The following is a 144179-nucleotide window of genomic DNA, read 5'->3' as shown; positions in this document are numbered from 1 at the left end:
GTATTTGATGTAAGCACACCGACTCGCACTCGAGTCTGCTGTATCAGCTGGGGCAATGATTACTCGAGGCGTTTCTTGAGTTCCGAGATACGCAAAAATGGTTTTATTTTCAAGACGTGAGTTTTTTTTTTGGACCGCTGCCGGGAAAAGATGAGTGCTAATAATATGACGGCCAGAAATTGTGGACGGCAAGCGGCAGTCAACGCAGGCGCAAAAACAAAATAAATCAAAATGGCGGCTAGAACCAATAAAAGAGTAAGTAAGAGCTATTACAAGGATTTAAATGCTGTGAGCACTGTGGACTTTCTAAAAAATCGAACATCAACAAAGAAAGGCCGCTTTTATGGGATAGAAAAAGTACTAAGTCAGCGGAGAATGAAAGGAAAGTACGGTGGCCCACAACTGTCACATCAAATTAAAGTCACTCATATCAAATAAAAATCACTCACATCAAATTAAAATCACTCACATCAAATTAAAATCACTCACATCAAATTAAGATCACTGACGTCAAATTAAAATTACTCACATTAAATTTAAATCACTCGCATAAAATACAAATCGCTCACATCAAATACAAATCGTTCACATAAAATACAAATCGCTCACATCAAATTCAAGTCGCTCACATCAAATTCAAGTCGCTCACATCAAATACAAATCTTTACATCAATTGGTCAGCGGCTAAATCAATGAGTGCTATCCCCAACGTTTACTCGGTCTTCCACCTTACCGCCATTTTGTACGATCCGTTTTGAACGATCGTTCTTTGACACTATTGATCAGAATCCAAGCTAATATGTATTGCACTAATTGTGGGAGCGATGTTGAAAACTGAAAATTCTGAAGAACCTGTTGCAAAGGTAAGAGAAATTTTGCACTTATGTTGTTCCACGTTTGTTTCGTGTTGATCAATTCACCTTTCACAGATAATTATATATAGCTGATTATAGAAGAATAGTGAGATACAGGGCAAGTGTTTTATTCCAACGTTTCGATTGTTGTGCAAAAATGCGATGGACTTCTTTTGATTGATTAACCCAGGCGTAGAGGACACAAACCCCAGGTAAATGGAAAGCTTGTACATACATTCCTGGTGTACGCTTGCATCTTCTGCACCCGGGGAGGGGTGGGGGAGGGTACTCCATTATATGGGCTATATGGGAGTGTGCGGCCGCAAGGAGTATGATTTTGTTTCCAGTTGTTTTGGGCATTCAGTCTGGTCTTGAATAAGGTATGTTTTTCAGAAGAAATTAATTTTTCATTTATATCGATAACACCTTCAACAAACGCCCTTCCTAATTTATTTCAAGCAACTTGTCCGCTCTAACGGCCAGAAATAGGGTATCAATTTTTTGTCGTGTCATAAATAGGGTAGGGAAAATAGCAGATTTTGGTCACAAATAGGGTAAGGGTTGTGGGAAGCACACACACCCTTGCACACCCCCACTCAATTTTTTTGGGAGTACTAACCAGGCTTCTGCACCTCTCTGTTAAGCAGATATCTGGCAAGGTAGTCTTTGTGTGACTTAACTTAGATAATTTAGCACATATGTTATTGTACTGTTTTACTTTTTTAAACATATCATTTTTCATGCATGTGACAATCTTTAGACTGTGCGTATTTTACATATAGAAAGTAAACGTAGATTGTGAATTTAATTTTTGTTACGTTTATTTTGTTGAAATTGTGTATCATGGCTTTCAGATACTTCAGATGGGTCAGACAGTGACCCTGATGAATTGGAAGGAAGCTTTGATGAAGAGGAAATTCTAAAACACTACTTTCATCGCGGTTTTAGTTACCAAGAAATACTTATCTTTCTTTGCAACCGTCATCAGTGTCAAATGAGTTATAGTACCCTGTTAAGATAGCTAAAACAATATGGTTTGAAGAGACGAGGTGTGGTGGATGAAGAAACCTTTATTGATATATTTTTGAAACTACAAAGGCGCTGGACTGAACTCATTAGTTGCTCTTGCAGCTCCTTGGGGTATCGTTCTATTTGGCATATCCTTGAATTGGAAGGGCTCCGGGTTCCCAGGGTAATTATTCAAGATTTGTTAAGAGAGATCGACCCAGAAGGAACTGAGCTAAGCAGAAAGCATTGCTTGAAAAGCAGAATGCATCAAAATCCTGGACCGAACTATGCGTGGCACATTGATGGCTATGACAAGCTGAAGGCATGGGGTTTCCCTATCCATGGTGCGATTGATGGATTTAGCAGGAAGATTTTATGGTTGAAATTTACACGTTCCAATAACTCACCCAAAAAATAGCCTCTTATTATGATAGAACAGTTTCAAAAGTAGGAGGATGCCCTGTATAATTGATCACTGATCTGGGAACTGAAAATTGTGTAGCAGCAGCCTTACAGTCATTCTTTCGTGATAATCCTGAGGCACATCGCCAGGTTGCTTCACCAAGGAACCAAAGGATAGAGGGAAGTATTACAAACAGAACTCAATTTTGTGAAAGGACACTGGAATACCCACAGGATTCGCATATCAAGAAATAATACAGTACCAGGTCAGCCAGATTCCCTCTATTTCTTGCCAGAAATTAATGGAGCAAAAGGATCGTCTATTTGAGGTGCCAGCTGCAGAAGTTGAGTTTGGTTCACAAAACATCCTTGAAGATTTAGAAAATGACCATCAGGAGTATTTTGACTATGCTAGAAGTAACCTTTCTATGCCTTTGCCCAAAAACCTGGAAGAAGGACTTGAAACTTACAAGAAACTGACACATGTTGCCATTCATGGACATAATGCTTAGCTTCACTGATGTTTCTAAACAGAAGACCAGGAACCGTTCTTGCAGTACATGTACCTGAAGTAGCACTAAAACACTGATTTTGTGCCTATACTTTGCGTTACTGTTTTGCTTTGAAAATGAGTTGCAGCTTGCAAACAGAGTCGAGTAAAGATTGTTTTCTACTACTACCCTATTTTACTTAGGTAAAACACATTGAATTTACTTAATGGAAGAACAAGATCAACCTGTAGGTTTTAATTTTCACATACCCGAGGGGAGTTAGACAGAGTGAACCTTTTTCTTAACTATGCATATACATCTTATTGTCAGCTACAACACATTGAGAAACACAACAAGGTCCATGTGTAGTTTTTCTACCAATAAACGAAATTTAACAATGGCTCAAACTTGGACCTAACTGGAAACTATCTGAGCCACTTTCTGCACTCCTTGTATTCCCTCAAGCCCTGGTGATGAACATGTGAAATTGTTAAAGCTAGAACAATTAAATAGGGCCTACACTACAACAGCAATGTAATTAAATTGGGAGACAACGATACTTCCAGTGATCTCTTAATTAGGGAATAGGGATTACTTTCACCTTTTCAACTGCTTTGTGGCCATGCAACTGCCTTAATCAGCAAAACAACACAAGTTATTTGACCTTGAACTTGAGCCAGCGGCTCATGCAAATACCAAAGTTATCTATGGCCTTGAAAATGCTTGACCCTTACAATAAGCGAGAATAAAAGTGTTTCGGAATTCTTCTGTGTCACTCGTGTGACACACTGGAAGAGTTAACTCTCTTCCACAAGCTGCAACACATGGGAAACAGATTTTGTGTTTTGGGTTACGATTCAAACATTCATGGTCAAAGTTAACATAAATTGTCAGAGGATCACCATTCATGGGCCGGTGGCTTTGCCCTGTCAGCCAGCTTAACACTCCTGCTGCTGTAATTTCTGGTCTCTGAAATTCTTCTGTTGGTGTTCTGTCTAGTGACGAAGTCTCACTTCCTCCATCCCCATTCTTATCGTAGTTCCAAGAGACTGCTTCGGCATATCCAATAACTTTCTCATGATCTTCCAAAGAGATAAAAGAGTCCTGAAAACTGTCCATCAAAGAATCTTCGATATCCTTTCGACTTGATCCCTCCAGGGAGAAATTTGGTTTCATGAGGGAGAATACATAGTTTGCATCAACATCTTCAACACTTCCCCTTACAAAAAGGGGCGTGCATGATTCTGGATTGTTTTTTATGATCTCGGCGAGACCATAAAGTTGAAGTCCTTTCATAAATTCTTTTAAATACACTTGTCGTTTAGTTACAACACTGTTGAGAATGGACCTTGATATTTCTCCAATGTGCGCTTGGTCTATTTTACCAGTGTAACCATGGTCAACAACGGTATCATAGTTACTACCTAGATCATTTTGGATACTCTCAAGCATCCTCCTCTCCTCAGGTGTGATGTACTTTTCGTTCAAGTTATTGAGATCAGTTTCTGGGTTGACCAGTGTGTCGTAAACACACTCTCTTCCAGAAAACAAGGTGGTGCGCCTCCCTGCGCTAGGCTCACTGCAACAACTTCTCCACAAGACTGGAAATATCCATTCTGTACATTGTAGGTGGACTTGACAGCGGTACCACCAGCAAACATTATATTCCTTCATATGGCCTCGGCAAGAAACTCTTTGCTCATTGCACCGCTATCTATTCCATCTTCGTCCGTGAAGTGGACTCTTGACAATTTTCTGGGCTTGTTCGTTTCCATTCACGTTGCCACAGGTTTATGCGTCTTGTGAAGCTAGAAGCCCTTCGTACCACCATAAAGAATTGGCCTGTGTTGTTAACTCTGTTACTAAGTTCTTTAACGACACTAACATAGTCCGTTAGCATTGTTTCAGTTGCTGATTGTCCACTTGTTGATTGTTCTGTTCCCATCTCTTGTTGCGCAAGGCTGTCATTCCTTTCCTGCACTGCCAGGTTTTCAAAGATTAGTTGATCTTGCAAAAATTCCTGGTTAAAATGCCTTTCTAATTCTCTTGCCAACTGTTCATCTTGTTTTATTTGCTAACCTATTTTTGTAAGAGCTGTCTCCTTTTCGACTTTGGCGTACTTCGATGCAGAATGAGAAGTGTCTTCATCCTCAATGTCATTATCATCATCATCAAGTGTATTTTTTGTAGTCTTTAAAAGTGCACAGATACAAGTGGATTCTGTTGTAATCTTTTCCAATTTCTTCTTGGCATCACTTAAAGCGGGACTGTGACGAAAACGTCAGTTTCTCCGATCACAATGAAATTTTGTGTTTGGGATCTCCAAACGTTAAGAAATGACTCTATTGATTTTTTAATTTAAATTCCTACGGTAAGTAGTATATTTTGGACGACCTTTTTCGAGGCTGTTGAATCCGATTGGAATGTACTGAATCTGGCCGAGGGGGTATGGGGAGACCGGTAGTGACGTCATCCAATGAACAAAGACATAAAGTTGTCAGAGCCATGAGTGTTATTTCCATGGTTTTATAGGAGTAAGAAACGCGAAAAGTTCGAATCTTACGATTATAATTTTAAAGCTGGAATATCACAATGCCTTCGCCTCGATGAGTTGTGCAGGAATGCAGCAATGGATCAAATCCACAACATGGAATCTCTCTACACAACTCCCTCGTTAACAAAAACCTTGCCGCGAAGTGGAAGAACTTTGTCAGACTTCACAGAAAAAACTTCGATCCCGAAGGCCGGTTTGTTGTTTCTGAGCATTGTTTAGAGTCGCATTTTCCAAGGACATGCCATCTAAAAGGGGCATTGAGAAGATTGTTACCAGGATCAGTACCAACTAACTGGAAAAGTTTGAGAGAAAGTCGCGGTAATCACGAGACAAGCTCAAGTACTTCATCGAAGGATCATCGTATGGTGAGTCGACTTTCTAATCAATTTTTCTCAACTATTCCCGGCCACACCTGTAGGAAATATCTAAAAAACACAAAAAACTGTATAATTTTTCAAGCTTTCATTCACTATTTATTATTCGTTGGTTTATTGTAACTTGTAGTAAAGTATTCTGGAAATCTGTCTAAATAGTTCTTCGACAGTTTGTCAAAGTGGAGGTGTTAGTCGCATTCATTAGAATGCAAAGACGTGACCGTCCAGCAAAATTCAAACTTCGTTTTTATCAAATGCTTATAATATCTATGATATTAATTGATCTATATAGGCTATGAAAGAGATATTTCATTCGAAGACAGCGATGCCTCTCTGCCCGGAAAATCCTGAAATGGATATAAAACATGAACACGAAGTGCGTCCACAGCGGAACACGGCGAAAAAAGGCCACTGATGGTATCCACAGTGAACTTGATACCAGTGTCTATCAATATTGATCTTTAATATGTGATCTCTGCATGCAGCTACCGACATCTACATCGTCAGATTTCGCGAACGGGTCCGAAATCATTGCCGACTCTGGTTCTTTGAATAACAATGCTTCTGGGGATCAAGAAGTATCTTCGGAGTTAACGGGAAATTCCGCCGATGAGATTGCCGTTTCTCATTTCGAAGCAGATGAGCTTGCAGCTTCGTTTCCCACCAAGGAAACAATATATTACCAGGTAAAAACAAGAGAGATTTTGTATGCGAACACACGCGATCGTATCAGTGCATATAAATAACACATGGCCAGGTCAAGGAATTCCAACGTATTAGAGTAAAATTATATAATTAAATGCCCCATTTTCGTAATTGTAGGAAGAGAATCACTTATACCTCCACCAGAGTTGCGACGCGTGCAAGTTTGTAAGAGACGAAAACCGAAGTCGGAAGAAAACGATCAACACGCTGACAACCAAAATAAATAGAATTAAGGATCGCCTACAGGAAAAGGAAATCAAATTTCTCAATTACATTGGTTCTTTCATGAGGAAAAGTACTGTTCACGTCACTTTCAAGGGATGCTATTGAGGGAATGGAGCAATAACTAGGTGATCGATAACTTTCGCTTGAAGACAGTGATTTTGCCCTACAAGCTCTCTTGCCTTCGAGTTGTCTTGATTGGATGACGTCACTACGTTTTGACGCGTTACCGATGTCCTGCCGCTCATTTATTCAACACCAATATGGCGGAAAAGCGATTTCGCAACGCAAAAGTTTCATTTTCTTGGCGGTCGTTGGCTAGAATTTTCTAATAGTTAATACATATGTTACTCAAAGTGCATAAATTCGAGATATTGTTGTAAAAAGGTTTACGGAATGATACGTGTTTCGTCACAGTCCCGCTTTAAGACTGAAAAGCTTGCTTGTCCCAGGTAGGAAAAGAGCTTGCTGCCCATCTTCATAAAGTAGTAGATAGGTTTGGCTTTCTTCGTACAAGTTCCTGTAATATGCTTTCCATTTTTCTTGAGCTTTTTGGCGGACAAGTGAAGAATTTGCAGAAGTTCGAATACGCAATGCCACCTTTTTCCCTCTCTTTGGCTTCAAAATATGTTCTTTCTCATTCCACTCAAGCAAACCAATATAGATAAGCACCTCCTGATCTGCTGCCGAAGTCTTAGTACCTTTGGCCTTTCCACCTTTCACTTTCGAATTCCACTGCTTGCCCTTGGCTGTGTTGTACTCTGCGAAGGATTTGACAGATCTGGAAGACTTGGCAGAACTTAATTCCACTGCACTTGGAATAGTACTTGGCCCTGCCTTCTCCTGGATTCTTTCCTGGTGAATTGAAATTTGACAAGTTTTAATGATAAAATGTACTGAACATTGAGAACAAAGGAATTGGCAAGGATACCTAATTCTTCTTTTCTTTCTGAGACTACCAAAACTATTGCAAGATAAAATAAAGAAAATATTGTCACAAATATGTAGGTTTCTAACAGCAGAAAAGTACAACAACATCAACAGAGGCTAATGGAACATTCATACTACCTCCGAGAACCCTTCTCCATCTGACCATTAAAATATTTCCCAAAATCCCCATTAGCTTCACACGTGCAAGTCGATGTTGAGCCGAAATGAGCAACAATGGATCTCGCCGATCGTCCATAATATACAAACATGTAGAACATAAAATAAGTGCAACATTTCTCTTACCTTTGCCACAGGTCATGTATAATTTGCAGTTTTCAACATCGCTGCCACAATTAGTGCAATACATATTAGCTTGGATTCTGATCAATAGTGTCAAAGAACGATCGTTCAAAACGGATCGTACAAAATTGCGGTAAAGTGAAAGACCGAGTAAACGTTGGGGATAGCATTCATTGACTTAGCCGCTGACCAATTGATGTGACGATTTGTATTTGTTGTGAGCGATTTGAATTTGATGTGAGTGATTTGAATTTGATGTGAGCGATTTGTATTTGATGTGAGCGATTTGTATTTGATGTGAGTGATTTCAATTTAATGTGAGTAATTTTAATTTGATGCGAGTGATCCTAATTTGATGTGAGCGATTTTTATTTGATATGAGTGACTTTAATTTGATGTGACAGTTGTAGGCCACCGTAGGAAAGGTAATTATTGTGAGTTTAATTCATGTCGTCTCAGAGATATAAAAAACCATGATATTTCCCTCCCCTAGCAATCGAGCCCTTTCATTAATAAGCAATCATATTAGCCGTTGAAAATAAAGTGAATTAAAGAACCTCCGCGGGGGTAAGTTGGACTACCAAAAAAAAAAATATCTCACCTTCATTGTGATCAACCTCTTGAACCTTTTCTTGGCCTCTGACTAGATAGTACCATTCTTTAATGGTGCTATGGGCCGAGGTAATTGTCAAGCTATTTTTCTTGCTTCTTTGTCTCTTGCATATTGCAGTGAGATGTCCACAACGTTGATTTTCCAAGGTTCAAATGATTTAATTGGCGGTATATCAGACATGGCTCATATGAATATAATTATTTTAGCAAAAAATCCCTCCGGCGTTCCCACTCTTGTTCGAAACTTATATTCAGCGGCTTCTCTATTTTAGGGTAAATACATTGTGCATGGGGAATTACGAGGAAAAACAAAGATGGCTACCAAATAGCTGCCGAGAAGAAGGAAACAAACCGTCTATGGAGCGTTTTCCCCCCAATGATGGCGCCGATTCCACATTGGTCTAACTTGCAAAGAAGCCTGCTTTTCGCTAGCAAATAGCTGCCGAGAGGAAGGAAACAAACCGTCTATGGAGCGTTTTCCCCCCAATGATGGCGCCGATTCCACATTGGTCTAACTTGCAAAGAAGCCTGCTTTTCGTCTTGAAAAGGCAGTGCCCTAGAATGTGTTTTTTCGAGAGAAAAACGTTTCCTTTCCAAGGGTTACATCTCATCTCTTGAATGGGAAGCTAGGAAAACTTGTCGGGACAAGAACGTTTTCTCCTCACGCTTAGAAAGGTATAAAGTTAAGTGCTGTTTGAAGAGGTTAGTAAGGGCTTCATTGCGTCTGTCTAGAGTTCTTTTGATCGCAAAAGGCAGTAGCTTGACTGAAATTATCTTCATTTCTTGTGCGATAAAAAATGTAGTTCGATTATTGCTTTCTCAATTTTTGAGCTGGGGAAAGTATCCATTTGAGGGGACATTACAAAAAAAAGGAGCGTAAAATATCCTCACCATATTTCCTTTATGTTCTGCCGCCACATTTAATCTCTTTTCGTTTCAGTATATGGGCATGCTTGCGGCCAAGTTGGCAGCCATGTTGTCCAAAATTTCTGGCTATGACTTGCTACCTAGATCGTAGTCTTACTACCAGCACGAGTAACTTTACAAAGCACAGTCGCCTCTGGGGAAGAAGTACTATAAATATGAAGCTGTTGAACACTGGCTGGTACAAAAATTTCAGCGAAAGTTGTGGTTTTCCAGGTTTGAACCCTTTAAAACTTCCTTTAAATAAAAAGATATTCAAACACTGCACTTTTCTTTGTTGTACACCTGCAGTGATGCATAACTATGCCCGTTGCAGATCTTTCGCTCTTTTTTTGTCCTAAAATGAGCTTTATCCATGAAAGTGCCGTGAAACATTTCATTATAATACATTGAATTTTATCCATGAAAGTGCCATGAAACATTCCATTATGATACATTAAATTTTGATCGCAGTGAAATAATTGTTTGCTCCTGTTTCCTATATGTAACACCCGACCTTAGTTCCTGTAGCCACGTGCTCCATTGTCCAGTGTTTTAATTTTGCTTTTTATTTCAGTAGACCTCATTTTGAGTTAATTAGCGTTATTCCGCAAACGAGAAACATCACAGGAAAAAAAAATTGAGAGATTCCAAATTTGGAAATACATTGGTTACTGCTTGGTATTATATTAAAAGAACAATGGGAAATCAAAAAAACTCCAATATTGGATAAAGAGATACACTTTCCAACCTTGGTAAGTCAAAAACTAAAAACCCAAGGTTGGAGGGTCATACTTGCATTACCAAGTTTGGTAATCTATGAGAAAGTCCAAAATGGGAAACATGAAACTCCAAGGTTGGAAGGTCATATTTTATATTACCAAGTTTGGTAATCTATGTGAAAGTCCAACATGAGAACCACAGAAATCCAAGGATGGAAAGTCATATTTTATATTACCAAGTTTGGCAATCTATGTAAAAGTCCAACATGGATGCCATAAAACTCCAGAGTTGGAAAGTCATATTTTATTTAATCATCATTTGCTTTATTGGAGTAGGGCAACAAAATAATCCTTCAGTTAAACAAGTTAATATCAATTTACAAGGCACAGAGCAAACACAATATATAAACAACAAAAAATTTGTGATATAAACTACGGTTCATCTGCTGACAGACTTGACAGTGGAGATGAATCGGTTTCATCAACTGAATCAGTAGAGCATGAGCCAGACGAGGGTGAACTGAGTGTAATGTCGTAAGTCAATCATGTTGGATCACGTGATTGCGGGGAGAGAGTATTATTAAAAGTAAGGTTTGTACTACAAGCAGGGCGTTGTGGTTCATTTTACTTTAGCTCTGTTCGAGACTGATACTCTCGATACTACATCTGGCGACGAGGATGTAAGAATTAAAGAATCCCACCGTCAATATTTACATCAGCACTGGTTTTCATTGTGGAGTTCGCTGTGTAAATTTTTCTGGAAAGCACGTGCTGTTTGCAACGCGCTCAACTCTGTGAGACCTCATGGCTGTTTCGCTACCGAGTTTTCCACCGTTCGACGTCCATTCCGATGGCAGTGCAGGTCCGCGAAGGAAAAGATGGCTAGGACGCTTAGAACGAATGCTTATCGGAATGAACACCACAGCTACGAAAAGGAAACGGGCTCTGTTGCTGCATTATGCCGGCCCCGACGTAGACGAAATATTCGACGCCTTACCAAACAGTGGGAAGACGGCGACTATGACATGGCGGTCGCGAAACTTAACGAGTATTTCTCCCCATAAGTCAACACCACATATGAAGTATATAATTTTCCCCAGACGAAGCAGAAAGAGCGTGAATCGCTCGATAGTTTTCACACCAGGCCTCGCCAACTCGTGAAAACCTGCGTATTCAGCGATGTTAACAAAGAAATTAAAGAACATGTTATTCTGACGTGCAGTTCCAGCTCGCTTAGACGCCGAGCGCTACGAGAAAACCCAACGTTAGAAGGTTTATTGAATCTAGGAAGAGCATTAGAAGTTAGTGAAAAACAAGCGAAAGACGTAGAAGATACAGGAGGCGAATTCGAAGCCGTCAACAAAATCAAACGAAAAGAGGAGAATCGGCAAAACCGCCCACGCGACCGGCGTGACACACAGTCACGAAATCGTCGTTTTGGAAACAAGCAAGTCAAATCTCCTAGATAATGTGGCAACTGTTGCGGGTACGCACCTCACAAAAACCCATGTCCTTCGCAAGGAAAGATCTGTAAAGCCTGCGACAAAATTGGCCATTTGCTCTTGTTTGTTGCTCTAAACCTCGTACCGTGGCCTCCGTGGAAACTGGTGAAACCTCTGATGAAGAATATGAGTACGTTTACACTGTCGACCATCAAGAAAACAAGAAGCCACCCATATGTCAGCTACAAATCAATGGAACAAACGTGAATATGATGATCGACTCTGGTGCATCTGTTAATCTTCTAGATGAAACAACCTTTCAAAGAATTAACAGTCACGGAAGTGAAAACCTGCAGCCTGTTCATACCAAGATTTATTTATATGGATCCAAAGTCCCTCTTCCTACCCTGGGAATCATCAACGCGACCGTGAAATCCAGTAACGCGAGCACCTCCGCCCAGCTGATTGTTGTGAAAGGAGAAACGGAAATCTTCTCAGCTATCACACTGCGAAGAAACTAGGTCTGATTGCGGTTTCTATTAATACTGCCACCGTCACTGAAAGAAACAAAGACGACCCGGAGTCTCTAAAAGAAGAGCTCAAATCACTGTTTGGAGGCATAGGGAAAGTACCAAACAAACAAGTGAAGTTACACATAGACCCCGATGTTACAGCCCGACAGCAACCCCACAGACGAATGCCATTTCATGTTAGAGACGCTGTCGAAAAAGAGCTTGAGAGACTTGAGGAACTCGACATCATCGAGAAAGTTGAAGGGCCCACACCCTGGATCAGTCCAATTGTTGTCGTCCCCAAGAAATTCGGAGAAGTTCGAATCTGTGTTGATATGCGTGAGGCAAACCAAGCAATTAAGCGAGATAAGCATCTCATGCCAACCATTGATGACCTTATTGCTGATTTGAATGGTGCAACGCTTTTCAGTACATTAGATCTGTCCTCAGGATATCACCAGCTTGAGTTATCACCTGAAAGCCGTCATGTCACAACCTTCAGTACACATGCTGGCCTAAGAAGGTACAAACGTCTGCCTTTTGGAATTAATGCAGCGTGAAAAATTTTCCAGGAAACAATCAGGGAACTCCTTACTGGCCTCCCAGGATGTAAAAACATCTCAGATGACATGATAGTATTTGGAAAAGACCAGAAAGAACACAACAAGAATCTCAGAGGTGTTCTACAGAGGCTGAAAGAAAACAACCTCCCTCTGAACAAAGACAAGTGTGCGTTTTCCAAAACTGAAGTGATGGTCACATTTTTAGCTCTGTCAGTGTTAGACCTGATCCAAAGAAAGTTAAAGCAATCCATGAGGCACAATCCCCTCAGAACCATAGTGAACTGAAGTCTTTTCTTGGTATGGCACAGTACGTGTCCCGATTCATACCAGACTATGCCACTATCACGACCCCTTTGCGCCTGCTGACCCGACAGGATACCCCTTGGAAATGGGAGCAAGAAGAACTGAAATGGTAGCTGAAAGAAGCCCTCATTGGGGATCAAGTTATGTCTTACTTTGATCCAAGAGAGAAGACCGAAATCATTGTCGATGAGAGTCCAACTGTTCTTTGTAGACTGTTAGTACAAGAAGGAAAAATTCTTGGTTATGCGAGTCGTGCTTTGAGTGACGTGGAAAGTCGCTACTCCCAAACAGAGAGAGAGAGAGAGAGAGAGATGCTTGCTGTAGTATGGGGAGTGGAACATTTTCATCTGTATGTTTATGGTGCCCAGTTTTCTGTTATTACTGATCACAAACCTCTCATTGGCATCTTAAAGAACCACAAGCAAACCTCCCCAAGAATAGAAAGGTGGAAACTTCGACTCATGCCCTACGACTGTCAGCTGATCTATCGACCTGGAGGAGATGCCGAAAACCCTGCTGATTACATGAGCCGGCATCCGTGTCCCACAGCTCCAGAAGAACAAAATTTGGCTGAAGATTATACCAACTATGTGTGCTCTAATGCTGTACCAAGAGGAATGACACTCGAAGAAATAAAACACGAAGCCAGAAATGATGCAGAGATGCAAGCTGTCATCAAGGCTGTGGAACCTGGCCAATGGAATGTCCCTCACGTCCAGAAATACTAGAAGCTCAAGGAAGAATCATCAGTGTTCAATGGACTAGTATTGAGAAGAAACAGAATTGTGATACCATTTACCCTCAGAAGTAAAGCAGTAGACCTGGCACATGGTGATCACCAGGGGATTGTCAAAACAAAGCAACTCATCCGAGATAAAGTGTGGTTCCCCGGAATTGACAGACTAACAGAAGAGAAGGTCAAAAACTGTCTTTCATATCAAGCTGCATCGACCAAGTCACCAACGTTTGAACCCCTTCGAATGACGTCACTCCTTAGCGGACCTTGGAGAGAAGTCGCAGTGGATTTTGCTGGACCGTTCCCCTCTGGTGATTACATCATGGTAGTAACAGATGAATTCAGCCGTTTTCCGGAAGTAGAAATACTTACCTCAACATCAGCAAAGGTTGTGATCACTAAACTTGATGCGATATTCTCAAGACAAGGTATTCCTGATATCCTGAAAAGTGACAATGGTCCACCGTTTAATGGTCATGAATTTAAGAACTTTTCTGACTACTTAGGATTCAAGCATTGAAGGATCACTCCGTATTGGCCAAGAGCAAATGGAGAAGCAGAACGACTGGTTCAGACCCTCCAAAAGTCTATCAGAATTGCTCACCTAGAAGGCAAAAATTGGAAGCAAGAGTTATACAAGTTCTTACGGCAATATCGTAATTGCGGGGAGAGAGCATTATTAAAAGTAAGGTTTTTACTACAAGCAGGGCGTTGTGGTTCATTTTACTTTAGCTCTGTTCGAGACTGATACTCTCGATACTACACTGAGAACCTCACGTTTCTTAACTTTAAACAACAACAAACATATGAAACATATGTGTGAACTGCGGTTATGAGACGTATATGAGCACGATCCTTCGCAGTAAAGCACTATTTGAGCAATAGTGAAAATCAGACCTGAAAAAAATTTCAGGCCTGTACGGGATTCGAACCACTGACCTCTGCGATACTAGTGCAGCGCTCTACCAATTGAACTAACAAGCCAACTGGGAGCAGGCCATCAAATTAATTCGATATAAACCCGTAGATGATAAATCAAACAACAACAAACATATGAAACATATGTGTGAACTGCGGTTATGAGACGTATATGAGCACGATCCTTCGCAGTAAAGCACTATTTGAGCAATAGTGAAAATCAGACCTGAAAAAAAAAATTTCAGGCCTGTACGGGACTCGAACCACTGACCTCTGCGATACTAGTGCAGCGCTCTACCAATTGAGCTAACAAGCCAACTGGGAGCAGGCCATCAAATTAATTCGATATAAACCCGTAGATGATAAATCAAACAACAACAAACATATGAAACATATGTGTGAACTGCGGTTATGAGACGTATATGAGCACGATCCTTCGCAGTAAAGCACTATTTGAGCAATAGTGAAAATCAGACCTGAAAAAAAAAATTTCAGGCCTGTACGGGATTCGAACCACTGACCTCTGCGATACTAGTGCAGCGCTCTACCAATTGAGCTAACAAGCCAACTGGGAGCAGGCCATCAAATTAATTCGATATAAACCCGTAGATGATAAATCAAACAACAACAAACATATGAAACATATGTGTGAACTGCGGTTATGAGACGTATATGAGCACGATCCTTCGCAGTAAAGCACTATTTGAGCAATAGTGAAAATCAGACCTGAAAAAAATTTCAGGCCTGTACGGGATTCGAACCACTGACCTCTGCGATACTAGTGCAGCGCTCTACCAATTGAGCTAACAAGCCAACTGGGAGCAGCACTGGTAGAGCGCTGCACTAGTATCGCAGAGGTCAGTGGTTCGAATCCCGTACAGGCCTGAAATTTTTTTCAGGTCTGATTTTCACTATTGCTCAAATAGTGCTTTACTGCGAAGGATCGTGCTCATATACGTTTCTTAACTTTCTTGGTTATTTTCACCTTCATGCGGTTTTCAGATTGAGAGACACCAGGCAAGCTTTCTTTGGGCTGCCTTTCTTCTTTTCCTGAAAATTGTAAATGTGCAGGGACTATTGCCAATAACTCAATGGATGAATAAGTAAATATTTGTCCAGTATCCTTACTATCAATGGTAATGGCTGCTATTAATCAACTAGTGCTTCACTTTATAGGTGCATGTTGATTAGAATGCTTGAATGTCCCAGAGCTTACTTCCAGTAAAATAAATTGTTATAATATGATGAAGGATAACTGAAATTTACTAACCCAACAGCTGCTGTATATGACCGAGAGTAGTCAGCTGTTTGCCAATAGATGTTATTCCGATGTCTTTAAGACATGCTCTATCAATCATTGGTAGTGCTTTGGCTGAGACCTCGGTTTGTAAGAATTAAACTACCAATTAATTACCAATTACAAAATTAATATCAAGGAATTATATTTCATTGGGGCATTTACACAGTTATCCAAAGAATACTCGTGAAATTAGCGCAAAATTTATGGCTGTTCACCTTGAAATAGCCTTGACTCATCCTCGTATTCTGGTTGAGCCCTCCGTAGCCACGAGGCAACTTGTGCAGGATCCCACTTTGATTCTGTAGCTAAAGTTAAATCGGTGATTCAAACCTCTTCATACACCAAACAAATGTGAGAAACACTACTAAATGGTCTACATCCATCTTTTTGGCGCTATTTTTGCTTGGCTTCTATTAATTCTAGTAAACTTATAAAATAAGATATTCATACTGATAAATTACGAGTATTTACCATTGCACAGAGTCCCAGTCAATGTTGTGGTTGGTAACTCGAAGGTGTTCAGCAATGTGATTGCTGACATCACCTTTCCTCGTCGCCCGTCTGTGTTCAGTCAGTCTTGCTGTGAGGTCAGTCAGTCTTGTTGTGAGGAAAGTCTTGTTGCTGAACACCATCGACTTACCAACCACAACTTTGACTGGGACTCTGCGCAATGCCTAACCTACAGCACTGACTATTTTCAAGGACTGACTCTGGAAAGCTGGTTTACTAACTTAGAACAGACTCCGCTAAACAGATGTCAACAACTACCCGCTCCATACAAACGACTCATTCACGACATAAACATCACAAACGACCGAAAAATAACGACCTAACTTTACCGACAGATCGAAACAGACCAATCACGACCGACTTACGTCACTTGAGTCTTACAGCCAATAACATCACGGCAAAAGCAACCGATCATTTCACACGAACTGGAATAAGAACATCCTACTTACAACAGTCACTCACTTGACTCTGATGATGACTTCCGCAAAGGTTGTCGAAACGTCAGTCACTACCACCGACAACAGTCCTTCTCAGGACTACGCTCACCCGGACGATCAGACTACACCTTCACAGTCCTAAAATTGTTGCATTGCTCCCATAATAGCGTTATAACTTGGCAGGATAGTCAACACCTCCTGATAATGATTGTTTACAAAACGTATCTCAGGGTTTCTCTCTTTCCATTTCGTTGAAAAGGAGGCTGTAATAACTTCATGTAAGAGATATTTGTTTGAATATAAGTATTTAACTAAACCACCAACCAAATTTTGGCGAAATTTTGCTAGTTCAGGAACATGTTTCTCGTGAGCAGAATAACGCTAATTAATTCAAAATTAGGGCCCACAGAAATCAACAACTCAAAAATACAACTTTGGACTGTGAAGCACGTGGCTACAGGAACTAAGGTCGAGTGTTGCATAAAGGAAAGAGGAGCAAACAATTATTTAACACCGATCCTTACTGAGTTCATATTTTTATAGTGTAAATTATTGTTTAGGTGGATAAAGCTCATTTTAGGACAAAAAGAACGAAAGATAAACCTAGTTTGGTGATTAAAACCTCTACTTGCTACAATACTACTGTAATTTACTGTTGATAAGTTTTTAACTTCCCTGCACTCTTACTAAATTTTCTTCTGTTGACAGTATGTAATATTCAAAATGAGTACCAGTCAAACCTACCAAATGAAATTCAGAGGGGTGTTTTTATCATTATTCGCTGAAACCACAAAGTGACTGAGTATCTATAGAAACACTTGGTGCTTACTTTGCGTAAGAAAGAATCGGTCGAGATGACAATTGCCTCGAGTAGAGGTAAGGATTTTAAATAATTTACAAGTATTTCTTAAGACGCTGAAAAATAGAATCGTGTTTGTTTCCTCTTCCTTACTATTTTAATCTCTAGTGATTGTTTCATTAATTACAGAAATTACCTTGAAACTGGCATTTTCGTTTGCTAATAAAATGAATTGCAGAGAAATTAAAAGATGTGAACTCTGCAACAGCATTGCGTGTCGTTCTCCCCATAAGGATATCTGCTGCTCCTTCAAAACTATAGTAAGAGTACACAGTGACTTCAACAGACGATCCAGAAAACGGGAAACAGTAATTATACCTCTTCTTGCCTGTTCAAGGCGGATTGAGAGCAATTCCGCTAGTCTCGGTTTTTCCGGACCAAACGACGAAGTTGACATAGTTCTTAGCCGGGCAGCCATATTCTCACCTCTATGGGTATCTATCCCCGCCAAAATTCAAACTTGTTGTTCAAACATTCAATTCGTCACTTCAAACATTCAATTTGTCCCTTCAAACATTCAATTCGTCACTTCAAACATTCAATTCGTCACTTCAAACATTCAATTCGTCACTTCAAAAATTCAATTGGTCTCTTCAAACAATCAACTCGGCAATTCAAACGTCCAATTCGTCAAATCAAAGATTCAATGCGTCACTTGAAAAACTCAATTCGGCAATTCAAAGGTCCCATTCGGCAATTCAAAGATTCAAAGGTCCCATTCGGCAATTCAAAGATTCAATTTGTCAATTGAACATTCACTTCGTTATTTCAGACATTCGATTCGTCAATTCCAACATTCAATTCGATAATTCGCCGGTTGAAATATCAATTCTGACATTCACTCGCGACGTTCAAAGTTTCGACATTAATTCTCGACGTTCAAAGTTTCGACATTCCCTTTCAACATTCAAACTTTGAACATTCAAACTCAGCGTCCGTTTGCTCTGGGTACGAGAATGTGTCTCAGGCCTCTCTCGGTCTTTTTCGTGAGTTACGTTTGGCGCGGCGTGACTTACTTGGGGCCCATTATTTAATCGAAATAAAACTTAGAGCGTGGTTTAAGGATGGTAATGGACCATTAGATTCTAATTATAATCATGTTACAATTTGTTCATGATATCGACTCACGTATATAAGATAGGAACCCCTAGTTCAGATAAATGAAATGTGTTGTGATTCTTTACCAAGACAATCTCTCCTTATTCAGGGTGCTGATTCATAAAAGGCTTCTTTTTTTCGCAAAAGCAATGAAGCTAAATATAAGGTATACACTAATTATTATATGGTTTCTTAAGATGTAGGCCAATGAAAATATGATATAAGCCAATGACAAATAAAGAATATGCGTCAGGCATATCAAAAGACGGAGGCGGTCTAGACATTTAATTGTACTTTGCATACTTAATTGGAAATAAGACAATAAGACAATAAGACAATAAATATTGAGCGGTTTTAAACAGTAGAAGTTAAATATCATGTCATCTGTCAAAATAAGGTTTGACAATTTTCTCACAAGGCTTAATTTTCTAAGTATATCTCATCCACACCAGCAAAATGCGTCCAGTAAAAGTTGGTTTAAGTGAATGAAAATTAAAAACAGAGACCTGAGGAACTGCATGAGTTTTCCATAAATTGCAAGTGATTATTCAGTTCAATATGCTAAATTTAAAGTCTACAAACGTTGGTTAAGAAGCCTCTATGAAGAAAACAGTTTTAAATCGTGTCTCATTTTTTCTAGACCGGTCTAGTTGCCGGTCTAGATGGGAAAATCTAGACGCTTTCAATATTGATTTCAGCCCATCAAATTCGTGAATTCGGTAGTATCCAGTCCTTGTGAGACACAGCCATTTAAGAATGTAAAATAATAACGATATCTAGAAAAATGATAGTATGTCCATGATAGCGTCTCGAATTTGTTTCATCTTCCAGCAGTAAATGACAGGGTTCAAACTTGAATTTAGGTATATGAGAGTCATTGAGAAAAGATAGAGTTTTTTTAGAGCGGAATTTGAGCCATAGATTCGAATAGCAGCCAGGCAAATGAGAAAAAGCAAATAACAACTTAAAAACACGACATATACGAAGAATATGACGGTCTTTGAGGGAGAGAGCCGCAAATTACATCTGTCGAGTTGGTCGAGGACGCGGGTCCAAATAACTAAGAGCTCTTCGGGTGAAGAGGAGCCACAATATAGGTCGTCGGCTATTTTAGCGACGTGTCCCTCCTGCTTGAGGTCGCCGAGGACGCGGCACATCATCTCCTCCAGTGAAGTTTCAGAGCCAGGCATACGCATAGTTTATCGGCAATAGACACGTATACCCCGGAAAGGGGTAGCGACACCGCAGTATTTTCGAGATTCTTTGGCCAGTGGAATCTGATAGAATGCACGGCTAAGGTCGGTTTTGATTATGAACTTCCAAGGGGCAATAGTACGCAGGCTAGAGTCTACGTCTGGCACCGGAGGGCTTCTTAACCAGAAATGAGGGATTCAAGTACTCTAAGTGGACGTCGACCTCCTCGGGTTTGGAGAAAACGTGATCTTTTTCAAGCTCGTCGAGCTTTCCTGTAGCTCGATCAACTTATTGCGGGGGTACAAAGGGAGACGACCCTTGCGTTTGGGGGGTTCCAAGGGACTCATGTTCACGTGGGCCTCGATGGAACCTGCGGCGCCATTGTAGCCAGGTAGGTCTGAACCAAATACACGGTCATGCTTGAGTAAGGCTTGTTGGAACTGATCACGAATTGTGTCTTCAAGAATGTTGTTGGGGTCTAGCTGAGCGCCGTGGGAGTATGGAGTGTTGACCTTTGACTTCGAGGGGGGAGGAGGGACTTGGGAGGGATTGATAACTGGAACATCTTGAGTAGTGTGGCGGGCGAAGCATATGTGTTCGTGGCGTCTAATGGCCAGTGGTTCGTCGGTGTCGTTCGTTATGCGGGCTTTACCGTCTATGGTGACTACCGGTTGTGGTTGGAGCCACGGGGTGGGGGCAGGCTCTAAGGCAATTGTGGATTCGGCTCGTAGCTCTGGAGGTACTGTGACTTCGACGAAATGACCGGGTCAGACGACGGTGGCGGGGGCCGATGACCGAAGGACGTAGAAGGATGTTTGTCTCACGGAATAGGATTGGTGGCTCTTGACTGAGGCTTCAGGGAGGTACTTGGTTGTTTCCCGCCCATGGATTGTTACTTCTTGAGTTGCGGGACGTATGGTGATGTCATTGGCAATGAGGAACGGAATACCTGCTAGGATGTCCACAACTAGATCATCTACGACGAGCGCTTCGAGTGTTAACTTCATCTTGGTTCTTGACGGTGTTATGTGGACTTCGCAGATAACATTCGAGGGGGTCGTCCCATCGGCCAATAGGGCTTTTTGGTTGGACTTGACGATGCTGAGGTTGAGCTGGTGTGCTAGGCTTGTCTTAATCATGCTTGTTTCAGCGCCAGTGTCAAGGGTCAGACGCACGGGGTGCTGCATGTAGAAATCACCGAGTGAGGGTGAGTAGTTGGAACTGACTCTACGGGAGACGGCCCGTGCCGACGGGGGATGTTCACATTTGTCGTCATTGTGCTCAAGGTCACCGACAGCGAGGTCGTAAGGTGGCTCTTCATCCTCGACGTTGAAGGTGGCACGTGATTTGGACATGAAGAGGCGGTCTAGTGACCGCTGGGTTACGTGTACTGGGTAGACGATAGGGTGCCCGTTGAAGGGGTCTTCAACTAGTTGTAGATGTTGATGTGGAAGCCCGTAATATTTAGGAGTCAGCGGCGGACCGGATCTCATCTAGGAGTGAGTCGAGAGCCTGTGATGTTTCCGGTGTCAGTGATGCTAGAGTCCTGGAGCGCAGTTCCGTACAATAACGTTTCACGAGGGTTGGTAGGTCGGAATGAAGGAGGCGAAGCCAGGTTAGGATCCCTAAGTTTTCAAGGGATGGGGAAAACTCTTCGTCGGAGGTCACGGTTTCACCATAATGGGTGATGGGGCCGTTGGCGACTAGGAGATTATCCTCTACAAAAAACATGAGTCGCTGAAACAAATTTTCAGGTCGTTCATTGGGTTCGAGTTTTATGTTGTTGAAGTCGATAAAGTGGGAACCAGTAGATAGATTGAAAGCCATAATGCATCTTAATCATTTGCCATATTCCGTTGAACCGAAGTCGCAGATTTCACTATTGAGTTTCTTGATATAACAGGACAATAGTTGGCTATTTGGCCTAGCATCAGGTCGAGATGGGCAGCCTTTTGGTATGCTGTTCGTCGTCGCGCTAGAGGAACACTTCTGCCGTCGTTTTGTAGACCTCTTGTGGGGTTTGCAGAAGTTTTCTTTTGCCAAGAGACATTATCGCTTAAGGAGCAAAATTAGCGTAGAGACTCTGTAATATTCTCATGACTTCTTCCCTACTTATTAGTTAGTTAGTTTTTTATTATCCCCTCCCCCCACCCCCCCTCACTTTATACTCTACTGGCGACGAGTGATCCCCTACCCGTTATCCCTGAAAGCCAGGAGAAATCGACGCTGTTACAAATATTCTGCGAGATTTTGAAATGAAGTTTCAAATCACCACGTACTCATCATAGATATGCCTGAAATTTAGGCTGTCGATTGTTTGTCAAAATATACTTTTTTAGCACTTTTCATAGAGACTAATGCTCTGACAATTGTCACATTATTGCACTTTTTTGTACAGAAATGGGAAAGTATTATTCAACTTAAGGGAAAGCAGACAACAAGGAAAACGTGCTTGATTTAAATTTCTCACAACTTCCCGCTTAGGTATTGTCTACAACCACCTGCAAACACATGTGGGCTAATCAATAACTCTAAAGCCGCCTCTGTTTTCGTTTTCATGTGCAGCCTTCTACTTCGACTTAGTTTTTATCTCGAAAGTGTAAAAACAAACGAATTATTTTTCCCTGTTTTTTAATTTTCAACCGTATCGAGCATCCTTTTCATTTTTAATCCACTCGATAGCAAGAATTACCATCAATATTCCTTCCCTCTTAAATACGAGTTTTTGTTTATTTTTCTTTCTAAGGACGAAACGTGACGCTCTTAATGTGACGCTACTCTTTTAGTCATAGGACCATTTTTAAGAGCGAATGTTACCAAGGGTCAAAAATTTGGTACGTTGCAACAGCCAAAAAATCGTTTCGGCTCATTTTCTCAAGTTAGGTAGAACTTATATTGAAACAAAGCACTGTATACTTCGTTTGGTTGAATATCGATTTATTTTCGAGAAAATCGATAATAACTGAATTTCGCCAAATTGCCGCTTTTGAAGCTCAAAATTTCAGACGAATCTCGGAGCGTCGCGCCACGAATTGAAAACTCTTGGACCGATAAAAAGTATCAAATCTTGATAAACAACATCAGTACATATGTTGACAGCAATCTAAGCAATTTTTGATCATTTATTTACACAATCTAACTGATTTTATCCGACCTTCTTCTAACAAGATTAAAAATAGGTCAAAAGTAACCCGTTATTTAACTATGTGGTAAATGAAATAATCGACTGAAAATCTGGCTTTTGGAAGGCGAAGTGTAGTTCTTTTCGATCTCCAAAGGATTTTTTGGGGAAATGATTGACAAATGAAATCTTTGAATTGCCGAATGGGACGTTTGAATCTTTGAATTGCGGAATGGGACGTTTGAATTGCCAAATTGGGTGTTTCAAGTGCCGAATTGAATCTTTGATTTGACAAATTGGACGTTTGAATTGCCGAGTCGAATGTTTGAAGTGACGAATTGAATGTTTGAACAATAAGTTTTAATTTTGGCGGGGATGGATACCCATACTCCTCCCCCTGCTCGTTTCGAGCAAGCTCTTTCATCTTTATTTGTATATATATTTTGTGTTTGCCGTGGCACTTAGTTCATTTATTAGTTCTTTTCATTATGTTAGATTTATTTACGCTGTTAAGTCGCCACGTGTTTTAATTGAGTACAATCGATTATATAAGTTTCATTTTTTAATTCGCCTACAGTTTACGATTTTGATTAAAGATAAGTCTCCGTAACGTATCCCCTGGCTTGGTTGCTATTTTCTCCGGTCGCGATTCTCTCGGCGCTTCATTCGGCCTTGATGTTCGCTTGCCGCTACATAATACATTGATGGCTTTGGACCCGACCATAATTGAGGGGGATAGATCACTACTTGGCTACCTTCATGGGCAAGAAATACTAAATAACTAACTAGTTGAGTTGATTTTCAAAGCCACTGTTTCCAAAATGCAAGTATTTGATGTAGGTATACGGACTCGCACTCGAGTCTGCTGTGCAATGATTACTCGAAGCGTTTCTTGAGTTCCGAGATACGCAGAAATGGTTTTATTTCCAGATGTGAGCTTTTTTTGGACCGCTGTCGGGAAAAGGTGGGTGTGAAAAATGTGAACGTGATACTTGGGTCGTAGTCTTACTACCGGCAGGAGTAACTTAACAAGGCACAGTCGCCCCTGGAGAAGAAGTAGTATAAATATCTTTATTGTTGAACGTTGAACGTTACTGTTGAACGTTGGCTTTTACAAACATTTCAGCGAAAGTTGTGGTTTTCCAGGTTTGACCCTTATAAAACTTCCTTTAAATAAACAAATATTGAAACACTACACTTTTCTTTGTCGCACATCTGTAGTGATGTATGAATATAAATCGACATTCAGCCAAACGAAGTATGCAGTGCTTTGTTTCACCACAAGGCCTACCTATCTTGAGAATATGAGACGAATCGATTTTTTGGCTGTTACCACCATATTTTGAAAAAGTTCGATTTCTGGCCACATTTTCTCTTAATTGCGAAACAATTGAGTTTGCGTGTGAATGTGTACATTTTCGAATAACTGGCGGCACCGTCAAATCAGCTCATTTTATCCAACTTTAAAATCGATTAAACCGTACTGAATCATTTCCCCAAAAAATCCTTTGGAGATCGAAAAGAACTACACTTCGCCTTCCAAAAGCCAGATTTTCAGTCTATTATTTCATTTACCACATAGTTAAATAACGGGTTACTTTTGACCTATTTTTAATCTTGTTAGAAGAAGGTCGGATAAAATCAGTTAGATTGTGTAAATAAATGATCAAGAATTGCTTAGATTGCTGTCAACATATGTACTGATGTTGTTTATCAAGATTTGATACTTTTTATCGGTCCAAGAGTTTTCAATTCGTGGCGCGACGCTCCGAGATTCGTCTGAAATTTTGAGCTTCAAAAGCGGCAATTTGGCGAAATTCAGTTATTATCGATTTTCTCGAAAATAAATCGATATTCAACCAAACGAAGTATACAGTGCTTTGTTTCAATATAAGTTCTACCTAACTTGAGAAAATGAGCCGAAACGATTTTTTGGCTGTTGCAACGTACCAAATTTTTGACCCTTGGTAACATTCGCTCTTAAAAATGGTCCTATGACTAAAAGAGTAGCGTCACATTAAGAGCGTCACGTTTCGTCCTTAGAAAGAAAAATAAACAAAAACTCGTATTTAAGAGGGAAGGAATATTGATGGTAATTCTTGCTATCGAGTGGATTAAAAATGAAAAGGATGCTCGATACGGTTGAAAATTAAAAAACAGGGAAAAATAATTCGTTTGTTTTTACACTTTCGAGATAAAAACTAAGTCGAAGTAGAAGGCTGCACATGAAAACGAAAACAGAGGCGGCTTTAGAGTTATTGATTAGCCCACATGTGTTTGCAGGTGGTTGTAGACAATACCTAAGCGGGAAGTTGTGAGAAATTTAAATCAAGCACGTTTTCCTTGTTGTCTGCTTTCCCTTAAGTTGAATAATACTTTCCCATTTCTGTACAAAAAAGTGCAATAATGTGACAATTGTCAGAGCATTAGTCTCTATGAAAAGTGCTAAAAAAGTATATTTTGACAAACAATCGACAGCCTAAATTTCAGGCATATCTATGATGAGTACGTGGTGATTTGAAACTTCATTTCAAAATCTCGCAGAATATTTGTAACAGCGTCGATTTCTCCTGGCTTTCAGGGATAACGGGTAGGGGATCACTCGTCGCCAGTAGAGTATAAAGTGAGGGGGGGTGGGGGGAGGGGATAATAAAAAACTAACTAACTAATAAGTAGGGAAGAAGTCATGAGAATATTACAGAGTCTCTACGCTAATTTTGCTCCTTAAGCGATAATGTCTCTTGGCAAAAGAAAACTTCTGCAAACCCCACAAGAGGTCTACAAAACGACGGCAGAAGTGTTCCTCTAGCGCGACGACGAACAGCATACCAAAAGGCTGCCCATCTCGACCTGATGCTAGGCCAAATAGCCAACTATTGTCCTGTTATATCAAGAAACTCAATAGTGAAATCTGCGACTTCGGTTCAACGGAATATGGCAAATGATTAAGATGCATTATGGCTTTCAATCTATCTACTGGTTCCCACTTTATCGACTTCAACAACATAAAACTCGAACCCAATGAACGACCTGAAAATTTGTTTCAGCGACTCATGTTTTTTGTAGAGGATAATCTCCTAGTCGCCAACGGCCCCATCACCCATTATGGTGAAACCGTGACCTCCGACGAAGAGTTTTCCCCATCCCTTGAAAACTTAGGGATCCTAACCTGGCTTCGCCTCCTTCATTCCGACCTACCAACCCTCGTGAAACGTTATTGTACGGAACTGCGCTCCAGGACTCTAGCATCACTGACACCGGAAACATCACAGGCTCTCGACTCACTCCTAGATGAGATCCGGTCCGCCGCTGACTCCTAAATATTACGGGCTTCCACATCAACATCTACAACTAGTTGAAGACCCCTTCAACGGGCACCCTATCGTCTACCCAGTACACGTAACCCAGCGGTCACTAGACCGCCTCTTCATGTCCAAATCACGTGCCACCTTCAACGTCGAGGATGAAGAGCCACCTTACGACCTCGCTGTCGGTGACCTTGAGCACAATGACGACAAATGTGAACATCCCCCGTCGGCACGGGCCGTCTCCCGTAGAGTCAGTTCCAACTACTCACCCTCACTCGGTGATTTCTACATGCAGCACCCCGTGCGTCTGACCCTTGACACTGGCGCTGAAACAAGCATGATTAAGACAAGCCTAGCACACCAGCTCAACCTCAGCATCGTCAAGTCCAACCAAAAAGCCCTATTGGCCGATGGGACGACCCCCTCGAATGTTATCTGCGAAGTCCACATAACACCGTCAAGAACCAAGATGAAGTTAACACTCGAAGCGCTCGTCGTAGATGATCTAGTTGTGGACATCCTAGCAGGTATTCCGTTCCTCATTGCCAATGACATCACCATACGTCCCGCAACTCAAGAAGTAACAATCCATGGGCGGGAAACAACCAAGTACCTCCCTGAAGCCTCAGTCAAGAGCCACCAATCCTATTCCGTGAGACAAACATCCTTCTACGTCCTTCGGTCATCGGCCCCCGCCACCGTCGTCTGACCCGGTCATTTCGTCGAAGTCACAGTACCTCCAGAGCTACGAGCCGAATCCACAATTGCCTTAGAGCCTGCCCCCACCCCGTGGCTCCAACCACAACCGGTAGTCACCATAGACGGTAAAGCCCGCATAACGAACGACACCGACGAACCACTGGCCATTAGACGCCACGAACACATATGCTTCGCCCGCCACACTACTCAAGATGTTCCAGTTATCAATCCCTCCCAAGTCCCTCCTCCCCCCTCGAAGTCAAAGGTCAACACTCCATACTCCCACGGCGCTCAGCTAGACCCCAACAACATTCTTGAAGACACAATTCGTGATCAGTTCCAACAAGCCTTACTCAAGCATGACCGTGTATTTGGTTCAGACCTACCTGGCTACAATGGCGCCGCAGGTTCCATCGAGGCCCACGTGAACATGAGTCCCTTGGAACCCCCCAAACGCAAGGGTCGTCTCCCTTTGTACCCCCGCAATAAGTTGATCGAGCTACAGGAAAGCTCGACGAGCTTGAAAAAGATCACGTTTTCTCCAAACCCGAGGAGGTCGACGTCCACTTAGAGTACTTGAATCCCTCATTTCTGGTTAAGAAGCCCTCCGGTGCCAGACGTAGACTCTAGCCTGCGTACTATTGCCCCTTGGAAGTTCATAATCAAAACCGACCTTAGCCGTGCATTCTATCAGATTCCACTGGCCAAAGAATCTCGAAAATACTGCGGTGTCGCTACCCCTTTCCGGGGTATACGTGTCTATTGCCGATAAACTATGCGTATGCCTGGCTCTGAAACTTCACTGGAGGAGATGATGTGCCGCGTCCTCGGCGACCTCAAGCAGGAGGGACACGTCGCTAAAATAGCCGACGACCTATATTGTGGCTCCTCTTCACCCGAAGAGCTCTTAGTTATTTGGACCCGCGTCCTCGACCAACTCGACAGATGTAATTTGCGGCTCTCTCCCTCAAAGACCGTCATATTCTTCGTATATGTCGTGTTTTTAAGTTGTTATTTGCTTTTTCTCATTTGCCTGGCTGCTATTCGAATCTATGGCTCAAATTCCGCTCTAAAAAAACTCTATCTTTTCTCAATGACTCTCATATACCTAAATTCAAGTTTGAACCCTGTCATTTACTGCTGGAAGATGAAACAAATTCGAGACGCTATCATGGACATACTATCATTTTTCTAGATATCGTTATTATTTTACATTCTTAAATGGCTGTGTCTCACAAGGACTGGATACTACCGAATTCACGAATTTGATGGGCTGAAATCAATATTGAAAGCGTCTAGATTTTCCCATCTAGACCGGCAACTAGACCGGTCTAGAAAAAATGAGACACGATTTAAAACTGTTTTCTTCATAGAGGCTTCTTAACCAACGTTTGTAGACTTTAAATTTAGCATATTGAACTGAATAATCACTTGCAATTTATGGAAAACTCATGCAGTTCCTCAGGTCTCTGTTTTTAATTTTCATTCACTTAAACCAACTTTTACTGGACGCATTTTGCTGGTGTGGATGAGATATACTTAGAAAATTAAGCCTTGTGAGAAAATTGTCAAACCTTATTTTGACAGATGACATGATATTTAACTTCTACTGTTTAAAACCGCTCAATATTTATTGTCTTATTGTCTTATTTCCAATTAAGTATGCAAAGTACAATTAAATGTCTAGACCGCCTCCGTCTTTTGATATGCCTGACGCATATTCTTTATTTGTCATTGGCTTATATCATATTTTCATTGGCCTACATCTTAAGAAACCATATAATAATTAGTGTATACCTTATATTTAGCTTCATTGCTTTTGCGAAAAAAAGAAGCCTTTTATGAATCAGCACCCTGAATAAGGAGAGATTGTCTTGGTAAAGAATCACAACACATTTCATTTATCTGAACTAGGGGTTCCTATCTTATATACGTGAGTCGATATCATGAACAAATTGTTTTGCGAGTCTTCGCAATATCTCCCTATATACGCCGAAGCTGCAGATCTTCGATCGAGTTTTATCGCCAACTTTGTCTTCAGCAATTGTCTAACTTACACCTCCATCATGTTGAATATTGTGACAATCTACGCCCTACTCAAAACCTCGACAATGGCAAAAACGTTAAAAACTCTGCTGCTGAGTCTTGCCTTCTCTGATGTTGCGGTTGGTTTATTTAGTCAACCATTATACACTTTCTTTCTGTTCAAGTGGCTTCAACTGGACAATCCTGGCTGCAACACTCAGCAAATGTGGACTATTTCAAGTACTTTATTTTCAGCCGCTTCATTCTTTAGTGTTGTGGCTGTAAGTGTAGACAGGTTCTTAGCTGTTCATCTTCATCTTAGATACCACGAGCTTGTGACTCACAAACGTGTTATTATTGTGGTGATCGGCATATGGGTGTATAGTTCATTTGCTTCTTCGATAACATTGTGGGGGTTAGTAAGTACTCGAGATTTTATTATTTTAGTTTCTGCGTCTTTCAGTTTCATTATCACATTTGTGGTGTACATCAGGATATATTTAACTGTCCGACGACACAGGAATCAGATTCACTCCATGCAAATACAAGACGAAGCTCACTCTGATGAAATGAAAAACTTTTCTGTTCTCATTAAATCAACAGTTGGAATATTCTTCGTATATGTCGTGTTTTTAAGTTGCTATTTGCTTTTTCTCATTTGCCTCGCTGCTATTCGAATCTATGGCTCGAATTTCGCTCTAAAAAAACTCTATCTTTTCTCAATAACTCTCCTATACCTAAATTCAACTTTGAACCCTGTCATTTACTGTTGGAAGATGAAACAGATTCGAGACGCTATCATGGACATACTGCGGAAGGTGTCTCGGAGAAGAAATCAGCCATCTCGCGTAATTTACAATCGGCCATCTAGCCTCGTCCATGTTGATAACTGATCCACTCTGTGTGGCTTACAAGGACCATGTGCAGTTTATAAATTTACGACAAAGGGAGACTGTAACTACGGATGGCAATGGAAGAAGGATAGCAGACATGATATTATTCATATCAAGGGTTTCGTCGCTCTAAATTTGAAATATAGACTGAAAAAAAGGAAGTGGGGGCTGACCTGAGCTTCGTGCAGGGATCTCTTTTATCCATTGAAAAGTTTTCCCATGACTGCGAAATGTTTCGCTAACTCTTTTAAGAAGTAGCACTAAAAACTGAATAAAGTGCTAGCTTAGAACAAAACAGAAGGAAACAGGTGCCATCCATTATTTTGCCTGAAAGGCAGAACTCCCAAATTACGCCATAAAAGGGGAGAAAAAGACATTTTTTCTCCTAATGAAAAGTCTTGACTCCCTTTCATGTGCAATTTCAAGAAACTTTCAAGGAAGCTGGTAAAGAGAATGACAAAGATGATCAATTAAAGATCATGGTATGGATAGGAAGAGTCTCTGGACTAAACAAAAAATTTATGATATGAGTGAAGGGAATAAATCACAGGTCTTTCATTGGAAATTAAAAAGTTAAATGATCCTACGACTTAAACGGTATAGCGTCACATTAAGAGCGGAAGGATGAAAAGCAACGAGGAGCTGGTATTTAAGAGGGAGAGAAAATTGATGTTTGTCATTGGCTATTGGGTGGATTGAAAAAAAAAGGATTAATTGATATGCTTGAAAACTAGACATTCAGCGAAAGCGCTTCGTTTGCCTATACACTTTCGAGACAAATACCAAGTCGAAAGAGAAAGCTGCACATGAAAACGAAAAAAGAGGCGGCTTTAGAGTTATTGATTAGCCCGCAGATGTTTCCAGGCGGTTCTGTTAAAGATAACACCCCATCGGAAAGTTTCGAGAAATTAAAATCGGGAAAATTTTTCCTTGTTGTCTCCTTTCGCTTAAGTTGATTGATTCTTTACCATTTCTAGGAAAAAATGTGGGTCAATAATGTGAAGAGTGTCAAAACATTAGCTTCGTATGAAAATTGCTTAAAATTTATTTTGAGAGACAATCGACGGCTTAAATTTCGGAAATATCCATAATGATTACGTGGCGATTTGAAATTTCACTTGAAATCTTGGAGAATTTTGTAACAGCGTCGATTCCTCCTGGTTTTCAGAGATAACGGGGAGGGAATCATTCGTCGCCAGCAGAGTATAAATAAGGGGGGGGGGGGGAGGGGTGGCGGGGCATAATCAAAAACTGACTGACCAATAAGGAGAGGGAGGAGATCTTGAATTATAAGATTATTACAGATTCTCACGGAGGATCATGTAACATTTATTTTGACACAACCAATATTCCTCCCACCCAATCATGTCATGTCACAAAATTCAAATACTATCTTCTTTGCTGTAAACAGTAACTGCGCACAGTGTTTGTAAGGCACACGGCGAAAATCGATCACCGATTGTAGTTTCTCTGAAATAAACGATTGCTGTTCCATGATATCTTTCGCAGTGTGTCCATGATAGCGTGACAAACAGATTTCATCTTCCAGCAGTACATAACAGGGTTTAGACATAAATTTAAATAAAAGAGTGTACATGAAAAAAGGAGGAGTTTTTTTAAAACGAGATTCGAGCCATAGATTCTGATAACGGCATTACAAACTAAATATGGGAAACAAAAACATAAAAACACGAGATATACGTAAAATATGCTAACTGTGGATTTAATGAGAACAGCAAAGTTTTTTATCTTGTCATACTGAGCTACTTCTTGTACTTGCAAAGACTGAATCCGACTTCTGTGCCGTCGGACGATTAGATATATCCTGATGTACACCACGAATGTGATCATGAAAACGAAACCTGCAGCAACTAAAATAGCAAAATCCTGAACACTGGACAATCCCCACAACATCATCAAAGAAACAAGTGCACTACACACCCATATGCCGATCACCACAATGACAACACGCTTGTGAGTGACAAGCTTTTGGTATCTGAGATGAAGATGAAGCGCTAAGAACCTGTCTACACTTACCGCCGCAACACCGCTGAAAGAGGCGATTGCAAAGAAAAAATCTGACATCCTCAGCATTTTGTGAAGCTCACAGCTAGGATTGACCAGTTGTAGCCACTTGACCACAAAGAAAGTGTATAATGGTTGAGTAAACAAACCAACAGCCGCATCAGAGCAGGCAAGACTTAGCAGTAGCGTTTTTAAAGTTTTCGTTATTTTTGAGGTCTTGTGTATGGCGTAGATTGTCACGGTATTCAACATGACGGTGGTGTAAGTTAGAAAATTGTTGAAGATACCGTTGGCGATAAAAGTGGAACGAAGATATTTAAATTCGGTGTATATTGGGAAAAATTGCCAAGTGTCGTTACAATATAATTTGTTCGTGATATCAATTCACTAATAAAAGATAGGAACCTCTAGAATGTGTTGCGTTTCTTCAACAGGACAATATCTCCCTATTTCGGGCAGCGATTCTCTGACTAATTCCACTTTCTGTCAAAAATGTTGCCTTTCCTTCACAAAATTAAATCCCCTTCTCACGGTATGCTGTTCTTAAGATGCAAGCAGATGACAACTGAAAAACTTTGTCAGATATATCGACAGATGGTGGCGGTCAAGATATTCAATCGAATTTTTAAATTGCAAATTAAACAAATTTTAGTAGCTGGAGTTAAATATTCTGTTACACAATCGGCGGTAGGTGGTGCAGCTAAGACTGTCCAGTTGTAACCACTTGATCAGGAAAATAGTGTGAAATGGCTGAAGTAACTCCAGCACAAAATAATCAGAGACTGCAAGACGTAGCAGCAAAGTTTTCGAGCAAAGGCTTCGGCACACATAAATTTCTTTGCATGGCGTTCATAGTAACAATGTTTAACGGCATGATCTAGAAAAGTTTGAAACACATTGTGGTACGTAGTTAACAATGAAAGGTGATTTATCTTCCTCTTTAATCACTTGCGTGGTGGTTTTACAAACACACGGACGTAAGTTATAAAACCCCCGCCTTTTCTTTTGTCGTTGAAGTTTTTGTTATGCTGCTGCTGCTTATTTTCCCAGCACTATAAGCCACATGTGACCATCGGACTCAAAAAGGGATCTTACAGCTCAGGAAAGGTTTGAGTCATCTTTTCCTGGGACCTTAAAAAATCTTTTATATTTAAACTCACTGGGAATAGGTAACACGATATTTCTTAGGAACAAATAAACTTCCTTTTTTTAATTAAAGATTTGATCCAAAGAAATAATGGCAATTTCATGACATCATCTTCCTTTTTATCAGCAGACCAAATGGCAAACAATTAGTATACGAGGCTCATGTGGCACAGCACCAATCAGGGAAAGGTATTGTTTTACCTCAAGGTACAAATCAACCAATCATCTTCCAAAACGGCCTCTTGGACCAGTTGTACCACGTGGAACAAAACAGTCTTGTATAATCGGCTTTGTGCCATATTAGACACGTATACCGCTCAAAGATGCCATTTATTAGCCACTTCGATTATGTGCACTTACGTTTTCCAGCAGATCATTAAAAACCAAGAAAGAGCTACCTCCATCGGCATGGTCACGCAAGAACTGAGCTGTTGCCGCAAAACTCAAAAATAAAAGTTATATGACATGTTATCGAAAAGGTCAATAAACTGAAATACTTTTCCTCAAGTTTCGATCTTTGAAAACTGTTCGCGCCTTGGAATAAATAATGTCCGCGGGCAAATATCCATTCATATTTTTGCGTAGAATAAAGGGGAATCCATCATGCTCGATCTCATCCAATAATTGCTAAGTGCCAGACCCCCGGCAAACCTCTCACCGACTCGTTTCCAATCTTCCTTGGCGTTACATAACGCGCGTCCCGCAGCGTAATATTGACAGACTGCTCGCAGGACACGACCTGAAAATAAATAGAAGGATGCACTCGAATGATAAATTCGATAATGAAAACTTTTCAAATGGCGATAGCTTTGCGCCTGTATCGCCCCGAAGACCTTAGAGACTTTTCATAGTTATTTATTTTATTTAAAGATATTATGAAATATCAATTTCTATGTGTTAAATGCATCCCTTGGTTTGGTGCCTGTGGTACTGTTTGGATGCATCCCCCTCCAAAAATTTGTCACCCTCCTTCTATTTCTTTCCTTTTCTTTCCTTTTTGCGAGTTACAATAACTTTTAGTCAATCAACGAAGGGAAAGTTAGCTCGTGAGCGGGCAGTCATCATTTATGACGCTGGTACGCCACCGTTTAAATAAATGCTAGTTTTTAGAGATGTTTTTGCAAATCCCGTGCGGTCAGAGAAAACCTCAACAAAATTAAAAATGCCCTTTTATACTCTAGTGGCGAAAATTGCCTCTCTTGATCCCCTCTCCATCATACCTGATAATCAGGGGAAATCGATCCTGTTATAAATATTCTCCGAGGTTTTTAAATTAATTTTTAAATCGCCACTTAATCATAATGGATAAGGCCGTAATTAAAGCTGTCGATTGTCTGTCAAAATCATGCAAATTTTAAACACTTTTCATAACAGACTAATTTTTTTAACGTAATTCAAATTATCATTGACCCATTATTATGTCTAGAATTTGGAAAGAATTATCAAATTGATTCGAAAACCTATCTTTTATTTGTGTCTAAGCGAAAGAAAATAACAGGGAAAAACGAGCTTAATTTCAGTTCTCAAAACTGCCGGTCAGGTATTATCAAATCTGTGAAAGAGTCAGTAACTCTAAAGCCACGGCTGTTTTGTTTTCATGTGCAGCCTTTCCCCCAGGCTGTTTCGAGTAAGTTTTTACCTCATAAGTGACGTGTCAAAGACAAACGCGATGCTTTTCGTAGTTTGGTTAGTTAGCCAAGAACCTGTCTAAACTTACAGCCACAACACCAAGGAACGAAGTAGCTGAAAATAGACAACCTGGACTATTTGTTTCTCGATAAATGTTACAGCCAAGATCCTTTAATTCTAGCACCTTCACCAGAATAATGCACAGTCCTTGAAAACGTCACAGAGTGAACCAGTTATCAGCATGGACGACGCTCGCTTACCGATTGTAAAATGAGCGAGAAGGCTGATTTCTTTTCTGAGACCTGTTCCGCAGTATGTTCATGATAGCCTGTCGAATGTATCTCATCTTCCAGCAATAAATGACAGGGTTCAAAGATGAATTTAGGTACACGAGAGCCAATGAAAAAAAAAAATTATTGAAGATGAAATCGAAATAAGGCAAAAAAATAGGGCAAAGGACAAACTAAAAACACCGGATAAACATAGAATGTATCAACTGTGGATTTAAAGTTTTTTATTTTATCATACTGAGCTACTTCTTGTGCTTCTAAAGACTGAATCTGATTCTTGAGCCGTCGGACAATTAAATATATCCTGATGTACACCGCAAATGTCAGAATGAAACTGAAAGCTGCGACAACTGAAAGAGTAATATCCTGAGTAGTGGGTAATCCTCACAATATCATCGAAGAAACAAATTCGCTGCAGACCAATATGCCGATCACCACCGCAACAACACGATTTTGAGTAACAAGCTCTTGGTATCTGAGATGTAGTGAACAGCTAAGAACCTGTCTACACTCACAGCCACAACACCGAAGAGCGAAGCAGCTGAGAAGAAATGACTTAAATATGCAGCATTTTTCGAGTGTTACAACCAGGTTTGTCCAGTTGTAGCCACTTGACTAGGAAGAAGGTGTATAATGGTTGACCAAACAAACCAACAGCAACATCAGAGCACGCGAGACTCAGCTGCAGCAGAGTTTTTAAAGTTCTTTCCACTGTTGATGTCTTGTGTATGGCATAGAGTATCACAATATTCAACCTGACGGTGGTGTAAATTAGACAACTGTCGAAGGATACAGTCGGCGATTAAAGTCGAACGAAGATCTCTAAGTTCGGCGTATTTGAGGTATAATTGAGACCCGCTACAAAACCAGTCGCTCATGACATTAACTCACTAATAAAAGATCTAAACCTCTATTCCAGAAAAATAGAATGTGTTGCGGTTCTTTAGCAGGACAAATTCCCTTTATTTTGGGTAGCGAATCCCTAACTGATACTACTTTCTGTCAAAGATGTCACCTTTCCTTCCAAAAGTAATGAAGGTCGACAAAATGAAATTTGCATCTCATGGTTTGGGTTCTTAAGATCAAGGTCAATGACAAAGATAGAACTTACATCAGACACTGAGATTAGCGGATGGATTCAAGATGTTCAATTGTATTTGTTGATTAATTAAGTCGACAAATCTCTACCGAGGCTTGTTTGTTTAAGCATATATTCGACATTCTAATACCCTTTTCTTACCCCTATGATTTCGACACAAGATGTTTGACACGAAAACCTGAGAATTACCCTTGACCAAGCGGACAAAGGTAATCAACAAAAAATCATCCTTGAAATAGGTTAAGTTCTGAAATTTTCCCGTCCTGTCACAGGTCTGAACCATCTGCGGAGATCTCCAGCTTACTTGATAAAGCAGATGGCTTATGGCTTTTACGGCTAACGGTTAAAAGTTTGGCCATTTAACGGCTAACAGTTAATCATCATTCCATTATTGTTACCTGAAATAGTTTGTACGATAAACTCTTTTTACAACCATCGGTTACAATTTGTCAATTTTACGCCTAACAGCTGAATGTTTTGGCCGTTTTACGGCTAACGGCTAACTCCAATAAGAACCTCTTCCATGCATTTCCGTTTTTAGCTCACATTTATCAAATTCATCCATGTTCCCTTTCCGTTATATTTTATCTCTGTTGTTTCTCAATATGACCAATCACTGTGTGAATGAAGGGTTTCTTTGAGTCCATCAAGAATCGTGCCAGCCTAGTTCCCAGGGTTTTACATCTTCCCGCCTCCTGGAGAAAGAGAGGGGAACGGGAAAATAAGGGACCCTAGGACCAAGGTTAGGATCCTACAAATGAATAAAGGCTGATAGTTTCGAAAGAAACTGTTTGGGGCTGCGTCGGTGGGAGTAACGAAATAATTTGGATATATCAACAAAGTTGAAATGGTAAATTGGCCACCGTAATGATTACAAAAGCTGACGTTTCGAGCGTTAGCCCTTCGTCGGAGCGAATAGAGGAATTGTGGGTTGTGTGTGCTTTTAAAGGCAGAAATGGAGCTACGTTATTGGTGGGTGCATGGCAACGAGAAAAACATGAATAAATTAGTGGAATGAAAAGCGTTCATTGATCCCTGTGGGATTGAGACTGCCGGTTTGAAAGATGAGCTTTTGTTCAAGATTTTTACGGCTTTCCGTGCCACCTAAGTGCAAGGAAAGACCGCAGATTGCCATATGTTGCTTAGAATGATTAGGTAAATTAAAATGTCTAGCGACTGGCTTAGATGTGTCCTTGTCATTCCTTTCCACGTCTCGAAGGTGTTCTCGGAATCGGTCACCTAGTCTTCTGCCCGTTTCGCCGATGTATATCTTTTTGCAATAAGTGCAAGTTATGCAATAGATTACATTAGCGGAGGTGCACGTGAAGTGATCGGTGATCTTAATGGATCGTTTAGGTCCCGATATTTTATCAGTGTTGTGAATGAAAGGACACGTTTTGCATCGCGCACGAGCGAATTTAAAAGTGCCTGGTTGCTCATTAGTCTGAAAAGAACTTCTGACCAAAAAATTGCCTAAGTTTTTGTCGCGTTTGAATGAAATGAGCGGAGGCTGCGAAAAGATAGTGCTTGTCTCTGGATCGTTTTGAAGTAATTTGAAGTTTTTAAGAATGATGGATTTAACTGAGTGGTTGTGAGGGTGAAACGTGAGAGTGAATGTAGCCATGGGCACCAAAATGGGACCTAGCTATGCGAATCTTTTTTTAGGTTTTGTCGAACATCAATTTTTCAGCCAATACAACGGGTCCAAACCTGAACTCTACGGTCGCTACATCGACGACTGTATCGGCGCTACCTCCTCTACCAGAGAGGAGCTCACTCAATTCATAACTGCAGTCAATTCTTTTCACCCGGCTCTGAAATATACTTGGGAAATTTCTGACGATTCTTTATCCTTTTTAGACGTCAAAGTTTCAATTGAAGGCAACGGTTTATGCACTAGTGTGTATTACAAACCTACAGACTCGCATAATTACTTGTTATATTCGTCTTCTCATCCATCTCACGTTAAGAATTCCATTCCTTTTTCTCAGTTTCTAAGACTTCGTCGTTTATGTAGTAATGACTCTGATTTTCACCACAAATCAGAGTCAATGTGCCAGTTCTTCGATAAACGTGGTTACCCTGCTTCCGTTGTTCAAGCGGGTTACCACCGCGCTCAACTTATTGATCGACATTCAGCACTACAAACATCGCATAAGGAAGATTCCGACCGCATTCCATTCACTCTCTCGTTTCACCCTCACAACCACTCAGTTAAATCCATCATTCTTAAAAACTTCAAATTACTTCAAAACGATCCAGAGACAAGCACTATCTTTTCGCAGCCTCCGCTCATTTCATTCAAACGCGACAAAAACTCAGGCAATTTTTTGGTCAGAAGTTCTTTTCAGACTAATGAGCAACCAGGCACTTTTAAATGCGCTCGTGCGCGATGCAAAACGTGTCCTTTCATTCACAACACTGATAAAATATCGGGACCTAAACGATCCATTAAGATCACCGATCACTTCACGTGCACCTCCGCTAATGTAATCTATTGCATAACTTGCACTTATTGCAAAAAGATATACATCGGCGAAACGGGCAGAAGACTAGGTGACCGATTCCGAGAACACCTTCGAGACGTGGAAAGGAATGACAAGGACACATCTAAGCCAGTCGCTAGACATTTTAATTTACCTAATCATTCTAAGCAACATATGGCAATCTGCGGTCTTTCCTTGCACTTAGGTGGCACGGAAAGCCGTAAAAATCTTGAACAAAAGCTCATCTTTCAAACCGGCAGTCTCAATCCCACAGGGATCAATGAACGCTTTTCATTCCACTAATTTATTCATGTTTTTCTCGTTGCCATGCACCCACCAATAACGTAGCTCCATTTTCTGCCTTTAAAAGCACACACAACCCACAATTCCTCTATTCGCTCCGACGAAGGGCTAACGCTCGAAACGTCAGCTTTTGTAATCATTACGGTGGCCAATTTACCATTTCAACTATGTTGATATATCCAAATTATTAGGATCCTACAGTCCGTTAACCCTTTCACATTCAACGTAAGACCTAAAAGACGATTATCCTTAAAGATACCTCGGGTTGGTTTACTGCCAATATATCAGTAACATAAGTCTATGTGATCATTTTTGAAATTCTCATCACTTGTCTGCTTAAAAAGTGCGTTGAAAAACTAAGGAGAAATAACACATTAAGTTTATGCGCGTGGGAGACCTATACGATTCGTCAATAAGATGCTTTGGCAAAATACTTAGCAGTCAGAGGGGAACACATCAAAAATAAAAAAGAAAGAATGCCCCCGAAACAGATCTTAAGTACACCTTCAAAGCGTCCAATTAGTTTGTTCTATTTCAATTTTCAGAAATTTTAAGTAACAGTGAAAACTTTAATGTGAAGAGTTTTAATGAGGACAGCAAAGTTCTTTATTTCATCAGACTGAACTACGTCTTGTACTTGCAAAGATTGAATCTGATTCTTGTGCCGTCGGACGGTTAAATATATCCTGATATACACCACAAATGTGATAATGAAACCGAAAGCTGCGCCAACTGAAAGAATAAGATCCTGAGTAGTGAGGAACCCCCAAAGTTTCATCGAAGAGACAAATGCACTATACACCCACATGCCGATCACCACAATAACAACACGCTTGTGAGTTACAAGCTCTTGGTATCTGAGATGAAGATGAACAGCTAAGAGCCTGTCTACACTTACAGCCATAACTCCAAAGAACGAAGCAGCTGAACATAGAATACTCGAAATCCTCACCATTTGGTAAGTGTAACAGCTGAGATTGTCTAGTCGTAGCCACTTGACCAGAAGGAAAGTGTATAATGGTTGGCTAAAGAAACCAACGTAACATCAGAGCAGGAAAGACTCTGCAGCAAAGTTTTCAAAGTTTTTGCCATTGTAGACGTTTCGTGTATCACGTAGATTGTCACAATATTCAACATGATGGTTCAGTGTAAGATAGAAAACTGTTGAAGACGCAGTTGGCGATAAAAGTCGAACGAAGATCTACAAGTTCGGCATATGTAGGGAAATATTGCGAAGACTCGTTACAAAACAATTCGCCCATGATATTAACTCACATATAAAAGATCAGAACCTCTATTCCAGACAAATTGAATGTGTATCTAGTCCTCAGCAGGTCAACTTTTCTTGTTTTGGGCAGTGATTTTCTATATAACTGACTCCACTTTCCTTCTTAAATATCACCTCTCCTCCCAATAGCGATAAAGTTTAACAAAATAAAATCCGCCTGCCATGGTATGAATTCTTAAGATTTATGCCAATGACGAAAAAATAACTTACCTTCACACAAATTAGCGGATGGGGTCAGGATGTTCAATTGTATTCATTGTTTTAATCTACAATTTTCTCCCAAGGCTTGCCTTTTTAAGCATATATTCGACATGCTGTTACCTTTTTTCACCCATATGAGATTGACACAGGTTAACATCAGAACTGGAGAGTTACCATTGATTAAGGACACAAAGATAATCAAGAAAAACTCATATTTTGAATAGATTAAGTTCCCGTCTCAGCACAGGCTTGAACCACTTGCAGAAGATCTTTGGTCTACTTTTTAAAATGTCGAATTAAACTCATGTTGTCGCGTTCATAGATAGAATCCTGTTTGGAACAGGAGTACATTTCAGATTGCTAAATGTTATTTCAGTCTAATTTCGAATCGTTTACAATCCATGTAGAGGGATCCTTTCCATGAGGCTCTCAATGGGCTGATGGCTTTTACAGCGAAAAAGTTTATATGATTCCTGATTGTTGTAACCAGAAATAACTTTTACTGTTAACTTTGTTTACGACCATCAGTAAAAATTTGTCGATTTTTACCCCTAAAGTTTCCCTTCCTCTCGAATTCTAATTATTTGATATACTGTATATTCAAATTCCAAGCTGCCTTATTATTTAGCTTACGGGTAATACCACTGGGTTTATATTTGAACCTTCTTTGTTCCTATTTACTTTGTCGTAAATTTATACAGTCCTTGTAACCCACGCACTGTGGATCAGCTATCGACATAGACGACACTCGATGATCGGTTGTAGTAAACCCGAAATGTGCACTTAAGTTTTCTAGCAAATTATTAAAAACCAAGAAACAGCTACCTCGATCAACAAGGTCACGCAAAAAGAGAGCTGTCGCCGCAAAATTAGTTAAATAAAAATTAGGTGACGTTATCGAAGAGGTACATAAAGTGAAACACTTTTCCTCAAGCTTCGCTCTCGGAAAACTGTTCTCACCTTGGAACCGATAGTGTCTGCGGGCAAATACCCATGCATATCTTGGCTCCAAATAAGGGAGAATACATCGTGCTCAACCTCACCCAATAACAGCTTAGTGCCAGACCCCCGGCAAACCTCTCACCAACTCGTCTCCAATCTTCTTGTGCGCTACATAACCTTATTGCCAGACCCCCGGCAAACCTCTCACCGATTCGTCTCCAATCTTCCTGCAGCGTAATAATGAGAGACTGCTAACAGGACACGACATAAAAATAAATCAGAAGGATGCACTCGAATGATAAATTCCATAATGAGAACTTCCCAAATATCCATGGCTTTGCGCCTGGATCGCCCCGGAAACCTTAGAGGCTTTTCATAGTTATTTATTTCATTTCATTTTGATATGTGATGAAATATCAATTTCTATGTGTTAAGTGCATCCTTGGTTTGGTGCCTGTGGCGCTTTTTGGATGCTTCCCTCTCCGTATGTTTTTTACTTCAAGTTCTTTCTTTTACTTTCCTTTTTGCGTGTTGCAATGACTTTCAATGAATCAATGAGAGGAAAGTTAACACGCGAGCCGGCCGACATCAGTTATGACGTCGGTACGCCACCGTTTAAACAAATGCTGATTTTGACAGATTTTTGGGCAAATGCCGTGCAGTCAGAGATAAACTCAACAAAACAACAAAAAAGCCTTAAAACCTTGCTCGTTCAAAGCGTCCAATTTCTTTCTTTTTTCTTGGAATTCATCGCAATTTAAAGAGCAACGACGACCTTAATGTAGATAATACCATAACCGCTATCCTACTTTTATTTGCACTTACAAATTTAGCTTTGTTTTTCTATAACTGTAATCATTGCTTTATTAAAAACGTTCATGAAAGTTTTGGTATCACGGTTTTCTAACACCCCGGTCCTCGCTATTCCCGAATAAATTTTTCCGGTGATCGTGGCTATTAGAAGGATTTGCGTATAATTTAGGTTTTCTACAGTAGAAAGTCACTAAAAATAGCTCACCTGTCATCTATCTTTCTACGGAACCGATTATTGCTTATCACGCGGGGGAGGGGGAATTGAATAATGACAATATTTAAGACCCCCACCCCCCCTTCCCTGGCCTTCTTTATTAGCAGTTAATTTACAGTATTTTTTTTCTAATCCTCTTTTGTACTCTGTTGGCGATGATCCCTTGTCCGTTACGACTGAAAACCTGGAGAAATCAACCCTGTTACAAATATTCTCCGAGATTTTTCAATTAATTTTTCAAATTGCCACCTAATCATAGTGGATATGGCCGAAATTTAAGCTGTCGATTGTTTGTCAAAATCATGCAAATTTTAAACACTTTTCGCACGAGACTAATGTTTATTTTACTAAAACTCACAATTCGTACGAGACTAATGTTTATTTTACTAAAACTCACAATTTCGACCCATCATTTTGTCTAGAAATTGATAAGAATTATTAAATTAATTCGAACATCTATATGTTATTTGTATCAAAAGGAGACAAGATAACAAAAATATATAAAGCGTGCTTAATTTTCAGTTCTCAAAACTGCGGCTGTCAGCCATTATCTAGAACCACGCAAGCATCTGCGAACTAATCAATTACTCTAAAGCAACCTTTGTTTATGTTTACATGTGCAGCCCTCTGCTTCGAATAAGTTTTTACTTTAAAAGTGACGTGTCAAGGCAAACGCAGTGCTTTTCACAGTTTGATTATTTAGCTAGGAATCTGTCTACAGTTAAAGCCACAACACCAAGGAACGAAGTACCTGAAAATGTATAACCTTAAATATTTAACACTCGGTAACTGTTACAGCCAAGATCCTTTAATTGTAGCACCTTCACCAGAATGATTTTTTTTTTGGAATTTTTTTATTTTTTTTGGCATTTTACAAAACATTACTCTACTTACGATACACTACAGGACTCAGTTACAGTACGTTGCTTACAATAGTTTACTGAGAACACACCACAAAGAAAGTATAGTTTAAAATAAACTTGATTACTGCATATGACTTAGTATCAATTACTTCCACTATCTACACGATACTCTACATTTACATTCCGTAACGACATATTGCACTCCTTTCAATATGTTACATAAACTACTTACAGTACCTTAAAAATAGTGTATAGCGAAATTGTGTGTTTTACAATAAAATTGACTTCGTATGCTACTCTACATTGTTTGGACACCCATCCCACAAAACGATATGTGGCAAAACCTTATTCCATTTCTGAAAATGTTTAGCTAATTTAGCAGCTTCACCAGAATGATGCACACAGTCCTTGAAAACGTCACGGAGTGATCAGTTATCAACATGGACGACGCTCGCTGCGCGATTGTAAATTGCGCGAGATGGCTGATTTCTTCTCTGAGACACTTTCCACAGTATGTCCATGATAGCGTGTCGAATGTGTCTCATCTTCCAGCAATAAATGACAGGGTTTAAAGATGAATTTAGGTATACAAGAGTCAATGAGAAAAGAAAAAACTTTTCTGAAGATGAAGTCAAAATAAGGCAAATAAAATATGGTAAATAACAAACTAAAAACGCGAGATATACGTAGAATACACCCACTGTGGATTTAAAGAGGACAGCAAAGCTCTTTATTTCATCAGACTGAGCTTGTTCTTGTACTTGTAAAGACTGAATCTGATTCTTGTGCCGTCGGGCAGTTAAATATATCTTGATGTACACCACAAATGTCAGAATCAAACCGAAAGCTAGGGCAACTGAAAGAATAATATTCTGAGTAATGGACAATTCCCATAATATCATCGAAGAAACAAATGCACTCCACACCCATATTCCGATAACCACAACAACAACGCGTTTGTGAGTAACAAGTTCTTGGTATCTGAGATGTAGATGAATAGCTGAGAACCTATCCACACTTACAGTCACAACACCAAAGAACGAAGCAACTGAGAAGAAATGACTTAAAATATACAGCAATCGTAGAGTGTTACAGCCAAGATTGTCCAGTTGTAACCAATTGACCTGAAAGAAGGTGTAGAATGGTTGACTGAACAAACCAACAGCAACATCAGAGCACGCGAGACTCAGCAGTAGAGTTTTTAAAGTTCTTTCCATTGTCGATGTCTTGTATATGGCATAGATTGTCACAACATTCAACATGACGGTGGTGTGAGTTAGACAATTGTTGAAGATACAGTTGGCGATTAAAGTCGAACGAAGATCTCTAAGTTCGGCGTATATGAAGAACTGAAACTCGTTACAAAACAAGTCTTTCATGACATAAACTCGCTTATAACAGATCAGAACCACTATTCCAGCAAAATGGAATGTGTTGCGATTCTTTAGCAGGACAAATTCTACTTAGTTTGGGCAGCGATTCTCCACTTGATTCGACTTTCTGTCAAAAATGTCACCTTTCCTCCCAAATTTGACGAGGTTCAACAAAATAAAATTTGCATCTCATGGTATGGGTTCTTGAGATGAAAGCCAATGACAAAAAAAGAACTTACGTCAGACATTGAAATTAGCGGATGGATTCAAGATGTTCAATTGTATTTGTTGATTAAGTCGCCAAATCTCTCCCTAAGCTTGTTTGTTGAAGTATATATTCCACATCCTGATAATCTTTTCTTACCCTTACGAGTTCGACACAAAATGCTTAACACGAGAACCTGAGAGTTATCCTTGACTAAGCGGACAAAGGTAATCAAGACAAATTAGTTTTTTTAATAAGTTAGATTCTGAAATTTTCTCGTCCGGCTTGGCACTGGTCCGAGCCCTCTGCAGAGATCTCTGGCCTAATTGCTAAAACAGATGGCTGATGGCTTTTACGGCTAACGGTTACAAGTTTGACCATTTAATGGGCAACAGTTTATATCATTCCATTGCTGTGACCAGAAATAACGTTTACTGTTAACTTTTTCTACGACTATCGGTTAAAATTTTTCAATTTTTACGCCAAACGGCAGAATATTTTGGCCGTTTTACGGCTAACGATTAACTCCAGTAAGACCCTCTTCCATACATTTCCGTTTTCAGTCCACATTAATCGTCACCTTCCGGCTAGGTTTTATCTCCAGTGTTTTTCTATCTGGCATATTACTATGCGAATAAAGAGTTTTCTTGAATCCGTCAAGGATCTTGCCGGCCTCGTTCCCAGGGTCTCTCGTTCTCCCGCACCCTGGACTTAGAGGCGGGGGGAATGAGAGATCCTGGGAACTAGGTTAGGATCGTACAGTCGCTTAACCCTCTGACATTCAATGGAAGACCTAAAAGACGATTATTCTTACAGATACCTCGAGACGTTTTACTGTTAATCTATCAGTATCATAAATCTATGTGATAATTTTTGTAATTTTGATCTCTTGTCTGCGTAAAAGTGCGTTGAGATACTAAGGAGAACTGATTGGCACACAAAGTTTATTCGCGAGGGAGAGCTACACAATTCGTTAACCATCCGCATGCGCTTAGAAAGAAGGATGGATGGAGGTATTACCCGGGAGAAATCGTTTAAGTTTTCTGTAAGTTTTATCATGACGCTGGCACGCCACAATCTGATTACTAAGTTTGGAGAGACGCTTTGGTAAAATTAATACTTTAATGTGAATATGGTTGGGACTTTTTTTCAATGTCGACCAATATAGAGTCGAGAAAATTTAATGCACCATTATTGTCACTCTCTTGCACTGAGGTAGGCCCCAAAGATTGTGCTCATAAAAGTAGCATATCATATCATGATACTTCCATTCCCCCATTCCTTTTTCCAAATTACGCTCAAAATTATGTTTCGTTTTCTTAAAGTGTCCTTTTCAAAAGAGAAACGCAAAGGAAGTCTAAATTATATATTTATTGTAAATAAAGCAGAGTATCTCCTTTATTTTGAGTAACATACTTGCTCTGATTAAACACAATTAACTATTTCAGTTAATTCCAAACCAGTGACGTTAACATGATTATCACTACTATTATGTATTAATTATTTTTATTTGCTCATTTATTTTTTTATTTCATTGTTGTGTGTGTGTGTGTGCGCGGGCGCGTGTGTGTGTGTGTGTATTGTGTGTGTGTGTGTGTGTGTGTGTGTGTGTGTGTGTGTGTGTGTGTGTGTGTGTGTGTGTGTGTGTGTGTGTGTGGGTGTGTGTATGTGTGAGAGGCTATACAGTGTCTGTTTAGGTAGCCCGCCTAGAATAGCTTTGCTAACTGCGGGCTACAAAAGCCTTTATTTCTTTAATTTAAAAAAAAAATAATAAATAAAGTCAATGTTTAAAATGTACGATGTTCACGTATAATCTAGAACTACCTATAATCATCCGCGGGCTAATGAAGAATTCTGCAGCCACCTCCGTTTTCTTTTTCGTGTTTGAGCATGTTTTTACCTCAAAAGTGTTAAGGCAAACGCAATGCTTTTGATGTTTGTTTACTTTCCAAGTATACCAGTCTATCGATTGTTGTCTTCCATTTAATTAATAGCAAATGATTAATATCGATTTTCCTTCTCTTTTAGCACTAGCTCCTGCTTCCTTTTCTTCGATCCTGGAAACGAAATGTAATACTCTTAAAGTGACCCTATACAGTTTTAGTAGTAGGATCATGTGACCCTACACCTGGAAGTTAATTTTCTTCACTCATTCCGTACATTTATGTGTTTTTTAGTACCGAGAATCTTGCTTTTAAGACCATTTTCCCTAATTGATCATCTTTGTCATTCTCATTATCTGCTTGCTTAAAAGTTTCTTCAAATTAGACATGAAGGGGAATGAAGGAGTTAACTGTTTATAAAGATGAAAAACAGTTGGCAGTCATGAGCTAAGTTTTTAAGGAATAAAAGAAACCCCTCAACGAGGCTCAGTTCCACGACCACCCTTATTGGTTTTCCATCCTGATTCTAAAGAGTAACGAAGACCATGATACGACTTATATACATACAGAAACCTTACCTATACTCGACTTTTTGAGTAGCTGACGAGCTAATATCCTCGAGCTGAGACTATATGAAAAAGTAATATATAAATATACATACAAAAAAAACAATATTGATCTTCTTTGTCATTCTCGTTACCTCCTCGCTTGTAAGTTTCTTCAACCGTTTATAAAGAAGAAGTTTGTTTCCCTCTCTATTACGGCGTAATTTGGGAATTCTGCTTTACAGGAAGGAGGATGGATAACACAGGTTTCTCTCTGTTTCCTTTTTTAAGTGGACACGTCAGTCAGTTTTCAATGCTAGTTTAAAGATATTTTAGCAAAACAGTCGGCAGTCATGGGCTAAGTTTTGAAAGGATAAAAGAAACTCTTCTATGAAGCTCAGGTCCCCGACCACCCTTACTGGTTTTCCATCCTGAGTCAAAAGAGCAACGAAAACCGAGATACGAATAATACAATATCTGCTATCCCACTTTTATTTACATCCATAATAACAATTTTAATCTTCCATCGATGACAAAAGCAGCTTCCCTTTTCAATATAGCCTCTTCCTTTTCAATTGTGATAATTATGTGTCTCTCAAATTCGACTGATGAAGTACGCAATTATTTGGTTGCCGAGCCATATACAATCTTCTTTGTCCCTATTTACTTTGTCGTAAATAAATTAACCAGAGCCTTTGTAAGCCACACAGAGGGAATCAGTTATCATGGACAGCGCTCGCTGACTGATTGTAAATTACGCGGGATGGCTGATTTCTTCTCCGAGATACGTTCCGCAGTACGTCCAGGACAGCGTGTCGAATGTGTCTCATCTTCCAGCAATAAATTACAGGGTTCAGAGATGAATTTAGATACACGAGAGTCCATGAGAAAAGAGACAATTTTATTGAAGGTGAAGTCCAAATAAGGCAAATAGAATATGGCAAACAACAAACTAAAAACACCAGATAAACGTAGAATACACCAACTGTGGATTTAAAAGGGACAGCAAAGTTCTTTATTTCATCAGACCTAGCCACGTCTTGCACTTGTAGAGACTCACGCTTGTTGGATAGGAGATGATTATAGCCAACTCGGCGCTACGCGCCTCGTTGGCTATCTATCTTCTCCTATCCAACGCGCGCTCGTAGAATAATTGTTAAATATCATTTCATTCTTGTCACCAGAAACAGTTTTTACTGTTAACATTTTTCACGATTATCGGTTAAGATTTTTCAATGTTTACGCCTAACAGCTGAATGTTTTGCCGTCTTGTGGCTAACGGTTAACTCCAATAAGACCTTCCTCCATTAATTTCCGTTTTCAATACACATTAATCGTCACTATTATTAATCATCAACGTTCCCTTTAGGTTAGATTTTATCTCTAGTGTTTTTCAATCTGACTAATCACTATGTGAATGAAGGGTTTCTTTGAGTCCATCAAGGATCGTGCCAGCCAGGGTCTCTCATCTTCCCGCCCGCTGGAGCAAGAGAAGGGGGCGAGAAGATGAGAGACCCTGGGAACTAAGTTAGGATCATACAGTTGGTTAACCTTTTTGACATGTAAGACCCAAAAGCTGATTATCCTTACAGATACCTTAGGTTGCTTTACTACCAATGTAGTACAAAATACCATAGATCTATGTAATCATTTTTCTAATTCTAATCTCTTGTCTACTTAAAAAGTGCGTTGAGAAACTGAGGAGAATCAATACACGAAGTTCATTTGCGAGGGAGAGCTACACGATTCGTCAATCTTGTGTATGTGCGAAGAAACGAGGATGGATGGAAGTATTACACGGGAAATCGCTTAAGTTTTGAGTAAGTTTTGTTATGACGCTGGCACGTCACAATGTGATCACTACTTTTGATAGATGCTTGGGCAAAATACTTCGCAGTTGCAGGTGAACACAACAGAAAATAAAAACAGCCCAGAGTAAACGTTGAAAGCGTCCAATTTGCTTGTCCGATTTGAAATTTTAGCAATGTTAAATGATAGAGAAAACTTTAATGTTAGTAGTGTCATGACTTCTTTTCAATGTCTGTATACGTAAGCGTTAGAACAAACTGCGGACCAATGTTTAACGAGTCGAGAAAATTTAATGCATCATTGTTTTTCATCCTCGTACACTGAGGTAGGCCCTATAGATCGTGCTAGTAAAAGTAACATGTCATTGTACTTGCATTGCCCGATTCTTTCCAAGTTATGCTCAAAATTATGTTTCCTTTTCTGAAAGAATACCTTTCAAAAGAGAAACGCAAAGCAATTGCAAGTTGAAATTATACATTTATTGTTTTTTTCTTTATTTTGAATTACATACTTGCTCTGTTAAAACACAATTAACTATTGCAGACCAACATCGGTAACTTAATGTGTCAAAATCAAGTTTCTCTTTCACGCCATTTTTTTTGCCCGTGAGAGCAGGAGTTAGGACAGAGGCAGTATTTTCTTCTGCGTTGACCTTCTTCTCCCAAAACATTGTAAAATTTAAAATAGATTGAGCTATAGACCGACGTTGAAAATAAACAATCATAGAGATCAAATAGGTCATGTATCTGGTAATATTCCCTTCCCCCCCCCCCCCCCAAAAAAAAAAAGAAACCTAAAAATATGCAAATCAGAGAGTTTTTTTTTTTCAGAGTTTAAGCTGTTGATTGTCTGTCACAATGAAGCAAATTTTAAACACTTTTCATACCAGACTAACTTTTTTTACCATAATTCCCATTATTTACCCATCATTTTATCCAGAATTTGGAAAGAATGATTAAATTCATTCGAAGACCTATCTTTCATTTGCATCTAAACGAAAGGAGATAACAAAGTAAAAAGTGCTTCATTTTCAATTTTCAAACTCCCAGTCAGGTATTATCTAGAACCACACAAGCTTCTGCGGGCTAATCAACTACTCTAAAGCCACCACTTTTTTTTTTTTTTTTTATGTGCAGCCTTTTGCCTCAAATAATTTTTTCCTCATAAGTGACGTGTAAAGGCAAACGCAATGCTTTTCGCAGTTTGGTTAGTTAGCTAAGAACGTGTCTACACTTACACCCATAACACCAAGGAACGAAGTGCGGTAGCTGAAAATAACCTGAGATATCTAACACTTGGTAACTGTTACAGCCAAGATCCTTTAATTGTAGCACCTTCACCATAATAATGCACACATTCCCTGGAAACGTCACAGAGTGGATCAGTTATCAACATGGACAACGCTCGTTGAGCGATTGTAGATTGAGCGCGATGGCTGATTTATTCTCTGAGACATGTTCTGCAGTATGTCCATGATAGCCTGTCGAATGTGTCTCATCTTCCAGCAATAAATGACAGGGTTCAAAGATGAATTAAGAAACACGAGAGTCATTGAGAAAAGAAAAAAATTTCCTGAAGATGAAGTCGAAATAAGACAAATATTATATGGAAGATAACAAACTAAAAATACCAGATAAACGTAGAATATACCAACTGTCGATTTAAAGACAGCAAAGCTCTTTATTTCATCAGACTGAGCTAGTTCTTGTACTTGCAAAGACTGAATCTGATTCTTGTGCCGTCGGACAGTTAAATATATCTTGAGGTACACCGCAAATGTCAGAATGAAACCGAAGGCTGCGGCAACTGAAAATATATATTGCTGAGTACTGCGCAGCCCCCACAATATCATCGAAGAAACAAATGCACTGCATACCCACATGCCGATCACCAAAATAACAACACGTTTGTGAGTAACAACCTCTTGGTATCTGAGGTGTAGATGAATAGCTAAGAACCTGTCTACACTTACAGCTACGACACCAAGGAACGAAGTAGTTGCGAATAAATTATTTAAAATACTCAGCATTCGTCGAGCGTTACAGCCAGGATTGTCCAGTTGTAACCACTTGACTAGAAAGAAGGTGTAAAATGGTTGACCTAGCAAACCAATAGCAACATCAGAGCACGCTAGACTCAGACACAGAGTTTTTAAAGTTCTTTCCATTGTCGACGTTTTGTGTATGGCATAGATGGTCACAATATTCAACATGACGGTGGTGTAAGTTAGACAATTGTTAAAGATACAGTTGGTGATTAACGTCGAACGAAGATCTTTAAGTTCGTCGTATATCAGGTATAACTTAGTCTCGTTACAATACAATTCGTTCATGATATCAACATCTATTCCAGAAAAATAGAATGTGTTTCGATTCTTTACAAAAGACAAATTCTCCTTATTATGGGAAGTGATTCTGTAACTGATTCCCCCTTTTGTAAAAAATGTCACCTTTTCTCCCAAGAGTGACGAAGGTCAATAAATAGAATTTGCATCTCATGGCTTGGGTTCTTACTGAAGATGAAATCCAATAACAAAGAAAGAACTCACGTCAGACACCGAAATTAGCGGATGAATTCAAGATTTTCAATTGTATTTTTTAATTAAGTCGGCAAATCTCTCCCGAAGTTTGTTTGTTTAAGCATATATTCGACATCCTGATACCTTTTTTTTACTCCGACCTATGAGTTCGACACAAAATGTTTGACACTAAAACCTGAGAGTCAACCTTGAGTAAGCGGACAAAGGTTTTTAAGAAAAACTCATCCTTGAAATAAGTTAAGTTCTGAAATTTTCTCGTCTTTGTACAGATCTGAGCCATCTGCGGAGATCTCTGGCCTAATTGCTAAAGCAGATGGCTGATGGCTTATAAGGCTAATGGTTCAAAGTTTGGCTATTTAACGGCTAACAGTTAATACAATTCCATTTTTGTCACTGGAAATAACTTTTACCATTGACGTTTTTGACGACTATTGCTTAAAATTTGTCAAGTTTTACGCCTAAAGGCTGAATGTCTTTGCCTTTTTATGGCTAACGGTTAACTCCTTTAAGAGATCCTGTTCCATCCACTTCCGTCACTATTGTTAGTCATCCAGGTTCCTTTTCGATTAGATTTTATCTCTGTTGTTTTTTAATTTGACTAATCGTTACGTGAATGAAGAGTTTCTTTTAGTCCGTCAAGGATCGTACCAACCTCGTTCCCAGGGTCTTTCACATTCCCGCCTCCTGAAGTGAGAGAAAAAGGCAGGAAGATGAGAGACCCTGGGAACGAGGCTAGGATCGTACAGTCCGTTAACCCATTCAACAACGCAAGGCCTAAAAGTCCATTATCTTTACAGATATCCCGGGTTGCTTTACTAACAATCTATCAGCACCATTAATATAAGTGATCGATTTTGAAATTCTCATCACTCGTCTGCTTAAAGGTGCGTTGAGAAACTAAGTAGAATTAACACACCAAGTTTATTTGCGAGGGAGAGCGACACGATTCCTCAGTGAGATGCTTTGGCAAAGTACTCAGTAGTCAGAGGTGAACACAACAACAAAAAAAAAGAGAGCCCCAAAATAGATGTTAAGTACACCTTCGAAGCGTCCAATTTGCTTGTTCTATTTCAATTTTTAGCAATTTTAAGTAACTGTGAAAACTTTTTTGTGAATAGTTTCATGACCTCTTCCTCTCCAATTGTGGTGATTTGATATACTGTAAGGTTAAATTCCGCGCTGCCCAATTATTTAGCTTACGGGTAAAATCACCAAGTTTGTGTTTAACCTTCTTTGTTCCCATTTACTTTAGTCGTAATATTATAAACTGCACACAGTCCTTGTTACCCACACGGAGTGGATCAGCTATCAACCATTTTTCGCGAAATTATGTTCCCGGTAAAATAAGTAACAATAAAGTAGTCGAACCCAGACATTATACCATCTTTCAAAAAAATGTTTGACAACTTTCTTACGAGGCTCGTTTTTCAAATACACATGTGAGACATGCTCATACTCCTTTCAAACTCATTTAAAATTAATAAAAACTGTTTGACACGAAAACCCTAGAGTTACCCTCGTCTGTCTGAGCGGAAAGAGGTAAGAAAAACTCATCCTTTAAAAAAATGTTCTGAAGTTTGGCTATTTCTGCACGGGTGTGCACCATTCACAGAGATCTGTGATCTCTGGTCTAATCGCCAAAAAAGTTGAAGTTAAGCCACCATTGTTGTCGCTTTCAGAAATAGATTGCTGTTTGGCTGACAAGGATTGTATCCCATGTAGAATAAAGTCATTGCACACAGTCGTTGTAAGTCACACAGAGATAAATGACACTCGAACACCGATTGTAAATTACTCAAGATGGCTGATTTCTTCTCGAAGATATGTTCCACAGTATATGTCCATGAATGGGTTTCATCTTCCAGCAGTAAATGACAGGGTTCAAAGATGAATTAAGAGATATGAGAGTCAATAAATAAAGATAAAAATATTAAGCTCATTAAGTTGCTTTCGCTTATTCCAGGGTGACAGCTAGCTATGTATAGTAGGAAATTTATAAAACATGAAAAAGTCTTCAAGATGATAATAATATATTCTGAACACTAAACGATGTTAGGTTTAGTTATCTTAACAGGTAATGCGCTAAGGAACTTTTGGTATCATCCTTACCCTCGCTTTTGTTACACCTCAGCTCTCGCTATTCATTCCCAAATGAGTTTTTCTGTTAGAAGTAAAAAAAAAACTCATCTGTCATTTATCTTCCTAGCGTGCTTGCGGGCGTTAGTTTGTGTTTTCAAGCGCGACAATCAGCGCGGTGAATATTCGCTCGCCGTATTGGACGCGTGAAGATCTGAAACGAGTGATAAAACAAGGGGGAAGGGACACGGCTGATTAATGAAATGCTACGTCAGAGTGTATGCGGTAATCAAGGCGGGCTCAAGTGTTTTAGATCTAAAATTTAGCGAAATTAGCGGAAATTAATAAGGGTTGACATTTAAAACCGAGGGACTTTGTCAAAGGTATTTTCCTATTTGCAGAGGTTTCAAGAAAATTAATTTTCGAAAATTTTTAGTGACCTTGTATCAAGTTTTTGGAGGTTGTTCTGTAAAAGAAAAGCGGCATAGAAAACGACGCCTCGAGGTAACAGAATAAGAAGTCAACCCTGCAAGTTACTCAAAATTTGTTTTCCGTGGCAAAACCTAGCGCAGGTGCATATGTTATTCAGCTCTGTCGGGGGGAGGCGGAAGGGGAGCAACACCAGAAAAGCCCGGTTTTTCTACCCTGCGCCCCTCCCCCACCGTCATCCCTGAGTCCTGGGAGAAATGAATGAGATTTTGAAATGAAGTTTCGCGTAAACACGTAAACATCATAGATATCACTGAAATTTAGGCTGTCGATTGTCTCTCAAAATAAAATTTTCGACTCTTTCATACGAGACTAATGCTCTGATATACTTTTCCCACTATTGACCCACTTTTTTGTCCAGTATTATTAAACTCAGGCGAAAGGATATGACATGAAATACAATGCTTAATTTTCAATAGCCAATCATTAATATCGATTGTCTTTCCCTCCTAAATACTAGCTCCCGGTTGCTTTTCTTCCTGAGGAAGAGACGTGACGCTCGTAAATTGGTGCTCTACTTTTAGTCGCAGCATCATTTAACTTCTGTTAACGTTTGATAAAGGAACTGGAGGTCGATTCCAGTCACTCACACCTTACATTTATTTATATTTATTATTTATATTATATTATTATTTATTATTTATTATTATTTATTATTTATATTATTTATTTATTATTTATTATTTATATTATATTTATTTATATTTATTTTGTTGTTTAGCGCTAAGAATCTTATCATCAATACCAAGTTCCCTTATTGTTCATCTTTGTAATTCTCATTACCTGCCTTTTTAAACATTTCTTCAAATTACATATGAAGGAGAGTCAAGGAGTTGACTTTTCATTAAGAGAAAGAAGTTCTCTTTCTCCCCTATTACGGCGTAATTTGGGAATTCTACTTTAGAGGCAGATGGATAGATGGCACAAGTTTCCTTCTGTTCTATTCCAAGCTGGCAGGTCATTCAGTTGTCAGTACTATTTTGAGAAGATTTTGGCAATACAATTCGCAGTAACGGGCAAAAGTAACAGCGTTTGAAAAAACCCCTGTACGATGCTTACCTCCTCAAGCACTCTTATTGGTTTTCCATCCTGATTCTTAGGAGCGACGAAAACCTCGGCATCATGTCTGCTATCCTATTTTTATTCACATCTATAATTACAATTTCGCTGTTGATAAATAACAAAACCAGCTTCCCGGCCCTATTAAAAATACAAATGAATAAAGGCTGATAGTTTCGAAAGAAACTGTTTGGGCCTGCGTCGGTAGGAGTAACGAAATAATTTGGATATATCAACAAAGTTGAAATGGTAAATTGGCCACCGTAACGATTACAAAAGCTGACGTCTCGCGCGTTAGCCCTTCGTCGGAGCGAATAGAGGAATTGTGGGTTGTGTGTGCTTTTAAGGGCAGAAAATAGGAGCTACGTTATTAGCGGGACATGGCAACGAGAAAAAAAAGATTAAAAATAGCCCCTTCTTTTCTAATTGTAAATATTTGATAAATTCTGCGCTTGAAATTGGAACTAAGCAATTATCTGGTTGCCGGATCCTGTCACAAAATTCAAATACAATCTTCTTTAAACCTATCTACTTTGTTGTAAACAATTACTGCGCACAGTCTTTGTAAGCCATACAAAGTGGATCAGTTATCAATAGGGACGACAATTGATCACCGATTGCAGTTTCTCCAAATTGGCCGTTTCCTGTTCCAAGACACCTTTCGCAGTATGTCCATGATAGCGCGACGAACGTGTCTCATCTTCCAGCAGTAAATAACAGGGTTTAAAGATGAATTTAGATGAAATAGCGTAAATGAGAAAAGAAAGAGTTTTTTTAAAACGACATTCGAGCCATAGATTCTGATAACAGCAATACAAACGAAATATGGGAAAGAACAAACTAAAAGCACGAGATATACGTAGAATATGCTAACTGTGGATTTAATGAGAACAGCGAAGCTTTTTATCAGGTTACACTGAGCTACTTCATGTAGTTGGTAAGACTGCATCTGATTCTTGTGCCGTCGGACGGTTAAATATATCCTGATGTACATCACGAATGTGATAACGAAAACGAAAGCTGCAGCAACTAAAGTAGTAAAATCCCGAATACCAGGAAATCTCCACAATATCATCAAAGAAACAAACCCACTGCACACCCATATGCTGATCACCACAACAACAACGCGCCTGTGAGTGACAAGCTCTTGGTATCTGAGATGAAGATGAACAGCTAAGAGCCTGTCTACACTTACAGCCACAACACCAAGGAACGAAGCCTTTGTAAAGAAATAACCTGAAATCCTCAGCATTTTGTTTAGATCACAGCTGGGATTGACCAGTTGTAGCCACTTGACAAGAAAGAAAGTGTATAATGGTTGAACAAAAAAACCAACAGCAGCATCAGAGCAGGCAAGACTCAGCAGCAGCGTTTTTAAAGTTTTCGTTATTGTTGAGGTCTTGTGTATGGCGTAGATTGTCACGGTATTCAACATGACGGTGGTGTAAGTTAGAAAATTGTTGAAGATACCGTTGGCGATAAAAGTGGAACGAAGATCTTTAAATTCGGTGTATATTGGGAAAAATTGCCAAGTGTCGTTACAATATAATTTGTTCATGATATGAACTCACTAATAAAAGATAGGAACCTCTAGAATGTGTTGCGTTTCTTCAACAGGACAATTTCTCCCTATTTCGGGCAGCGATCCTCTGACTGATCCCACTTTCTTTCAAAAATGTTGCCTTTCCTTCACAAAATTATATCCACTCATCACGGTATGGTGTTCTTAAGATGCAAGCCGATGACAACTGAAAAACTTTGTCAGATATATCGACAGATGTTGGCGGTCAAGATATTCAATCGCATTTTTAAATTGCAAATTAGACCGCAACTTTTAGATAGCCGAAATTAAATATCATGTTACACAGTCGGCGGTAGGTGTCGCAGCTTGGATTGTCTAGTTTTAACCACTTAATCAGGAAATTAGTGTGAAATGGTTAAAGTAACTCCAGCATCAGATACTGCAAGACTCAGTAGCAAAGTTTTCGAGCAAAGGCTCCGGCACAAATAAAGTCATTTGCATGGCGTTCATAGTGACAATGTTTAACAGCATGATCTAGAAAATTTTGGAAGACATTGTTGTAGTTAGCGATGAAAGGTGATTTATCTTCCTCTTAAATCACTTGCATGGGGGTTTTAGGATCACGCGGATGTAAGTTATAAAAGCTCGCCTGTTGTTTATTTCACAGAAACATTTGCCCGAGTCGAAAACTCGACTCGCCAGTAAAGGAGAGGTTTTCTGCAAACAGAAAACACGTTTAAAACAAACGAAATTAAAACATTAACAACTGAAATGAAAACTCACCGACTGTTCGAGCTTAGGGTTTTCAAACAATGACAATAAAACAGCAACCAAACATTCTTGAAAATGAACGTGACGATTCTTTCTCTCAAAGCACATGGGAGATTGCCCGGATGTTTACGTGAACATAGGCCCGCAATGGGAGTTACATCGCCTTTTCTTTTATTATTAAAGTTTTTTTAAGCTGCCGCTGCTTGTTCTCTCAGCACTATAAGCCACCTGTGACCATTTACCTCAAAAAGGGATCTTACAGCTATTGAAAAGTTTGAGTCATGTTTTCCTGAGACCTTAAAAAATCTTTTATATCAAAACTCTCTGAGAGTAGGTAAAACGATATTTCTTAGGAAACAAATGAACAAATGAAGTTCCTTTTTTTTTAATTAACGATTTATTCCAAAGTGATAATGGCAATTTCATCACATCATCTTTCTTCTTATTAGGAGTATAAACTGCAAACAATTAGTATACGAGGCTGATGTGGCACAACACCAATCAGGGAAGGATAATCCGTATCCCGTGGTACAAATCAACCAATCATCTTCCAATACGGCCTGTTCGGTTCAGTCGTACCACGTGGAACAAAGCAGTCTTCTATGATCGGCTGTGTGCCATATTAGTCCCGTACTCTACTCAAACATGTCATTTTTGGCCACTTCGATTGTGTGCTCTTAAGTTTTCCATCAAAATTATCAAAAACCAGAAAAGAGCTACCTCCATCAGCAAGAACTGAGCTGTTGCCTCAAAATTAGTTAAAAATAAAAGTTATGTGACATGTTATCGAAAAGGTAATTAAAGGTAATTAATTTTTGATAAAGTAGCTGGAGGTCGATTCCAGTCACTCACACCTTACATTTATTTTGTTGTTTAGCGCGAAGAATCTTATCATCAATACCAAGTTCCCTGATTGATCATCTTTGTCATTCTCATTACCTGCCTTTTTAAACATTTCTTCAAATTACATATGAAGGGGAGTCAAAGAGTTGACTTTTTATTAAGAGTTCTTTTTCTCCCCTATTACGGCGTAATTTGGGAATTCTGCTTAAGAGGCAGATGGATGGATGGCACAAGTTTCCTTCTGTTTTATTCCAAGCTGGCAGGTCATTCAGTTGTCAGTGCTAGTTTGAATAGATTTTGGCAATACAATTTGCAGTAACGGGAAAAATTAGCAACGAACTAAAAAACCCCTGTTAGATGCTTAGCTCCGCAACCAACCTTATTGGTTTTCATCCTGATTTTCGAGAGCGACGAAAACCGCGGCATCATGTCTACTATACTATTTTTATTCACATCCATAATTACCATTTCGCTGTTGATAAATAACAAAACCAGCTTCCCGGCCCTGTTAAAAATAGCCCCTTCTTTTCCAATCGTGATTATTTGATAAACTGTGCTCTTGAATTGTGCTCAAAAATATGTCTAATGAGTTCTTTATCATCCAACACGCCAAATTCTTATTTCAGTGCGGGCGAATTTTGCGGATATTTATTTACGAGGAGTGCTTAACAGAAGTATGCGAAACAGAACGGAGTTGGCGCGTTGTTGTCGTGTCTTATTTGTGTTTCCCCACTAAAATATTTTAAGAACGTAGCACGTGAATTCCAGCAATGCGAGTTCTAGCAAGTTTACGTGCGCGTGACCTTTTTCGTTTCTTTTTATGAATAAGTACTTTGGAACTCTAGTTTTCGGGAAGTTGGTATCTAAGTTAGTTTGTAAAGTTCGCGAAGGGTTTTTGCAAAAGATTCAGAGAATTTCGAAGCGACCTGGAGCGACATAGGTAGAGAGGCTGATTTACGACGCTTTGGAACTCTGAAGAAAAAAGAAATTAAACGTGGAGTTTACACGTTGTCGTGTTGCTGTTTCTGTTTTCTTCAAAAAATAAAGAAATTTCCTAGTTGTCTAGTTGTTTTTTCTTCGTTCGATTAATCCAATAGACTTGTACTTATATTTGCCAACCATTCTGGCTTTTCGCTGTCAGAAATATGAGTCAAATTGTCCGTCACTTTTTTTTTTCGCAACTTCAATCCAATTTTTCGCTTGCGCGATGTGAGGAAACCTGTCTAACCGGTTCTCTGGAATACAAATACCGCATGATATTTGTACTCGTTCATGGCGTTATTTGTACTCTACTGAGTGTAGTTGGATAACAATTTGATATATTGTATATTTAAATTCCGAGCAGCCCAATTATTTAGCTTATGGGTAATATCACCAAGTTTGTGTTTAACCTTCTTTGTTCCTATTTACTTAGTCATACATTTATAAACTGCACACAGTCCTTGTTACCCACGCAGAGAGGATCAGTTATCGACAATGGACGACACTCGATGATCGGTTGTAGTATACCCGAAATAGCCGATTGCTGCCTCACAATATCTTTCGCAGTTGGGACCTCAAGCAACCTACGACGGCGACGGCAACGAGAACGTGGAAAAACAAAAGATCTAATTAGCAGAACAATAGCTCAGTAGGTGCATTTTAAAACTTAGTAAATTTCTTAGCCATCCTTTGTAAAACGATAACGTGAAATCAGCAAAATTTGCGTCGTCTACGAACCGAAACCGCAACGGCAAATTATTTAAATTTCTTTTTGCAACTCAACGCTACTTTAATACGTTATGTTAAGGTTGAGTTGTGGCGCCGTATGAGATGGTAATCGCATGCTGCAGCCATTTTTGAAATTCTAATTAAAAGTAGAAATTAATTTTTTTTAATCGACTTCTTCCTTGGCGCTGCCGTTCTGACTCCTTAAGGTCCCTACTATGTTTATGATGACGAGTCGAATATGTCTCATCCTCCAGCGGTAAATGTCAAGGTTTAAAGAGGAATTTAGATAAAAGAGTGTAAATGAGAAAAGACAGAGTTTCTTCAAAAAGATACCCGAGCAATAGATTCCAATAACAGCCATGCAAATAAAAAAAAGGCAAACAACAAACTAAAAACCTGAGATATAAGTAGAATATGCCAGCTGTGGATTTAATGAGGATTGCAGAGTTTTTTATTTCATGAGACTGAACTTCGTCTCGTATCTGCATGGACTGAATCTGATTCTTTTGTCGTCGGACAGTTAAATATATCCTGATATACACCAAAAATGCAAGAATTAAATCGAAAGCTTCCGAAACTAAAATAATAAGATATCGAGTACTGTCTAACCCCCACAATATCATCAAAGAAACAAATGTACTATACACCCATATGCTGATCACCACAATAACAACACGCTTGTGAGTCACAAGCTCTTGGTATCTGAGATGAAGATGAAGGGCCAAGAACCTGTCTACAGCTACAGCCACAACGACAAGGAACGACTAAGCTGAGAAGAAAATATTTGAAATCGTCCGCATCTGTTGAGTGTTACAGCCAGGATTGCTTAGCTGTAGCCACTTGATCACAAAGGTCTGCAATGGTTGACTAACATACAAACAGCAACCAACAGACAAGACTCAGCAGCAAAGTTTTCAAGGTTTTGTTATTGTTGAAGTCTTGTGTATGGCGTAGACTGTCACAATATTCAACATGACTGTGGTGTCGACCAAATGTCTACGATAAAGTTGGCGATAAAAGTCGTACGAAGATCTTCAAGCTCGGTGTATAGGGGAAAAAATTGCAAAGACTCGTTACAATACAATGTGCCCATGATAACAACTCCCTTGCTATTTCGGTCTGTGACTCTCTAGAAGAGGGTAGAACTTGTCTACCCTTGCAGCCATAACCCTAAGGCACGAAGCAGCTGAAAATGAATTACTTAAAATCATTGCATTTGCTGATTGTTACAAATAGGAATCTTCTTCTCGTGGTATGGACCTACGACAAAGAAAGAACAATGTCCGAAAAATTAACGGATGGAGGTAGTCAAGGTGTTCAAATGTATTTTTAAATTGACAACCTTTTTCCGAGGCTTGTTTTTTCCCTGGTTTGAGTGAACGGAAGAAATAGAGGAAAAAAAACCATCATCCTTAAACATAGTTCTTAAGACTTTCCGACCTGGCACAGGTCTGAACCATCTGCAGACGTCTTTAGCTTATAGGACGCAGAATTAAAGCAAAAAATTGTTAAATTAATTCCATCTGCTGGCTAATCAAAAACTCTAAAGCCACCTCTATTTTCCCTCCATACGCAGCCTTTTGCTTCGACTAAATTTATACCTCAAAAATGCAAAGGCAAACGAAATGCTTTTCGCTGTTTGTTTAGTTTTCAAGCATGTTGATAAACCCATTATGTTGAACAATCCACTAGCTAATAATTAACAGCTCCTGGTTTCTTTTCTATCAGATAAGACCCTCTTGATGTGAACCTTTACAGTTTTAGTCGAAGGATCATTAACTTTTTTAGCCTTCAATAAAGGAGCTAAAAGTTAGTTCCCTTTACTTATACCTTACATTATTTTCTTTTTTTTAGTTCTGAGAATCTTGTTATCAATACATTGTCCTTCAATAGATCATGCTTGTCATTTTCATTACTTGTTTGCTTAAAGGGAAAGTACGGTCTAGAAAAAGATTATCTCAACTAGAAGACTTTTTCCTCAGGAGTTCGAAAATAACTGCCATTTTGTCTAGTTTGCTTTTTATTAGCAACAAGAGCGCTTCGAAGTTGCCCATTTTTACAACTTTCGTGGTTAGAAAAACGCCATCTTGGATATTACGTCATTTTGACGTAGCAATAGTCAAACTTAGTTCGGCACTTTGTTCTTGTTGACTAGTTTGACGTTTTGCGAAAACAATTTCTAATACTCCCAATAGTTGAAATGAGGTGAACTGTCTTGTTGTTGAATGTCAAAATACATACTAAAATTAAAAAGGAAAAGGTGTTAAGCCTCTACAAGCTACCGGAAAGTGAAATATTAAAGAAAAGTTAGACGGCAAAAATGACCCGCGACGACGGCTTGTCGAACCCTGTAAAACCGCAGAACTTCCAGACTGACGACCGCTTGGAAAAGCGCATGATGTTGTAAATCGGCTTTGGTCAAGGGTGGCGACTGAAAATTTACCACACACGGTGTACCACCATAACGAGCTTCAATTTATACGCTTTACAATAAAATGGTTTCATTTGAAAAAACTCGTAGTATATATAGCTGAGAGCTTTGTTGAATATGGAAAAGGTAAGCATAGCTTTCAGTTCGAAGAGAAGGTCAACAAGGAAAACTTACATACCTGTATATCTCGCTGAAAGTCTCGGTGTACAAATATATCTTGTCTTTCCTAAGTCTGTTATGAGTCCATCGAGTAAATTTTCTTTACCCGAACAGTCACATTCTCTTGCGGAGAGAAAACTACGTGACATTTAATACATCGCTAGCAAATTATTAAGACAAACACGTTAGCGACTAATTAATAATTATTCCACGAGCTCGCGTTGGATATGAGATGATAGATAGCCAACGAGGCGCGTAGCCTCCTTGTTCAAAATAGCTTCTTCCTTTCCAATTGTCATCGTTTGATATATTGTATATTTAAGATTTGAACAACACAGTTAACGTTAAGCCATCTAGTTGAAGCCACTTCATCAGAAGGAAAGTGTATAGTGGTTGACTAACCAGACCGAAAGCAACGTCAGAGCGGGAAAGATTGAGTGGGAGAGCTTTCAAAGTTCTTGCCAGTTTTGAAGTTGATAATTTTACTTATTTTCGCGGGAGTTGATTCTTGCGACTTTTGCGATTGTCAAAAAATCGCGATTAAAAAAGGCTTTAAAAAAGGTTTCCGCGGAAATTAACCAAGGGGAAGATAAAGGATCTCTGTAACTCGTCACGATAAGCTGTTTGTACTTATTATTTATTTCTCTGCTCCCGCAGATCAGTATTTTAACAATGTCTTCGTAATTTAGTTTCTTTTAATATATATTTTTAGTTAAATCTTTAGTTCTCTAACATATGTACCACAGTATACGTCTATGATAGCGTGTGAAATGTGTTTCATCTTCTAGCGGTAAACGACAGGGTTCAAAGATGAAGTAAAGAACATGAGTCAATGAATGAAGACAAAAATGTCTTTCGCTTATTCCAGAGTGACAGATAACTATGTTTAACAGAAAATTTCTAAAAAATTAAAAAGCCCTCAAGATAATAATAATATGTTCAAAGATGAACGGTTCAAAGATGAAGTAAGGAACACTAGAGTCAATGAATGAAGACAAAAATATCTTTCGCTTATTCCAGAGTGACAGCTAACTATGTTTAACAGAAAATTTCTAAAATATGAAAAAGCCCTCTAGATAATAATAATAATAATATGTTCTAAACACTAAACAATGTTTGGGTTATAATTATCTTAACAGATAATACGCTAGGGAACTATAAGTATCATTCTTACCATCGAGTTTCTTAACCCTCAGCTCTCGCTATTCCCAAATTAGTTTTTCAGTTAGAAGTAAAAAGCTCATCTGTCATTTATCTTCCTAGCATGTTCGCGGGCGGTATTTTGTGTTTTAAAGCGCGACAATCAGCGCGGTGAATATTCAGTCTCCATATTGGGACGGAGATCTGGAACGAGTAACAAAACAAGAGGGAAGTGGGAACTGGAGAAAAACCAGAAAAGCCCGGTATTTCTTCCCTTCGCCTCTTCCCCACCGTTATCCCTGAATCCTTGGATGAATCGACGAGATCTTGAATTAAAGTTTTACGTAAACACGTAAACATCATAGATATGACTGACTGTCATATCGATTTTCTGTCAAAATAAAATTTTAGCTTATTATATAGATTCTGATGAAATAACAGGATTTTTCCTTTTAGAAAATCATATCTTCATCGCGAGCAGTGAATATACTATTTTTATCTTTCACTTGTGAGGATATTGGTGACGCCATGATTAGCCATTTCCAAGAAAGCTTGCCGCTCAGGCGTGTGGCCGGTATTTGTTTATTTCTCCTTTATAACTTTATATCCGAGTTTCATAACATTTTTGTGGCGGGCATTTTGCGATAGGCGACCACTTTAATTACGCTATTTTGCGATTTCGAAAATGAATGAGAAAAAGTTGTGTTTCACGTTGAAATTTCATCATTATCTATAAAATAAACAGAATTTTACATGGCCGCCTGGGGATACGAGTTTTATCTTCTCGTGCTGAGAGTATCTCTCATGAGTGAGCGAAGCGAACGAGGGAGAGATACTCACAGCATGAGAAGATAAAAGTCGTATTTCCACGCGGCCATGTAATATCCTCTATATATTTCATAAAAGACTAATGTTGTGATACTTTTCACATTATTGACCTACTTCTTTGTCCAGTATTATTTAACTTAAGCGAAAGGATATGACAAGAAAAACAATGTTTACTTTTAATTTCTCAAAACTTCTGGTGAAGAACTGTCTAGAACCACCTGGAAACATCTGCGAGCTAATGAATAACTCGAAAACCACCTCTCTTTCCGGTTTCCTGTGTAGCCTTCTGACTCGTCTAAAGGCAAATGAACTACTTTTCGTTGCTTGTTTAGTTTTCAGCCATATCAATCAAACCGTTATTTTTTTTATTCTATTCAATAGCCAATGATTAATATCGATTTTCCTTCCCTGCTTAATATCAACTCCTGGTTGCTTTTCTTCCTGAGGACGAAACGTGACGCTCGTAAATTGATGCTCTACTTTTAGTCGTAGCATCATTAAACTTTTTTAACTTTGCATAAAGGAGCTGGAAGTTTATTCCCGTCACTTACACCTTACATTTACTTGTTGTTTAGCGCTAAGAATCTTATTATCAATACCAAGTTCCCTAAGTGACCATATGCATCTTTGTCATTCTTATGACCTGCTTGCTTAAACGTTTCTTCAAATTACACATGAAGGGGAGTCAAGGAGTTGACTTTTTATTAAGAGGAAGAATTTCATTTTCTCCCCTGTTACGGTGTTATTTGGGAATTCTGCTTTAGAGGCAAATGGATGGATGGCATAAGTTTCCTTTTGTTTTATTTGAAGCTGGCACACCATTCAGTCGTCAGTGGTAGTTTGAAGAGATTTTCGGCAATACAACTCGCAGATACAGGCAAAATTAACGACGAACGAAAAAACCCCTGCACGATTCTTAAGAGCGACGAAAACCTTGGTATCATTTCTGCCATCCTATTTTTATTTACATTTATAATTACAACTTCATTGTTGATAAATAATAAAACCAGCTTCTGGCCCTGTTAAAAATAGCCCCTTCGTTTCCTATTATGATTATTCAATAAGTTGTGTGCTTGAAATTGGAACTAAGTAGTTATCTGGTTGCCGGGTCATGTCACAAAATTCAAATACTATCTTCTTTGCTGTAAACAGTAACTGCGCACAGTGTTTGTAAGGCACACGACGACAATCGATCACCGATTGTAGTTTCTCTGAAATGAACGATTGCTGTTCCATGACATCTTTCGCAGTGTGTCCATGATGGCGTGACGAACGGATTTCATCTTCCAGCAGTACATGACAGGGTTTAGACATGAATTTAAATAAAAGAGTGTACATGAAAAAAGGAGGAGTCTTTTTAAAACGAGATTTGAGCCATAGATTCTGATAACGGCAATACAAACGAAATATGGGAAACAACAAACTAAAAATACGAGATATACGTAAAATATGCTAACTGTGGATTTAATGAGAACAGCAAAGTTTTTTATCTTGTCAGACTGAGCTACTTCTTGTACTTGCAAAGACTGAATCTGACTTCTGTGCCGTCGGACGATTAGATATATCCTGATGTACACCACGAATGTGATCATGAAAACGAAAGCTGCAGCAACTAAAACAACAAAATCCTGAACACTGGACAATCCCCACAACATCATCAAAGAAACAAGTGCACTACACACCCATATGCCGATCACCACAATGACAACACGCTTGTGAGTGACAAGCTCTTGGTATCTGAGATGAAGATGAAGCGCTAAGAACCTGTCTACACTTACCGCCGCAACACCGCTGAAAGAAACGATTGCAAAGAAATAATCTGACATCCTCAGCATTTTGTGAAGCTCACAGCTAGGATTGACCAGTTGGAGCCACTTGACCAGAAAGAAAGTGTATAATGGTTGAGTAAACAAACCAACAGCAGCATCAGAGCAGGCAAGACTTAGCAGCAGCGTTTTTAAAGTTTTCGTCATTGTTGAGGTCTTGTGTATGGCGTAGATTGTCACGGTATTCAACATGACGGTGGTGTAAGTTAGAAAATTGTTGAAGATACCGTTGGCGATAAAAGTGGAACGAAGATCTTTAAATTCGCTGTATATTGGCAAAAATTGCGAAGTGTCGTTACAATATGATTTGTTCATGATATCAACTCACTAATAAAAGATAGGAACCTCTAGAATGTGTTACGTTTGTTCAACAGGACAATTTCTCCCTATTTCGGGCAGCGATTCTCTGACTAATTCCACTTTCTGTCAAAAATGTTGCCTTTCCTTCGCAAAATTAAATCCACTTCTCACGGTATGCTGTTCTTAAGATGCAAGCAGATAAAAACTGAAAAACTTTGTCAGATATATCGACAGATGGTGGCGGTCAAGATATTCAGTCGAATTTTTAAATTGCAAATTAGACAAATTTTAGATAGCTGGAGTTAAATATTCAATTACACAATCGGCGGTAGGTGGTGCAGCTAAGACTGTCCAGTTGTAACCACTTGATCAGCAAAATAGTGTGAAATGGCTAAAGTAACTCCAGCACAAAATGATCAGAGACTGCAAGACGTAGCAGCAAAGTTTTCGAGCAAAGGCTTCGGCACAAATAAATTTCTTTGCATGGCGTTCATAGTAACAATGTTTAACAGCATCATCTAGAAAAGTTTGAAACACATTGTGGTACGTAGTTAACAATAAAAGGGGATTTATCTTCCACTTTAATAACTTGCGTGGTGGTTTTACAAACACACGGACGTAACGTATATGAGAACGATTCTTCGCAGTAAAGCACTATTTGAGCAATAGTGAAAATCAGACCTGAAAAAAATTTCAGGCCTGTACGGGATTCGAACCACTGACCTCTGCGATACTAGTGCAGCGCTCTACCAATTGAGCTAACAAGCCAACTAACAGGCCTGAATTTTTTTTTTTTTTTTTTTTTTTTTTTTCAGGTCTGATTTTCACTATTGCTCAAATAGTGCTTTACTGCGAAGAATCGTTCTCATATACGTCTCATACCCGCAGTTCACACATATGTTTCATATGTTTGTTGTTGTTTGACACGGACGTAAGTTATAAAACCCCCGCCTTTTCTTTTGTCATTGTTGAAGTTTTTGTTATGCTGATGCTGCTTGTTTTCCCAGCACTATAAGCCACATGTGACCATCTGGCTCAAAAAGCGATCTTACAGCTCAGGAAAGGTTTGAGTCATGTTTTACTGGGACCTTAAAAAATCTTTTATATTTAAACTCTCTGGGAATAGGTAACACGATATTTCTTAGGAACAAATAAACTTCCTTTTTTTAATTAAAGATTTGATCCAAAGAAATAATGACAATTTCATGACATCATCTTTCTTTTTATCAGCAGACCAAATGGCAAACAATTAGTATACGAGGCTCATGTGGCACAGCACCAATCAGGGAAAGATATTGTTTTACCTCAAGGTACAAATCAACCAATCATCTTCCAGAACGGCCTGTTGGACCAGTTGTACCACGTGGAACAAAACAGTCTTGTATAATCGGCTTTGTGCCATATTAGACACGTATGCCGCTTAAAGATGCCATTTATTAGCCACTTCGATTATGTGCACTTAAGTTTTCCACCAGATTATTAAAAAACCAAGAAAGAGCTACCTCCATCAGCATGGTCACGCAAGAACTGAGCTGTTGCCGCAAAACTCAAAAATAAAAGTTATATGACATGTTATCGAAAAGGTCAATAAACTGAAATACTTTTCCTCAAGTTTCGATTTCTGAAAACTGTTCGCGCCTTGGAATAATTAATGTCCGTGGGCAAATATCCATGCATATTTTTGCGTCGAATAAAGGGGAATCCATCATGCTCAATCTCATCCAATAATTGCTTAGTGCCAGACCCCCGGCAAACCTCTCACCGACTCGTTTCCAATCTTCCTTGGCGTCGCATAACGCGCGTCCTGCAGCGTAATATTGACAGACTACTCGCAGGACACGACCTGAAAATAAATTAGAAGGATGCACTCGAATGATAAATTCGATAATGAAAACTTTCCAAAGGGCGATAGCTTTGCGCCTGTATCGCCCCGAAGACCTTAGAGACTTTTCATAGTTATTTATTTTATTTAAAGATATGATGAAATATCAATTTCTATGTGTTAAATGCATCCCTTGGTTTGGTGCCTGTGATGCTGTTTGGATGCATCCCCTCCTCCAAAAATTTGTTACCTTCCTTCTATTTCTTTCCTTTTCTTTCCTTTTTGCGAGTTACAATAACTTTTATTGAATCAACGAAGGGAAACTTAGCTCGTGAGCGGGCATTCATCATTTGTGACGCTGGTACGCCACCGTTTAAATAAATGCTAATTTTGAGAGATGTTTTTGAAAATGCCGTGCGGTCAGAGAAAACCTCAACAAAATTAATAATGCCCTTTTGTACTCTACTAGCGAAAATTGCCTCTCTTGATCCCCTCTCCATCATACCTGATAATCAGGGGAAATCGATCCTGTTATAAATATTCTCCGAGGTTTTTAAATTAATTTTTAAATCGCCACTTAATCATAATGGATAAGGCCGTAATTAAAGCTGTCGATTGTCTGTCAAAATCATGCAAATTTTAAACACTTTTCATAACAGACTAACTCGTTTACCATAATTCAAATTATCATTGACCCATTATTTTGTCTAGAATTTGGAAAGAATTATCAAATTGATTCGAAAACCTATCTTTTATTTGTGTCTAAGCGAAAGAAAATAACAGGGAAAAACGAGCTTAATTTCAGTTCTCAAAACTGCCGGTCAGGTATTATCAAATCTGTGAAAGAATCAGTTACTCTAAAGCCACGGCTGTTTTTGTTTTCATGAGCAGCCTTTCCCCCAGGCTGTTTCGAGTAAGTTTTTACCTCATAAGTGACGTGTCAAAGACAAACGCGATGCTTTTCGTAGTTTGGTTAGTTAGCCAAGAACCTGTCTACACTTACAGCCACAACACCAAGGAACGAAGTAGCTGAAAATAGACAACTTGGAACATTTGTTTCTCGATAAATGTTACAGCCAAGATCCTTTAATTCTAGCACCTTCACCAGAATAATGCACACAGTCCTTGAAAACGTCACAGAGTGAATCAGTTATCAGCATGGACGACGCTCGCTTACCGATTGTAAATTGAGCGAGATGGCTGATTTCTTTTCTGAGACCTGTTCCGCAGTATCTCCATGATAGCCTGTCGAATGTATCTCATCTTCCAGCAATAAATGACAGGGTTCAAAGATGAATTTAGGTACACGAGAGCCAATGAAAAAAAAAACAAATTTATTGAAGATGAAATCGAATTAAGGCAAAAAAATAGGACAAAGAACAAACTAAAAACACCGGATAAATATAGAATATATCAACTGTGGATTTAAAGTTTTTTACTTTATCATACTGAGCTACTTCTTGTGCTTCTAAAGACTGAATCTGATTCTTCAGCCGTCGGACAGTTAAATATATCCTGATGTACACCGCAAATGTCAGAATGAAACTGAAAGCTGCGACAACTGAAAGAGTAATATCCTGAGTAGTGGGCAATCCTCACAATATCATCGAAGAAACAAATGCGCTGCAGACCAATATGCCGATCACCACCACAACAACACGATTTTGAGTAACAAGCTCCTGGTATCTGAGATGTAGTGAACAGCTAAGAACCCGTCCACACTCACAGCCACAACACCAAAGAGGGAAGCAGCTGAGAAGAAATGGCTTAAAATATGCAGCATTCTTCGAGTGTTACAGCCAGGTCATCACGAGCCACAGGTAAACGGAAGTTCAAATATTCGAAAAGGCTGGTTGCTATGGAGTGACGTCATAAACCGGATAAGTTTCCATCATCGCCTTGACAGCCTTTTTCGATAATTGCTCGCAGTAATCTGAGTAGTTGCTTGAATTTGTACCATCTCTGTTCCTGCTGGGTACAATGAAGCCTTTTGTTTATTAGGGGCTGGATCGGCCTATTGACATTTGGAGATTGGATTTCATATTAATATGCGTAAGCAAAAGCGGGAATGTTTAGTTTCCCGCGGTCGAGTGCAGTTATGGATCCCTTGAAACTTCGAAGGGTTGAATTGCTTCATTCTCCTCCAGATGAGTCAAGGGAATGGTTTATCTTAAATTTCAAGAAATGTGGCATAAGAGTCAGCAAGTTTTTTGAAGTAGCCTGTTGGTGGCACATTTTCCAAGCGTTTTGTACGGTCCAGCTTTAAAAAATGGCGGAAGCTTGGATGACCGATATGTTCAGAACAACAAAGTGGCCATCGCCTCTCTATTTGGAGTTGTTTCTACCATCTTCCGGCAGAAATTCGAAGAAGGAGAAGTGGTGAGATATCTTTGGTTGATCGATAAAATAAATTCTTGATCCTGGATCAAGAAAAGCTTGGCAAACGTTACTTAGCTTTTTCAAGCTAAGACGAACCGGGGTAAGTCATAACGTTTATATTTTTATTAAGATTGGAAAAAGTGAGTTTGCTGTCTTATGTTTTGTTGTGAATGCTGGTTTCACGGTGTATCAGAACTCATCTCTGCTTGGCAGGAAAATCACATAATTGGCTGAGTTTGATTTTACGCTGAGCCTCTAAGTCTTCTAGCTATGATCACTTTTTATGGCTACTTTAGGAGAAATTTCGGGTTTGTTTCCTTGATAGGGTCTTGACAGTATTATAATTTATTTCATTTCTATTTTTCTACGATAAAAGATTTAAATCGCCAGAGGGATGCCATTGAGAAAACTGGAATAGTAGTTAATGGAAGATGCTTTAAAGTTAAATTTTCAGGTTATTTGTGTGTGCCAATCTTGACTCTTTATATTTTTTTATCTTATTATTTTTTATTTTTGCAATGTTTTTATATTACATGTCTAGCTACGTGATAGTAATTATTGAATCCATTTTATGCTTGGTAGTGTTAGAAAATATCTGGGAAAGTATAACATTTGAGATCTTTGGTGTAGCTACTTTAACTTCAACTTCTTGTTATGATCTTCTTGTCTTTTTTCATGACAGTTATACTCTTGATTACAAAACACTGATAATGCTGGTCAAGCAAAGAGCTGGTGATGCCAAAAAATATATCAATGAACTTTGCAAGCAAGGATTGGACACAGAATGCTGTGTATTCTGCAAAGTTATTAAGGTAGGTTATACCTGCAATGCTAAATGACATGCATCATAGTGGAATTATACAATAACACAAAACATATTCAGCCTACTGGTATTTGTTATGCAATTTATTTATAATCAATTAGTGAGAGCTTTCTTGGCTTTCTTGACTTTACAGAAAGGCAGACGAAAGGTGTCCATAAAAGTGAACATATTTTATCTGTGGTGAACGGTGATTATATATCTACCATTAGTAGTGAACATTATATGACTTTAGCTCAGTTAATTCATTATTGAGTGATACATGCAATTTATTTGTAGGAATGTGCCTCTCCTGATGTTCCTTTTGGGGAAGCCTTTGCTGAGTGTTTCCTAAAGAGCAAAGCAAATATTGGGGGGTAGGTACAACTCTGCATTTCCGCATTGACATGCATAAAAAGTTCCAGCTTGCAGTATGGTATTTCACTTTCTATTGGAATAAATGTCTTTAAATCTCACTTGGGATACTTAGTTTGATGGACAGTTGGTATACTGCCGGCCGACAGTTGGCCGACAGTTGGCCGACAGTGGGCCGAAAGACTTTTAGGGGAGCTGTTCTTCACTTTTACCCAGTTACCAGCAAAAATATGGTAAGCTTGGATTATAAAGGTGGAAACTAAATTCACTGTTTTTTTTCTGTCTGTTTCAGATAGAAGGGGTTAAGAGATGACTTGCTCTTTCCCCTTGAAGAGGAGCCATGTGATGTTAATTTATGTGCTCTGCCTGCAGTGTATAACATTTTAATTTTTAAATTCTGTGCACCCATTGTAGTAAGGCATAGTCAACATTGTATCATTTAAAAAAATCTATTTTCTTGAAGTCTTATCATGTAACAATATTATTTTGTTTAGTGTTGCCTGGTCACTTCTGAGATATATATTTATTTGCCATATTTCTAAGATTTATATGGCATTCAGCGTAATGCCTGAGAGCTTCTGGGATATAGCAAACTTAGTTTTTCATTCACTGTTAATAGAGGGAAATTATGTCTTTCCTTTCTGGTTTACCCAGGCTGAAGTCCTTCATTCAGATTAATGCCTGAGCACTTCTGGGATATATAACATACCTAGCTTTTCATTCATGGTCAATATAGGGAAGTGTTTTCTATCCTTTCTGGTTCACACAGGCTGAAGTCCAGGCATTCAGAGTATTACCAGAGCACTTCTGGGATTTGTAACATACTTAGCTTTTCATTCATGGTCAATATAGGGAAGTGTTGTCTATCCTTTCTGGTTCACCCAGGCTGAAGTCCTGGCATTCAGTGTAATGCCTGAGCGCTTCTGGGATATATAACATACATAGCTTTTCATTCATGGTCAATATACGGAAGTGTTGTCTAACCTTTCTGGTTCACCCAGGCTGAAGTCCTGGCATTCAGTGTAATGCCTGAGCGCTTCTGGGATATACAACATACTTAGCTTTTCATTCATTGTCAGTATAGGGAAGTGTTGTCTATCCTTTCTGGTTCACCCAGGCTGAAGTCCTGGCATTCAGAGTAATGCCTGAGCACTTCTGGGATATATAACATACTGAACTTTTTATTCATGGTCAATATAGGGAAGTGTTGTCTATCCTTTCTGGTTCACCCAGGCTGAAGTCCTGGTATTCAGAAAAATGCCTGAGTGCTTCTGGGATATACAACAAACTTAGCTTTTCATTCATGGTCAATATAGGGAAGTGTTGTCTATCCTTACTGGTCCACCCAGGCTGAAGTCCTGGCATTCAGTGTAATGCCTGAGCGCTTCTGGGATATATAACTTACATAGCTTTTCATTCATGGTCAATATAGGGAAGTGTTGTCTATCCTTTCTGGTTCACCCAGGCTGAAGTCCTGGCATTGACTGTAATGCCTGAGCACTTCTGGGATATATAACAAAGTTTCACATAGCTTTTCATTCATGGTCAATATAGGGAAGTGTTGTCTATCCTTTCTAGTTCACCCAGGCTGAAGTCCTGGCATTCAGTGTAATGCCTGAGCACTTCTGGGATATACAACATACTGAGCTTTTTATTCATGGTCAATATAGGGAAGTGTTGTCTATCCTTTCTGGTTCACCCAGGCTGAAGTCCTGGCATTCAGAGTAATGCCTGAGCGCTTCTGGGATATATAACATACTTAGCTTTTCATTCATTGTCAATATAGGGAAGTGTTGTCTATCCTTTCTGGTCCACCCATATTGAAGTCCTGGCATTCAGTGTAATGCCTGAGCACTTCTGGGATATATAACAAAGTTTCACATAGCTTTTCATTCATGGTCAATATAGGGAAGTGTTGTCTATCCTTTCTGGTTAACCCAGGCTGAAGTCCTGGCATTCAGTGTAATGCCTGAGCACTTCTGGGATATACAACATACTGAGCTTTTTATTCATGGTCAATATAGGGAAGTGTTGTCTATCCTTTCTGGTTCACCCAGGCTGAAGTCCTGGCATTCAGAGTGATGCCTGAGCGCTTCTGGGATATATAACATACTTAGCTTTTCATTCATTGTCAATATAGGGAAGTGTTGTCTATCCTTTCTGGTCCACCCATATTGAAGTCCTGGCATTCAGTGTAATGCCTGAGCGCTTCTGGGATATACAACATACTTAGCTTTTCATTCATGGTCAATATAGGGAAGTGTTGTCTATCCTTTCTGGTTCACCCAGGCTGAAGTCCTGGCATTCAGTGTAATGCCTGAGCGCTTCTGGGATATACAACATACTTTAAGTTTTTTCATTCATGGTCAATACGGGGAAGTGTTGTTTATCTTTTCTGGTTCACCCAGGCTGAATGGAAGTTCTGCTATTCACAGTAATCCCTTAGTGCTTCTGGGATACCTAACATTCTTATTTTCTTTGACATTCACAGGTTAATCAAGGGAAGTGTTGTCTATCGGCCTTACTGGTTCACCCAGGCTGAAGTCCTGGCATTCAGTTTAATGCCTGAGCGCCTCTGAGATATTTGACTTACTTAGCTTTTCATTGATGGTTAATATAGGGAAGTATTGTTTATCCTTTCTGGTTCACCCAGGCTGAAGTCCTGGCATTCAGTGTAATGCCTGAGCGCTTCTGGGATATACAACATACTTTAAGTTTTTCATTCATGGTCAATACGGGGAAGTGTTGTTTATCTTTTCTGGTTCACCCAGGCTGAACGGAAGTTCTGCTATTCACAGTAATCCCTTAGTGCTTCTGGGATACCTAACATTCTTATTTTCTTTGACATTCACAGGTTAATCTAGGGAAGTGTTGTCTATCGACCTTACTGGTTCACCCAGGCTGAAGTCCTGGCATTCAGTTTAATGCCTGAGCGCCTCTGAGATATTTGACTTACTTAGCTTTTCATTGATGGTTAATATAGGGAAGTATTGTCTATCCTTTCTGGTTCACCCAGGCTGAAGTTCTGGCATTCAGAGTAATGCCTGAGGTTTTCTGGCATATATAATGTGAAGAAATTCTTGTGACGCAAACTTTTCTGTTATTTGAGCTCTTCACCTATATCTACAGCAGAGCGACAGGAATAAATAGTCGTTTGAGACAAAAATTTGAAAAACAGCTTCATTTACTGTTAAAAGTCGCCCTGCAAACCGCGACGGGAAGAGAACATCAAAACAAAAAATGCTGCCAAAAAAACTCAATAAATAACACAAGGCAAAACACTGCTGGTACATTTCTTTGCGAAGCTAGATCGTGAAATCTCTGATGCGACGTTTTTGTAGGGCGTAAACACACGACGACGATTGATTTCCTGACAAACTGGGTAATATGAGATAATATAAAGTATGAAACAACACGAAGTAACGCGCACAGCCTCAAGTGATCGATATACCGTATTTCCTTGAATAAGTGCCCACCCCTTGGCCATTCAAACTTGTAACTCTGAATAAGCGCGACACCGGAACCCTTTCTTTTACAGCTTTCATAACATTTTAACCTTTTACTACCTTAGATGAATATGTTGGGAGAGATTCTTGCTTTAAGAGTTATATTACGCCGATGTATTATCTTTCCTTTTTATATGGCTGGCTTCGCAAGCGGTGCAAGATGCAGCGAATTCTGTGAGCTGATTGGCTATTAACCCTTGCTTATTTTTCGTTTTCTGCGGTGGCCAGCGTTGCAGCCATTTTATCTTTGTGTAACCTGTAGGCAAACTCTCGCTTGGCTCTTATCGCTTGGCTCAGGTTTGAGTTTTCCTACTTGGTCAATAACGCGTTACTGGATCTACCGCGCTCTATGTTAATTTCCAAACCACTCTAGCGCACAGCGCTTGACTCAGTATTTAAAGTCAACTCTCAAGAAGCTTTTAGAATATAAAAAGTCAAGGACTTTCTGAGGATTGGTTAAATTCATTGGGGGACTTGCCCTGAAATTAACAGACTTGCAAGACAGTACGAACCCTGTTAAAGTTCAAGGGAGTTTAAACTTGTTCGTAACGTGTCATTAAACGAAAGTTGGTCTTTGTCTGTTTGAAAGCTTTGTCAGCTTGTTCAACATCTATCTTGATTTGAAAACAATTATTATTACCCCCGGTCTCTGTTTATTCACAATTTTAATCATCGTTGCGGAGGAGGTAGCGCAAAGAGATTTTCAACACCAGTGCGTTAATCACATCGTACCTATAATGTCTGTAATCTCTCGCAACTATCTAGAGGATTCCGGCACCAATATAGGTCATATGAAGGCCAGTGACAAAGAATCTTATGTGTACTGCATGAATATCGTTTAAAAAAACTGGAACAGTGTGTAAACTATAAATGCGACATAAAATATCAGTGAGAAAAAGCCGCCATGTATTGTGGACTCTGCGTTAAACAGCAAAAGAAATTATAGATTGTAATACGCCGAGTTTATTCCCAATAACTGGTAACCGGATGCTCAAAAATTACAGCACCAAGCGTCAGCTGTCAAAGATTCCGAAAACAGCGGAAAAAAAGTCGTCGGTTCTGGAATTTACTTTGTTTCCGATCCGAAAACAAAAATATGGTAAAATTGATTAGAAAACAAAACACTCAGGCCGCCAGTTAAATGTCGTAGTAAATAAGCGTCGCAGTCTATGTCAGTATTAATGAAGTTAACTAAATCCGCAAGCATTGACTAAGAAATGTTTCTTCGGCGTGACTGTAACTGCCGCAACACACTCCGGGCGAGCGCTTTGTCTTGTCACTATTTTTAAGCGCCGGCCATGTACACTTTTTTCGGATACGGCTTCTTTAATTACCTTTTCACGCCATAGGATGATGACATGATTGCGTAAAAGTTGACGCCTCTATCAGATTAGGAGCGAAATACGATCAAAAATTTTACCCAAGCAAGCCACTGGTATCCAGCAGAGAATGCGGACTAAAAGTACGGATTCTCTGCTGGATACCTAGACTTTTTTTGGTTGCTAACGGCGTGAGGCTCGTTATGTGTCCAGTTGTAGCCACTTGACTAGGAAGAAGGTGTATAATGCTTGACCAAACAAACCAACAGCAACATCAGAGCACGCGAGACTCAGCTGCAGCAGAGTTTTTAAAACTCTTTCCATTGTTGATGTCTTGTGTATGGCATAGATTATCACAATATTCAACCTGACGGTGGTGTAAATTAGACAACTGTCGAAGGATACAGTTGGCGATTAAAGTCGAACGAAGATCTCTAAGTTCGGCGTACTTGAAGTATAATTGAGACCCGCTACAAAACCAGTCGCTCATGACATTAACTCACTAATAAAAGATCTAAACCTCTATTCCAGAAAAATAAAATGTGTTGCGATTCTTTAGCAGGACAAATTCCCTTTATTTTGGGTAGCGATTCCCTAACTGATACCACTTTCTTTCAAAGATGTCACCTTTCCTTCCAAAAGTAATGAAGGTCGACAAAATAAAATTTGCATCTCATGGTTTGGGTTCTTAAGATCAAGGTCAATGACAAAGATAGAACTTACGTCAGACACTGAGATTAGCTGATGGATTCAAGATGTTCAATTGTATTTGTTGATTAATTAAGTCGACAAATCTCTACCGAGGCTTGTTTGTTTAAGCATATATTCGACATTCTAATACCCTTTTCTTACCCCTACGATTTCGACACAAGATGTTTGACACGAAAACCTGAGAGTTACCCTTGACCAAGTGGACAAGGGTAATCAACAAAAAATCATCCTTGAAATAGGTTAAGTTCTGAAATTTTCCCGTCCTGTCACAGGTCTGAACCATCTGCGGAGATCTCCAGCTTACTTGATAAAGCAGATGGCTTATGGCTTTTACGGCTAACGGTTAAAAGTTTGGCCATTTAACGGCTAACAGTTAATCATCATTCCATTATTGTTACCAGAAATAGTTTGTACGATAAACTCTTTTTACAACCATCGGTTACAATTTGTCAATTTTACGCCTAACAGCTGAATGTTTTGGCCGTTTTACGGCTAACGGTTAACTCCAATAAGACCCTCTTCCATGCATTTCCGTTTTCAGCTCACATTTATCATATGCATCTATGTTCCCTTTCCGTTAGATTTCATCTCTGTTGTTTCTCAATATGACCAATCACTGTGTGAATGGAGGGTTTCTTTGAGTCCGTCAAGAATCGTGCCAGCCTCGTTCCCAGGGTTTTACATCTTCCCGCCTCCTGGAGAAAGAGAAGGGGACGGGAAAATAAGGGACCCTAGGACCAAGGTTAGGATCGTACAGTCCGTTAACCCTTTCACATTCAACGCAAGACCTAAAAGACGATTATCCTTAAAGATACCTCGGGTTGGTTTACTGCCAATATATCAGTACCATAAGTCTATGTGATCATTTTTGAAATTCTCATCACTTGTCTGCTTAAAAGTGCGTTGAGAAACTAAGGAGAAATAACACATTAAGTTTATGCGCGTGGGAGACCTATACGATTCGTCAATGAGACGCTTTGGCAAAATACTTCGCAGTCAGAGGGGAACACATCAAAAATAAAAAAGAAAGAATGCCCCCGAAACAGATGTTAAGTACACCTTCAAAGCGTCCAATTAGTTTGTTCTATTTCAATTTTCAGAAATTTTAAGTAACAGTGAAAACTTTAATGTGAATAGTTTTATTACCTCTTCCTCTCCAGTTCCGATGATTTGATGATATATTGTATATTTAAATTCTAAGCTTCCCAATTATTTAGCATACGGGTAATGCCACCAAGTTTGTGTTTAAGCTTCTTTGTTCCTATTTATTTTGTCGTAAATTTATAAACTGCACAATCCTCGTAGCCCACACAGTGTGGATCAGTTATCAACTGATGGACGACACTCGTTGATCCGTTGTACTACGACATCTTCGCAATATGCTTATGATGATGAGTGGAACGTGTCTCATCTTCCAGCAGTAAATGACAAGGTTTGAAGATGAATTTAGATAAAGGAGTGTAAATGAGAAAAGAAAGAATTTCTTTAAAAGGATACCCGCGCCAAAGATTCCAATAACACCCATGCAAATAAAAAAAGGCAAACAACAAGCTAAAGGCACGAGATATACGTAGAATATATATAGCAACTGTGGATTTAATGAGAACTCCAAACTTCGCCTCGTATTTACATGGACTGAATCTGATTCTTTTGTCATCGGACAGTTAAATATATCCTGATGTACACCACAAATGCGTGCATTAAACCGAACGCTTCAGAAAATAAAATAAAGAGATCTCGAGTATTGTCTAACCCCCACAATATCATCAAAGAAACAAATGCACTATACACCCATATGACGATCACTACAATAACAACAGGCTTGTGAGTCACAGGCTCTTGGTATCTGAGAGGAAGATGAAGAGCCGAGAACCTGTCTACATTTACAGCCACAATACCAAGGAATGACGCAGCTGAGAGGCCTTTGGAATCGTCCGCATCTGTTGAGTGTTACAGTTAGCATTAGTTAGTTGAAGCCACTTGATCACAAAGAAAGTCTGTAATGGTAGACCAACATACCAACAGCAACACTAGAACAGGCGAGACTCAGCAACAAAGTTTTCAAAGTTTTTCTTATCGTTGGAGTTTTGTGTATGGCGTAGACTGTCACAATATTCAGCATTACGGTGGTGTAAGCCTTAAACCTTATTAAAAAAAATGTCGACGATACAGTTGGCACTAAAGATCTACAAAGATCTTCAAGTTCGGCGTATAGGGGAAAAAATTGCAAAGACTCGTTAAATACAACCTGTCCATGATAAGAACTCCCTTACTAAAGACAGAACTCACTAAATTGTGCTGCGATTCTTTGGCATGTAAGAAACTTTCTCCTTATTTCGGGCAGTGATTCTCTGCCTAATTCCAATCTCTACCTTAAACACTACCTTTCCTCCCAAAAGTGACGAACTGTTTAGAACCTGTTTACACTTGCAGCCACAACCCAAAAGCACGCCGAAGCAGCTGAAAATGAATTACTTTAAGTCATTGCATTTGTTCATTGTTACAATCAGGAATCCACTCCTCGTGGTGTGGGACAAGGACGAAAGAAAGAACGATGTCAGATAACTCAACGGATGGAGGTAGTCAAGGTGTTCAATTGTATTTTTAAGTTGACAACCCTTTTCCGAGGCTTGTTTTTTTTCCCTTGTCTGACCGAACGGATGAAATAGAGAAAAAAACCATCATCCTTAAACGTTGTTCTTAAGATTTTCCGACCCGGCACAGGTCTCGACCATCTGCAGACATCTCTGGTCTATAGGAAGTTGTAGAATTAAAGCAAAGAATTGTTAAATCAATTCAATCTGCGGGTTGTTCAAAGACTCTAAAGCCATCTCTATTTTTCCTCCATATGCAGCCTTTTGCTTCTACTAAATTTTTACCTCAAAAATGCAAAGGCAAATGAAATGCTTTTCACTGTTTGTTTAGTTTTCAAGCATGTTGATGAATCCGTTATGTTTAACAATCCTTTCAACAACTAATGATTAACAGCTCCTGCTTTCCTTCCTATCAGATGAGACGCTCTTAATGTGACCCTTTACCGTTTTAGTCGTAGGATCATTTAACTTCTTTACCTTCAATAAACGAGCTAGAAGTTGGTTTCCTTTACTCCCACCTTTTATTTATTTGTTTTTTCAGTTCTGAGAATCTTGTTAACAATACACTGTCTTCAAATAGATTATCTTTGTGATTCTCATTACCTGCTTGCTTAAACGTTTCTTTAAATTACACGTGAAGGAGAGTGAAAGATTTGACTTTTTATTAAGAGGAAGATTTTCCTTTTATTCCGTATTAAGGCGTAAAGAGATTTAGGAAAAAGGATGGATGGCACTAGTTTCCTTCTGTTTCATTTGAAGCTGGCACGTCATTCAATTGTCAGAACAGGGCTAGCTTTATGAGATTTAATTTTGGCAAAACAGTTCGCAATCTTGGGCAAAATTTGCAAGGGAGTAAAAGAACGCCGGCACGAAACTCAGGTTCCCATCCAAAGCTTTTATTTTCCGGCCTTTTCAGTCTTTTCGATCCTGATACGAATAATATCATGCTGCTATCTTACTTTTATTCGGACATCCATAATTGCAACATCATTGTCCTTCGACCAAAAAAAAAACCCTTCCCTAGTCAAAACAGCTTCTTCCTTTCCAATTGTAATCGTTTGATATATTGTATATTTAAGATTTAACGGCACAGTCACGCCGTCTAGGTGAAGCCACTTCATCAGAAGGAGAGTTTATAGTGAATGACTGACTAACCAGACCGACAGCAACGTCACAGCAGTGAATATTCAGTAGGAGAGCTTTCAAAGCTCTTGCCGATTTTGAAGTTGATAATTTTACTTATTTTTGCGGGAGTTAATTCTCGTGAATTTCGCGATTGTCAAAAATCGCGATAAAAAAGGCATTAAAAAGGGTTTCGCGGAAATTAACTCAGACGAAGATAAAGGATCCCTGTAACTCGTCATGATAAGTTGTTTATACTTACTATTTATTTCTCTCTTCCCACAAATCAGTATTTTAACAATTTTTTTTTTTTTTTAGTTAAATCTTTAGTTCTCTAAGATATGTTCCACACTATATGTCCATGATAGCGTATCAAATGTGTCTCATCTTCCAGCAGTAAACGACAGGGTTCAAAGATAAAGTAAGGAACGTGAGAGTCAATGAATAAAGACAAAACTCATGAACTTGCTTTCGCTTATTCCAGAGTTCCATATCTTCACTGCGCGCAGTGAGGATACTATTTTTTTCTTTCACTTGTGAGGATATATAGTGTCGCCATGATTAGCCAATTCCAAGGGAGCTTCCCGCTCAGGCGCGCGGCCGATTTTTTTATCTATTTCTCCTTTATAACTTTATAACGGGCATTTTGCGATAGGCGACCACTTTAATTACACTATTTTGCTATTTTGAAAATGGATAAGGAAAAGTTGTGTTTCATGCGGAAATTTCATCATTATCTATAAAATAAACAGAACATTACATGGCCACCTGAGGATACGAATTTTATCTTCCTGTGTTGAAAGTATCTTTCACTCGTTCGCTTCGCTCACTCGTGAGAGATACTCACAGCACTCGAAGATAAAGGCTATGTCTACACTATATCGAACCGCTTTTAGTGTCGACATGAAAAACACTGCGGCATAGTATGAACAGAAGCGGCCCAGAATTGAAGCAGGTCGTTCACGCGGGCGAACGGATTGCACCGAAGCGTACGGGACGAAGAGGGCTTGCCATGTCTTTCCTGGAAGTGCGTGGCCATTTCTTGAACCTTTTCTATTGTCTGCGGATGTTTAATATCCTGCGGACCAAGCAGCCTAGAAATAGCCATGGTGACAAGTCCCACCACCTTTGAAATAGTTGATTTACCAATGCCAAAAGCATTGGCTACATTTCTCATACGCCATTCATCTGAAACATAATAGAGAGTGAGAGCAACTTCTTTTCCGACTGATAATGGCATTCGCATCCTTGTAGCTTGTCATTTTAAAGTAGGCCTCAGGTCGTCACATAACTTCAGGAATGTCTCGTGCTTCATACGAAAATTTACCTTCCATTCTTCTGCAGTCACTCTTTGGGTACTTAAGTTGTCCCACCATTCATTACATCTCTCGGGCCTGACCCAAAATAATCTTGCACAAGGAAACCTCCATCCGTTAGTTCTCTCTCTTAGATCTTTGAGCATCAGCAGAAGTTGGTGTCGTTTCCATCGTCTTTTCCGGTGATTCAAAGCAGTTAAATTCATGATACAGAGCTGTAAGCGTTGAGTACAGCGTTCGAGGTGACAGAAAATAACACAAGTGGCAAGGCCGCCATATTGTCGAATCCAATCCTCCCTCCGAGTTTTTTACTTCCGCTGCGGTCCGGAACCTGTTCACACGATGCCAAAGAGTGGTACGAAAACCTATCCGATACGTGACGATTCACTTTCGAGATCGAAGCGGCGCAGTTTCGCTCCTTTGTAAAAACCGCGCCGAAATCAGCGTTGCCTTTGTGAACAGAAGCCCTATCCGATATGGTTTTTGTGTCTACGCACGAGCTATCCGTATAATGTAGACATATATCTTTCACAGAGGAGTAATGTTGTGATACTTTTCACAATATTGACCCACTTTCTTTGTCCATTATTACTAAACATAAGCGAAAAGATATGACAAGAAAAAAAATACCTGATTTTAATTTCTCAAAAATTCCGGAGATGAATTGTCTGGAACCACCTGGATACATCTGCGGGCTAATCAGTGACTTTAAAGTCGCCTCCGTTTGCGTTTTAATGCGTAACCTTCTGCTTCGTGTAAAGGCAAATGAGATACTTTTCGTTGTCTGTTTACTTTTCAACCATATCAATAAAATCATTATCTTTAATCCATTCAATAGCCAATGAGTAGCATCAATTTTCCTTCCCTCCTAAATACTTGCTCCTGTTTGCTTTTCTTCCTGAGGAAGAAACGTGACGCTCGTAAATTGGTGCTTTACTTTTAGTCGTCTAAAGCTCCTGGCCCTGACAATATGCCTACAATTGTTCTCAAAAAATGCGCAAGTACTCTAGCTCCTTCAATAACTGCTTTTATAAACTCTTCTTTCGTCAATGGTTATTGTTTATCATCATGGAAAACCGCAAATGTTTTTCCTGTACATAAGAAAGAAAAGAAATCTGAAGTAGAAAATTATCGCCCAATCTCTTTAATGCCAATATTGGCAATAGTCCAAGAGAGATGTGTTCTAAATCATCTTTTGGCGCATATTTCTCTCTGTTTGTATGACATGCAGCATGGCTTCCTTAAGGGTCTGTCATGTACAACTGAACTGTTGCAAGTCCTCCACGAACTTGGTCAGACTCTTGATAGCGGCCTGGAAACTGATGTCATTTATCTAGATTTTTCTAAAGCCTTTGACTCTGTGTGTCATGCGAAACTTTTGTCAAAGCTTCGCAAGTTTGGAATTGACGGTTCACTGCTGGACTGGTTTTTGAGTTATCTAACTGGGCGACAACAGCGTGTTGTCGTAAATGGCAGCTTTTCAACCTGGAGTATAGTTAGGTCTGCAGTTCCACAAAGCTCAATTTTAGGCCCCGTACTGTTTTTGATGTTTATAAATGACATGCCGAATGTTCTAAAGTCCTCATCTCTAGCTATGTATGCTGATGACTCGAAATGTTTCAAAACCATCAAAGCTGCATCTGATATCTGTGACCTCCAAGATGATTTAAACCTCCTTTGCAACTGGTCATCCTTAAACGAACTGTACTTCCAGCCTATAAAATGTCACAATCTGAGAATAAGCCGAAAGAAAAGTAGCTTACAACGTATATATAACCTAAACAATACTGAGATAAAGCTTGTCACCAAAGAAAGGGACCTTGGGCTTACAGTCACTAAGGACCTCACATGGAACGAACATATAATTCAGACTGTCTCTAAAGCTAACAAACTTTTGGGATTTATTAAGAGACATTGTCATACAATTCAAAATGAAAAAAAAATTTAACTTTATTGTACTCCTCTTTGATAAGATCGCATTTTAGTCTCGCTTCACAGGTCTGGGCCCTACAGTCTGTAATTAAGAACCTTCTATTAATTGAAAGGACTCAATGACGAGCCACTAAATTCATTTGCAAAAACAAGAACATGAGCTATCAACACCGTCTAATTCATCTTAATTTACTGCCCATTAATTATTGGCTTGAATATTTAGACCTGCTTTTCTTTCTTAACTGTAAACTAGGGATCGTTAGACTTGACATAGAAAACTATGTTAAATTTTATAATAGCAAATCACGTCGTTGTGCATCGGGAATTTACCTAGCAACACCTTACATTCGAAATTCGCATTTTAGGGATTCATTTTTTGTAAGACTTTCTAATATTTGGAATGCTGTTTCCGATCATATCAAAGCTGAAACTTTGTTGTCTTGTTTTAAAACTATTCTCAAATCTTTCTATTTTCTCAGGTTAAATCAAATATTTGATGGAGATAATGTTCGTACCTTTAAGTTGATTTGTCCTAAATGTCGTAAAGTTAATGCTTTTACAGTTTCTTCTTGTTAATTCCGCAGTCAGTTGTAAAACATGTACTATATGTTTGTTCTTTTTCTTAATGCGTTGGGTTGGGACTTTAAATCTAATTTAGGGGCTGGGATTAAGGTTGTAAATATCTTGGAAGGGACTTAGAGTCCTATTGTATTTACACCCACCTTCGGGTGAATCATTAAATAAAAATAAATAAAAAGTAGCATAAATCAAGCCAACTGTGGAATGAATTTCATGTGGAATGAATTTCATGGCCTGCTCCCAGTTGGCTTGTTAGCTCAATGGGTAGAGCGCTGCACTAGTGTCGCCGAGGTCAGTGGTTCGAATCCCGTACAGGCCTGAATTTATTCAGGTCTGATTTTCACTCTTGCTCAAATAGTGCTTTACTGCGAGGATCGTGCACATACATTTCATAGCCTGCTCCAACTTTTAGATAGCCGAACTTAAATATCGTGTTACCCAATCGGCGGTATGTGTTGCAACTAAGATTGTCTAGTTGAAAACGTAAATGCGCAAATATCGATCAAATCCATTTTCAAAATCCATTTTCAATTTTTAGGTAACTATTAACGAGTTTCCAAAGGTTTCGGGTCTTATTTTTCAAAGTACTGCGGAATTTCGGAAATATTTGAGAAAATCGCTTTCGCGCTCTCCTTTGCCAAAAATAGCATTTGCAACAACGTCCTCGCGTCTTTGGTGGAAGACATAGCATCGAAAATTAATAATCCATGTCAAAATGAGAAGTATTAAGCACTTTATTGATGCCTGTGTTTTGGTTCTAGGTTATACTTCTCCCGAAGAAAAACACAATCTTTAATGACGATTTGACAATAGCCCGAGTAAACACAGATTTTCCGTCTAATTACAAATGTAATCCAACCACAGCGTCAGAGCCACCGCAATCACATTATGGTCGAATGCTGGCGTAGAGAACCGCCACATAATGGCAATCTCTGGTCACCGTAGCGAACAGTCTTTTACATTACAACACGCAGCCCTCGACATCACAGCTCCGCACCTGCAGCTAAGTCCTTTCGAGAAGCTTGACCTTTGACAGATCCGAATCTCTTGCCACTGTCACCGCCATAAACATACAGAAAGAAGTGCAGGAAAACGGCCTAGTTGTGTCCACTGCAATTGAGAAAACCACAAGCGGCTTCGGATTTTTCTTTAACAACCGTTTAAAATGTCCACATTACTCTTGGATCAAATTCTAGCCACACTTGTTGACATTTACTGTTCTAAAGGCTGATAGTTTCGAAAGAAACTGTTTGGGGCTTCGTCGGTGGGAGTAACGAAATAATGTGGATATATCAACAAAGTTGAAATGGTAAATTAGCCACCGTAATGATTACAAAAGCTGACGTTTCGAGCGTTAGCCCTTCGTCGGAGCGAATAGAGGAATTGTGGGTTGTGTGTGCTTTTAAAGGCAGAAAATGGAGCTACGTTATTGGTGGGAGCATGGCAACGAGAAAAACATGAATAAATTAGTGGAATGAAAAGCGTTCGTTGATCCCTGTGGGATTTAGACTGCCGGTTTGAAAGATGAGCTTTTGTTCAAGATTTTTACGGCTTTCCGTGCCACCTAAGTGCAAGGAAAGACCGCAGATTGCCATGTGTTGCTTAGAATGATTAGGTAAATTAAAATGTCTAGCGACTGGTTTCGATGTGTCCTTGTCATTCCTTTCCACGTCTCGAAGGTGTTCTCGGAATCGGTCACCTAGTCTTCTGCCTGTTTCGCCGATGTATATCTTTTTGCAATAAGTGCAAGTTATGCAATAGATTACATTGGCGGAGGTGCACGTCAAGTGATCGGTAATCTTAATGGATCGTTTAGGTCCCGATATTTTATCAGTGTTGTGAATGAAAGGACACGTTTTGCATCGTGCACGAGCGCATTTAAAAGTGCCTGGTTGGTCATTAGTCTGAAAAGAACTTCTGACCAAAAAATTGCCTATGTTTTTGTCGCGTTTGAATGAAATGAGCGGAGGCTGCGAAAAGATAGTGCTTGTCTCTGGATCGTTTTGAAGTAATTTAAAGTTTTTAAGAATGATGGATTTAACTGAGTGGTTGTGAGGGTGAAACGTGAGAGTGAATGGAATGCGGGCGGAATCTTCCTTATGCGACGTTTGTAGTGCTGAATATACATTGTTACTGTTATACATTGAAGTACGGACCCCTTCGCTGGGAACTAAGGTAGCAGTTCCCAGGCTACGAGGTGAAGCAATATAACATCATTATGGATGCCCTCGGGGGGTGGTCACGGGAGCTGGATATCATGATGCGCGAGCTGGTGGGAGGCAGAAGCACAGACGTACTGCGAAAGATGCAGAGGGCAGTGCTCTCGGGCACGCTGAATATTGTCCGGACTTTCAAGGTGGCAGTTTGAATTCCTGTTAGAAGGAGGACCGTAGACACAACGGAAAAGCTTTTTAGGATTAGTTAATATACATTTATTTTTTACTCCATGGCTCACAGGTTACGGTTTTCGCCCTGTGCTGCCTGATTAGAATGTAGCATTCAGTTGATTTCTCTGCGACATAATAATAATAATAATGATATTGAATTACCAACGACACAGGAGGAAAAAAATCATCAGTTTACTTTTATTTTCAAATCATTTACATGAAAACAAAGACCTAGGACTCACATTTAACTTCTAATTTCTAAAGAGCTACAAAACTATAACTAGATATAGCTATTGTCGACGCACAGAATTATCTTGATTAAACTTAAAGTAAGAAACCCACCAGTGATTGACATTTATCTTAGCGTTTTGGATAACTTGTCCCTGGCTTGGCTTTCAGGCTCATGTACCTAATGTCCATATCATCAAACCCCAAAACTAACAAGAACCGGATTGTGAAGTTAAGTATAATGGATGGCCTGAACCCTGAGAGATCACTTCTACTCAAAAAATTACCCACTTGAGGAAAATTACCGCTGAAAAAAAGAATGATCGCATGAACAGCAAAATGCTTAACACCCTCAAACGAAATGAACTATTTTCGAGTTGAATGACATTTAAGAGGAAATGCACAAAAGTAAATAACGCCGGATCAAATCGATAAAATCGCGGCCAAGGTCAAAAATTAAATCTACCTTCATTTTCAATTTTTAGGCAACTAATATCGAGTTTTCGAAGGTTTCGGGTCTTAATTTCCAAAGTACCTCAGAATTTTGGAAATATTTGAGAAAACCGATTTCGCGCTCTCCATGGCCAAAAGTAGCTGTCTAAATTAGCCAAAATAAGCATTCGTAAGAACGTCCTCGCGTCTTTGGTGGAAAACATAACATCGAAAATTAATAATCCATTTCAAAAGTAGAAGTATTAAGCACTTTATTGATGCCTGTGTTTTGGCTGTAGGTTATTCTTCTCCCAACGAAAAACACAATCTTTAATAGCGATTTGACAATAGCCTGAGTAAACGTAGTTTTACCGTCTAATTACAAAATTTCGAAATTTCGCCATGAAAAGCCTACTTGTTGTCTAAATATGTCCACTGGAAGAATACTTAATGCTGCTCTGAGATTCTGTTTTTCAGATGCACAAATCAAACAAATTTATATTCTTGTGCAGGAGCACGACCATTTGTTGCTGTTGTGTTATTTTGAAATTTTTTGTACTTCAAAAAATTCAGTAAGTCCGGCTAATAAGCTGCCTCACATTATCACAAATGAATAAAGGCTGTTAGTTTCTAAAGAAACTGTTTGGGGCTGCGTCGGTGGGGGTAACGAAATAATTCGAATATATCAACAAAGTTGAAATAGTAAATTGGCCACCGGAACGATTACAAAGGCTGACGTTTCGAGCGTTAGCCCTTCGTCGGAGCGAAGGGCTAACACTCCAAACCTCAGCTTTTATAATCGTTACGGTGGCCAATTTACCATTTCAACTTTGTTGATATATTCAAATTATCACGTTATCCCACTTGCTAAGTCATTGAAAAGGGAAGCTTTACTTACAAGTGTCTTTCGCATGTAATTTTCAGCCATGCTTGCAATTTTGAGAAGTGTATTCAGGGCTCGACACTTAACTTTTCAACTTACTGGCCAAGTGGCGCAGGTGACATCTTACATGCCATGACAATTTCAGTTTGTTTACTAGCCAAACTGGCTAGTGGAAATCGAAAACCATTAGCAAGTACTGAATTTCTACTAGTCTGTGGCTAGTGGGTTAATGTTAGTGTCAAGCCCTGATAGTGATTAAGTGAAGAGATATATTTTAGAAAATGGTTGCATTAATATTAGAAATGTATATATTTATTGTCTTATTCTTTCAAATGATGTTTGTCTATTTATACCATAATCTATTAAGATTCTTCTTAACTTTAAAATCATGGTCTGTAAAATGTTCTAACAGTAACAATACCTAGAACTAAATAAGTTAGTGCTTGAAAGATGAAGTATGCAGTGTAGTTTCATTATATGACTGAACGGGAGGGAAATCAGTGTGCAGAGGAAAGAGCCCTCTACTTCTGAACTGGACTCATATTGGAGCTGAATTGGCTATTTTTAAAGGGGCCATTTGTGAGAGACCTGAAATTTTGGGCGCCGTTTTGGTCCCTTAAATTCCAATGTGGCCCAGTATTTTTCAAATTTGCCCTTCACGTTGTCCAATTTGGCCCTTACAATTGAGTCAATTAAGCACCAAAAATTAGTGCCAAAAACAGCCCGGCCCATCTCAATAGGGCCGAATTGACCCCAAGCCAGTACCAAACTAGACTCAGTCATTTCGACCCCATTTTTGGGGCCAAATCAACTCTTAATTTCACAGTGTACATAATTATGCTGCTTTGTACCCTAAGCTATAAGGAATTCAACATGAAATATATGAACTCGTATATCTGCCAAGTACACATACCAGTATATCACATGTCACACACAGTATTCATGATGTATAATGGCATGAATACTGAGTTATAATGAATCATACCACTTGTGTATACGGTTGTGGTATTTTCTTAGCATACCCTGACGTGTATTGATCATTATACGGACCTTACACCTCCTTACATCTACCGTATACAGTTATGTATACTGACTGTATACGCACCAAGGAAAATTCCTTATACAGAACATTTTATGCAGTGATCCTAAAAGTAAAAAAACAGAAAGTTTCAAACAAGCTGTAATAAGTTAAGCCTATGCGTTAGATTAACGTAGAGAGAAAGTTGCTCATTTATTTCTTTTTACCCGCCTCCTGGTTAGCTCAATTGGTTAGAGCGCCGGATTGTGTTGTGCAGGAGGTCGAGGGTTCGACCCGCGGCCGGACCAATACTCAGGGTCTTAAAATAACTGAGGAGAATCTGCTGCTTTTCTATAATATCAAGAAATGGATAGATATTGTAGTCTTCTCGGATAAGGACGAATAAACCGTAGGCCCTTCTCCTGCAGGGTTAGGAGTTGGAGACGTTAATTTCCTTCGCACGAGTTTACAGTGTGGTGAATGTCCTCCCCTGGGGTGGGATGGGTGGGATATACAGGCCCCCATTTAAACCAGCTTCTAGCTGTACTGGGCCAGCCTGTCTAGATATCGCGAATACGATACGATACGATACGAATACTCAATGAACGGCATTTTGCTCTACTGATCATACCTCTCTGTTTTTAGTAAGTTCTTTCTCAAGGCAAGCCAAAACATCTGCAAATGAAGGACGTTTCCCCGGATCCAGTTTCCAGCAAGATTTCATTAAATCATAACTAGGAAGACAAAAAAAGGAAAGAAAAAGTCTAGTCACCCAGCTCTCGGAGCGAAACCATTATGACAGAAATAATTTCATTCTATCAATGGCTACTTGCATTTCATTCGGGCATCCTTCTGGCCTTGATAATATTTTTCTCTTCTTCAAATATTCGATAATTCCCTTGGCTAAAAGACCGGTATATGGCATTTTACCTTGAAAAAAAAATTACAAACTGTATTCGTTAGTGCACGATAAACTTTTTCATCTCAAACATCACGATACTATGCCCTACGATTGAGGAAGCACTGGGGGCAAGGATGAATCCCTTAGTCATTTGATTCAAGTTACAACTTTACCTCCAGATTCGATCTCCCATAATAGAACTCCAAACGACCACCTGTCGACAAAAAAGAATTGGTCATCGTCTGAAATTTAGTTTTCTCACTTGATAAAGAAAATTTCAAAATGGAAAAAGACGAGAACTCCAAAAATAATTCTTCACCTTGTTCGTTAAAGTTTCTCAAGGTAATGGTGATGATTAGGGCCTGTTTACATGGAGGTGGGGCGGGACCCCAGTAAGACGGTGAGGTAATTACCCGCCCAGCCGTGGTCGGAAAATGGCCCGCGTTTACATGCAAACTTACAACCCCGGGGTCCCGGGGTGACGTTACTAGACGTTGTTGCGTTTGCTGCCTTGCGCTTCTTGTGCTATCGACAGCCGACTAGGCAAAGTAACGTTGTTGACAGTGGATGTGTGGGATTCCATCGGGTCTTCTTTCATTCGCAATCCCAGAATATGCTCGATTTTCTTTGCTCTGTTGCACGTTACGCAGATAAAGCCGGCGAAAAAGCTGGCCGGATTTGTGAGCGCGGGCGGCCATATTGTTCTGGTTCAAATTTGGCTCGCTTTGGCGCGTTTGCAAATGTAACATAAACTCGACCCCGGCTAGGCGGGTTACCCCACCTTGAGTCATTTACATGGCAAAATACGACCCCGGCTGAAAGGGTTACCCTACCAGGCAGATCGGGCAACCCGCCTAAGCGGGTTACCCCACCTATCATGTAGACATGACCAAATAAAAATGAGAGATTATATGGAGAGGCGGGTAACCCCACCTGGGCGAGTTGCCTCGCCTACCTGGGGTCCTCCACCTCCACGTAAACAGGCCCTTAGACTAGTTTGCAGTATATTTTCCTTTTTTTCATTTTAAGGTGACAGTTTCTCGGTCGTAACTGGTCAACCACGAAAGCATAAACAGGCCATAGCTTCAGAAGCTATAGAGCGCACTCTACGATTCCTTGTTCCACTCTTTAGAAATCACAGATACTGATCGCTAAATGCCGTGAGAACTTTGAGCCTGGTTTTATTATTTCAAAAGACCAATTGGAAGAAAATGTATTAGCATTTTCAAATCGTCCAGGTGGGTCTCATCTAAATGAATTATGAGCTCCGAGGATCTATAGGGCAATATATGAAGGAGATATCACTGAAAATAATAATGATAAACAAGACATTTCGCGAGTAACGGTCGCTTGTGATGATTTGAAAGCTATTCAAATTTAACTTGCCTATGGTTCACACAATACGATTAATTTTAGTGTTAGTTGTGTCCATTGATAACAAAATGCACTAGTGTGCATGCGATTTCTTTTAGGAATAACTTACACGTCTGTCTTTGTAGTAAACACAAAATCCTCCAATGACTCAAGAGCCATCCAACGAACTGGTAACATTTCCTGTTCGGAAGAGGAATTGGCGCGATTTTAGTGAAATTAGTATATGATAGGAACGCTGACTAACTCTTCAATTGATAAAACCATACAATATACACTCATAATTGCCGTTTATGTCGACATTCACTGAAAAAAGTTATATCATGTAGAAGGGGAAGGAAAAAACACTGTCAATAAAGTGAAACTTCTTCATAACTAAATACAATAAAAAAATCATAGAGCGCTAAACGCTATGCACACTTTTTTCAAGTTTTAAAACCCCTCCCTCCCCGTTTTCTCAACAACGAGCGAAGTAGCCATACCTTGCAAAGAGTCTCATATTCACCACTTTCGTACACATCACGTGACATGCCAAAGTCGGAAACCATAGCAACATTCCTCTCGCCAAGAAGCACATTTCTTGCCGCAAGGTCGCGATGAACACACTGAGAAATAAATTCAGAATGATAATGGAATGATAGCATTTATAAGTAAGTCAGCCCATTCAGAGTAAGAGAATGTATGATTGATTGCATTATTTTTTTACAGCCTTTTGCATAATTACCTTTTTAACAACAACAAACATATGAAACATATGTGTGAACTGCGGTTATGAGACGTATATGAGAACGATCCTTCGCAGTAAAGCACTATTTGAGCAATAGTGAAAATCAGACCTGAAAAAAATTTCAGGCCTGTACGGGACTCGAACCACTGACCTCTGCGATATCATCTACGGGTTTATATCGAATTAATTTGATGGCCTGCTCCCAGTTGGCTTGTTAGCTCAATTGGTAGAGCGCTGCACTAGTATCGCAGAGGTCAGTGGTTCGAGTCCCGTACAGGCCTGAAATTTTTTTCAGGTCTGATTTTCACTATTGCTCAAATAGTGCTTTACTGCGAAGGATCGTTCTCATATAAATTACCTTTTTGCTGGCGAGATGAAACATTCCACAGGCCACGTCTCTTGCGATCTTTACTTTGTCCACACGCGTGAATCCGACTTGCATTTCCATTTCATTTTCGTATGGATTTCCTCTGTTCTTCTTTAGTTGGTCCAACAAGCAGCCATTCGGAGCCAGGCGAACAATAACCAATATCGAATCTAGGTATTTCAGAAGAGGTGAATCGTTACAGAACCATACAGTAAGGAAAGCGAGTTACTTAGAACCTTTTGATAGGTAAAAAGACAAAAGGGCGTGGGACTGTTCATGTTCAAGATTACAAAATCATCAAAGTTCCGATCTATCATGGCATGGATGAATATCATGGCATGGATGCATAAATGCTAACCGTATGCAACTAAACTTCAAGAAAACGTGGGAGATGCTTCTTAAAGGCAAATACACGAAGGCTTTACCTGCTCCTCTGGCTTCTATAGAGCATAAACCATGTCTAAAGTTGTTGGGTGTAACTTTCCAATTTGATCCGTGTAACTGGGACTTACATTTTAATAATAGCAAATCGAAAGCAAGTAGTCGTCTGTACATCTTACGTGTTTGTAAATTCTATGGATTGCCGTCGGATCATCTTCATCTTCTTTTTATCAGTCTTATTCTACCTATATTTACATATCCTGTAGAGGTATCGGGCTGCGCGTGTTATCAGAAGTATCTGAGTCGCATAGACAGGCTGCTCAAGAGAGCTTTTAAGCTTGGTTACTGTAAAGAGCTTTTTGTGATTGAAAATATTATTACTCTAAAGGATAAGAAGTTATGGGCCAAGATCACCGACAGCGATTTTACAACAGTTTTAGATGATCTTTTGTCACCACAGCGACCAACAGCTACGCTACGTAAGAGGCGCCATAACTATATTCTCCCGCTTGTCAGAACTGAATGTTTCAAGAGGACTTTTGCTAATAGATGTTTGCTCTCTTGTTAGTTAGTCAGTTATATAGTTAGTTAATTAGTTTTATATTTGTTAAAGTTCATATCATTAAGACTAAACACGTTTGTTGTTTAGAGTTCTTAAGTAAGACTTTTATTATTATCATTCGTTCAGCAAATAACTACCAGACTTTGTGCAAGCTCCAATGAGACTTATGATATTAGGATGTTCACCAACTGTAACCATGATTTGAAGCTCGTTGAGTAAGTCCTTCCTGTCTTTCTCTCCAGCATTCTCTATAAAATCCAAATACAAATGCTTTAAAAACACACACATTTTCAAACACTTTAAACAATCAATCTGTCAACAGATCTGGAAGTCGGTGGGTCATTCAGTCAACAAGTAGATCAACCACAATAGGTAGTCAGAAAATTAACCAATCAATTTGTGAAAAAATCAGTAAGTACACTAACCAATTTTACCTTTAATTCTCTTTACTGCACATGCCCTGACTTGTCCGCCTACGCGCACTAAGCCTTTGTACACTTCCCCATATACACCTTCCCCCAGCTTCTCTTTTAGTGTAACATCTGTTCTGGGAATCTCGACCCAGTTGCAAAGAGTGGTGAGCGGTGTCTGCGGCTGCAGGATAAAGTGAAACGTAAGCATAAAAATTAACTCTTTATTTTCTTGAACTTCGCTGATTGAAAGAAAGTAAGTACAAATTATAAAATTCTGATTACCTCAATGTGCACTCTGCCTCGACGTAAATTTCTGATAGGTCCGTACTTGACACAAATGACGACAACTAATAAAGATGCTAAGCTTAGTGGCAACACTATTTTCAGCATTAATTTCACGATAAATTTGTCTGGAAAAAATTAAAAATAAACAAAACAGTTAACAGAAAACTCTCAAAGCTGCAGAACAATTACGCGCACAATGGAGCTGAGCGCTAACGTTATATCAAAATTCTAATTTTGAAAACAAAGAGCCTAACGAGGGTATGTGTTGATGTAAATGACCATGTTGCGGGTTTCACGAAACGCAACGAGGTCAGTTCTGGGCTATGCACTAGATAAAATCAAGGTATTTAGGATGTAAGGTAGCACCAAAACAGCTGTTCGTTCACAATGGTGTAAATTATTTCAAAGAAGAGCCTATCCATGACGGTTTACTCACTCGGTAGTGTCTTCTCTGTTACCAGAACACCCTCTGATCTTCCATACATATTGTTGCTTGATAATCTGATGGTGTATTCTGTGGAGGGTTCCAAGTTCTCCATAATCATTTTGGTCTCAGGGTACGGAATCGTCTTCAATACTGTAAAGTTTTCCATTGTTTTTCTCCTCCACTCTACGGTGTAGCTTACTATTTGGTGAAAGCTGGCATTTTCTGGCTCATCCCAAGTCAAAATAAGATACCTTCTCTGAACATTATTTACCGTGAGGCGTTTCGGTGGTGGTGGTAATTCTAGTGTACGAAGAAGACGACAACAAACGCATTTTAATTGTAAATTCTCATAACTGTCATGAAAGTGTAATCGCGGTGAGGTAATGAATACTAAGAACAGTCATTATGACCCAAACCTTTTTCTGCGTCTGATTGTTAAATTTACAGCCACATGTGTTCTACCCATACATTATTTTTTTATGAAATTATGCTTGGATGTACATTTTGAATCTTTCCAATCATTTCTTTTTCTCAGTGGCTAACTTTACCTCTTGGAGGACATCGAGATACGTTGCAATATTCCCATCGAACATTTGTGTCAGTAGTATAACACCACGGTCCATCCGGTGCACTGCTGTCCGGGTTACGACACATGTTTGAGTCATCTTTGGAATCAGTGACATCGTTAGGAGTCCGCCAATGACGATGAGGACACTGGGATTTCCAAGACTGACATGAACGACCAGATCGGGTGACGTTCACACTGCCACGGTAACCAACTCCCACGCCATAGTAACAATCTGAGATAAATTGGACAACTGGGTTCAAGGCAACGCAAACGGGAAGTATTTGTGTACTGACCGATCTAACATAATCTCCTGAAGTAATGTGTCATTAGTTTGCGCTTCTGACTTGTAACACTACCAAGGGCAAAGTCAGGCTACTTTTTCTGTTTTCAACATTGCACAAAAGGAGATGCAGTTTAGTTATGGTTCGTTGTCTCCCAGATAGGCATTTATAGATTATGCTAGCATAATTTTTGGCATAATTCGAGGAAACTGGCATAATATCTGCCAAGTAGCAATGCTAGCAAAATTTGCGCATTTTGATAATTATAAGATCATTTTTGATGCCATTATTTGATAATTTTTTGTCTCTAGTCCCAAGCACTTGGTGACCTTAATCGATATTTAAAGTTTTAGTTAAACTAGTAGCATTTGTAGTTCACTGTGAAGCACTGAGCCCGGGTCTAACCTGAACCACATGTTTATTTGAAATTCATTGTGGATTTGTTGCGTTTCTTTCCTGTAGACGAACGGCTTCTAGTTAAAAAATATATATTTTGGACTTATTTGCATTTTTTCAAAGAGCATAATTTAAAAAAACGGTGGCATAATTTGGAAAAAAGAGCATAATTTTAGCATAATTTGGCCAAAAAAAAAGCAATGCTACTAGCATAATATGCCACTTTTACTAGCATAATCTATAAATGCCTACTCCCAGAGACGGTTAGAGTTACTGTTAGCATGATTCTTAATAGACTCAACTGTAGCCTCTTAAAGGTCATTCAACTCGAAAATAGTTCATTTCGTTTAAGGGTGTTAAGCATTTTGCTGTTCATGCGATCACCTTTTTTTTAGTGGCGATTTTCCTCAAGTGGGTACTTTTTGAGTAGAAGTGATCTTTCAGGGTTCAGGCCATCCACTACTTTACTTTACAATTCGGTTCTTGTTAATTTTGGGGTTTGATGTTAAGGACATTAGGTACCTGAGCTTGAAACCCAAGCAGGGACCAGTTATCCAAAACGCCAAGATGAAAGTTAATCACTGGTGGGTTTCTTACTTTAAGTTTAATCAATCAAGTTTTGTCTTAAGATAATTCTGTGCGTCGACGATAGCTCTATGTAGTTATAGTTTTGTAGCTCTTTAGAAATTAAAAGCTAAATGTGACTTATAGCTCCCTGTTTTCATGATAGTAAAAGTACCTGGCACGTAAGGAGAGTGGCATTAGTCCGTGAACTGATTGTAAATAGGGTGACGAGAAGTTTGAACAAGATTTCTGTCAATTTTCTGTCATCGCTTCGTGTATAAATTGAAATTTATACCTACTTATTTTATTGGGACGCAATATTTTGTACAAAGCACTACGGACGCATTAGGCAACATTCCAATAGAGATATTGAAAATTACAATTCAGAACATTAATAACAGACCTGTACTCTCAGTGTCATCACCTACGGGAGATGAGAAAAGTGAGAGCAGCAGAGGTTAGAAAGGTAAAGAAAAAGTATAAAATTGTCTGATTAATATGATAAACCAAAATATTACGGCTATTTCCTAGCGTCTGATTGTGTATATAGCTGTTTGTGCGTGTGTAGTTTGGTGAGTATTTTTGTGTTTCCACACAAGCCAACTGGTTCATAAACTGCCAGAGTGTTAACGTTCCTACGTTTCGTGAAATTAAGTATTTTTACTACACAAGGATGGGATACTTATCCATCGCAGGTAATCTATCCCCCTCCTCTCTCTGCGTTTCATTAAATTTCCTTAATGAATCGCTGGTATCAAATTATACACCAGCTCCACTCCGGCAGCGTGATGATCCTCTTTAAGCCGAAAAAGTCAGTAACTCTCAAAGGAACATGAGCAGATAACGAGGGCAACTTTATGCAATAATTTTAATGACAGTGTTACACCTACCAGGAAGATCACGCCATTGATAGCACTCAGGAGCATCGCCACCATTTGCATCAACATACTTAGAGCTTGAGCAATTGGTCATGTCCTCGTCAAATACCGATGCATCCCTGATTAGATCCATTTCTCTTTTACAAACCTTTTGGTCCAAATATTCGCATGAGCTGCGACAAATCCGACGTTTTTTAGGCTGCCCCAGTGATTCATCGCACTGTGGGAATTGATAGCGGCAGTACAATTCTCTTAATGTGGACCTGCACACCGGAGGGATCAATTCGAAAAAACTGTTCGCGTTGCTAGTTTCCTTTTCACTATAATCCAGCGTGGATTGGTCGCCATAAAGGTATCGACTTGTAGTTATGTTTTTACATAATTCGCCTTTATACTCGTAAAATATGCAATAAGCTTCTCTCACAGAACCGTCAACTGGAGGAAATGCCTGCACGCAGCTGTAAAAAAAGAAACCAGGGTAAAAGAAAGAGAATAGTAAAATGAAAGAGTATATCTAGAAATTGATTATTGAAATCTTAATAGATATATATCTAAGATCCGCACGTGTGTGAAATGTCAAGCGTTATGCCTAGCCACAAGTTGCCGATAAATCCCAGAAATTTTCCGATAAAAGTGTCTAAAAGTTGCCAAAAAGTTGCTATTTTGTTTAAAAAGTTGCCAAAAAGTTGCTGAATTTCCAAAAAGTTGCCGAAAAGTTCCCAAAATCTTTCTGCTTTTCGTACTTTCATGGGTGTTAAAGATTAAAAATTCGCACATTGCTTCTTATCAAAACTTTCTTTGTCAAAGTTCAATGCTAATATCAGAGGTTCTTTCCATTTCACTTGATCAACAAATTGTCACTGTAATTGTCCACCATCTTGAAAAACATGCAACGTGATACCGCTGACCTTGTGATAAAGCATCACAAAAATCAACCCATGAGGGTTGTACCCATTATTGTATTTTAGAATAAATTGGGTAAATGTCTATCGAAAACTGACCAATGTTGCTCAAAACGTGAAGAAAGTGGCTTCAAAGAACCTTAAAAAGCCCAAAGTTGCCGAAAATTCTAAAAGTTGCCAAAATTCTAAAAAGTTGCCGAAAATCTCAAAAGTTGCCAAAAAGTTGCCGAGCAACTTGTTGCTAAGCCTCTCAAGCGTACCAACCTTGAATTAGAATCCACTTGGGTAAAGTTACCCTCTGATTATCCAACAAAAAAAAAAACAAGAAACAGAAAAGGAAAGACATTAATTGTTTTACCAGGATATAATAACATGATAGAAAACCTCGAAAGTACGCAGTTCAGTTTATTAATACCTTTTCTGTAAAAGCCATATGCTAAAACTAATGAATGTTACGCAGTTTTGTCAAAATATAAAATATGGTAAGCTTTGGTCGACAATTTCAGGCCATTTTCTTTATTGTTTGGCATGTTCTCGCTGACGAGATTTCAAATTTAGCGCGGTTGGCTACACAAAAGGACCCGGATGTGCCGCTGAACTCTAGGCGATGTGTTTATCCCTGGGGCGATGTGTTTATCACTGGAACGACACAAAATAGCCGACAATCTTTGAATGCTTTTCATTTCTGAAGAACTTGCAAGTTTAAAAGCGGGGCAGAGCTATGCAAGACTAAAGAAAGTACACTTTTTCTACTCACCGCAACAAGCCATCATAGTGTTCAAAATGGTGAGAATGGTAACTGCGAAGACACAAGCCCTTTCCATACTGTAATTTAACACAAGGTTATTGAATATACAGACTGTTGCAGAATATGCATAGGAACATTTAGTTTTATCAACTGAGTTGAGATGTAAGCTGGCCACCGTCAAGAGTTAAATAAAAAAACAATGCTGACGTTTCGAGCGTAATCTCATGGTAAGGACTTTCATTTAATATAAAAGGTGTAAGGATAAAAAGGAAAATCAATTCACCTAACGTACAGTAAACAGCTTTTCCAAAGAAGGGATGATAATTTTAAAATTTCTGGACAAAATTGAAGAGAGCTATTCATCGTATCAGCTAATTAGATCATCAGTAAACTCGGCATGGAGAAAGACATGAGTTAATATGAGTCAGAGTCGAACCATTACATGGTACCAAATCGCCATTTATTATCCTGAATCAGTTGAATTCGACTATTAACTTGAAAGAATCTTCATTCTCCATAAAGATAATTATTTCTAGCGACTCCTACCTTTCCTCTCCAGTATAGCTAGATGTTTTTCTTTCCCAGAGCATTGATATCTTTACAAATAAATAACTAATCTTATTGACGACCCTCGATCCCTATTGGTACGATGGCGTTCAATAGTGCAGAAAATTGTAAATGATGTGCAGATGTCGCTTTAAATAATGTTTACTGCACGTAAAATGCAAATTTGTTGAATATCAAATCTAAGCAAGAACACGCTGCGTGGTTTGCCTGTCTTATATATTCAATTTGAGACATACTTTCTTGTTGTATGAGAACAGATCGTCTCCTATCGTGGCGGATATTTGTTTTGTAGGTAGAACAGAAATATGCATTAAATACAGTCACCCGCTTCAGATGAGTCTAACTCAGTTGGGAAAACAAGGCTGTTCTTTGGGGCCATTCCTGAATCCAGTTTCGAGACTGATGGCACCCCACAGGACTATGCACTATGTTAAGGGTCTACTGCTTACCAAATCTCTCATAAACAATACCCTAAGCGCTGAAGTATTTTACATACCTCGCCCACCGTGACATGAAGTTTCATTTAAACCAGGTCAAGCCCGTCGTTGTGATTAAAAAAAAAATGCAAATGTGCATCGTCAAAACGTACGAAGCTTTAGGCGGCTTTGGAGCTGACAGCCTTCTAAAATGGGAGCAACGCTCGATAGAATTTTTCAAGTAAATTAATTTGTCGTATGTAACAAAGTAGTCGAGTAATCTTACTCGCATGCTTGAATGAAAATCACTCACGAATTAAAATACCTTCTGATTGACTACTGTCTTCCGACTAACAGGGAGTTTTCCTATTTGGTTTCCCTCTCTGAAAAGTTACCATGATTTCAGTTCAGCATGAGAGCTTGAGCTAAGAAGACTGTAGCGAAAGACAAACCAAGCGAGTATCATTGACTTCCTGCCACGACATGCTTTAGTGACACGACACAACACAACACAACACAAACGGGGCTCAAATTACTCGCGGGGTTACTAGACCTCAACTTCTCAACAAAACTTCTTGTAAAACCCGTGGTCCCCTCAGGTCTAGTACCCCCGCGAGTCTTGGTTTCTCTACATGACGAGGTTACCAAGCCAATTTCAATAGTCGTTGTGTCGTGTTCAAAAAGGACTCGGATGTCTACAAACGTTTTAACGTTTCACTAAGGACAAGAAGAGCCGCCTGTCGTCGATCGCAGGGCTGAGATTTTGTGGCTAGACAATCGAAATGAAAGGTTAACCTTTGCACTTGAAATCTGCGGTGGATTTGTGGCCGTGGGTACATTTTAGCTCGGGATTTTTTACTTCGTTCGGGAGGCTGTCTGGACAGAAGTGTTCGACCTAGTCTTCTCTTTAATAAGAGAAAACCAGGATTAAAAAAAGACCGCTTAAATCAAGTGAAACCAGGAGCAAGCAACACACGTATCGAATAAGGTAAGCTATTTTTATTTAATATTTTCACTTTTAACTATCTCTATGGATATCTTGTAGAAAATCCCATACAAATCCTTGTAAATCGATATGCAAATTGTGTTCCTTGTATGGTTCTCAAAGAGAGCTTGGGCCGCCTGTGATATACCGTATTCATATCTGTCTCTTTTGTCATTCCAGGATATCTGTCTTTGGGGCACACACACACACACACGAGTTTTCCTATTTGGTTTCGCTCTCTGAAAAGTTACCATGATTTCAGTTCAGTATGAGAGCTTGAGCTAAGAAGCTAAGAAGATAAGAAGACTGCAACGAAAGACAAACCAAGCGAGTAACATTGACTGTCTGCCACGACATGCTTTAGCGGCACAACACAACACAAACAAGCGGGGGGCAAATTACGAAAAATGATCCCCTCTGGCCTGCTGACCTTGTCAGAAGACTAATATACCGTATTCATATCTGTCTCTTTTGTCATTCATATCTGTCTTTGGCGCGACAAACGCACTCAAAGAGATGAAAAACATCTAATTCAGCGCTCCCTTATAATATTTTAATTGACTTTGCAGGAAGCAGCATTGTCCAGTTTTTTCATTCGTGTTTGTTCTTACCAAGAAACAAACCGCAGAGTAAGTTACTTGCAAAACCAGAGGCTGGAGCCGGAAGTCAGCGTACAGCATTCAAATTTGCATTTTGTTTTAACTTAATTTCCGTGCAAGGCTGAACGTAAAGTCGCTGAATTCTTTTGTGCCTAAGATGTAGGCGAGACAACCCCTCATACACAAAATTCCAACGTTTCCTCTTCTTTAGCCGGAAATGCACCAACAGCTTATGATCACAAATTTTAAACCACATTGTGTTTGGAGATACTTCACTTGTAGTTAGCTTGTATCCGTTTATGAAAACGTAACGCAGTCGGCCGAGTAAGATCAAATTTGACATTTGTGACAAATGTCAAAGCGCTCGGGTTGTTGATTCTTGCCTTTGTTTAACTACTTACTCAAATTTGTGAGACGATTGCGTTGTTATGGGTCCAAGGTGACTGGTTGCGTTAATAATAAATACTTCTGTTAACAAGTAACCTGGATCAGTCATGCTCAGCAAATTCACGTGTGCGAAATGAGAGGTGTTATCATTACTGGCTTATGTTCTTCAGCTTTGACGGCTATGGGCTACTGCTTCCCGTTTAGTTGTTCCGCCTTTTTGGATGTCAATATTGATTTGCGGCTAAATGTTTGATGTATTTCTTTTTTGCGCGATAAATGTCATTAATATTGGAGTCAATTCTCTGGTGAACAGATGCGATGACAGTAAGGGTTGTTATCTATATATAGTAGTTACTATTCAAAGACCTCAAGAGAGATCGTTGTTGGCCAAGGAAGGAAAACCAAAGCTTCGTCAACAGGTAAAATTATGAATTCTATCCTTTATTTGTTCCTTAAACACCGCAGAACTCTCAACTTAGGCAAGTGATGATCACTAAATTCCCTAAATTCCTTAACTCGCGTCTGAAACGATAGGAGTGCTACCTTTTGGGCTTCAGTTTCCTCAGCTTTGACGGGTATGGACTGTTTACAGTTTACCTGTTCAGCTTTTTTGAATAACAATATTGTTCTGCGACTCAGTGTAAGATGTCATATACAGGCACTCTGATTGCGTTGCATCATGGTCGTAAAACAACCGATGGCGGAATGAATAATTATTGAAAAGGCTTTATTATTGACTAACAATTTATATTATAATAAAATAATCAAATTTTTCGGGTTTTCAAATTATAGGGCGGTTTCATCAGAGTGCTCCTTTAAACTACTTGAGAAGTCGCTTATCCCTAGCGATACTTCGAGTCGCTTTATTACCAATCTATTAGTATTGGAAATCCATGTGATCATTTTTGAAATTCTCATCACTTTTCCGCTTAAAAGTGCGTTGAGAAACTAAGGAGAATTGACACAACAGGTTTATTCGCGAGGGAGAGCTACATGATTCGTCAGTCTTGCGCATGTGCCAAGAAAGGAGGATGGATCAAAATACTCCCCGAGGGAAATCGCTCAAGTTTTCTCTAAGTTTTATTATAACGCTGGCACGCCACAATGTGATTACTAATTTTGAGAGATGCTTTGGCAAAATACTTCGCAGTCCTTGGTGAACACGACAAAAAATAAAATAAAAATCCCGAAATAGATCTTAACTACACGTTCAAAGCGTCCAATTTGTTTGTTCTATTTTGAATGCTTTGGAGATTTTAGATAACAGACAAAACTTTAATGAAAATATCGTTCAGTATGACTTCTCTTTAATGTCGACCAATGTTTCCTAGTCGCGAAAATTTAATGCACCATTGTTGTCATCCTCATACACTGAGGTAGGCCTTATGGGTGATTTGCACGTGACGTCATTGCCGCCATGTTAGTGGATGTAAACAATAGATATCTCACTAGCTCCTTTTGTTCTTCCACCAGCATTTGTTCCTTTCACTATTGTTACCTGTGTCTCTGGAGATTGGTTACAAACCACCTATAGATTGTGCTAATAAAAGTAGCATATCATGGTACTTGCATTGCCCGATTTATTTCCAAATTATACCCAGAATTTTGTTTCTTTTTCTTTAAGAGTGCTTTTAAAAAGAGAAACGCCAAGCAAGTCTAAATAATATAATATAGACATCTGACAAGTTGACAGGATTCGAGCCAACAGAGACGCCGCGCCATAAGGATCCAAAAGGATTCGCAGTCCAAACCTCGATAAATAATAGATGAAGTACTGTGGCACACGAGGACGGACAACTTCGAGCAAAGGAAGACATATACTCAATAAAAAATCTAAAACGTTTAATGAAAAACGTTTCGGTCCGAGACCTTCATCGGTTGTAATACAATAACTTACAAACTTCTTAAATAGATTTACAAAGAGGGCGTGATGACACATATTAACAAAAACAGTAATTACTACGCGAAAAATTATCACAATCTATGGGGAAAAACAAACATAAAATTTAAAAATTGTCGAATCCACTGAAAGTGTTAAGGAACCAGCTTTGAATAAAGGTGAGAATTGTACCAAAATTCCCAATCAAAGCTGAGACCGGGACCTTTGATGCCCGCCCAATTTGAAAAAATTCACCGCATTAATCATAGTTTATTCTTTTTTTTGGAGTGAAATGCCTGGCGCTTATTCATACCGAAGGGTGCCAGAGAGAACAACTGTGCGCTCCAATGTGCTTCTTTGGTAATTAAAAGTTTCTCGATGTTACCTAAATTGTTTACGGTTGCCTGCACTTGATCGATGCATTGGAACGAGAAATCGCTTTAATGATGTGGTGTTTTGTTAAAATGTACCGCTACTTACCTACTAAATATGTACCACTACTGCTACTCAACCGCCTCCGCTAAATGGATAGAGCACTGGACTGTTCTGCGGGAGGTCAAGGGTTCGAGCTCCGGCCGGACCAACACTCAAGGTCTTAAAATAATTAAGAAGAAATGCTACCTTTCTATGACATCAAGAAACGGTTAGATATTCTAGTCTTCTCAAATAGAGACGAATAAATGGTGGTCCAGTCTCCTGCAGGGTTAAGGGTAGGGAACGTTAATTTCCCACGCACGAGATTACTGTGTGATGGATGTCCTCCCCTGGGGTGGGATGGGTGGGTTATTTCTAAGGAATCTTGTATTCTGTCTTAAGCCTACCTCAGATGATGAAACTTGATTTATACGTTACAGGTGTTTTTCTTAGTGACCATAGCAGGCTTATGGTTGCGAAATCTAACACTAAAGTCATTTGTTGTGGAACTAACGTATTGTAGGCGACATTTCTTGCACGAACCGACAAAAACGATTTTCTTAGAATCACAGGAAAGTTTCGATCGTATCTTGTAACTGTTGCCTGTTTGAAAACTTAAAAAGGAATTAGATTCAGCCAAGAAGTTGCGACAAAAATCGCATCTTGTTCTGTTACATTTAAAACATCCCTTAACCTCAGCAGCCCCTTCGTACTCGATGTTAGGGTCGTAGCGGGATGGCGCCAACACTTCTTTAAGGTTTCTAAAAAAAATCCTTCCCGCTGGCATCAACAGACGCTTATCAATCCCTCTCATCCGACAAAACCTCCCTCGACCAAGCAACCAACGCACACACAAAGACGCAAGAACTGAAAACGCAACAACATCGTCTGGTACAACCCACCTTTCACCAAGAACACCAGCATTACATCGGACATAAATTCCTCGCATTGATTGACAAACACTTCCCCAAAGACCATAAGCTCCGTAGAATCTTCAACAGAAACACAATCAAGATTAGTTACAGCTGCATGGACAATACAAAACAAATCATCGACAACCACAACAAAAGAATCCTGACCTCACACGTAAAGTCTAACGCCACCGCCACAACCGACGCCGCTACCGCAAACAACCATGAGAAATGCAACTGCCCAACAATTTGTTATATACCAAGCTACTATTACGCGTAAATACAAAAGCACGACAGACACATACATCGGACTCACTGCAAATGACTTTAAGTCGCGCCACAACAACCACACCTCATCATTCCGAAACGCAAAACGCCGCAACTCCACCGAACTCAGCAAACACATCTGGACACTTAAAGACAACAGCATCGATTAATCAATCACTTGGTGCATCCTATCTTCTCGTTTTTGTTAAGTAGTGCTTTATCGGAATTGAAGTTGAATGAATGCCAGACTTACTAAGGCATTGCGATATTTTCCTTGTACCCTTTAAATGAATAATCGAGATCTCGATTAAAGGCACGCTGACCATGTTAACCTATAATTTGACGAGTGATTTTCTGTTTATTAAAATCATCGGAGTCGTTTTGAATGAGAAAACAGACGTTGAAATATTCCGGCGGAATTCCGGACTCCCCATTTTCCAGCTTACCCTATTCACACTGTATAAATCATGTTAATTAGCAATTAGCATAATATATAAGCGATGGTATTGCATAGATAGATAGATACTTTATTATAAACACCTTGCAGCCATGGGCTGAATTACGGAATATTTACAAGTACAGATGATAAAAAGGACGTGTAAAATATTACAACTTTTTCGTTAAGAAAGAAGGAAAATTATCTACATCTTATAAATATGGCTAAAAATAAAACTATTCTTCGAGCGCTCGGTTTTGCATATGGGGAGAGTGAAATCACTTTTGCGCCTCAGTGCGTATCTACAACTCTTCCTCTGGGGGAGGAGGCTGTGGAGTCTATGGGTGGGGTTACGGACTATCTCGTCAAACAGGTTGGTTGAGATTTTTTTCCCTCCTCTCGTGAAGTTTTGGTAGGCCAGCCGTTTCTAGTGCTACACAATATGACAGGTTAGGATAGATGATTCTGAGTGCCCTTCTTTGGATCCGTTCCAAATCTTCACTGATGTAGTTTGGTAGAGAACGGTGGAATACAGGACTTGCGTATTCCAAGACGGGCCTAATACATGTCACATAGAATTGCACAAGTTCGCTTGGTGCAACTCCAGATCTCTTGAGTTGTCTCAAAAAGTAGAGACGAGAGGAACATTTTCTACTTAGTTCAGAGGTGTGCATGTTCCACTTTAAATCGTGGCTAATGGTCACGCCTAGCAATTTGGCACTGGTGACTAGTTCAAGGGGTTTGCCATTTATGACTAGGGGTTCAAAATCGTGGTTGCTGTTAGAGAATCCAATTCGTAGTTCTTTGCACTTGGCCTCATTCATTTGGAACCCATCGATACTAGCTTGTCTTGAAAGGATAATTCTGCCATTAAAATCCCCTGATGAGTGGGCAACCACGAAACAGGTCTGTAGGGATATATATGTAGTTGTTTTTTTTCTGCCTACCACACACTATATAAATTTAGTATAATTTCAGAGCTGAGTAAAGAGTTTCCAGCAATCTGATTGGTCGAGCGGTTCCTTATATGACGTTGTATAAACCGCTCCACGTGGTTTATATAAAATGCTAAAATAAAATGTCAATGTTACTAAAATATTACGATTTTAGAAATTTCTCTGTTGCTCAGCTCTGAAATTATATTAAAACAATCATTCACCTCAGGCTCGGTGAATATTGCCGAATAATCCCCGAGACGAAGTCGAGGGGATTATTCGACAATATTCACCTCGCCTTCGGCGAATAATTGTTAAATATATATATAGGAAGTTTTAAAATTGCGAGGATGGACAACTTCTGACGTAAAAAATATAAAAAATTTTAATAAAACGTTTCGGTCCGAGACCTTCTTCAGTTATTCACAACTTTTGAAATATAAAAAAAAGAAAGCATTAAATAAGATCGAAGTGCTAATGATTACGTAATTACAGATAACGACTAATGAACTGGTGCTGATAAAAAGATACCAAACAACCTAATTACAAAGAAAGCAATGGACAAAATACAAGAAACAAACCCTAATAACTAAGAGATAAGAATACTAAATATGTTAAAATGAGTGGCGTAACCAATTGCAAAGAAGCAATGCGGTAAGCAAAAAAAGGGGAGGCCCACTTTTAACTACAACTGTAAACCGTAACAAAATCCCAAAACAAGGCTTTTGGAGTTGGAAAGGGCAAGTTAGCAACAAAATCCCTGGAGGGGCCCTTAAATGATACTAATCATAATAAGATCCCTTGGCAGGGCCTCTGACAGGGGTCAGAATTTCTTTGTTGAATCTAAATCATTTCTCAGCTTTCAGACGGGCAAAAATTACACCATTCACTCTAGACTTCTCGGTGATTCTAAAAATGTGATTTACTTGGCTTCTTGCAAGAAATGTCGCCTGCAATACGTGGGATCTGCTGCTACCGACTTTAAAGATTTCGAAATCATAAATGCTATGCTCACAAACAAAACAACTTGTGAAGTAGCGATACAATTTAACAAAACCCCACACACCCTGGACGATTTTTCGTTCCAATGCATTGCTCAGGTACAGGCCCCTAGTGGCTCTGAAGAGTTCGATAGGCTTTTAATCACAAAAGAGGCTTATTGAAGTGCTCAGTTGTTCTCTTTGGCACCCCATGGTTTGAATAATAGAAAGGAATTTCATTGGAAAAATAGAATTTGCCGTCATTAATTTTCCATCTTATGTTAGGCGCTACTAATTGATCGTTCAAAGGCCCTTATCTTGGATTTTGCCGACCCTTTAGGTGTGGATTGGGCTCAGAGGCCCTACCAAGGGATCTTATTATGATTAGTACCATTTAATTTTGTTGCTAATTTACCCTTTCGGGCTCCAAAGGCCTTGTTTTGAGATTTTGTTACGGTTTACAGTTGCAGTTAAAAGTGGGCCTCCCCTTTTTTGCTTGCCGCATTGCTTCTATGCAATTGGTTACGCCACTAATTTTAATATATTTAGAATTCTTATCTCTTAGTTTTTAGAGTTTGTTTCTTGTGTTTTGTCCATTGCTTTCTTTGTAATTAGGTTCTTTGTGATCTTTTTATTAGCACCAGTTCATTAGTCGTTATCTGTAATTACGTAATCATTAGCACTTCGATCTTATTTAATGCTCTCTTTTTTTTATTTCAAAAGTTGTGAATAACTGAAGAAGGTCTCGGACCGAAACGTTTTATTAAAAATTTTTATATTTTTGACTGGAGTCAGCTGGGAGTCAGCAAACATAATGATGAATGTGCTGCGGGATTGACCCCTCAGTTCACTATCTTTCCGTTTTACAAGATTCTCGGCACTTCTGAGGTCATGAGAAAGAACAAAGAAATATTTACTATTTCTAAATATAAACCCGTTCTTAATGATTTGAAATCACGCTTATTGCTCGCGCGTGCTTCGAATTACAATAACATTGTAATTACAATTAGATCTGTGATGTAATAAGTCAATAAACACAATTTGCTATGCCTGAAAAGCCGCAACAGCGGTGAAAGGCGTAGCACAAAAGCAAAGAAAGAAAAAGAGGACCTTCGTTTTTCATTTCATTTAGTATATATATATGAAGAGCGGCAGGGCTTTGGTATCGTCATGATTAATATTATGTCAATTTGTTACCATGTGATGGAAACAGTCCTATTCCTTGGTTTTTATTTTCATCTCGGTGTGTCTTAGAGAGTAGTAATTGCTCCTGAATGCATACCAGTTGACGCCATTTGCATAAGATGTTTGTCGGCCATTTAGATAGACCGTTTAAATTAGAAGTATAGCATTTGTCGTACCACCAGGCCCCCTTGTCCTCTTGGGCACAGTTAAAACTATGTATGTCATTGTCTTGATCTTTCGTAGAAAACTGCATATTGCTGGAATAAGATTAAAAGACTCATAAATTGCCTTGCTTCATTTATGTTCGACCATTGTTGAAAATTGCCCCCGTTAAAAGTGACAAAAACCAATCAACGTCTAGAAGGATTTCTTGATAGACAGTACTTAGAGACACCATACGAACAGAGGGACGAGAAGATGGTCGGAATAAAATGGAATATAATTTCTTGATAGACAGATCTTAAAGACACTATACGAACAGAGGGACAAAAAGATAGTCGATCGGAATAGAATGAAATAGAACTGAATGAATTAAAATAGAGAAAAATACAACAGGATAGGGCAGGAGAGAGGATGGGATAGAATAGAATAGACACTTTTCCTTACTTGTGTCGTTGTGTCATGGAGTCACCAGCCGTGCCAATGTATCCATCAATTATAAGCCGGTACTTATCAGCTTCGCCTGCCACCTTAAAAGTGGTGTACTCGGCGTAGGTGATGTTGCCATCAAAGTCTTCTAAGTGAACTCTCAGCATAACGTCAACAGCGGCTGACAAGCGGCGAAGATTGTCGTTTCCAAGCCAGAACTCACCGTTCAGATTTCCAAACCCGTTTTTGTGAGATTCCCATCCAAGATAGAAGTCAACAGAGCCGTCCCAACGTCTCTGAAAAACGGTCCAACCTCCTCCTTCCATGGCCCTATCACATAACACTTGTATCGGTTTATCGCCATCCGGATTAATGGCGTATAAGTCACTGATACTAAAACCATCTTGAAACAACTGAGAGCAGCTCTTCCCCTCTGTTGCGAATAAAAAGAGTGGTTTAGTCTAGTTTTTCTTGAACTTTGACTGATGTCAAACTCTGTACTGCATAGATGTACGAACCAGGGGGGGCTTAGGGGTTGTAGTCCCCCCCCCTGCAAAAAAAATTTATGGGAAACTCAGGTTATTTGGGCAACAAGAGAAATTTTGGCATAGCCAGTGGATAAAATTTCACAACATCGACGGCGAGATTTTAGAGCCGAGCTGAAAATGTACGCTAGTTTTCGTTGTGAGTTCGGAATAGGCTAGACAACTGTTTCAGATATGCGGGAGGCAATACACGAGAATGATCTATTTGATATATATTTATCTAGAGTTTTCTAAAGTGGTACATATCCTTGCAGTGATACCTACTACATCGTGTTCTGCAGCACGATTATTCAGTGAGCTGCGCAGATTGAAAACTACCCCCGCAGAACCACAGGGCATAGTCTGATTTTGTAGTCAACAATGACAAGGATCGTACAATTGATATCTTCGGCCGTCGAAATGGCAGAACGTGTTTTATGAGCTCGTGCATGTGATAGATTCATTGATAAGAATATTTTCAATTCATATGTACTTCGCCCATGTTAGTGTATTGTATAACCCTCGATTCTTTTTGTTTGTTTCTTAAAAATGTGGGAAACTTGCAAGAATGTTTTGGGAAAGTGGTTCACAGCCCCCCACTCCCAAAAATTTCTCCTACGCCTATGATTTCATGTCCAAATAAGGACGAAGAAAGGTTGAGAACTACTCTCCGCCCTGATCTAAATCGTTAACTTATTGCAATGTTTTCCAGTATAGCCATCGTCACATTTGCATCGTGTGCTTCCGTCTTCATAATTGGGAATGCAGATTCCCTTTTTGCCACTTTGAAACCTGTCCTTCTCGCAAGAACTCTGCGAAAACATATCTCCTTAACAACCTTTCCTTTCGAAGTTTATCATGACCTTTCGAATAAAGGGTTTTCTGGGGATTCATGGTTTTTTAGAGGCTCCTCTAGAAAAAGATCAGTTAAAAACTGCTCTTGACTACATAGATGTGGATGTACTCAAGAGGTGCGATATTTTTATCATGTTAAAGTAAGTATTTAGGGTTTCCAACATCTAGTCTTCTACATGCTAGATATTTTTATCAAGGTGCGACAGGACATGTAGCATTTTTGGATCGGGTAAGTCGAGAAAGTTCAGGAGCAATACCCATGTCCAAAAAAAAACAAAAATTCGATATTTAACGCATATTAGAACATAGCTAGCAGAGTCGCGCAATCAAATTCATTATACGTGAAAGTGCTCAAAATCCCGATAGTGCACGCTGATAGCGTCAGCAAATCCGACTTCTCCAGAAATTGTTCTTTTCGCGCGAGCGGCCATTGTTAGCGCGGGGAAAAATAATATATTTCGCCACAATAATGGATACAAACAGAAACTCGGCCTACTAGTCCGAAAACGAAGACAATGTTTCGACCTTTTCCCTTGGGTTAGAGTTCCTAAATGAGGCAGAAAAAGAGAAAAACAAAGGAAAAGGACACTCGGCATCAACGCCGTCACGATTCGCTTCAACTGATATTGTTGTCCGTTTTTCGCGTCGGATTTGATGCACAATTCCACCGGCTATGTTCTAAAACAATTGGTTCATGCTTTCAGCTGTGCACTATCGAGTTATGGAGCACGTGGGAAGTTTGGAGAGCACTCAAGAAGCTAGAGTTTCCCTCGGCTATTGCCTCGGGCAACTCTTACGCTTCTTTCGTGCTCTCCAAACTTCCCGCGTGCTCCATAACTCGATAGTGCACGCTAAAGCATGAACCAATTGTTAAATATAAGGCTGAATTGCACTCTCTTTAATGGCCCATTAGCAAATTTTTAACGCAAAAGCGACCTCCTAGCCTCAACGGTTGTCGGAAAATTTGTCCCTAAAATTTGGCTGTTTGTTTATCGTGTCTCTCACAGTACCAGGTGACAAATTATTAACAGACTTATCTTACCATCATTCCCCTGCAAATGAAATCTTTATCCTCAGTAAAATTAGCAAATCCAATAAATCGACCAGAGTCACTTAGTTGGAACTTGAAGTGCTTTGAGTCGCCCTTTATGGTTCTAAAGTTTAAGACTGACATCGTTCTTCAGCCACACACTCAAAATGACAAGAAGTTTCCGAATCCACTTCTATTTCTCTTATCAGGCCTCCGTTCAGCTTCTGTCCTGCTATCTTGTCGGCAAAGTTAACAGCTTTCAATTCTGGCCCAGAATTACGGCTAATGCTGTACACAACAGCACAGAGTATAAATATCATACAAAGATGCATCTTTAGTCTTCATAGTCTGAGTATAAAATGAAGAAAAATAAATATTTGTTTCCTTTTATTGTCTAACTAGGCAAGCAGGAGTAATGAAATTGCCAGAATAAAAACAGAGTACGAAATACGATATGTGTCGATCGTCAGTTAAGTGTAAATAATAACTGTTGGCAGTCTTTTCAACATTTTAAAAATTTTTGGAGTATATTTCCAAAAACACAAACATACCCTGCAGCATCTGATGTTCAGGTTTGTCGTTTGCCGTAAACGTGATGCTAAAGTTCCCTATTAAGAAAACAGGGAGACATTTTAAATCTTGTTGACAAGACTGCTCATTGGTTTGTAATTCAGAGGGCAGTGCAGCATTTGAGCAATTTAAAGGAGGGCTACCCAGCTAGGTGTCCTTAATTGAGCTATGACAGAAAAGTAAGAGAAATTTAAAGAGGTTTTCTGTTATTCTGAATTAACACTAACTGCAGAATTATTTGACTGTCTTTTTTCTGTCCGGCATTGAAGTGAAACTGATTCAAATAATTGCTAACTTGAAGGGCTAGTGTTGTCACAGTGGAATGATTTTTTACAAGATGTTGAAGAAAAAAACAGTAGAATTGACTTTTAGAGATATTCCTTTTTTTGTCAGTGGAGTCAGGGAAGTTCCCCCAGGTGGTATAGAGCTGCACATTGGCTTCCTTTATGCACCTGAGCAATGTGGTGAAAAATCCAAGTTCCCAATTAAGCAAATGCATGTTCCTGCCAGTTGCTATTACCAGTGGTGCATAACACATATGATGACTTTAAAAAAGATGTCACGTTTGCATTTACAAATGCCAAGGGATATGGATATGCCTAATGTTTTGAAACTCTTCCCCAGTCTTTGAAATTAACCGAGGTCCTAATACTGTTCTTGTTCATGTTTAATTGAAAGGGTAAATGCAAACTAATAAGAATGTCACCTTTGCATTATTTTTTACGTACTAGGAGATAATTAATGATGTTTTAAAACAGCTCAGTCTTTTGAAAACTAAGGTTGCGATATCGTTCTTGTTCATGTTTAAGTGAAGTAATTGGATGTGAATAAAGTTTCACTTTACCATATTGCATCTGTAAAAGAGTAGAGCATCTGTTGAGAAATACAAATGCCCCATCAAAGTAATCACAAGTTGTACTTTTGTGTACAACCAATTTTCCAATCTTGTTTGCACTTAAAGTAACTAATAGGATGTATTATATATCATCTGAAAAATTGGGAAGTCATTTCAATCTGCTGCTTTACCGTAGTACCATTGGACTGTACTAAAATGTCCCAGACTGACCTATTGTAATACTTGCATTAAACGTTGGAAAAGTGTTAATAACTCCCTCCAGTTTGTCGGACGGTGCAAATTTAAACTCTCCAGCCCATAATTAGAATACTCCAGAAAAATGTTTTCTTCTTCGTCTGTTGTGCAGCACACAGCCATATCGTCCAGTTGTTGTTTTGTAATGGGACATCTGAAATCTTCAAACCCACTGTTCTCTGGAATGTACAAAAGCTCATCAGGCCTACCAGGGACTGTATTGTGACGTGATTTTCGAATGTAATGGGTGTTCCAGTGATCCCTTACATGATCTAGGTCCGCCTGCAAGATATCTCTAAAACAGAACCACAAACAGAACATACTTAATTCCCTTGCATTATCAACAATGTTTGTTTCAACTAAGTCTTTAAGAAAATTAATCCACCACGTTGATCTGTCATGCCGTTAAAATGACCACCATCCTTCAATGCGCTGGTTTGCTGGGGACGATCCGTACCTATGCGCATTTAATCCAGCTTGGCCGTCGTTAGCATTTCCCCGAAAATAACACTGCATGGCCGCCATGGTCACATTTTCAGCCCCACAGTCTGTTCGAAGAACTCTTGGGCAACCTCTGTTTGATTAAACACAATCGTAAAACAATGAAGGTACGTGGCATGGGTCATTATTCGAGGGGCAAATTTTCAACCACATGACTCGACGACTGAAACTGTCCTCTGCACCATGAATAGGAAAGCCATATGGCTTTAAATAATCGTAGCCGTCAACGTGCCAAGCAAAATTCGGGCCTGGGTTAGTGTATGACCTTCTTAGTGTATGAACCCTCCCCAAGGCTGTTCCTTTAGGGTCAACTTGTTGTAAAATCCCTTCCACCTTTCTTCTTGGTGCTTGTATTCCATAATACAAACGAAGGGTGTGCCACAATCTCGATAACCCCTCCTGCAGCCTGGCCCGTCCAACTCTTGTTGAATGGCCTGATAAATTTTGGCATCGTCACTGTTTCTATTCCTTCTTCTTAATTCGCACTCGCGAGGTCTATTGTGCAAATTAACGTACGCATAGACATTTCTGTTGCATTGTGCTTTTCTATATATATATATATATATATATATATCTTATTAGACGTTTTGTTGTCTAGTATCGCTGAGTATTTAACGAGTAAAAATACTCAGCGATACTACACAACAAAACGTCTAATAAGTTATTTATTATCCAACACGCCAAACTGTTGTTTCTGCGGGTGAATTTCGCGGATATTTATTTACGGGAGTGCGTGACAGAAGTATGCGAAGCGGAACGGAATTGGCGCGTTGCTGTGTTGCTGTGTTGCTGTTTCTATTTTCTTCATTAAATGAAGAAATTTTCTGGTCGTCAAGCTTTTTTTCTCCGTTCGATTCATCAAATGAACTTGGATCTATATTTGCCAGCCATTCTGACTCTTCGTCCTCGGGAATATGATTGAAATTGTCCGCCACTTTTTTTGACGAGCCCGCAGGGCGAGTCGAAATACAAATAACGAGTAAAAATACTCAGCGATACTACACATTAAAACGTCTTATATGTTATTTATTATCCAACACGCCAAACTGTTATTTCAGTGCGGGCGAATTTCGCGGATATTTATTTACGGGGAGTGCGTGACAGAAGTATGCGAAGCGGAACGGAATTGACGCGTTGTTGTGTCGCTGTTTCCATTTTCTTCATTAATCGAAGAAATTTTCTGGTCGTCAAGCTGTTCTTCTTCGTTCGATTCATCTAATGAACTTGGACCTATATTTGCCAGCCATTCTGACTCTTCGTCGTCGGAAATATGATTCAAATTGTCCGCCACTTTTTTTTTTCCTAACTACAATCCGATTCTTCGCTTGCGCGAAGCGAGAAAACCTGTTTAATCGGTACTACAATAGAAGAGTACAAATACCGCGTGATATTTGTACTCGTCTATGGCGTTATTTGTACTCGTCTAGGTGTAGTTGGATAATAAAACCGAGTAATAATCGAACCCACTGTCGTGATATTGCGTTACACGGTCACGCCACTGGGCCGATGAACATCTTTATATTTAGAACACTTAAGAGACAACGACAACACACGTGGCGGCAGTCGAGTTCGCACAATAAACAACCCTTTTGAGTTCACAGAATCGTGACATGGTGTCAGAAGTGGGATCTGTTCACCCCTAAAGATGACAGAAGCAGCTGAAGCATCCATAGTTGTGCCACCAGCGCCGACTCAAGTTTTTATTCCCCCGTCAAATTTGCCCCCGCCGAAAGCGCTTAATTTTGACGACAATTTAGCCACCGCATGGAAATCGTGGAAAGCAGCGTGGCAGCGCTACGAAATCGCTACTGGTGTATATAAACAAGAGGGCATAGTTCGTGTGTCGACATTACTAAGCATTATAGGCGAGGATGGCGTCAGAGCCCACGATACCTTTATTTGGAACGAAGACGAAAACGCAGACGACATTTCACAAGTCCTGAAGAAGTTCGACGATTTCTGCATTCCTAGGACACAGGTCATATATGAACGCTATAGGTTCAACAACCGAAACCAGAAACCAGGCGAAAACATCTCGACGTATCTTACGGAGCTTCGAACGATCGCAAAAAACTGTGCACACGATACAATCACACCAGATGAAATTTTGCGTGACCGCCTCGTGCTAGGCATACGGGATGATCGCGTCCGCGAGAGACTTCTCCGTTTGAATGATTTATCTTTCCTACAAGCAGTTGACATTATTAAGTCGTCAGAACAGACCCAACAGCAAGTAAAGCTAATGGCTGGAGGAGATACTGCAGTTCATGCGTTACGGAAGGCGGGATCGGCAGAAAAACCTGAAGAAGAACGACAACTTAAGTCACAAGCATTTAGAAGACCGTCTAAAGAATGTGGAAATTGCGGAATGGTGCATGGACGTCATTGTCCCGCGTATGGAAGAACATGTTTTAACTGTGGGAGTATGAATCATTTTGCGAATAAATGTCGCGCTAATCCCCGAGGAGTGAAAAGTAGAGTTTCGGCGATCCACGAAGCCGTCGACATGGGAAACGACCCCTACTACATTGGTGCTACTACTAGTACGAGCAAAGGCCAGGAAAAATTGGCAGTGGTCAAACTCCACATTTATGGGCCAGATCCCAAGACAGAAGTCCAGTTTCAAATAGATACTGGGTCGCAGTGCGACATTCTCCCGGCCCAATTATACAAGCAAATCACTGGGGACACCCTCCTTCATCGCCTCAAACCATGCCAAAAGGAAATAGTCTCGTACACAGGGGATCGCCGCAAAATTGCTGGTAAAGCTACCCTGCCTGTGTGGTCCCGTGGACAGCGGAGGTCAATGGAGTTTAACATCTTAGACGGAGACTATCAACCGACTTTATCATTGAACACCAGCCTCAATCTTGGCTTTGTGAGTTTGCATAATTGTGACGTCCTAGCATTACACGTCAAGTGTCCCAAAGCCTCCTTGCTCGAAGAGTATGAGGACGTATTCGACGGATTAGGGGCCCTACCGGGAGCATACAAAATAGCCATAGACGAACAGGCGCAACCAGTTGTCCACGCACCGAGGCGAGTGCCAGTAGCCTTGCGTCCACGCATCAAAAACAAGCTGGACGAACTTGTTGATCGTAAAGTTATTATTCCAGTAACAGAACCGACGCAGTGGGTATCCAGCATGGTGGCCATAGTGAAGCCAAACAAAGTACGCATCTGTATTGACCCGAGAGATTTAAATCGTGCCATTCGGCGAGAGCATTACCAGTTGCCGACTATCGATGAAGTGGCCTCCCGCTTAACAGGTGCCAAGATATTTACTCTTTGTGACGCCAAGGATGGCTTCCACCAAATCCTCTTAGACGATGCTTCTAGTTTCCTGACAACGTTCAATACGCCTTTTGGGCGTTATAGATGGGCCCGCATGCCTTTTGGTATCTCAAGTGCGCCTGAAGTTTGGCAGCGACGCATGCATGAATTCGTAGAAAATTTAGAAGGAGTTGAAGTTATCGCTGACGACTTCCTCATCGCTGGATTTGGCGAAACTGACGCAGAGGTCAACTCGAGCCTTGAAAAGAACGAACGTGCGTTCTTCAAGAAATGCCGGGAGTGGAACCTCAAGCTCAACAAACTCAAGCTGAAAAGATCTCAAACCGAAGTGCGTTTCATGGGCCACCTCTTGACTCCTGATGGTCTAAAGGCAGACCCAGCCAAAGTTGAAGCTATTTTGGATATGCCACCGCCGACTGATGTGAAAGGCCTGAAGAGGTTTTTGGGGATGGTCAATTATCTGGCCAAATTCTTGCCACTCCTGTCCGACATGACAGAACCTTTGCGAAGGCTTGAGGACAAGGACGTCGAGTGGTGTTGGCTTGCACAGCATGAGAAAGCATACTTGGCCAAAGAATACTTGGCCAAGGCCCCGGTACTGAAATACTATGATGTTACTGAAGAAGTGACAATCCAATGCGATGCCAGCATAAAGGGTCTAGGTGCAGTACTGATGCAAAAGGGTCAGCCCGTTGCCTTTGCCTCGCGAGCTCTGACCGACACCGAAACGCGTTACGCTCAAATCGAGAAAGAGCTCCTCGCCATAGTGTGGTCAACCGACAAGTTCAATCAATACATACTGGGACGCGAAGTTGTACACATCGAGTCTGACCACGAACCACTAAGGGCAGTTTTTACCAAGCCAATACACAACTCACCAAAGAGACTCCAGAGAATGCTGATGGCCCTTCAGAATTACTCCCTGGATGTGCAGTATAAAAAAGGGGAACTTATGTGGGTATCAGATGCACTGAGTCGAGCATACCGCAACACCACCGAAGCCTCCAAGCACGATACAAGTCTGATCTGTACACTTGCCGAGATAGATCATTCAGAAAACCTCTCGATTGCACCATACAGGCTCGCTGAATTCAGAAACGAGATTGCCAGGGACCCAGTGATGCAAAAGCTAATCGGAGCAATCAAGGGTGAATGGCCAGTGTCAAAGAAGTTCTGTACCCCTGAGCTGACGCCTTACTATGACAAACGAAGTGAGCTTATAGAAGACAAGGGACTAGTATTCCTGGGGGAGCGATTGCTGGTACCCCCTTCCCTGAGAAAAGAAATGTTAAAGCAAATTCACCGATCACATATTGGAATCGAAGGGTGTTTACGTCGCGCTAGGGAGGTCCTCTATTGGCCCCTCATGAATTCGGAAGTAAAGGACTTTGTTTCCAAATGCTCAATCTGCCAGTCGTACCAGCCAGATCAGTGCCGCGAGGAATTGCAACCGTATCCGATCCCGTCGCGTCCCTGGTCGATGCTAGGTGCCGATTTTTTTTACCTTGGGCAACAACATTTCTTTGTCCTAGTCGACTACTGGAGTGGGTTCTTTGAAGTCCAGGAGGTTAAGGTGGCCACATCTGCTAGCGTGATAGCTGCGTGTAAAGTACAATTCGCCCGCCATGGGATACCAGACGTGCTTATTACCGACAACGGACCTCAGTTTACGTCATCGGTGTTCAGTGCATTCGTGAGAGAATGGCAGTTTGAACATAGAACTTCGAGCCCCCGTTACCCCCAGTCAAATGGCCGCGCCGAGAATGCCGTGAAGACTTGCAAGAACTTGATGACGAAAGCGAAAGCGGATGGGCAAGACCCGCTGTTAGCCCTTCTTGATTGGCGCAACACCCCAACAGAGGGTCTAGGAACATCACCCGTACAGAGACTGATGGGACGCCGCACACGCACTTTCTTACCAACCCATGAAACGCTCCTGCGGCAGCCATCACACCAGGAAACAGCCACCAAATTAGCTGTGCGCAAGAAAAGACAAGCTCAACAATACAACAAAAAGTTTCGCCCTTTAGAGGCACTAAAGTGTGGACAGGCCATCAGGATGCGGCTTCCCGGAAGGGAGGAATGGAGTCTGGGGACCTGCATGAAAGCCTTGGAGAACAGGTCCTATGAAGTTGAAGTTTGCGGCAGGCGATACCGACGCAACCGTCGGCAACTGCGCCTGATCCCGGAAACAGCACCACCTATGAGTCTGGTAGAACTAACTCCGCCCGAGTCTACCCTCAAACCGGCGCCAAATCTGACAGAGCCAGGACCTCCTCCACCGGAGTTCCATGGCGAGACCAAAACAGAGAGAATGCCACTTGAAAATGAAATGGGAACTGAGCTTGAGCCACAAAGGATTGAAACTCGTCGATCAGAACGCAGACGTCGACCGCCTTTGTGGCATCAGGATTACCATATGAACTGAACATTGAATGATTGAGCCGCTAAATAGTTGTTGGGTTCAGTTTCTATCTTTTTATGATTTCAATGAAGAACAATGTTTTATCGATTTTATGTGATTTGAACAGTGATCGAAACCGAACATTAAGTATTAATTAACTTTTGAAGGTAAACTTTGTAAAAAGGGGAAGATGTCGTGATATTGCGTTACACGGTCACGCCACTGGGCCGATGAACATCTTTATATTTAGAACACTTAAGAGACAACGACAACACACGTGGCGGCAGTCGAGTTCGCACAATAAACAACCCTTTTGAGTTCACAGAATCGTGACACCCACGCTGAAAATAATAACGAATAAGAACCTCCTCTTTGCCCACGGCTGCTCCACATGTAGACAAGAATTGGTAAGTTTCCTCGAGCTCTTCTGAGCAGTTCAAGCACTTAAAAAACACATCCATTCTCGCGACAGATCACCACATGCGAAGATAACAAATAAAATAGCGGGGAATGATTCTGGCGCATAACATGTCAGCGCCTGAGTAACGATGGCTGATAGCCTTCTGCTTCATTTGTATCGCTTTGTATAGTAACAAATCAACACCGAAAATGTGTCTCAGTGCTGTTCGCAGGTTATGACAAATCCTGCAGTATTGTAATCGGGAAAATTTTGTGTTACGTTTCGCAAATATTGTGTTGTGTTTTCTAATTCGTGTTGTGTTTTGGTAAAATTGTGTTGTGTTTTGCAAATACCGGATTGTGTTTCGATGACACTGTGTTGTTTCGATAATACTGTGTTGTGTTTCGATGATATTTGTGTTGTTTCGATAATAGTGTGTTGTGTTTCAATAACACTGTCTTGTGTTTCGATAACAGTTTGTTGTGTTCAGATAATATACTATGTTGTGTTTGGAAAAGTGTTTGTTGTTTTTCAAGAACTTTTTGTTGTGTTTGCAGACATGGGCCACCGTAATTTTCGCTTACTTGAGGTCATCAACAAAGGAAAATCTTGCTTACTAAGTAGAAAGTTGACAGGTATGTTATGCGAACCGATATCATTTCTTGGACCCTGCGGATGGTTGCTATTTTTATGAAATAAACTCGGATTCCTAAATACTTGAAAACTTATTTATAGCTTAAATAAGCCTTGTTCACTTAACCTGATTTTTTCCAATTGTTTAAAATTTAGTCGTAGTGGGTGTAAAATTCTAAGAAGGTTCTTCAGAGGATTTCTATAACGGCACTAAACCACAGGTAGTTTGGACTCCTAACTGACTTGTTGTTGTGAAGTACATCACAGTTTATTTATTTGTTCAGTGTATTCACCAAGACAGTTAGCTAGTCAGTTAGTAATTAAGACACTCAAGGCATTAGGTTTGGTGTCTTGGTAGAATAAACACAAAGCAATGATTGCTTATAATCTTGTACAACTTTTGCAATCTTTTAAATTATTGTCTTGTAGAAATATGGTTGATCTTAAACTATCAATTTGAATTTTTATTCTTTATCACATCTATTTTTAAATCCCCGGTGATCCTTGTAACTTGATTGGCTCTCATGATTGGTGCAAATTACTCATGAATCACACCCTGTTGGCTTTAATAATAAATCACATATAATGTTCCCAGTATACAGAGAAGGTTTATTAACCAATTGCTGGTGTCGAGAAACTAATCAAATTGTAAGAAAATCAAAAACAGCCTTTGCAATTTTCTACAAATTAGCTCACAACTTGATCAACATAACATTTTAACACCAAAAAAACATTCTACAACTGAATTCTGCGATTCCAAAATGGATGTAATAAAGTGTAGGGAATTGAACTTCATGCCATGCAATTTTGGTCTGAAATCATACTATCTTGTGTTTCGAAATCAAACTCATGCTGCACGCTTAAGCTTTTTTGATTTGGAATCACACATATGATTTCAGACCAAAGTGCTCTCCACTTAGCTCAGTTACCTTTATTTATTTGCATTCTGTGATAATTTGATGATATAAAGGTTCCTATTTCCTCAAAATTCCATTCTGAACTATGAATCTTTGATTAATGATTCCTTCTAATTCTTTTTACCTATTAGATGGTGTGGGAAATCAAGAATTCTCTTCCATTATTTTTCCCCTATTACCACTAAGGTCACCAATTTTTTTCTTTTAGAAATAATTGGGAGTCATCATTTCAATAATGGATATGCCAGAGATAAAGGTATTCAAAATAACATTTATGTTTGGAATATATTAAGTATTAAAGCATATTTTTTTCCTCCACTGTATGTTATTTGCACTGCAGGAAACTTCTCTCTTCTTCCTTAAACTGGTTTAAAGGAGAGTTTGGGTTAAAAGGTTCCCTGTCCACATAAGATTTACATTTGGATCCCTCTGTGCCAGTGTTGATAAGCTTTTGGGAATTTTGAAAGTTACTACAAAATATTATTAAATATTATAGCTACAGTTTTATCTGCCGCATTCTCAGAATTTAAGTGAGCCCTATTAGCAGTGCAGTATAGTGTAGGTCAATAACTGTTCTATGGTAATTAAAGTACTTCTTTATGTCAGTGCTGAGAGGTGATCCCCAGCAAGGTGCCAGTCTTAGCTTTCAAATTCATGAGTCAAATTCATGAGTCACCATACCAAAAACAACTTAATTACCTGCCACAAAATTAATATTTTTGACAATGAAGAAAATAATAACGTCACTCTTTCGGCATAAGAATTGCATTAAATATCATGGGTTACTGATGAGAATCTAAGTTGGGAAAACCATATCTATACCCTTGCAACAAAACTAAGTAAGAATGTTGGTCTAATTGCGAAGCTAAGACATTAGCAATTCCTAATCGAACTCTTCTTGATATTTATAAATCCCTCATTGCACCTTTTATAATGTAAGGATTAACTTCTTGGGGAACTGCCTCTAAGACCTTGTTAAATAGTATTCTTGTCTTACAAAAACGTGTACTCCATCGTATCCACTTTGCCCCAGTAAGGGAGCATGCAATACCCTTTTTTTTTTTTTTGAAAGCAAAACTTCTTCCACTAGAATTCCAATATTATAAAAAAATTGCTAATCTAATGTACGACATCAATACTACTTCAGTCTGCACCAAGTAATTATATTTCGAATTTGTTTTCTAAAATTTCCAGTGTTCACTCTTACGGCACAAGTTTATCAATGTCTGAGCATTTTTATACTAAGAAATCTGTGCAATCTGAATCTGTTTCATTTGCTAAACGTTCATGCATTGTCTGCAACCAGATTAAAGCGATGGTGTGGTGAAATTCTTGGGGAAACTTTCAAGTTTATTCAGTCAACATTTGCGGACACTTTGCTCTTTAAAGAAAACTTTAAATTACTGCGGAATATATTTACCCAAGGGGAAGAAGGCGTCACAAATGGAAAAGTTGCCATTGAATGCAAAACAAAGTATTTATGTATTTTGTTTTGGATCTGAGTAGCCAGTGCACCCAAGATGACTAGTCGGCGATTTTCGCTGGTCGCTGGGGCTTCTGGAGATCCCTGTTTATTACTTTTCTTTATTAAGGTCAAGGGTCTAACAAGTGGTTTTTGTTAAAGTGAGAGGGATGGAAAAAGCATTGACTCATGCATGCAAAAGATTATTGCAAGTCAAGGGAAGGTTGCAAGGTTAAGGAGCAGAATGCTACGCTGTCTTACTCGGGTAAGTACATGTAATATTTAATATAATAATTTGGATATATCAACAAAGTTGAAATGGTAAATTGGCCACCGTAACAATTACAAAAGCTGATGTTTCGAGCATTAGCCCTTCGTCAGAGCGAATAGAGGAATTGTGGGTTGTGTGTGCATGCTTTTAAAGGCAGAAAATGGATTTAAAAAATGCCTTCGTCGTTAGCCCATCGTCAGAGCGAATAGAGGAATTGTGGGTTGTGTGTGCTTTTAAAGGCAGAAAATGGATTTAGAAAATGCCTTTAAAAGCACACACAACCCACAATTCCTCTACTCGCTGCGACAAAAGGCTAACGCCCGAAACGTCAGCTTTTGTAATCGTTACAGTGGCCATTATTTACCAATTCAACTTTGTTGATATATTCAAATTATTTCATTTAACTCCCACCAACGCAGCCCCAAACAGTTTCTTTCGAAACTACTAGCTTTTATTCTTTAATATTTAATATACATTCTCTTTCAGTGGGAACTCATTTGCCCTTATTTTCCCATAATGTGATCAACATCCTTCTCTTATGCTTCTCTATATTTTCTTGTAATTTAGTAAAGAGACTGCATGTAATGTGATGCTTAAGCTAAAAATTCTGTTGCCTACTCTCAGGGTAATGTCTTGATCAACAAGGATTGCCAAAAATCACTTTGGCCTCATGCATAAATAGCCAACCACTGTCAGGCTGTGAGAGTCATTTTGGTGTTTCTCTATAATAATCCTTTCCATCCCAACATCAGTATGCATATTCTTCATACTGTTCTCTATACATCAGTATGCATTTTCTCCATACTGATCTCCATACATTTCTTATGGTGTTGATAGGGAGAATTTATTTACAAGTAGCAAAAAGGAGCTGCTAAGGTCAGGGCCATTGTCTAGCAGCACCTGGTGGCCCTTGGTGCCTTACTTTTGCTCTTGGGTGACTCAGGAATCTTAGTTTTTTCATAAAAAGTATATGTTGGGCACCCTGGATTTCACAGTTTCAGAGCACTGAGCTCCCTTCAATTTTTCTTAGAGCACAGCCTTGTAGGTAGTTGGTGATAGTTTTCTTTATTCTCATGACCTCAATGTGTGATCCAGGGGCAATCTCGTGAGGAGAAATAAGATGCTAAGCACTCTGAGGGGTCAAAATTTGAACAGTGTTTCAGACTTCAGAGAAGAAGCCTGTGTCGGTTGTACAATATGAAAGTATCTTTGTGGGGTTTTTGGGACACGGAGAAGTGTTTGTAGGGCATCTGGTGAGACGTCAGTGTCACTATCCATTCATTTGATATTGTGGTCGTAATAATGCAACCAAAATTATAAATTAAGTAGCTGGAAACTAATAATAATAAATGCTTAATTAGCTACATGTACACCTGCTTTAGTTGCGGATAACTTAAAACCTAATTTCCAAACAATACTTGTTATCTCAGCAACTTCACAAGAATGGTTCCATATCTTGTGAGCTTCCTCCTAATGGTCTGGAGATGTGTTACATGCATCAGGCAGAGGTGATGATGATGATGATGATGAAGTGAGACAGATGGAAGGCTCACATGAAAATGACTCGTGTATTCAAATGTGGAAAATAAGCAGAATATAGCTTCTGATTCTGCTTATGAAAATCTTGAAATACAATCAGAACTTACAGAGCACTCAACCTGAACATACTGGCAAAAATCCACCTGCCGAAAAGAGTGATGAAAAGGATAATTACCATGAAGCTATTGTTTTAAAGCTACAGCCTTCAAGACCAGCTCCCACAAGGCCGCCACCATATGCTGTGTCAAGGAAATTGAGCAATAAATCTGGGAGCGAAGTGGACCATAAATTGACAGAAAAGGTACAGTGCTGGCATGTTTAACTCGTCAGAAAAGGGGGGCTTAGTTTATATACTAACACTGAGAGCCAAATGAGAGTTCATTGTTTTCATCTGAGTTGTTTTCAATTCTAATTGATAGTGTGCAGTGCATGCAGTATGCATTTTTTCCTTAACTGAGAAACATACTTAAAAGGAAACTACATGCGGTATGCGCTCAATCTGACAAAGAACAGTAAATTTTGTACCCAATTTCTACGTGTATCCAGAATAGATGAATACTGTTTGAAAGGCATACCTGTATTAGAAAACTATCTAAGCTTCAAGCCCATGGATGCATTTTTTTATTATTTTTTTTATTTTTCTTTGTGATGTCTGTTTTGTTTATTAGGATGAACACTGCCGATTAAACAGTATTATTGCTGTTGTCGTTGCTGTTATCATTGTCTTTTGTGTTTTTTAGAGTTTAAAAGTTTCTATTTGCATCTGGCTGCTGTTTCAGGTGAAAAAGACCGATGATAAGCTTCCGGAAGTGACTGAACAAGTTAGTGTCTTAAAAACTGTGATTAAAATTGTGTAACGCAACGAAACTACCAAACTCGTCACGCGTTAGATTTACACTTATCTTTCATTTTGTTCTCATAAGTCCTTCTTCTGGTTTTAGTAACTTTGACAGGTACTTTGTCACTTCAAAAGCACCTAGAATGTGAATAATTAGTTTGGAATGATATACAGGAATATCAATATAGAAAAAATAAACTACGCAGCCACAAGGAAAGCTTAGGATTTGGCAATATCAAAAATGGACTGCAGAGGACGACCAAATTAACAGTTGTAAGCTTAGGTTGTGAAGAATCAAAAGATGAAGGTTTCGTCAGATTGAAAGAAGAAATGCTGACGCTCGAAAATTCAGCTTCAGAAACTCTTCATTATGGCCAACTTTAACTGTATTAAATCTGTTGATGAAAAATTTATCGTGTATGACCCTCATCGATGCAGCCCTAAAGAAACTTACCACCTTTATCAGTTCTCCCTTAACCTTTATTGTAGTCAAGGTAAGCTTTTTGCATGCAACACATACCTATATTTTCTTACTAGACCCAAGATCATGGCCCGTTCAGTGAAGCTGAAGTGTTCAGTCATCTGTAAAAAAGGCTGACGACTGGAAAGAAGCCTTGGAAGCAGAATCTGCAGCACCTTTGTAAGGCAGTGTTGGTGGGGAGGAATCTTCAGCCACTGAGGTTAGTGTATCATTAAATCATCTGCATACGTGCGGCATGATAACCGAAAGTATCTCTCCGAAGAAGGTGCTCCGGCCTGTTGTATTCAGAGCGATCAAAAACTAACTTTTCCCCTTTGCAGTAGAAAAATTTTCATACCTGTGCTGGGTGAAGGTTTTAAGCTTGGTTTAGTAGTCGCCCAGTCGTTTGGCATGAACAAAGCACGCGGTCGAGGCCTTAATAAAGCTATCAAAGAACGTCCGAACATTGTTCTTGTATCTACTCTGCCTCGAGAGTTTCCTTTCATAGCTTTCCAAATGTTAAACCCGATATACTTAATTTTTATAGTCCCTCGAAAACTTATTTTGTATACTCTTGTAATCTTGGACTCCTTTTGGTAAAATTGCACTGTTTTGGTTGTGAGGCTGGGTTTAGTTCTGCTAATATTAATGCACTATGATTTGGCATTCTTCCATCGCCTCTCTGCGAGGAATTAGTTCTCATAAAATCGGCCACGACGACCCCCCCCCCCCTCTCCCCCTTCCGCCCCGATGCGTGTCCAATCGCTGGGAACACGAGCAATTCAAGCGATCGCGATCGCCCCAATCGTCTGGGCAATTTTGCAATTTTGTCTCCTCGATCGAAAGACCACTTTTTCAGGTGACTGAGGGGATTGAAATGGGCCGATTATATGAGAACCAACCTTAAGTCAGTTTTTGTTGTCTCTGCTGTGATCTGATGCTGTTTACAACAATGACTCTAGGTTAAGTCTCCTTCTGTCGGTCCAGCAGCAATATGCCGTCTTCGTTCATTTAGATAATTTCACATATATCACATAATTCAATTATTTCTTGAGTTATGCAAATGGCGGTTACTTTGTTTATTTGTCGTGCTGCCTGTTCGAGTTACCGAGCAGCAAGGACTCAAAATACAGGAATCAAAACGTTTTTCGCAAAATTGCGTTCGGCTCACAATGTAAACGGCTCGGATCTCACTAAAACTAAAAGAAAATACATGAACTAATGAATCTTCTTTGACATGTTCACTCCGTTTCGAAGGCAATCTACTTGGTTATTCGTCAACTGCGATCACGTGTACAGTGAGTGCTACGTAGTTTACCGACGAGTCTGAAGGCAAGATGGATGTGAAAGGTTTGGAACGTGGAGCAGAGTTGATTCCATTAAGAGATATTGAATCAAGAGTGTTAGTTTGTTTCCTCGACGAAGAAGGAGGATTACATTTCGGGTTCGCCTACAAAAACGGTACCACGGTTCGCGTCGTTTGCTATGAGTATGGTAAAAGGGTGAACAAAACCATCCCTTTAGTAAGACCCGTTCTGGTGTTCAGCGAAGTTACCACAGCCAAGAGATTTAAAGGAAACTTCAGTGCAGCCGACTTTCAGTTTCCATGGTTCGACGAAATAAACCGCGACGATGCACGGGCTCTCCTGCAAGAGGAGGAGTATGAGGATATGCTATCACGATTCGATAATTTTGGTATCTGACGCCGCTAGTTCAAGAGCATCACTTAAACCGGCTCATTGGTAAGGTTACCATTTGTTCCTATACTACTCTACTAGATCACAGAATGGCAGTGACTGAACAACAATTTTTTCTAATTTTTTGGCAAGCGGAGATGAACCAAACGTTTTTCATTTCCTCGTGTAAGTAACTGTCGTATAGCCTTCACTTTTCTTTGCCACGACTCACTTGCGATGTAGATAGTGGGTTGTTCGACTATAAACCGCCGAAGGCTGTTCAAGTAAAGCGCTACCAAAGACCAGCGAAAAAGATGGACTAATTTTGGAAAAACCTTTGTATATATAAATAGATGTACAACTTTCTTTAGATTTAATAGACTTTGGGCGATTTTCTTAGAAACACTGGAAGTTGAGGTACTTTCCCTTTACCAAATGTGCTAGGAGATTGGTTCCAGATGCGTATGTTCCTACAAACCATCATCATATAAACTATGGTGGAAAAATTCTGCTGATTCCTTTAGTACAAGGCCGATTTTAAGTCTCGTGCCTGTTGATTTTTGGAATGGTCACGTAATTTATAAATTTGTATATATGAAAATCATATATGTGTACTGCGGTTTCATGAAATGTATGAAAGCAATCCTCGCAGTGATAAACCCTACTTATTTAGTAAAATAAGGTCATGTAATCTGTTTGTTATTGCAATTCTGAATAACTTTGATTGCGTTTTATGTTTTCTTTTTTTTAACTCGTGAATTACGTGCGCGCAACACGAGTTATCGTGGGTAATGGGAAAATGCGGTCGCTGTATCGCTCGTTAGACTGTAAACATTATGCAAATGAGGTACGCTCGCTATTTACTTTTAAATTGCTGTCCATCCTTAACTATAATAAGTTGTTTTAAAGGTCTAAATTAGAAGATATAAGCTTAAAAGAAGACTCGGCCACCGAAAATGAGAACATCAAGAATCGTATTAAAAATCAGTGAGGGCACAAGTTCTCACTTCATGCAGACTTAAAACTTGTGCACGTTTAGCATTTTTTCCACTTCTCGCATTGTTTCAGCTCGCTTGTGGTTTTTTCTGTCACTTTTGTCGGTGTTTACATAGCAAATTCATGTAAAACGCGTTCTTAGTGCGAAATAAATATTGTTAAGTTTAAAATGGCTGATTCATTGGCTTACTGTAAATCAGCATACCTTTCCAATTGCCTTAGTATTGATTGATTCAAGATCTCAGCAGATACTGACACAATATCCCCCCTTGTGTGGACTGGCAGGTCATTTCTCGGAATAGTTATTGACTAGAAAAATAATTAACATCTGTTCAGCCTAAAGATTCAATGTGAAAACTGAACCACTGCTCGCACTCTAAAACTCATCTGTCAATTCACGAGTTTGCTTACAGAGCACTTTCATTTCACCTTACTTTTGTTTTCAGTAACTCGCTGTGTTCACCAGTTTACTCTAGTAACAGCGGCAATTGTATATTGGTTTTTTGAATATATAATATGGTAACTTTTGCATCGTTATGGCGATCTGTTTAGCTTCACTTTCAAGTAACTTTTCAAATAACCTGGTGTGACCACAATTTTTCATCAGTACCATCGCTATCCCCCTCATTAACTTCCCACTCTGTTTTTTGTCACCCTAAACGGGAAGTTAATATACATATCCATTTCGCTTATCGTTGTCTACACTTCAAAGTGACATACTTGACTGAGTTGATGATGATGATGGTAGTTTATTAACACTTCTGGCAGTTAAAAAAAAACTGAATAAACAGTGTAATTTTACAAGGATATTAAAAAGAATCTTACTAGATACCAATAATAAAGTTTATTTACAATAATAAGTCTCAAGAATTAGAATAATTGTAGTAAGTATTACAATAATAGTTAAGTCTACGAATACCTAAGAGTAAAAAAGTCATTTGCTCTTTTTGTTCTTTTCATTGTTGTTGTGGCTTTGGTATTTCCTGATCTTAACTGATAAGGTATAGAACTTGTCATAGCTTGTGGAGCTAAGAAAGATATGGGGTGGTCTTCATTCCTCATTTCCGCCATCGACTTTTTACAAATGAATATCCTACGATCTACCAACAATGACAATTTTTCCTGGTCTAGGGCTTGTTGATAACTAAAATTTGGGAATATAATTTTTAACACTCTTTTTTTGTATGGATTCAATAGCATCAGAGAGGTATGCGGGAATGTCTTGCCACACTTCCGCAGCATACTCTAGGACCGATCTGATATTATAAGTGTATACCTTAAGCATGTCCTCTGGCATAACTCCTGCGCGTTTCAACAACCTTAGAGCGTATAATTTCTTAGCTGCCTTGGCAGTCACATATTCAACGTGAGTGTTCCATTTAAGGCCATCTTCAACTATAACTCCTAAAAGCTTATAAGTTCCTACCCGTTCCACCTCTTGATTTCCAACAGTTATAGGTCGCATTGCAGTAATTGAATTCTTCATGAAATTTACGTGCATTTCTTTACATTTCTTGGGATTTAATTTCATGCTATGTTCTATGCAATAATCATGGATTTCTCTGACAACTACATCTAGCATACTAACGAAGTTCCTTGGAATGATCTCAATGAAGTAGTGTCATCAACATACTTCGTATGCATATGCTAATTACTGAGTAGCTTGTCTATCATAACAGTAAAGAGCGTAAATCCGAGTTTTGTTCCCTGTGGGACGCCACCATTGACTTGGTTCCATGGTGACAGGGAGGAGCCAACACGCACAGCCTGTGTCCGGTTGGTAAGAAAGGAACGAATCCAAAAAAACAGAGTTTGATCGATGTTGAACGATCTGAGTTCATCTAATAATATTGATTGGTCTATGATATCGAAACCTTTAGTAAAATCAGTAAAAAATATCCCAACAGAGCAGTTACCTGAATCAATAGCTTCGTGTATAGCTTGCATTAAATAGATTAGTGCGTGCACTGTAGAGTGTCCATGACGTGCATATTGACGGGGGTCGACAGAATCAAACACCTGATCTAACAGTCTTTTGTTTGTAAAACCCTCTAGTACTTTTGCTAAACAGCTTGTAAGTGCAATTGGTCTCAAGTCTGATTTAATATTTTGAGGAGGGCAAACTTTAGGGACTGGTGAGATAATTGACTGTTTTAAATTGTCAGGTAAGAGACCTCTCAGTGATTGATTGTAAATATCTTGAATCAATGGTGCTAATTCGGGTGCAAATTGCTTCAACAATTTCTTCGATATTCCATCTGGTTGCACCACTTTATGTATGGACAATTTGCGCAAGTCAGATGAAACTTCCTCTAAGGAGACAAGCAACTCTGGTGGAATTACGTTGGGCGGAGTTTGGATTGGCGTCAAAGGTTCGAACTCTTGGGTTATACTGGTGAAGAAATCATTAATTTGAGTAGCCAGTTCTTCAGGACTGGTGATGACGTCACTTAGGAATTGATGCTACCATTCATGTTTACCAGATGTGACCTGCCCCGTCAGAGATTTGATGTGTTTCCACCATTTCTTGAGGTTAGTTTCAGCCAGAGCTTTCACTTTGTTGTTGTACTAGGAGCACTTCGCTGTTTTAATAGCACCAATTAATAGACTCTATTCCGCCAGAGTCTATAAATTGGTGAATCTTTCCCAAATTTGATAAATGCTGCTTGTCGCTTCTCAAACATAGATTTCAGTTTCACTGTGATCCAAGGCTTATCGTATACATGGATTTTCACTGTTTTCAATGGAAAAAAGGTTTCAATAGCTGAACTAAGCTCTTTAGAGAATAACTCGAACTTTGAAGGACATTAGGCGGCATTGTAAATTTCAGCCCAATCCTTAGTCGTAATCCAGGATCCAAACTGTCTCCAGTTGCTCGCGCGGTTCTCTCTTCTATAAACTTTATTTTATAGAATCGTGTTGAGATAGATGTTTGACAGTTGAGCGCGCTTGGATGGTATAGTGGTCCGATGAACCAAGCTTAGGTAGCTTCTGAAGGTCGAAGGTATGAGGTCTATTAGTAAAAGCCCAGTCAAGTATCCCAGAGTCTCTTGCGTTGGATTTGACTAGTTGTTTCAAGTGATTAGGTCCAGAAATTGAGTCGGGGCGCAGGCCGGTTGTAGTCGGATTGAAATCGCCAGTTAAAACAACCATCGCGTTTGGATGCTTTGAGAGATACGTATCCATATTCCTTTGTATAAGGTCACGAAGGGTTCTATTCTCCGCTTCACCGTTAGCAGTTGAATAGTAAACAACACCTTGGAAAATGATGGAAATATTTCGTGGGAGTGAGTGCGGTCTCAGTTGAACCCAGATAGATTCCACTTCCTTCTGTTCCATTTCCACTAATCGTTTACACGGAATATTCTCCTTGATGTATACGCAAACGCCGCCACAAGACTGGTTTTTTTCTGTCATTTCTCAAAAACAGAAATCCTGGTAGTGAGACGGCTGAATCTGGTAGCAATTGTGAAAGCCAAGTCTCAGTTATACAAATGACGTCAGTTTTGTTGTGAATGGCGACTTGATTTAAATCGTCAACCTTGTTCGATAGATTGCGAAAGTTTGTAATTTGAATAAAAGGAACCCCGTTGGCCTTTGCGTACGGGACTCTCCTAATGTAAGAGCGATTCCTGCCACGATACCACGAGGTCGTCGTAGAAGGAACTCGGGTGTTGGTTCGCACTTTAATTCGTTCCTTCGAAGTGGCGGTAACATTCTGATGGACTTGCCTCTTTCGGTTTGGAGATTGTTTGCCAGCTCGGACTCCCCTAAAATGGAGAATATTCAGATTTTTTTAATGTAAAGAGCAAATTTTGGGACAGGTTGGATGTAGCATAGCGCCGTAATGAGAGTATGGTTTCTCGTCGATGTAAACAAAAACATCTCGGCGAGGACGGATGAAGAGTTTGCAAGGATCGAGAATTCTCCATTTCTGAAGGTCCAGGGTTCGTTTCCACATCCATGAAGACTGTAGGATTGAAGTCTGGGTCTTTCCAGGGATTTTAAGACATGTAAATCCGCGTTTGGTGGATTTCAATTTCGGTTGACGGAAGCGGGTGAAACTAAAATGGCGTGACGATGCGGCCCTTTCGACTGTAAACCGACAAAATAAGACGAAGGAAATTCGCACCAAGGAACATGAACTTTGGGAATGGTGACCGATGGTACTATCGTCATCTCCAGCATGAATTCGCTGATGAAGTAAACTTGAGAAGACCAAAAAGAACAAGATAATCGGCAGCAATTTTGAAGTAGCCATGATGGGCGCTAATTTATCTATATTAAGAAATATAGAAAACTGTGACTGAGCAATGAATAAGAGTCTCTTTGAATCAGTGTTCTACTGTTTACCGATATTCAATTGCAGGAGGAATGAAATTCAAGAGGGGGATCAAGATTTGGTCTGCAATCATAGGAGGGATTTGTTAACAGCATTAGAATCTCATACAGGATTCGAGATTCGAGACTCGAGATTCGAGAGAGAGAGAGAGAGAGAGAGAGAGTTGAAGGACATATATATATCATTAAATCAACCTTCTTTCAGGGAAAGCCCGAGGCCCGCTGATTGCTTAAAAAACCGAGTTTTAGTTTAGGACTTAGTGTAAATATCTGGCCCTCAGAGTTTGAGATATCCCCTCATTACAACGAGGATACTTCCAACAGATATGTCAAAGGCATTTGACTAGTTGCACTCACCACCACATCTATGCAAGCTTAAAGCGTACGGTCTCCAGGAAAGCGCCATTCAACTCTTTTAAAAACAGCTATTTAAATGAACGGAAATATCAAGTAAAGATCGGCCATCATGTTAGTTCGAGCCGATTTGTCAGTTCTGGCTGTCCTCAGGGTTCTGCGCTTGGCCCGTCGTTATGGAATGTTTTCCAGAATGATGTATCCTGCCTTACAGCGAACTTGACTATGTATGCAGGCGACCACCAGGTCTACCACGCAGGTGCAGATCAGGCAGCTGTCACATCCCAGCTCGCGGATAGTGCCAACTTAGTAGTAACGTGGTACGACTCTAAGCGGGAAACCTAAAGAAGTATTAGGTTTTGAACTTGAGCTTCACTTAAAATGACAGTAACATCTGTGTGAATGACGTTGAAATCGAAACTAAAGATAATATTAAACTTCTAGGAGTAGAGTTAGATTCCAAGCTAAATTTCTCTGAGCATATAATCTCTATCTGCAAAAGAGCTAGCCAGAGAATGGCGTACTAATGAGACTACGTAATTTAATTCCTACGAAATCTAAGTTAATACTGATATGATGAATATATGAAGTTCATATATTTTGAACTGCGGTTGTAGATACGTATGATGCACGATCCGCGCAGTAGAGAGCGCTATTTATGCAATGGTGAAAAATCAGATTTAAAAAAAAAAAATATTCAGGCATACGGGATTCGAACCACTGACCTCTGCGATACTAGTGCAGCGCTCTACCAATTTGAGCTAACAAGCCAACTGGGAGCAGGCCGTTAAGCTGATTCGTAATAAACCCGTGATGATAAGTCAGATATGATGAATATATGAAGTCCATATCTTTTGAACTGCGGTTATAGATACGTGCATCATACGTATCTTATAACCGCATCATACGTATCTATAACCGCAGTTCAAAATATATGAACTTCATATATTCATCATATCTGATTTATCATCACGGGTTTATTACGAATCAACTTAACGGTCTGCTCCCAGTTGGCTTGTTAGCTCAAATTGGTAGAGCGCTGCACTAGTATCGCAGAGGTCAGTGGTTCGAATCCCGTACAGGCCTGATTTTTTTTTCAGGTCTGATTTTTCGCTATTGCATAAATAGCGCTCTCTACTGCGAGGATCGTGCATCATACGTAATTTAATACTGTTAAAAAGCGTGGTTTTACCATACCTCACGTATTTTCACCTATTGTGGCACTTTTGCAAAGCGAGCGACACTCGAAAGCTTGAAAGACTACAAGAAAGAGGACTTAGGGCGGTTTTCAAGAACTGTAATTCTAGTTACGAACAGCGAAGTCGAAAGGGAGTCTCGTGGGAACCTGCTATCGCCAGCCAGATAACCCTCAGTTTTTGGAACTCTTTAAACTGGGCTCGGAAAGAGTGTCGGGAGAGGATAAAGAAACGTTGCTGAGTCAATTACGATCTTAAAGCACCGACGCAAGAAGATTTGAAGGCCCTAAAACACACTTCTGCACCCAAAATTTCTTGCAACTGACTCACTGTCCTAAAGGGTAACAAAACTCAGGCCTGATTTATATGGTATCAGGTACCCAAGACAATCCTTCCCTCGAGACAACTCTATGGAGCGTTTATATGAAATTTGACATCTGCTTACCCTTCTTCGGCCAGGCCAGGTGCGGAGTGGCGTACGACAGGAAAAGAATAACTGTTACACGCACGAGCTCTGGTTACGACGTGCTTACGCATTTTCTGTTGGAGTTGTCTCTTCTCGGGTGGGCGAGATAAGGTGTTTATTTGAGAAAAAGTTGTCCAGCCTTACAGGGTTACCCTATCTACCGAGGTGAGACAACTCTCCCCCCTCCCCACCCCGTGTTATCTCACCTACCCGAGACGAGCTCACAACCTCCTGTAAACGGCCGGCTGCATTTTTTAAAGAAATAGTGAAGAGTTAGCTCGCCCAGGGTTACTCGGGGATATTGTACTGTGTTCGTGACCTTTCGGCTTTTGTGCAAGTGTCAGAGTCGACTGTTTAGAGGCAAAGGTGACTCTTGATAGAGACCTTTCTATTATGTTTTTTGAGTAGCCTCTCGCCTTTAGGCTTTGTTTAAATGGCAAAGGACTCTCCTCGAATTTGTTTTAGAAGAGTTGGTTCTAAGAAATCTTATTTCTTCGCCTTTAATAAAACCATACTTTTCGCCTGGTGGGTGGCACGAGGCGAAGTACGTAAATCAAAAAGGTCACGATCGTTTATTGCCTTTTGTAATACCGTACTCGGAAGTTAAAAACTTAAAACAAATAGGAATGGAACATTGCAGTCTGATACACAATCGGTCCTTGTTTAAAACGAATTTTATAAAGCCTCCGATTATCTCATGCAAAAAGGGGAAATCCCTTCAAGAGACACTTGTGAGAGCAAAGATGTAATTAGAAGACCATAATGCGACGCGACCACAGAAAGCAGCCACATGGGGAGTCCAAGCATTTGCTAAGAAAGCTAAAGACGAACAAGGTTACTGGATTACACAATGCTTCTGCACATTTGCTTAAGGACGAAGCCATGGTTATTTCGGAGTGCTTGACGCACATAATCAACCTTTCCTTTTCATCTGGAGTGGTGGCGCATGACTAGAAGACTTAAAGAGTTGTTCCGTTACTCAACTCTGGTAACAGAGAAGAAATGGATGATTATCGCTCCATTTCTATTCCCCAGTGAGTTCCAAAATTGTTGAGAAAGTCGTACATCATCAATTGTTTGGCTATTTTAACGCTAACAATCTTTTGTCGCCATGTCAATCTGGCTTCTGGAGGAATTTCTCCACTGAAACAGCTGTCACCTTTTTTTAAGATAAAATCCGCAGAAACATGCATAACGACGACCTTCTCACTGGAGTGGTTTTCGTGGACCCCAAGAAGGTACTTGATACGATAAACCATCATATCCTTCTAAACAAGCTACAGAGATATAGGGTACGTAGACTCTTCTTTGGTTTTCTAATGACTTGCAAGGCTGTACCCAACGTGTAGTGGTCACAAACGTTCTCTCGTTGCCCTTGGGTATAACTTCTGGCGTTCCTCAATGGTCCATATTGGGGCCCTTACTCTTCATATTGTGCAGAAACGGTATACAGTGTTATTTTTTCCCGCTAGAACTGCCATAGAGTTAAAAGCAGACTTTAACCCTTGATATCAAGCTTACTTCCTCGTGAATGCAAGAAAATAAGCTTTTTTTAATATGAGCAAGACTGAATAAGTCATTTATGAATCACGCCAACGGCTAAATAAGGAGGATAATAGAAGCTTATCCTCTAGTGGACCTCCTTCGACAGAATCCGAGTGTTTCAAATATCTTGGCTTCATAACCGATCAGCACTTGAGTTTTACTGACGATATTGAGCTCGTAGTCAACATGGTCTCCAAGAAATTGGGTGTTTATAATTGTTTGAGAATCTTTATTACCATGGCTACTGTTGAACGCTTTTATAAGATGATGATTTTATCGATTTTTGACTTCTGCGACATGACCCGGCACTGTGTGAAAAAGTTAATTTTGATGCCCTCGAGAGTCCAGAGCACAGAGCTGCGAAGCTAATTTTTCCAAACTCTGGTCCTGATACAGAACTAAATGCTACTGTGGATTTAGTTTCCGAGATTCATAGAGGTAATCTTCACATTGTTCTATTAACTAAAAATTGCATTAATGGTTAATCACCAACGCCTGTAATAACAGTCATATTCCAAAGGTCAACTTAGAGGTCACTGGCCGATCTTTTTGTTTTATTGGTGAGATGGAATATAACGGTCTTCCTCACCATATTGAATCAAAGGAATCGTTCACTGAATTTTTAAAAGAGCACTCTTATGAAACCGCCCTATAATTTGAAAACCCGAAAAATTCAGTTATTTCATCATAATATGAATTTTTAGCGATTAATAAAGCATTTTCAAGAACAATTTTAGTTGAAAGTCAATTCTAGGGCGAGAAATTACGATTTGAAAACCGTTCCGCCATTAATTTTCGTAATCACGGCCAACTTATCTTCGGTCAGCGGTCACTCCCATTTTGAAGTAGATTACTCAAAACACTGTTGGCGTCATTTTATATATATACGGAGACAGTGAAATTTTGTGAAATACTCTTAGTCTTATTAACCATGTAAATGAAAAACTCTAACTTCTACTTTCAGCACACTACTGCGAAAACTTCAAAACTAGTTTCGTCTACGACCTCGTCAGTTGATAACAAAAAAAAATCTAAAAGTTTCAAAAATTAAATCTAGTCTTTATTGACTTATTACGTCACAGATCTAATGGTAATTACAATGATAATGATTATTGTAATTCGAGGCACGCGAGCAATTAGTGTAATTTCAAATCATTAAGAACGGGTTTATATTTGGAAATAAAAAATCTTTCTTTTTTCTTTCTCATGACCTCAGAAGGGCCGAGAATCTTGTAAAATGGAAAGATAGTGAGGGGTCAATCCCGCAGCACATTCATCGATATGCTTGCTGCCTCCCAGCATACGTGTGTGCGGGTATCTAATTTGTTGTTTGTGAACTGTCACTCTATTTCTCATGACATCACCCGTTTCTCCTATATAATTATGTCCACATCCTGCACATGTTATTACGTAAATCAAGTTTGTTGATGTGCAGTTGATTGAATGTTTTATCCGAAATGTTTCATTCGTGGCGAAGAAGGTGAATTCTTTACCCTGTTTCAAACAGGAGCATGTTCCGCAACGTTTTGTTCCACAAATTTTAACTTCTGGATCAGTGTCCTTTTGCTTAGAGAAATAGGAGTTTGTTAACATCCGTTTTAGGTTTCTGGATTGTCGCTGACTGTGAATTACTTTAGTCTTGCTCATAATGGATTTTAATGAGTAGTTCTGGTTCAACATTGGAAGATATTCAGGCAATGTAATAGTGCCACAGTTTAATATATCCTATTTCACGGGACTTTATCAATCGATTTTCGCAATTTTCAAGTTTTGGCGTGCGAGTTATTTTCGTCTGAATCAATGTTATCTCCTTGCTGCATTTTTTGTAAGATATCCTTGATGCTGTTGTGAAACAATCTATTCCTAACTGGCTGACACCACGGAAATACGTTTTTTAAGGCACGACACAGTATTTTATTGGTCAGCGGACACCTCAACGAAACCAAAATGCTGTTAACTTTTACAATGTTTTCGCCGTGAGTCAAATCGACAGCGTAAAAAGGCAAAACTTAGAAAGAATACAATAAACTTAGCTTTGAAACTCCGTTCACCCTTTGGATAGTTCTCAAGCTCAATTATATGATTTGCCAAAGCCGACCTGAAGATGCACACGATATGAAATTGTTTTTCTCTGGCGGCTCTGTGGCAACTAAGTTTTGTTTATAGCAGAGCATAAGCACAAAGGCTAAAAATGAGACGGCTTTTGAATGGCTGAAGCGGTAATCTGAGGACGCTGCACCATCAGGTTTGTAAAGCAGTGGCTTGAACCGTATAAATCGGCATGTCAACGGCATTCCGGTCAGATTCGCCGAGAAGACAAAACATGTCCGTGTAGCACGGAGACCCTATCCCTACTCGTTATTATATATATATCATAGTTGGCCAGAAAACTTTGACTGTAACATGTATAGGACTGAAGCCCCCCAAAATACAAAAATTGGTTCAACTAGAGGAAGAATAAACCGAGGTATGTTTAAGTACAAAATATCCATTGTAATGGTAATAAATTAAGTTTTCACTCTCCACCTTAGTTTGTAATTTTTTTTTCTAAGCTGAAATTTTTTTTTCTGAGCAATAATTTTACTTTCCCAACAAGTATTTGTTTCCCATCACCTTAATGAATAATTTGTAATATGTATTTTTTTTATGCTGCTCTTCCTTCACTAATCATTTTATTTTATTTATTTTTGCTTTTTCTTTTCTTTCTTTACTAACTTACTGCCATCTGCAACATAAAATGTGGTAAGCTAACAGAATACTTCTGGTTTATATAGCTCCCTGATTCACAAAGTAACATTACTATCTTGGTACTACTAGAAAACAAATTTTCAAAAAAACAAATGTTTAAAAAACAAAAGTACTTTGAGGGAAAATAATAACAATAAAATAATTTAATCGATTTATGTGAATAAAGCACTGTGTTGTCTTTTCTCATATTGTAACAGCCTTGAATGAATCAACTGTCTTCTAAACTTGATTTCTTAAATTCAGGAGTTGCCTGAGTTATAAACGAAGAGTACTCTTGTTGGGTTTTTATGGAGGTGGAAAGAACATAATGATTATGATGATTAATCTTCCAAATTAGAAATATCAGAGGGAAATTATCAGAACTATTTCTGAAGTCAAAGTTGTTTGTTAAAAATGTTCAGGAGAAAATTGATCAGATTAAGTCAGCTGTTAATTCCCAGTTAACACTAAGTCATGAGGAGTAACCAAAAGCTTGTAATTAGCCTGTGTATCGCTGTCAAATAAAAATCAGGGATGGGATATTCCCAAACGCAAATCATGATAACACCATACAAATGTCCTTTTCCCAACTTATTACTGGGGAGGGGAGCACTGGTATGGCTACACTAGTTGTAGTCAATAAGAAATTCTTAACTAATTTCGGCAATATACACATATTTTGCCACCTTGAAAGAAAATGGCTACAAGTCAAATGGGAATGTTTCATAACAATGTTCTGTAGGGATATGATGTAATATTACTGATGGGGATCATAATTATCCTTACAGTGGCAGCATGTGATGTGTATGTAAAGCAAAGCAAAGCTAATCTTAAAAAAAATTAATGGAAGAAGAGTAGTTGATTATTTGGATAAATTAATGCAATGCACATACAAGATAGTGGAGTATACTTCAGGTAAACATACATGTGCCTGTAAAAGTTTCAAATGACTGAGTTATAAAAATATAATAATAACAATAATAAAAAAGTGGGTTTCATTGAAAATGCTTTCGTGTAAAACAATAAGAGCTGTTTGGGAAATTAAAGTAGCTGTTGTTGCAACAGAATAAAGCTTGTTTAGTGATGTTTACAAAGGAAGTGGAAATCGAAGAAATTTCGAATTGTTTGCTGCGCTAAGGCTCAAAGATTATTATACAGGCGATTGATTGAGGGCGCCGAAAATATGCAATATATGATCGGTTCATTTATAACTTATCTTGAATTAAGCCTTAATTGACAGCAGTTGATAGTAGATCTCTATTACATGTCTTTAGTACGTTTGGTTGTGCCTGTTCACGAGATAACTTGTTTATAAAACTGCAAGTATATGAAATGAACAAATGTTTTCATATTTTGATTACGGACACCCGTTCTTACAGGCACAGAAAATCAGAAGGGTGGAATGGCGAAAAATCAGTCTATAAAGGTAAAATTCTCATCCAAGCGAATAATTACCAAAATAAAAAGGCACCGCACGTCGGCGCAAAGTGAGTGTATGAACATTTTCACAACACAAGAATTACCTGTATCGCTTCAAGCTAATAACGCTTAAAAATCCAACCAGTCTTCAGACTCGCTGGAAAAGTATCTTACAGAACTAATCTCCTGCTTTTTCTGGATAACTATCGCTGTTTTTGACAATTCTGAAGGCGAGGGCGACTGAAGAACCAAGATCGCGCTTCGCAACTGGACGGCCAGCCTAAGTCAGCAAACAGCACACAACTCCACACAAAATGACTCCCCTATACCGCTATTTGTTAATACGTGGTTTAAGTGTTAAAAACCCATAAAAAGTATCAAATATAACAAACAAGGAGAAGTATCATGCATATTTTCCAACTTAAAACCACGCAAAAGACCGATGTCTTCATCGAACTCAGTTCAATAACATATGGAAGAGCTTGGCAGCCAAAAGTTGATGACCACTGACCAGTTACTGTGACGTCACGAAAACGTATTTCCGTGGTGTCTATCTGGCTCCTTGTAAGACACCTGACGACAAGCTATTTTTGGTGGTTAATTATTTCTCTGTCACTGCTAAATTACGCGAAAATTGTCAAAATACTGATCAGCAGGAACACAGAAATAGTTCATAAGTATAAACAGCTTATTGTATCGTGTGTATCGTGTGTATCGTGACGAGTTACAAGGATCCATTACTTTTCTCCTGGTTATTTTCCGCGAAAACTATTTTAAGAAGGTCTTTTTATTTCGCGATTTTTTAATAGTCTTTTATTCCTTGTAAACTTTGCCTACGATTGCGAACTGTTTCGCCAAAATTAAACCTCTTAACACTAGCCCTGATCTGACAACTGAATGACGAGCCAACTTCAAGTAAAACAAAAGTAACATATTATGGACCATGATGTTAATAGCGAGATTCTCAGGACCAAACAACAAATACATGTAAGAAATGAGTGAAAGGAACATACTTCCAGGTCTTTAATTGGGAGTTTAAAAAGTTAAATGATCCTACGATTAAAAGTAGAGCATCATATTAAGAGCGTCACGTTTCGTCTTCAGGAAGAAAAGTAAACAGGCGCTAATATTACAGAAAAAAGGAAAGGTGATGTTAATCATTCCCCAGCGAGTGAATTTAAAAAATAACCGATTGATCGATATGGTCGAAAAAATAAACAAACAGCAAAAAGCATTTTGTTTGCCTTTACATCTTCGGGATAAACACTTAGTCGAATCAGAAGGCTGCACATGAAAACGGAAACAGAGGCGGCCTTAGAGTTATTGATCAGCCCGCGTGTGTTCGCAGGTGGTTCTAGATAATACCTGAGCGGCAAGTTTTGCGAAATTAAAATAAAGAACGTTTTTGTATCTAGTGCGAAGCACTGACACTATTAGAAAACACTAAAATACTCTGGTAAGTGCTTCATATAGGGCAAATTATTACGTTATACGAACAAAGTTTCACTGAGGATGCTCCTACGTGACGCATTACATGAATCATTCTTTAAGGTCGCGGTTAAAAAGGATGACTTGAAAGGACTTCATTAGATATTTAAAACACTGACGACAGACAACGTTTCCGAAGATTGTTCGGCAAATTTTCAATATGGCGGCCAAACGCTATGAAAGTCGATTTCTTTTTTGTGTTCTTCTGAAAAGAACTATTATCCTTTAAGGTAGGTTTGAAGTTTTCTATAAATGTATATTTTTATATTTTCGTACTATGTGAACATTTTTTCTTGTATAACGTACAAAAATTTATCTTTTGCTGTGTTGCGGGGTCCCTATGCATGAGTCATCCCTCGGTCCTTTTGAGGGCTCATCCTTGGTGTAAAAACCTGCGAAGCTCACGAGTGACGTAGAACAAAGACAACAAAACATTATAAAAAATAGCGTACAGCAAAACAAAGCCTCATGAAACAAAGAAAACCTCGTCAGGTTTTTACACCGAGGATGATCCCTTTTGAGGCATCCCGGTAAAGAGCATCTAGTGATTTAAGAACCTACAGGCTAAAATTTGGCATTGAAATACCCACAAATATAAGAACCTGTTCAGCCCGGTAACGCAAAATAGGTTCGTAGACAAAAAAAAACACTCCAAATTC

The 144179-nt window shown here is 39.4% G+C and overlaps 6 protein-coding genes, 3 long non-coding RNA genes and 4 pseudogenes across 16 annotated transcripts; 6 read left to right on the top strand and 7 right to left on the bottom strand.

The window, feature by feature from the left end:
- Nucleotides 1-2776, top strand: part of LOC148730824 (uncharacterized) — a 14674-nt pseudogene extending 11898 nt beyond the window's left edge.
- Nucleotides 2777-4469: 1693 nt separating this feature from the next.
- LOC148730823 (uncharacterized) lies at nucleotides 4470-7859 on the bottom strand (annotated as a pseudogene).
- Nucleotides 7860-28896: 21037 nt separating this feature from the next.
- Nucleotides 28897-31188, top strand: LOC148730822 (melanocortin receptor 5-like). The gene has a single exon (XM_088759296.1). It carries the CDS (start codon nucleotides 29024-29026, stop codon nucleotides 29993-29995), a length of 972 nt encoding a protein of 323 aa, XP_088615422.1. The 5' UTR covers nucleotides 28897-29023; the 3' UTR covers nucleotides 29996-31188.
- An 11788-nt stretch (nucleotides 31189-42976) lies between these two features.
- LOC111333798 (adenosine receptor A2b-like) lies at nucleotides 42977-44866 on the bottom strand. The gene has a single exon (XM_088761479.1). It carries the CDS (start codon nucleotides 44671-44673, stop codon nucleotides 43723-43725), a length of 951 nt encoding a protein of 316 aa, XP_088617605.1. The 5' UTR covers nucleotides 44674-44866; the 3' UTR covers nucleotides 42977-43722.
- Nucleotides 44867-49460: 4594 nt separating this feature from the next.
- Nucleotides 49461-52457, bottom strand: LOC148730821 (adenosine receptor A3-like). The gene has a single exon (XM_088761676.1). It carries the CDS (start codon nucleotides 51439-51441, stop codon nucleotides 50491-50493), a length of 951 nt encoding a protein of 316 aa, XP_088617802.1. The 5' UTR covers nucleotides 51442-52457; the 3' UTR covers nucleotides 49461-50490.
- Nucleotides 52458-55333: 2876 nt separating this feature from the next.
- LOC148730820 (beta-1 adrenergic receptor-like) lies at nucleotides 55334-57287 on the bottom strand. The gene has a single exon (XM_088761677.1). It carries the CDS (start codon nucleotides 56828-56830, stop codon nucleotides 55883-55885), a length of 948 nt encoding a protein of 315 aa, XP_088617803.1. The 5' UTR covers nucleotides 56831-57287; the 3' UTR covers nucleotides 55334-55882.
- Nucleotides 57288-64224: 6937 nt separating this feature from the next.
- On the top strand, nucleotides 64225-68413 carry LOC148730818 (uncharacterized). Its single transcript, XR_016002070.1, has 2 exons — nucleotides 64225-64422; nucleotides 68033-68413. It is a non-coding gene; the product is annotated as an uncharacterized LOC148730818 (long non-coding RNA).
- LOC148730819 (beta-1 adrenergic receptor-like) lies at nucleotides 65461-67562 on the bottom strand. Its single transcript, XM_088762096.1, has one exon. It carries the CDS (start codon nucleotides 66815-66817, stop codon nucleotides 65870-65872), a length of 948 nt encoding a protein of 315 aa, XP_088618222.1. The 5' UTR covers nucleotides 66818-67562; the 3' UTR covers nucleotides 65461-65869.
- A 2019-nt stretch (nucleotides 68414-70432) lies between the features above and the next one.
- LOC148730817 (uncharacterized) lies at nucleotides 70433-75456 on the top strand. 2 transcript variants are annotated; one of them, XR_016001724.1, is made up of 4 exons: nucleotides 70433-71103; nucleotides 71686-71815; nucleotides 72103-72179; nucleotides 72474-75456. It is a non-coding gene; the product is annotated as an uncharacterized LOC148730817 (long non-coding RNA). The 2 variants fall into 2 exon arrangements; XR_016001725.1 differs by having other exon boundaries at nucleotides 70434-71103; nucleotides 72470-75456.
- Nucleotides 75457-87819: 12363 nt separating this feature from the next.
- On the bottom strand, nucleotides 87820-101491 carry LOC111333802 (tyrosine-protein kinase transmembrane receptor Ror2-like). Of its 6 annotated transcripts, XM_088759834.1 has the most exons (18): nucleotides 101284-101491; nucleotides 101039-101164; nucleotides 99985-100052; nucleotides 99492-99525; nucleotides 98338-98783; nucleotides 97851-97871; nucleotides 96187-96438; nucleotides 95648-95938; nucleotides 95209-95336; nucleotides 94948-95107; nucleotides 94651-94761; nucleotides 93562-93740; nucleotides 92959-93081; nucleotides 92589-92659; nucleotides 91279-91319; nucleotides 91038-91134; nucleotides 90836-90938; nucleotides 90369-90555 (listed from the first exon to the last, which is right to left on the bottom strand). In XM_088759834.1, exons 2-18 carry the CDS (start codon nucleotides 101053-101055, stop codon nucleotides 90517-90519), a joined length of 2181 nt encoding a protein of 726 aa, XP_088615960.1. In that variant the 5' UTR covers nucleotides 101056-101164; nucleotides 101284-101491; the 3' UTR covers nucleotides 90369-90516. The 6 variants fall into 6 exon arrangements, with proteins under 6 accessions (XP_088615958.1, XP_088615963.1, XP_088615962.1 ...); XM_088759837.1 differs by lacking the exon at nucleotides 99492-99525 and having other exon boundaries at nucleotides 90368-90555; XM_088759833.1 differs by having other exon boundaries at nucleotides 101039-101491.
- Nucleotides 101492-101612: 121 nt separating this feature from the next.
- On the top strand, nucleotides 101613-107656 carry LOC111333808 (uncharacterized). Its single transcript, XR_016001121.1, has 3 exons — nucleotides 101613-101946; nucleotides 102124-103348; nucleotides 104554-107656. It is a non-coding gene; the product is annotated as an uncharacterized LOC111333808 (long non-coding RNA).
- Nucleotides 107657-107766: 110 nt separating this feature from the next.
- On the bottom strand, nucleotides 107767-121462 carry LOC148730815 (microfibril-associated glycoprotein 4-like; annotated as a pseudogene). Its single transcript, XR_016001120.1, has 5 exons — nucleotides 121158-121462; nucleotides 112946-115640; nucleotides 111723-111860; nucleotides 110543-110955; nucleotides 107767-110193 (listed from the first exon to the last, which is right to left on the bottom strand). The product of XR_016001120.1 is annotated as a microfibril-associated glycoprotein 4-like (transcript).
- LOC148730816 (G2/M phase-specific E3 ubiquitin-protein ligase-like) lies at nucleotides 113388-114106 on the top strand (annotated as a pseudogene).
- Nucleotides 121463-144179: the final 22717 nt, after the last annotated feature.

The sequence above is a fragment of the Stylophora pistillata genome, chromosome 5 (genome assembly GCF_964205215.1).
Source record: "Stylophora pistillata chromosome 5, jaStyPist1.2, whole genome shotgun sequence".
Lineage (NCBI taxonomy): Eukaryota > Metazoa > Cnidaria > Anthozoa > Scleractinia > Pocilloporidae > Stylophora > Stylophora pistillata.
Note: the sequence above shows the minus strand (reverse complement) of the source record. Positions and strands in the feature narration are given on the sequence as shown.

Excerpts from the sequence above, each read along its gene's own strand:
- LOC148730822 (XM_088759296.1), top strand. The coding sequence starts at position 29,024 with ATGAACAAATTGTTTTGCGAGTCTTCGCAATATCTCCCTATATACGCC.
- LOC111333798 (XM_088761479.1), bottom strand. The coding sequence starts at position 44,673 with ATGAAAGACTTGTTTTGTAACGAGTTTCAGTTCTTCATATACGCCGAA.
- LOC148730821 (XM_088761676.1), bottom strand. The coding sequence starts at position 51,441 with ATGAACGAATTGTATTGTAACGAGACTAAGTTATACCTGATATACGAC.
- LOC148730820 (XM_088761677.1), bottom strand. The coding sequence starts at position 56,830 with ATGAACAAATTATATTGTAACGACACTTGGCAATTTTTCCCAATATAC.
- LOC148730819 (XM_088762096.1), bottom strand. The coding sequence starts at position 66,817 with ATGAACAAATCATATTGTAACGACACTTCGCAATTTTTGCCAATATAC.
- LOC111333802 (XM_088759833.1), bottom strand. Across the intron at positions 95,337-95,647 it reads AACAGAGAAGACACTACCGA|ACAAATTTATCGTGAAATTA; the intron begins GTGAGTAAACCG and ends AATTTTTTCCAG. Across the intron at positions 90,556-90,835 it reads AACTTACTAAAAACAGAGAG|AAAAGCAGCAGATTCTCCTC; the intron begins GTATGATCAGTA and ends TTGATATTATAG.